The sequence below is a fragment of the Microchirus variegatus genome, assembly GCF_963457635.1.
Source record: "Microchirus variegatus genome assembly, chromosome: 2".
Taxonomy (NCBI): domain Eukaryota; kingdom Metazoa; phylum Chordata; class Actinopteri; order Pleuronectiformes; family Soleidae; genus Microchirus; species Microchirus variegatus.
This window is the reverse complement of record NC_139803.1, coordinates 10,567,126-10,710,996: the sequence shown is the minus strand read 5'-3', so window position 1 is coordinate 10,710,996 and position 143,871 is coordinate 10,567,126. Positions and strand designations below refer to the sequence as shown.

General features: G+C 41.1%; 12 protein-coding genes across 14 annotated transcripts in view; 5 read left to right on the top strand and 7 right to left on the bottom strand.

The window, feature by feature from the left end:
* Positions 1–50,841: 50,841 nt before the first annotated feature.
* lim2.1 (lens intrinsic membrane protein 2.1) lies at positions 50,842–53,083 on the top strand (the record flags this gene model as incomplete). Its single annotated transcript, XM_083909056.1, has 4 exons — positions 50,842–51,016; positions 52,302–52,451; positions 52,583–52,717; positions 53,022–53,083. The coding sequence occupies 4 exons, from the start codon at positions 50,842–50,844 to the stop codon at positions 53,081–53,083; spliced, it is 522 nt and encodes a 173-aa protein (XP_083765182.1).
* A 2,767-nt stretch (positions 53,084–55,850) lies between these two features.
* bsx (brain-specific homeobox) lies at positions 55,851–57,609 on the top strand (the record flags this gene model as incomplete). The annotated part of the gene is made up of 3 exons (XM_083910727.1): positions 55,851–56,094; positions 56,711–56,901; positions 57,283–57,609. 3 exons carry the CDS (start codon positions 55,851–55,853, stop codon positions 57,607–57,609), a joined length of 762 nt encoding a protein of 253 aa, XP_083766853.1.
* Positions 57,610–80,978: 23,369 nt separating this feature from the next.
* Positions 80,979–83,622, bottom strand: LOC310943910 (heat shock cognate 71 kDa protein-like; the record flags this gene model as incomplete). Its single annotated transcript, XM_083909594.1, has 8 exons — positions 80,979–81,140; positions 81,213–81,445; positions 81,529–81,727; positions 81,936–82,138; positions 82,261–82,816; positions 82,898–83,050; positions 83,136–83,341; positions 83,418–83,622. The coding sequence occupies 8 exons, from the start codon at positions 83,620–83,622 to the stop codon at positions 80,979–80,981; spliced, it is 1,917 nt and encodes a 638-aa protein (XP_083765720.1).
* Positions 83,623–85,210: 1,588 nt separating this feature from the next.
* On the bottom strand, positions 85,211–89,379 carry LOC310944925 (heat shock cognate 70 kDa protein). Its single transcript, XM_083910776.1, has 9 exons — positions 89,295–89,379; positions 88,101–88,310; positions 87,553–87,758; positions 87,318–87,470; positions 86,675–87,230; positions 86,362–86,564; positions 86,067–86,265; positions 85,744–85,976; positions 85,211–85,665 (listed from the first exon to the last, which is right to left on the bottom strand). The coding sequence occupies exons 2-9, from the start codon at positions 88,303–88,305 to the stop codon at positions 85,468–85,470; spliced, it is 1,953 nt and encodes a 650-aa protein (XP_083766902.1). The 5' UTR covers positions 88,306–88,310; positions 89,295–89,379; the 3' UTR covers positions 85,211–85,467.
* Positions 89,380–90,468: 1,089 nt separating this feature from the next.
* Positions 90,469–96,789, bottom strand: crtam (cytotoxic and regulatory T cell molecule; the record flags this gene model as incomplete). Its single annotated transcript, XM_083910528.1, has 10 exons — positions 90,469–90,626; positions 91,354–91,440; positions 91,846–91,995; positions 92,085–92,153; positions 93,460–93,726; positions 94,009–94,167; positions 94,282–94,401; positions 94,493–94,645; positions 94,740–94,880; positions 96,744–96,789. The coding sequence occupies 10 exons, from the start codon at positions 96,787–96,789 to the stop codon at positions 90,469–90,471; spliced, it is 1,350 nt and encodes a 449-aa protein (XP_083766654.1).
* A 1,491-nt stretch (positions 96,790–98,280) lies between these two features.
* LOC310944434 (heat shock cognate 71 kDa protein) lies at positions 98,281–102,542 on the top strand. Of its 3 annotated transcripts, none has more exons than XM_083910222.1 (10): positions 98,281–98,338; positions 99,130–99,356; positions 99,426–99,637; positions 99,702–99,907; positions 100,049–100,201; positions 100,273–100,828; positions 100,897–101,099; positions 101,188–101,386; positions 101,449–101,681; positions 101,810–102,542. In XM_083910222.1, the coding sequence occupies exons 3-10, from the start codon at positions 99,433–99,435 to the stop codon at positions 102,035–102,037; spliced, it is 1,983 nt and encodes a 660-aa protein (XP_083766348.1). In that variant the 5' UTR covers positions 98,281–98,338; positions 99,130–99,356; positions 99,426–99,432; the 3' UTR covers positions 102,038–102,542. The 3 variants fall into 3 exon arrangements, with proteins under 3 accessions (XP_083766348.1, XP_083766350.1, XP_083766349.1); XM_083910224.1 differs by having other exon boundaries at positions 98,284–98,338; positions 99,254–99,356; positions 99,431–99,637; XM_083910223.1 differs by having other exon boundaries at positions 98,284–98,338; positions 99,254–99,356.
* A 780-nt stretch (positions 102,543–103,322) lies between these two features.
* h2ax1 (H2A.X variant histone family member 1) lies at positions 103,323–104,226 on the bottom strand. Its single transcript, XM_083910619.1, has one exon. It carries the CDS (start codon positions 104,181–104,183, stop codon positions 103,797–103,799), a length of 387 nt encoding a protein of 128 aa, XP_083766745.1. The 5' UTR covers positions 104,184–104,226; the 3' UTR covers positions 103,323–103,796.
* A 247-nt stretch (positions 104,227–104,473) lies between these two features.
* On the top strand, positions 104,474–105,305 carry hist2h2l (histone 2, H2, like). The gene has a single exon (XM_083909792.1). The coding sequence runs from the start codon at positions 104,523–104,525 to the stop codon at positions 104,901–104,903; it is 381 nt and encodes a 126-aa protein (XP_083765918.1). The 5' UTR covers positions 104,474–104,522; the 3' UTR covers positions 104,904–105,305.
* Positions 105,306–108,409: 3,104 nt separating this feature from the next.
* Positions 108,410–113,894, top strand: LOC310944719 (zona pellucida-like domain-containing protein 1; the record flags this gene model as incomplete). Its single annotated transcript, XM_083910527.1, has 10 exons — positions 108,410–108,503; positions 109,692–109,918; positions 110,007–110,191; positions 111,162–111,234; positions 112,003–112,100; positions 112,183–112,263; positions 112,364–112,535; positions 112,821–112,929; positions 113,037–113,057; positions 113,743–113,894. The coding sequence occupies 10 exons, from the start codon at positions 108,410–108,412 to the stop codon at positions 113,892–113,894; spliced, it is 1,212 nt and encodes a 403-aa protein (XP_083766653.1).
* Positions 113,895–115,513: 1,619 nt separating this feature from the next.
* Positions 115,514–125,634, bottom strand: hyou1 (hypoxia up-regulated 1). The gene is made up of 23 exons (XM_083910630.1): positions 125,446–125,634; positions 123,912–124,091; positions 123,751–123,829; positions 123,491–123,645; positions 122,956–123,032; positions 122,689–122,870; positions 122,350–122,465; positions 122,052–122,238; positions 121,834–121,968; positions 121,657–121,739; positions 121,428–121,560; positions 121,161–121,345; positions 120,793–120,931; positions 120,587–120,644; positions 120,307–120,383; positions 120,007–120,153; positions 119,758–119,924; positions 119,580–119,667; positions 119,186–119,442; positions 118,903–118,987; positions 117,956–118,217; positions 117,770–117,883; positions 115,514–116,821 (listed from the first exon to the last, which is right to left on the bottom strand). Exons 2-23 carry the CDS (start codon positions 124,085–124,087, stop codon positions 116,769–116,771), a joined length of 2,955 nt encoding a protein of 984 aa, XP_083766756.1. The 5' UTR covers positions 124,088–124,091; positions 125,446–125,634; the 3' UTR covers positions 115,514–116,768.
* A 1,428-nt stretch (positions 125,635–127,062) lies between these two features.
* vps11 (VPS11 core subunit of CORVET and HOPS complexes) lies at positions 127,063–133,436 on the bottom strand (the record flags this gene model as incomplete). Its single annotated transcript, XM_083885858.1, has 16 exons — positions 127,063–127,605; positions 127,988–128,210; positions 128,291–128,462; positions 128,550–128,752; positions 129,074–129,207; positions 129,431–129,592; positions 129,690–129,887; positions 130,617–130,760; positions 130,863–131,049; positions 131,156–131,307; positions 131,386–131,587; positions 131,679–131,926; positions 132,058–132,221; positions 132,319–132,454; positions 132,545–132,693; positions 133,253–133,436. The coding sequence occupies 16 exons, from the start codon at positions 133,434–133,436 to the stop codon at positions 127,441–127,443; spliced, it is 2,823 nt and encodes a 940-aa protein (XP_083741984.1). The 3' UTR covers positions 127,063–127,440.
* A 5,882-nt stretch (positions 133,437–139,318) lies between these two features.
* Positions 139,319–143,871, bottom strand: part of bbx (BBX high mobility group box domain containing) — a gene marked incomplete at its 3' end in the record, with an annotated part of 7,982 nt that continues 3,429 nt past the window's right edge. The window contains exons 8-15 of the mRNA XM_083910305.1: positions 143,774–143,839; positions 141,893–142,763; positions 141,684–141,813; positions 141,264–141,415; positions 141,006–141,095; positions 140,479–140,673; positions 139,491–139,683; positions 139,319–139,397 (exon numbers count right to left, since the gene is read on the bottom strand). Of these exons, the coding sequence (XP_083766431.1) occupies positions 139,319–139,397; positions 139,491–139,683; positions 140,479–140,673; positions 141,006–141,095; positions 141,264–141,415; positions 141,684–141,813; positions 141,893–142,763; positions 143,774–143,839 (1,776 nt within the window). The remainder of the gene's footprint in view (positions 139,398–139,490; positions 139,684–140,478; positions 140,674–141,005; positions 141,096–141,263; positions 141,416–141,683; positions 141,814–141,892; positions 142,764–143,773; positions 143,840–143,871) is intronic.

The following is a 143,871-nucleotide window of genomic DNA, read 5'->3' as shown; positions in this document are numbered from 1 at the left end:
GTATGACTACAACTGCTCTATTGTGAAAGAGCAGAATGATTGTGAAGGTGATTGTAAAGAACACTCCACACAGAAAATCCAAAAAAATGATGGAAAATTTTGACAATTTCAACATTGGCCTGTGTTTTTCACCTGTAAATTTGATGGTTACGGTACTGTGGGAACCCTGCATATACTGTCTTTACCTCTCCGACATTTACTCCTGGATGGTAGATGCGTCATAGTGCTCCCTGTTTCCATGGAGGATGTACACACTAGATTATGAAAGGAATTAAATGTGTGTTTTGTGTCATTTGTCTGCGTTTGTGAGCATGTATCAGTGCAGCCCAATCTCACTGACTCCCCTCAGACCAATATAAGGGTAAATGTTTCTCAATCTCTGTGTAACTCAAGATGAAGCACCTCCTCTGTGCTGTTGCTACTGATAAATAGCTTTCAAGTGTCCTTTGATGAGACTGTAAAATGCCTTGCTACAGATACCGAAGGGCTTCTCAATATGTTATGGATGGAGAGTTACCCGTCTATAGCTTGCTTCAATTACTGCAGCCACAGGAGGTAGTCGATAAATAAAATCCTTCCTTTCCTGGATCCAGCTGAAGTTATGATTGTGTCCTTCAGGTTCAGAGGACCAGTACTTTTTGCTGTGTTGTTACACAAACAGCACAGAGTTGACTGTGTGTAGTTTGACATGTGGCTCGAGGGCAGTGAGAGAGTCAACAGGTAGGCGGACTGAGCAGAAAACCGACGGGCCTAATGTTTGCTGGCAGTGACTAAAAGCTGTAAATTCAGTTCCTGAAGTCAGCAATGAAAAGAAAACTCCCCTCTGTTTCAATAAAAAAAAAAATATATATATATATATATATGTGTAGCAGGGAGTGATTCTTATCCACCTCTTGATGTATAGAACTGATTGTAAATCAACTAAAATCTTCCCCACAGAGTTCAGCAGAATGAGGTTCCCACACAACTAATCTGCATTTGCAATTATGCTCCAAAAGAATTGTATTTTCTCCAAGCTGTTATTTGCTTTTTACGTAGTTTATTTGAGGTATAAAAAAAAAGGGGAGGGGGATGGTCGCATAATCTATCGATAAATTCCAGGAATGTCGTCTGTCTGTCTGTTTGTCTGATTGTTATGCTCATATCTCTTGAAACGATGGTCCGATTGTTTTCAAACTTGACAGGTGTCTTGCTACGGCCACGAGTAAGTGAAGTGCCATATTGTGAAATATATCGGTAAAAGAAGCGCACGTCGGCTTTCGCTGCTCTACTGTAGCCACTCCCCCTCTCACTCGCACAGCACTGTGGGCTACCTGACAAAACGCAAAAAAGAGCAGCAATCACTTTAAACACGTTCAATGTTTTGTAGAGAGATTAAGATACAACTGAAATTGGTCTCAGAAACTTTTATTCAATGTTTCACTGTGACTTTTTTCCTTTTTTTTCCCATTGATTTTCATTCTTTTGTACGCTGTGCCCCGAATGCTTTGAACAGTCATTTACATGCATAAGTACGCGCTGCACATTCAACAGACATCAGTGAGGTGTCTGGAAAGTCTGTCAGTCATGTTCAAAGTCACCATCGCAGCCATCAATCTAAAATTTGTCTCCCGTTGGGACTTTTATTTCCTCATTCCACTCTGTCCAAACACCTCTGTGCTTATTATCTTTATCTTTGGACGAGGCCAGAAATAAATGCTTAATTACGACGAAACTAAAGTCGTAATCAGTTTCACTTGCAAAGTGTAGCCTTAGCAGTTCGCCATTAGTCACACAGTGCAGATTCGTGTGGAAAAAAACATGACGAAATAGCACACAACTGCTTCTGACGACAAAACGTCATCCATGAACACACACACGACACTCAAAGCATTCGTCTTATTCCGGAAAGAGTAAACATAATGAGAAACATGGTAGAGAGAAGAATTAGTTCTGCTTAATGAACACTTAGTCACACAACACGGTGTATTAACAAGCAGCCTACTGACAGAGCATTATTCTGTTTAGTGCTTGCATAAGACTTTATTTATGCATGAGATGAGGTTAGCAAAAAGGAAAAAGTTAACTCCGCAGGAACAGGAGTTGGAAGGAACACGCCGACATCAACTCACATACAACTGAATAAAATTGTGAATTATTTGGAGGGAGGGTAATTTGTCGTAACCTTCGCTATTCGCAGTGAGTGCAATGAGACAGAAAATAATAGAGAATTACAAAAGAAATCTGTGTTTGTCTGCGCTCACTTGATGACAGGAGCTCAAGACAAGAGAGAGCTGTGATCCCAGAACATTAACATTCTAACAACGAGTTCAAATAGGAAGTATTTTTAGAGACTCTTCCAACTGCAGCTGTAACTGCTGTGCGTATTTCATTCATTTAGATGTTCCCATTAGAAAGTACAAATGGCACTTTTCCACTATGCAGTTCCAGCATGGCTCGACTCTACTCGGTTTGGTATCGTTTCCATTACTATAGTACAGGGGTGTCAAACTCACTTTCACTGAGGGCCACATCAGCATAATGGTTACCCTCAAAGGGCCAGATGTAACTGTCATACAGAATAAATGTAACCAAATATAATGTAAAATAACGCTAACTACTCCGTAACATATTGCTAAATAACTTTGTATTTATTACTTATTCAATTTCACTAGTCGCATGATGCATATACAATGATACACTCCGATCTAGTGGTGGTGCCGTCACTTTACGGGTAAAGCAATCGCCATGGATTGTGGGAAATGTAGTTTATGGTAAATGCACGGCTTAAAGCAGCATAAACCTATTTTAACACAGATTTTTAAGTCCAATTAATGACTCGCGGGCCACATAAAATGACGTGGCCCGCCATCTGGCCCCCGGGCCTTGAGTTTGACACGTGCTATAGTACCTCCTCAACGTGGGCGGAGTCATCATGGCACGGCTGCATGAAACTGCTGTGGGAATGTACATGTTATGAGTTGTACTGGCACTTTAAGTGTATTCCAACAATTACAGGTGTGTTAAATATTAGCCTCATGAATGAAATCAAGTGATTTTGATGCCAAAATAAAAACTTTACATTGCAAGGTAGGAGCTGCAATCACTTTATGGCAAGTGCAGACGAGCATTTCATGCAGTTGTACTGGCAATTTTAAGTTATTCAAACAAGTAAAAAGGGAATGGATGACGTATAATCTGTCAAATATTAGCCTCATGATTCGTGCTGGAAAAGCACAGCTATAGATGTACATTGTCTCGACTAATATTGATTTAATGTGTATAGCTTCTCTTTGAAAAAGCTCTTCCTCTGATGCTTTCAGGGACAGTTCAACATCACGAGACGAGAGCAACAGCTGCTCAATAGAAGCCGTTTCAATCTCATACAGCCCTCTCAACATAATTGGAACATTTGCATGTGTTTCCCGCAACATACTGTATGTGACTCTCCTCGCGGGACTGTTTGTGATCGCTAATAGACGGCGGTTGTTGTATTGCAGAGTGTAAATTAGTAAAGTTAAACAGCATCACGCTCTGCTACCGTGGCGAGTCGAATGAAGAGGAAACGGAGAGGCGCGCCTGGGGAACGACACGGCGGAAAATATTGGATCAAAAAACTCCCAATATGTAAATATATGACAAAGCACACAGACTTGTTAATGACACGGAAAGAGATGTGTTCTCTGCATAATTCGAAATTCTATATTTGAAATATTTAATGCAGCTAGTGCTGGAGCTGCTGAGAAGAGAATAGCAGATTAAAACCAAAAGGTACATTTCTGAGAAAAAAAAAAAAAGAATAGCAGGGGGGAGAAAAACACTTCCCACTCACTGGTTGTCTGCTTCCACTGACCAAAAGTTTAATTCTCTAAATTTTTTATCCACATTCATGTAACATGTACTTATTTACTTGAAAGGAATTCAATTTTCAGGAGACTTTGGTGAAACCACAGTGACCTTGACATTCGCCCACCCAAATGTAATTAGTTCATCCTCGAATCGAAGTAAATGTTTGTGCCAAATTTGAAAGGATTCCCTACAGATGCTCTGGAGATATCAGATTCACAGACAAATGGAAATACGATGCCTTCAGGCACAGCTGTCGCCGGCACAACATACTGTAAGTAAAATGTCATTAAAAAAAGTCTTCATGAGCAGATGTACAATGCCTATTTTTATGAAAACATTCAAAAATGTGTTGGTTTTAATTGGGCCTTTGCATTCCCCCCCACGCGGTCGCTGCTCGGCTGTCCATCAAACAGTTCATTCGCGAGGCCACCAGATACATTATTGATGCACTATTAGTATCACTCTGGTCTGAAAACACAGCCATCTCAGTAGATAAATATGCAACAAAAGAAATCATTAAGCAGCCCGGCCGAGCTCGACTGCCCCTGAGTTCAGCAAAGTGCAACGGCAGTCAAACCCATGTGTCTATAAAAGCCCCGGGATCAATCGAAGAAATCGGAGGAGACAAATCCCAACAGGAATGGCACGAATGTTTGGCAAAAAGAAGTAAGGCACTGGGGCACAATTGATTATTTGACAGCCCTGCGTAACTCCACATGCCAAAGTAAAGCCTTATGGATTATCATTACGCTCCCGGACTATCACTCACACAAATAGTGAGCCGGCCAACACCCGAGGATCAGTAACAGTTACGGGCAGCACAGCGGATATCGCAGTTACAGTGGACGGCTGGTGTCCAAGCATCTGATCTGGGCATGTAGAATTAATCAACTACCAGATTAATCCACAGTAACGGCCTGTGTCCAGACTCTCTGATGCTCAGGGCTCTTACTTTCAATTCCATTTGAGCCTGCATAGAAATGTTGCATGTAACAATATAATGAAAGGGTCTTTTTCTAATCTGAAAAAAAAAATTACTTTTAAATAAAGGTATACGAATGTGAAGCTAGGGTCACGTGGAGGGCAACCGCAATTATCCATCATCTATGACTTTCAGTGAGAAACTGTCCATGAGCATTCTTAACATCCACTGTGGGAAGAACATTTATAATTTGCTATACATTATTATAGTGCTGAGCACACGCTGAAATACAGTCGCCTCAGTCGAAGGCCATCGACTGTCACCACAGCATCAGTCACTTCAGCAGGAAATTTCAATAACATGCTTCTGTGAGGCTCAGACCTCGCACAGGAACCATGAATCCCCGATTCAACAATGTGTGGACCGTCCACTTTCTTAATGCCCAAGTCAGTTTCACTTCGCGCTTAATGCACTCGAGTGAATGTTCGTAATGCTAAACAAGTCGACTTTGTGTCTAAACTCTAACTACAAACCTTCAGGATCAGTGCTGAGAGTATTGTGTCGTGTCAGTTTATCCCCCCCACACTCTCACAGAGTGCATATTGCTTCTAATACCCCATTCCCACTGGTGAAAAACCTGTTTAAATCCAGGATTAAATGGATTTTTTGAATCCAGTGGGAATGTGTTTATTCTGCAGTGACTCTCGGAGCAAAAACGAGGTCCAAACTGAAGAGGAAAAAGTTGCAATATTACGAAAGAAAATAATTATTTTATGAGATTTTATCATTATATAATTAAATATATTATTATTAGTAGTAAATAGCAGATGTAACCTTGCAGTCGACTTCTAATTAGCTATTTTCTCCTCCACTGAAGGGTCTGTGTGATTCTTTCTTTCAAGACATTAAAATCTTGGTGTAATGTGGTGCTGATGAGCCAAAAGATGAAGTACGTCCTTATTTGTGAGAATCACAACAAAATATAACTTCAAGCCCTCTCATCTCATCAATATTCCATATCTTCACGCGGGTTGGAGCTCAGAACTAGCGTTAATTTCTACATTGGCAGCCATGCAAATATTGACATAATTTCTGGCCAAATGGTAAGACAAGCACTCATCTATGAACTCTTGACCTACCACTCCCAACAAGACTAACCCAACTACAAAACCTCCTATGTTAGGTCTTGAACTGTGGTCTGCTGCTTTATTTATGTCGGACTATTTTCCCTCCACACTGAGCACAGAAACTCACATACAAAATTCTAATGTTGCATATAAAACAAGTGTCAAAACGAAGTGAAACAAAACTTTTTTGTTTTACAGGGCTCGAACGCCATCACCTTTGCTGCTGCCCTGTACTCTGGCTCTGGATGAAAGAGCCGAGGTGTGGAGCAGAGGCCAAATAAGCTGAACATGATCGTTGGTTTCACAGGAGAAGTGAGCGGTGTCAGATTGTCACCCCTCAAGAATCAACGGTTGGGCTCGCAATCCCATAACTAACTCGGCTCACTTGCCCTTCTGTGTGAACATCCATCGCGGGCGATGTATGACGCTATGCATATTTCAGCCGTCTCACCTTATCTCAACTTCAGCCCGCCTTGACAGAATGGACCGAGGCAGATTCTGTACAACATGCAGCAAAATAAAGTAGCCCGAGTAGTTTTTTTATGATTCATGCCTGTGGGCCTCCCAAAGCAAAAAAATTCCCCCACGTCAAATTATTTGCTTGTACACCGGGATAGAGCAACCAGCTATCTATTCTTGCAATTCTCCCAGCAGCAGCAGCAGCCTCGCTAGAGAAAGCACAATTGTTACAGTATTTCAGCGTTATGGAAACTGTGCTGAAATCTAGCCGGGGAAAGAGGGACGGGAAATGATTTTCAGCCCATTTTTGTCGGGATCAGCAGCGAGAAAAGGGAGCAACAGATGAATGTGTCGCAGGCGGTCTGTATTTACATGCATTTTATTCAGCATCGCCGCCTGTATTGCATACAAAAGAAACCCCCCCCAATCATGTTAATCCATATGTTGTTAAGAGTCGGGTTCACTTTCAACAGAACTGCACAGGGGATTGCACAGAAGAGGATGTCATAAGGTGGGGTGGCAGGGAAGCTGCATTTGTTAGGACTTGAAGGAAAGGAAATTTCCATTATGCTGGGAGCTGCATCGCAATGTTTATGCTCCCAAAAAACATACTTTGGGTGGTGAAGAGCTGGGCTCACATGGGCTTTGTTCCCGAGCAGAGGAAGGCCCCGACGCCTGCTAATGATGTCCTGAATTGTGACTGATGAGTTGACAGCTGTTACGTCCATGTGTTTGAAGGCTCAGCAGCCACAGTTAATCTTTCTCAGAGTAAAATGAGGCTTTTGCGAGAGAGAGAGAGAGAGAGAGAGAGAGAGAGAGAGACAAATGAATGGCCTGACTTTTTCCCTGACATTTATTTGTGCTGCTGTTTGGCATGATAATCACCGCTGGCCATCTGATAGGCTCGCCATCAAGACGGACCTCACTCACAGTGAGGTCAAGCGAGGGGGGATTACTGTCAGTTGTGTCTGGTTCAAAGCTCCAGCCTCATGGCTGATTAATATCTGGTAAATAATATAATTGCATTTGCCGTGGGCTTACAATATTCAGTTTTCCTTATTAGCTGATGAAGAGAAACCCTCAACGCTGATGTCTTTGTTGCAACAAGCACAGCAGCTCGCAACAGAAGTCATCGACTCGCCACAGGTGTAAAGCATTGTTATAGCGAGGACAGCTCACGCTCATAAAAGAGAAGTGATAATAATGTGCTTAAACAGGATTTAAAGATTGCCTCGCTAATGTCCTCAGGCAGCAGGTTGCCGGAGAGGCTTCTGCACACAAATGACTCAAAGGCGTTTAAATGTATCTACAAACTGGGTATTTGATCGTCGAGCCTGAGGCCAGAAACCTACAGTTTACTCCTTCTTCAAAAGCATCTAAGAGAAGAGGTGTAATGTGGATTCATTTGGCCAAACCCGCGTTCTGATTTAACGTTTGAAAACATTAATTTAATGTCATTTTTTCACTTTGATTTCTTTTGGAGAGCCTCACTGCTCCCATTCAAATGTCAAATGGTATTAGACGCAGGGTAAAAGAAACAATTTTTTCATCACTTATGAAACTTTATGTTTCATACTCCATACACACATTCATCAGCACAGAAGACATAAACTATTCTATTCTAATCATTTAACTGAAGCTATGTTATGAATGCTCTAAATTCTAAATTGACCATAGGTGTGAATGTGAGAGCCCTATTTCTTCGGCAACACAACGGTGACTAACCAACAACGCACCAGGAACCACAAGGACATAAAAGTTATCCTTTTCCTCCCCGTTTAATATTTTTTTCTACATTTTGCACATTTCAAAATGTGCATCTTCGATATATTGCACATCCTAAGGGCAAATCAATTGAGATTTCAAAGAACCCCAACAAAGAAATCACTTATAATGCCTCAACAATGCCTCGACCCTGACGATTAGTATGGCTCATTTAACTGGAGTTAAATCTATTCTTGGGTTCATTTGTTCAGCTCTAAATCCACAAACTGGCCACACGGGATGTCTCCTCTGTCCAGATACTGAGATCATCATATTTCACTGCAATAGCCCTCTAAAAAAAAACATGATTTTATGTTGAGGAGAAACGTTTTTGACACCGGAAACCTAAGACACAGATTTATTTATATACGTATTTCGGTAAGAAATTATTCTGACCACATGCTTTAGAGGAAGAGACACGCCAAAAAAGGAAATGTGAACTTTTGAACAAAGAAGTTAAGTTGATGAAAGACCCAAATTTAATTAAATTTGAATGCTGAGTGCCCAAGAGCGAGAGCAGGATCTTAAATCTCCAGGTCTCCTGGCTTCTCCGTCGCCCTGTATCAGTGCAAATGAGTCCCGAGTTAGCAGTATAAATGGCTCAGATCTTTTACATCTTTTAACATGTGGAGCGTTTTCCAAGTGGATGATTATTCAAAGTAATTAAACAAATTACAAGCATGATAGGCAAGTAATGAGGTGAAAAATGACTCAAATCTTTTTGTCGTGCACTTTGAACACCCGGCAATTCAAGGGTTTCAGCACCGTTTTTCCATTTGGAGTGTATTATTTTTATGCAGATGTAGCCACTGTGTGATCAGCTGACGGAGATGAAAGCAACAGCTTATCTGAAAAACCTGGTCATTTGTTAGCGAAGAACAAAGTCCCTAAACCTTACCTGCCAAGCAAGATTAAAGATAACGTGGCTACGTTCAGATAGGATAAAAAGGAACTGGGTGGAATAGAGTGTGCACGAAAATTGGATGGAAATAACCAGCATAGATATGATTCATTATCAAGCATGAATAAGATTAAAGGCTGACTAAGGAAGTGTTCGACTTACAAGGATAAATGGTGGACAGTTGGGGGTCAAATTAAACTCTGACGGATCTGATGCATTCGTGAAGGCTGGGCAGATCTATTCCAGGACCATTTCACCAACCTTGGTGAATTAACAGCCACTTTGGAGCATCAATTCAAATAAAATGTGTCCCTGAATCGCATGCAAGTTTGGCACCACTCGTTATCAAAATGTGCTCCGCTCGCAGCGTTCGGCTTTGTGATCAATAATTAGGTTGTCCCTGTACGTCGCGTTGTGAATGACTCAATGGAGCCATTAACAAAGGCGGCTTTATTCAGAGCGGAATATTACAGCGCGCACAATGGTCGGGCTGAATCTTAATGCAGGGAGAACTCTGATCCGTGTGCATCAAAGAAACAGTCACGGGGGTGATGGAAAAAGCTGTGGCGTTTCAATCTGAACGTTCAGCAAGCACGATGAGCCAAAAACAAATTGTGCGACGTGTAGAACAAACACAACAAAAGACAGAAGCATCCGCTGTACAACTAAAAATTTACTTTGTATAAAAACAAAAGAAAATGCTCAAGTTATAGCCGATCAAAATAGTTCATAAAAATGAAAAACTGCCGTGAAGCCATGTAAAAATTGGATTATTAAAACTAAAGGCTTAAACTTAAAAGGCTAAAAACACTGGTGTCACATTCAGGAGGTTATAGTTTCATCACTATTAAATCCGTTGATGAACAGCTCAGTGCTTCAAATGTGGCTGGGGCAATTATTCAATAACAGCAATTATTGCAATATCGTTTTTATTTAAGGGGATGCAATATAAAAATTGAAATAATGATGATGATGATTATGAATTGTGCAAAGTGCACACCGAGACATAACACACACACGACCACTTTTAACGTTTTACCTCAGAGTAATGAACGGTTTCTCTAATTAAAAATAATTGTCCGCAAAGAGGTCTAAACCCACAATTAACTGCGTTGCGTCAACTTTTACTCACGGGCAAAAACAACTAAGAAATCAATCTTTAATTATCTGACATTCATCACAGTAATTATTTGTTGTCTTTGATTGGAAGACGCTTGGGTAATGATTTTACCCAGGCACTCCATGTTGTTTACCCATAAGACACCTGTACTGGTATGGAATCATGGGGTTTGATGGAAATGCATTTACAGAGTCCTTACAGATACAGGATTCTTCTCCTTTGGCGTTTCATGGCCGTTTCCATCTGTTACCGTCTTATTCTTTCTATTTCCTTAGCCAATCTCCACACTCTGGTCTGATTACACGATTTTCTTTTCAGCGTTTTCCATCTCTAATATCATTCAAGGCACACTGCTGATGGTAAATTACTTTTGTTCCTCATCCAACGCCGACCGAGCAGCAATATGCACTCCATACTTCAGACACGGACGGGAGTAACACTGAATTAGAGCGCTTTTACCAGAGTCTCCACTGAATGACTGTCCACTCCGATGCCGTCTTCCTCGTCCGAGCCCACTACACATGCAGTATTTGCTGCTGCGCGGCCCACTGGCACAGTCGATGGAGCTGATTAGAGAGCTGTCTGATGAGGGTGAAGGATGGGTCTCTGGACCTCCATCGTGTGGAGTGAGCCTGCAGTCAAATCTACTGAAGTTCATAAACAAACTCAGTCAGCTGTGATGATGAGAACATCTGAAATAGTATAGGCTCTCTCTGAGCACAGGCGACAAGCGTTTTCCAACTCAAGGACAGGTAATAAATGATTATTAGAGGAACTTTTCTTGTTTTTTCTCATCCTCAGCCATTATTTTCTAACATAATGTAACATGACGAGAGCTTAAATGTATCGTTGTGGACGTAGCTCCGTGTGCTGCCAGCTGGGCGAGGCTTCCAGATTTTCCTGATCTCCCGCCAATGCACATACAGACCTGAGCTTTATCATTGAATTGATATTACAAGCTCCAGCAGTATGCGAGGTTTGGTTCTTCCACCAAAATCTCTGCCAAAAGGTCGCTCCCCAGGTGGTGGAAATGCTTCAGCCAAGCTCTCCGTCTTTGTTTGTTTTTGGGGGGTTTTTCTGAAGATTTGTGGCTGTCCGCCTGAATACACATTCAGTGGGATTTGCTGAGATGCTACCGAAATAAAAATGTAGAGGAGGCACGGGACGTGACTTAAGAAAGAACCCATTAGAATTTGGAGCAGATCCAATTAAGCAGGTGGATACAGGCACTGCTTTATTTACCATTGCAAGATCGGGCTTTTTAAAGTGTTGGCAGATATTTGTGCTCCAGTTACTCTCCAGTAAACTCTTGTGTTTTGCACACAAGAGGGGAGAAGAAAAAATAATCACCGACCTGCCATGCCCACCGTGTTCAGACGGCCCCCACTGCCTCTTTGTTAGATCTGGATAAACTGCACAGTTTGGAATCATTCACCTAGTGGAAATCTGGAGTCTTGAAGATAATTCAGCGTGTTTAATTAATCATTCTTTTATCTTAAAACTGGCTGAAGCCTATTTTGTATCCTCTGCTGTGGTCCGCCTGTAGAGTCCAAGCATTTACTCACATCTTTGACATTTTACAGTCAGTAAGGAGTTACTGTTGTGGCTCTGGTGCCGTTCTGGAGACTGAGAACCTTGGTGCTTTCTGGCAAACCAGGATGCGTTCACACCAATTTAAGAGGAACCAAATGAGGGAGGACGTAATCCAATTCTTTCTTCGGTTTGAATAAAGCAGCTGATTGAAAATTTGGTGTCCAAAACAGCCACCTTGATCTCATTAAGCTCCACTTTTATCCACAATTACAATGATTTCAGAACAACCTGCATTGTGCAGTGATCACCAGTGATCAGTCGTGTGCAGGCTCGGCTCATCTTAGACTCAATGACCACATATTTCAGTCTGAAGTGACTCACATCCACATTTTTTTTTCCATTGCTGTGACTTTTTCCCCCACCCCGCAAATCTCCGTGGACACGGAAATCCAATCATCAATTCTGATTTGTGCCACTTCGGTATGTGGTCCGAGATAAGATGTATATCAGATACACGGCAGTGCGACTAGAGTGAGAACGCATGCAGTTTTTTTGCCTGTTTGCAAGCTCAGAAAATCCCCCAAAAAAAGAGTGTGTTTACATGCCTGCTGTTACCCTGACACTCTCTGCAATCACGTTAGTATCCTACATATCCCAAAAACATCTTCTAATCAGCTACACAATTCCTGTATAAACTAAATAGATTTTTTCCATTTCAAAAAACCCAATAATCTTTGCGCTGACATGTCAACATTCCTGAACCATATTGGTAATAATAATAATAATAATAAACAACCATATGAAAATGGTCCGGCTTTCTTAAGGCAAAGCAGGTGGATTATAATAAAAACCACTTATATAGAAAGTATTTGGTTTTGTGTATGATAATTGAACCATTACGTCTCCCAGCACAGCAGCTCTGCCTTCCAGAAAGGTTTATTTTTTTGTTTTTTTGTAAAAACCAAGTTGTCATCCACCCCGACACACACACACACATACTGCCACAAACGATATCCCACCGATCCAACCTGAGGAAACAGGAAGTGTCTAAAAGAGATTAAAACGCCACGTAAACACAAACGTTTGATTGTAGAATATTGTACAGTCCCATTAAAATTCTACATGTGGCAACTGAAAGTGGTGCTCTTCTTTTATATATACATACAAAGAGTGCACAGTGCTTTCTTCGGATTTACGTAGGTGTGTGAAGTTACGTGTGTGTGGGCTAATGAGGCAGTGCTGTGCAGGAAAAAATATAATGTGAGTAATGTAAATTACAAGTGTTCTCTTTCCACACAGCAGCTATACTTTTCTCCTCTGCATGTTCTCTGAATTAAGGACAAAGCAGGCTGTTCTTCCTGGAAAACTATTTCACTTTTATACAGAACATGTGTATGTTATAAAACATAAAAGCATGATGGGTTGGGGGTGGTGTGCAACATAATAAGACATCCATCAATCAGCAGAACACCGTTCAAGACCTGTGATACAGTGGCCATTTCTTGGGAATAAGTGCAACTCAAGTACATTGAGAGTACACAAGCACCATCATTGCAATTTTAACACCTAAATGTCCATCTGGACTTATTTATTTTTTGCTTATTTTATCCATAAAAGGGTCAGAAGGGCTAAAAGTGGAATTTATTTAAATTAAAATATACAGTGGCATGTGGGAAATAGATAGATTATACATATATACACATACTATATATACATACTTATATACACAATGGGACATGATGTGATTGAGTATGTTGACAGAATGAGGGGAAAAAAAACAACTATCCAATTTTTTCCTATCTCCAATTAGCTGCTTATTGTGCATAAACCTAAATATGTGTTACTCAAAGCACCTAAACCCAACATTCATAACAAAGACACGGTTATCATCACCCTCATTTCCTCTTTTAAGCCAAAAGCACACGCAGTTAAAACACCATCACGTTGATATGCACATAACATCATTTTGGCTCAGAATCGTGCACGAGCTCACACATTATCCGTAGTTTGCAAAAAAAACGTACATATGATCCTCACCCTGAATAACATAAGTGTGTTCCCTCCTCCTGCTCCTCTTTCTCCTCTTTAGGAAAGTAGACTGATAATGTCAGTGTCCCCGCTGTTTAATTCTGACTGATTATTGAAAAGCTTTTCAGACTTTGTTTACGGCATGTAATTCCGTAAAGCAAGCACTCAAGAGTTGCAAAGTGATAGAAAACCATTTTTAATGAAATTCTGTCCTCTGGACCACAGCTAAAATAAATGCCATTCTTACAGCAGAGGTGACTCGGCCGTGCAGAGACATTAGATAATTTCCAGTTCAGTCTGCAGAATGAGACGATGCAGCGAAAGTGTGAAGGCGAACGCATGCTTTGAATGTAGTTAAGTGACGGTGCTGCGGCAGTAATCTTACCTTATTTGACTGCTGAAGCCACACCGTGTTGCTTTATTCATCTTTATATACCAACGCTGTCGAGTGGATTAAGAAAGTGCACTGAACGAATTTGGGTTTGTGATACGAGACTTACGACAACACAGGTTTAAGCAGGGCGACCAGATGTCCCCGTTTTCTATGTACGGTCCCTGATGTTTGACGATTTGTACTCGGCAGATCTGTCCCAAGAAGTGACCTCATTTTAGCTTCATCAAAATGACCACACATTCTGTTTTGAAATTTTTAAATTCAAATCACCTTAATTTCCATGATCACCTGGAGTTAAGTTCAAAAATGTTCAATTCCTGAACAGAAACTTGCATTAACAAGTCTTAAACAATGTTTTTTTTTGGTTATAATTACCTTTCATCATGTACGTACACTATGTGAAATGGAACTGCATAACATAATGCAAATTATAATTTGACAGTTTCCAAGGTTACTTGCCTATTTTTGGCCTGCACCATAATTTCATAAAGTATGATAACTTTGTCAAAACTCACGACAGTGCAAGCAGAGGGATCTGGAGTTTTGGCTCCTGAAGTGTTTTTGGGATTCAAGAAAGACTGAGAAACTGATTTAACTGAGTGAAATTTCTAGATCCGTAATATCTTTCACAATAAAAGGCTATTTCTTTTACAAGTATCTCAACGACTCAACTACTCAACTCACAGACAGATCAGCTTTTACATCAAGACCTGGATTACCATATAGGCTGTTTGATTCTCTAATCTTCTGACAGCACCCGTCATCATCATCATTCGTAGCTGTAGAAATGTTATACTGGTGATGGAGTACCAGATCTTTTTTTGTCAAGAATAAAACAGCAAAGGTGGTTAAGAGGAAACCCTATTTATTATTAAGACTTGTGTGCCTTGAAGGTCTAGACTCTAAGAATTAGTCATATGGTAGCGTATTGGCGGATTTTGCGCTGATTTTCAATCAGCATAACAGTATTTTCACTGTATTGACTTGTGTAATAATGCCAGATCAAATGTGAAAAACGGAATCGGAATGGACAAAAATACAACAGCATGCATGCGGGCCACAAAATCAAGGACTTTACACCCCAAGTTTCCCCAACGAGTGAGCAGAACAAAGGCCCGCTGATGTCAAACTGCCAACCCCATGGAAACCATCCCCAGCAGCATTGCACTCTCCATTAGATTCCAAGAACTAATCATGACGTTAACTATATTTGGAAGGCCGTGCCGGGCCACCTGGACTGCCGCTTGCTGAAGTGCATCATTTAATCTCCATAAACAACTTTAGAAGCACGATTCACCCCCCTTCTAACTTGAACGTGTCAATCGTGGTCAAAGCCTTTCACCTTTGTCATCACAGAAAGCTTCCCCCCATGACTAAGTATTAATATATCTTAGTGTTCATAAAATGTTAATAAAATCAATCGTTTAGGTCATTGTATGCTCCGGTTAAAAATGAAAAGACTTAACAGATTAGTGCGTACAAAAAAGCTAAATACACAGATCATATATCAGAGTGCAGTTGTGTCTGGACTCGTTTATTTCGGTGAACCCTCAGACTCCTTGAGGTAAAAAGGTCGCAGTTCAGAGAAGTTAAACAAGAACCTTCGAGAGGTTTCTGAAAAAGTCTCAAAATGATTGTGGGTCCAGAGGGGAGGATCCATGGATTACTGCATGACTTCTCAGCAGCTGATCACTAGGGGCTAACGATTAAAGATACAAAACTCCGTTTAGCTCTGGGTTCACCATGAATTACACGATGTGTCCAAGCAGCAGCAGAGACGTAATTCCAGAATGAAGTCATTGAAATGGCGGAAATGTGTTGTAATGAGAATAAGGGCTTTTGTTTACAGCTTGACAGACGATGATGACGACGATGATGATGATGAGAGAAAGAGCTGATCGGTTGCATCTGTTGTGAGTTAATGAGTTTGCTAAAGTGCCACAGAAAGAAATCCATTATTGGTTTTTCTTGATTAAACCATTTATGTTCTCATTAAACGGTGATGGCGATATCGGACATATGGAAAGTGGATGACGACGCTAAAGTGAAGCCGAGAACTGTACGAGGAACTTTTACACTACGCACTTCGAGAGGAGAAAAATCACATCGGATCGCTCCGGAGTTTTCATTCACCCCCTTTAGCTGGAGAGCATCGCTCAATTGTAAATGTGACACGTTCCTTTGTGAAGGTTACACACTGCCAAGATACAAAGTTATAAAAACATATCCATCAAGAATATATGTTGTAAAATAATTTGGATACCCTTAGAATGGCCTAATTTTCCAAAAGCTCTGCGCCAACCAACAGACATTCAACTATGCATTTAGTTCTTACCCTATTATTTCTGCCCATTTTAAGTCCAGAAATAGTCTGCTGTGTGGCAATTTATGGCTATGAACGAAATAACTTTGTTGTGAAGAAAGGCAAATACTGTGAAGAAATACGTTGTTCCTGTTTTGTAGCACATTTATCATAAAATATCTTAAATTAAATTGCCTTACAATTAATATCTCACAACAAATGTATCATGTATCACTGGACCATAAAACAACTTACCATGTTGTCATGGACACTGTACGAAATACCCACTAATAATCGGGGGGGAGGGGTCTCATCTCCCATTTGGTGTTCATTTGTATCTTCCCTGTCAGTTGTTGGCCACAGCACCATTGGGAAAGCAATTAATTAAAACAGCAAAATAGAAAATGAAAAATGAAATAATTTACATTTTGCCTGGTTATAATAAAAGTGAAATGACAAAAATTTTGAGGGGGAAAAAAAACATGTTTTCCAGTTACACTGCAAGATGTTTCAAAAAAATACAATTAACATAAAAACTTCAGTTGATCAAATTCAAAAACAATCCGCTTTAACAACAAAAGCTTTATTTTTAGTGCAAAAACAAAAAGCACAAACATGTTCAATAAACAGAAAACGGACAAGACAATGTTCTCCAATTACATCCTCGAATGTCACGAACTAAAACGCCACAAGATCGAATACATTTTAAAACAAAAAACAACGTGTGTGTGGTTGAACTTGACACTGCTGGAAAGAATGGTAAAGACTGGAGCATGTCACCCTGTGCAGACCTGGGGAGGCAAAAGACAGTGCTTCAGAAATTGGTTTGCAAGGCATGATATTGTCAAATATAAAGCCACAACCACACAGGCCTATACCCAACCACACATCATCTACATCACCCTTACCACCAACATCACATCTTACATAAACAATTACATAAGGATGCCCGTAAACGGTACTACACTTGATTGTGACTGACACCCACTATTGCATTTCATTCACACTGGAGACAAACTGCAATGTGACCGATCATTTCTGCACAAGCATGGTCAGATTTGCGGATATTGCAGACTCCGGCTCCACTAAGCTCCTGCATTTTAATGAGCGGTTCGAGCTTTTTATACAATAACATTTCCTTTGCTAAGGTATAAGCTGTTATAAATGACACTCTTGTTTTGTTTTTTTAGTAAATCGGCGTGCGCATCAATAAGGCTGTTTGTGAGGGTTTATTTTCTTTTAACTGGGCTATTTCCATGCATGGGCTTGGCTGTCCCTGTATTTATATATATTTTTGTAGCTTCTTTGCATTCGGGCTGCTAACATCCCCATTTACCCATTCTTCTGCACCCAGTACCGAGGGAAGTAGGGGTGCTGTAGCACCCCCTGCTGGTGAGACCAAAAAGGTATTTGCCCCGAAACAAATAAATGAAGGGGTAACAATACTAAATACTAAAAGTTACGCGGAAACTCCTGCCTTTATCCACGATTTTCAGCACCACAGTTACATGCACTGCTGTGACAAATAGTTTACCGTTGCCAAGTTGATCAGCACCATGGACAGTTACACAGACTCCGTGACTCTTGCTTTTTTTCTGGCTCTATTGTACACAAGATGGCGCTGTTGTGTTTTAAGACTTTTACAGGCTTGATTAATATGGCCTATGCTGCTGGTTCAGTTCTGAATTACCTATGAATTAAAAGCTCCTCTCGGTTTTTCATCGAGAACTGATCTAACGTCTCATTGTGTGTCATTCAGGGGTGTCAAATTATAATTGCAATTAATTAATTACAGTCCCATTTAGCATTATGTTTTTAATCGCGTTAATGTCATCTATACCCGGCACCTTTTCCGAGATCAGCAAGTTTTCATGCACATTAAGCATCCTAACTTTCCGCCCTGATAGTCAAGCCAAAGATAGCATTGTTTTTCCATTCACTCACCTGCTTCATTGTCCAACCAGGCGGCGGCTCATTTATGCTAGCAGCAGGCACCACAATATTAGCACCTTCCGGGGCGCTTTCAGCGGGGACTGGGAGCGGGAGGAGGGCTCGCTAACGCTGGTTGCGAGCGCAGCATTATCTTCACTTACTCCAGCGGGTGTCTCTTTCACTCTTTTGTTGGTGAACCCAAAGTTTGAAAGTAAATTAGTTTGCCTTCTCTGAGACATTCCGTACTCTTAAGTCTCGCTCACGTCTTCCTCTTCCATGTGGCTAATTTGCATAATCACATGACAATGAATTTAAAGGTATCAGTGCTGCTTTTGCCAGACAAAAACAGAACATATATGTGAATTAATTTGTTGAACCACGAATACTGGACATATTAGGTACAGTAAACAAAACAAAAAATTCATATTAATAAAATTATTACATTTTAAATTTTTTTAAGACCCCCGTATTTCGCACAGTGGTCATGTACAACATTATATTCTAGTGTAGTAGTGTTTGGTGCTGTGGAAATGGCCGCCTTCGTGCAATAATGCTAACAAGCCAACTCACCTGGATGCTCCATTATCGGGGTGACCCGTGGTGGAAGTTCCCTCTGTGATCGATGGTCTCCTCAGCAGACGCAGCTCAACCACGATCTTAACCTGTATAAAAGTTTATCAGTTCCACATCAACAAAACAATTCAAACATTTCAACTCTTAAGTTAGCAGTTAGCAATTAGCCACGCACCTGTCGCATGTGAGTGTTCTCGTCAAACCGCCGGTGTGTCACTCCGCCGTGACTCTTAATGAGGCGTTTAAGGACCTTCTTGAAATCGGAAAACATAGTGCTGTGTGACCCGTGGTGCATTCAATCAACCTCTGTAACTTTGGGGCATAACATAATATAATACGAACACAAACCATGTAACGTGTAACATTATAAACACCTGAATGTGTTAATTTAATGAATAACTTAATGTTTAATTGAATACATTTAATAATGTGGTTAAATTAACCCTAATGTATTATTGGGTAACGCTTTCTTTTACAGTCCCCTAATTACCTGATATTTAGCTGGTAAATTCATGGTAACACTAAAGTGTTGCTAGGTAATTACCAAGGGTAATAAGATCAGTAAATACAGTGAAACCGTTGCCAAAATACTGGGTAATGCACGGTAATGTACTCGGTAAGTAAAGTAAAACTGTACTGTAAAAGAAAGCCAAGCTTGTTTCCATGTAATTACACACATTTTTAGGGTTAGGTTTGTTAGATTACCCCTTGGGTAAATAGCTAGTAATTAGGGGACTGTAGGTACCTGCTTATTACCAGTTTATAACCCAATAATACACTTACATTTACCATAGTTTTGCCATAGTTTAGCTGTACATACCTTCTTATTAACAGCAGTAATAACACGCTATAATTAACTATATAGTTACCAGGTAAATGCCCAGTATTTTGGCAACAGTTTCACTGTATTTACTTTCTTATTACCATTGTTAATTACCTAGTAACACTTTGGTGTTACCATGAATTTACCAGGTAAATACCTGGTAATTAGGGGACTGTAAAAGAAAGCGTTACCTATTATTGTTATTCAAAAATATTGTTTATATATAACAAAAAATATATATTTAAACATCAGTGTAACTGCAGTTTGAGTGCCACAGGATACAGAGGGTCATTGTAGGATAACGTTTTTATTTACTTTTACATCAACTTTATCTGACTTGTAGAAGAACCAGGAGGAGGATGTATTCTCTAGCAGCTCAAAGCAGGTCAAAGCCTGTATCTCTGCATCACATTGCAGCTGCTCCGTTACCTGCTGCGGGTTAAACAGTCACAGCAGCAAGAGAGGAGCAACCATGTGTTATGATATACAGTGATATTTTTAGCTTGGCTTGGATTTAAGGCCAACTTTTACTCATGTTTGAATTTGAGAAGCATTTATTGCAGACGGACACATCTTCGCAACCATGACGAATCCGCACTTGCAGGATCATTATCAAACACTTAACAGTGAGCAGGTTGAAGGCCAGTTTTCATTAAAACCTGATATTCAATGGTGGGCTGAGTGAAATAGATTGGGTGTCCACACGCGGCCCCCGGGCTGCGTGTTTGAGACCTCGGAGTTCCACGCTACAGCTTTAGCTCTGCTGCTAATGTAATCAAATCTAACTTCTGTGGGAGGATGAGCAAATGAGTTTGTGCAGAAGTAAAGCCAGCGCACCACTTTTGGACATGTATTGATCTCCTGCCTTCAGTCTCTCTCCTACGTGAGCTTATCACTACTGGCAATGAGACCTCCGTGGTGCCATTATCCACACACCCATGGTCTGACAGGCAGCTGGCAGGACAGCGCAGTCATTGATGTATAAGGCAGCAGAGGTGAGCAGGGCGAGCAGACAGCCATGATGTTCAATACGTGAGCTCAGTTATATGAAGCATCTGAGCTGCTACACCTGTGACTGGAACTGGATTTGATGACCAGATACAACAATTCTTATAGTGGAGTTTATTTACACATGATCCTGAGACATCAGGTTCACATAAGGTTAATGAAGTATCTTTTTACAAAACATATTATGAGCAAAATCTGACATTTTTTGAGGAAAAACAAGTGCAATTTCAACAATATTATGCTTATGTTGGTGAATTACAACTTACAGAGCACAGTGGAGCTACAAAGTGCAGAAAACATTTAGCCACAGGTGTATGGAACTGAAAATTAGAGTATTATGATATGATATGATGTGAAATTTTGACACCCCTGGTCTGCATGGTTTAACCCTTTAAGGTACTACTCAACCATTTGGTCGACCACATTTTAAGTCACTATATCTAATTGAAAAATGCTGAACTCACTAACACTTAATGTGACTTGTTCTGAATGTTGTACTTTATGAATTATGCAAACAAGATGTATTATGAACTGACGTCTCAACCGTTAGATAGAGGCCTGTATTTGAAATACTGTAGGGTCTAATTTAAAAGAAATTATAAAAAAAATGCTAAGAAATAATGTAACCTTTGCTTTTTTGTGGTGCGTACCTTAAAGGGTTAAAGGAGATTAATGTTTTTATGAAGTGGATTTTTTTCCCCTTTTTTGGCTTTTTTGTCCCCAAAGCAAACCGCATATATACCCATGAAATTGGTCAAATGAATGTCCTTATCTATGCCACAAGCTCCACTGATAACATCAGTGTGCACATGGTGTCATAGTTATTATGTTAACCTGAAACAAGTGAGGAGGTCTGAACCTAAAAGCACAACACAGAATTCAGGATATCATGAATAAAGTCAGGCTGAAATTCAAAAAACCAAACAGGTCAGACACACTAGACAGAGAGCTATAATGTACTGCTGCTATAGGGATAATGAGCCACAGGTAGGGAGGAAATCAGTGAAGCCATGTGAGATGATTGCCATCTGAATCTGAAATGACAGGAGAGTTATAGTAAACTAGTCGACATGCTGAAATGTGAATGTAAAAACTTGAAGAACTTGGTTGCAAGACATACATACATTCATTCATTCATACATTCATTCATTCATCATCGAGCGCTTTATCCTCCACATGTCCAGTCCCAGCTGACATAGGGCAAAAGCCGAGGTGCATCCCTCCAGACAGGTCGCCAGTCCACCGCAGGGGTTGCGAGACACTAACCTCAAATTATGGATCCATCCATCCATCATGTTCCAGAGTCGGCGTGCAGTGGCAACAGGTCAAAACCACATTATGTATAAGTACACAAGTGTGTTCTCAGTGTGGGCGACCGTCCCACGTCCTGCACATGAAAGAAACATGAGGCACTTGCAGCTATTTACAAATTCATCGGTTGTCGAGAGCAATAAAAATAACCTTTAATCCACAGAAGGTCTTCTGTCATTAGCATTGCTTTGCTATAAAAGGCAATCAACCCTCCCATCCCACCACTGTACGTGATGTGTGTATTCATGCCCGCACGTGCTTTACAGGGAGATGGTCTTTCTCCTCTCTCCATGGTTCATTTGTCTCGTTTCATTATTGATGAATCCATTCTCATGCAAAAAGGTGTGGAGCACAGAGAAGAAGAAGAAGAACAGGCTGCAACCTCTCTGTTGAACATGAGGAACATTTTCTTTACACTTGTTTTTTCCTCTCTCAAGGCTTCTCATCTTGCTGAAGGAGCTGCCAGGGTTGTTGCCTTGTAATATTAGAAAACACATTTAAAACGCCTAATGAGATGCTTCATTTAACCTTCTCTCCATGTCTGGAAGGAGTGGATATGATTATTTTTTTTGTGTGTTTTGTTTTTCTGAATGCAATAAAATATTCTGGTCTTTTCCACTTTATTAGCATAACAAGGCAGGGGTTTTCTGTGTGTGTGTTAATGCGTTTATCTCGCAGGTCTGAGGAAGTGAAGTGGGATTTTTTTTTTAATGCGTCCATGCTGCCAGGGTCATAATCTCTCAAGGGAATCCTTTGGCACAAACGCTCGCTGAAGGAGGAACTGATTAGACTTTGATGGTCGAAGGTCAGCGGTTGAGACCTAATAAAATCCTTTCTTAAACATTTTCTTAAAGTTAAAAGGTTTCTGATATTCTGTTACCCTTGGCTAAGAACTCACAGAAGACAGACAGAAAAACTGAAAACACATTGAAGCCACTTAACAAAACTCACTCTGCTATTGAAGAATATGTTTGCTGCTTTTTCACGGTGTTAGGAATTCTTTTTTTTTTTAAATGGAAACTGAACCCCGTGTCACGCAGGCATTGTTGATCCACTGTTGCCTCATTAAAAACAGATTTTGCGACTTTTGTGTTTGAAAGTGTGCGTTGGGATTGACCCGTGTAACTTCACCAAAAGAGGCAGCAGTAACTCCATCAGCTAAAAACATTGATTTCCTTTAAACTTTTGCACTCACGATTGAGCGGCTTTACAGACACAGACTTCAGTTTCCAGTGAGATAAAGCGGTCTGATATTCTTAAAATGGTGTCGGCCGATGATGGTGCCAGTTTTATTGAGTCAGTCTTTTCTTTTAAGTGGCTTTAAATCTGTTTTCCTTGCGACTCAATAAAGTTGTGCCTGTGCTGTCAGTGGGCTCATACTTTGAAACACTTTAACAATATCTTTGAAAAGTCTTTTCAATTTTGGAGCAAATATTTACCGAATTGCCTGTTGAGACTTGTGCGGTCAATAGTTAACCCTTAGAACACAGAGCATTTAGGCTGCTTTTTTGCCATTACTATGTTAAAATGTACAGTATATGTATCTTATAGCTTTATTTTTTTCAGCAAAACCTATGCAATCAGATTTTCCCCAGCTATATAAACACAACTGAGCAAAAAAAAGTACTGAAAAGTTCGCTTGACTCGTTTTTATGAATAAAAATGAATTGTCTAATTTTGTGACTTCTGCACAATTATTGCTACTATATATGGCAACTAAAAAATTAGCTATAAAATAATCATAATTTTGACTTGACTTAAAAAAAATTTAAAGCCTGAAAATGTAACCTATAAACACACATACAGGATGTCCATATAAGGAGTTGTGTATTATTCCCACTGCAATTGACCAAGTATGCACCTGCAGCACTGATCTGTGCCCTAAAGGTTAAAGGTGAATTACAACTTAACCCTTTAAGGTACGGACCAAGAAAAAAGCAAAGGAAAAATTATTTATTTGCATTTTCTATTAGTTTATTTACTTATGTAATTTTTCAATAATTTTTTTCTAAATTAGACCCTACAGTATTTCAGATACAGGCCTCTAACAAACGGTTGAGATGTCTGTTCATAATAAACTTGGTTTGCATAATTCATAAAGTACAACATTCAGAGCAAGTGACATTAGGTGTTATACTGAGTTCAGCTTGATGCATTTTTCGATGAGATATAGTGACTTATAGTGTGGTCGACCAAATGGTTGAGTCGTACCTTGAAGGGTTTTAAACAAATAAAGTAAAAAAATATATATTTTTTTTAATTTAAAGCATATACGTTAAATAAGGGTAAACGTTATTAAGTTTATTCCATGTACACTGGCCAGTCACACATACAGCAGTGATATGAAGCAAGAGGCTTTCTCAAACGTTTGAGTTGAGCACCCTCTGCTGCCTCACTGTGGCACAACTGCCTTTGAAAGGAATTCATCCCAGTAAATGTTATCATTGACATACGTCAGCAGACGAGAGCACAGAGCATGGGATTAGAGACACCTGTGTCTATTCTGTCTGGCCGCCCTCCCCATCCCTGCATTTTCTTTTCTATTTTCTTTCTTTAGCTAACGAGCCACTGATTTGTTTGTAATGTATCTGTCATGCATGTTTGTAAATTGTCACATGTGCTTGCACAACCAGAGATGATGGGTTTACTCTGGCTGCCGAATCAATATTTGAGCTTGAAATGGGCTTTTGTCATTTGGTGTCAGCTGACGCGTGGACTGCGGCTACCTCTCCTGTTCAGATTTAATACGAAAGGTATTTAACTGCTGCAGCAGCACTGTGAGATTGCGATGGCGGGGAGAAATAGCCATGCATACATTTAGCAAAAGTCGCTCATGGGTATTTTTCATGCATTTTCGGAGCAGCTTGGAGTTAATGGGGGCTGTGAAGCAAGCATTACCTTGAATAATGAGTCGGGGAAAGGGTGGAAATAGTAAACAGTTTATCAAATGAAAGGAGACAGCGCAAAGTGATCATATGAGACAGAGGCTTTGTACCATATGATGCTGATTCCCAGTGGAAACTCGGTGGCGAAATCCTTTAAACTGTAGACTGAAGTCGTGTTTGTTTGCATATTCCGGCTGTGAACAGCGGTGTGTGGTGGTATAAGTTGGGGGGGAAAACGACATGGAAAAAAAAACCCAACACAAAAACAGGGAAAACATCTATAAAGAAAAATATTTCTAACTTTATCCTGTGTTTTCCCTTTTCTGTCAGCGTATCGCTATTCATGTGCGACCCCGCTGCTTCCGATCAATGCTCCTCACAGAGTTAGTGGGAGATATCTGTGCGCTTCCTACTGCTCTGAATAAATCAACTGCCTCCGGTTTTTAGCAGATTTTGAAATATTATTTTGAAATATTTATTTCCTTGCCATCCTGTAGTTCCCTTCTTTCAAACCTCCAGCCAATATTACGATAAAGAGGGGTGAGATGAAATGATTAGATGAAACATTAATGACCACCTGGAGGATAATGACTTGCCGACGCGGTGCAGAAAACGATGTTAGCGAGAATGAGAGAAGCACAAAACTACTGTGGAGGACTATTAAGCAAACATATGGAAGATATTTAGATGATGAATCATCAGTCACTCTGGAAGTTAAGGACTACTTCACGGTGTTGCGAGGGAGCAAATGTGGCGGCTCATAAACACAGTGAGGTGTGCCTTCTCCACCAGAACAAAGTAATGTGAGTTAATACGCTGCCCTTTGTGATCAATAAGTCCATAACGACCTTTCAGCATAATGGGAATCACGTGATCTGAGAGGTTCTTTGGCGGCTCTGTTCCCAGCCTTGGAGAAATCTGGCCCGTGAGAGAAGAATCTAACCAATCACAGGACAGTTTATTAGAGGGCGCTCAAATGGACGTGTTTAAGTCTCAACTCAACTCCAGCAAATCTAATTACATCATATTGATGTAAAAAATCATCAATATGATTGTACCATCCTTTCTGGAACGCGTGTTCAGCATCAAATAAGTAATTTCTATTATACAACTTTGGTAAATTGGGATACAAATCTTCGCAAAAAGGAGCTAAAATGTAAAATAGTAAAAGGGCCTCACATTTAAGCAAGAAAAATTATATACCTGCCTCCTTCACACCCTTGAGGATAATGAATGACCTGTACTTCTCAAATCTAATGCCCCCCTCTGGTGGCTTAACAAAAGAATTACAACATAGGTGCAACAGTGATTGATTTTTCACTACCGCAAAATGATTTTGTGTGTTTTTAACTGTTAGTTTAGTAATCGTTCTATAGACCCTATAAAAAGACCCAATAGAAACCTGCTCTGAGCTTCTCACCTCATGGACTTTGCATGGAAAGGAGCCACCTGGTAAGTATTCCACCACAGGGAGGTGACCCCGGCGTGTCCAACTGGGGAGGAGACCTCGGGGCAGACCAAGGACTAAATGGAGAGTTTATACTGTATCTCCTCGCTGGTCTGGGAACGCCTGGGATTTGAAAGATGTGGCCAGGGAAAGAGAAGTCTGGGCCCCTCTGCTAGAACTGCTACTCCATGACCTGATTGACAATGTACGGATGGATGGACCCTCATGTGGAGGATAAAGCAGTAAAAAGATGGATGGATGTTAGTAATATTGTTACTGAAGAGAGAGTGACTTACATAATCTTTAAGACAGAGAAAGAAATGTAAATATCGTTCCTACACACAGAGCAGAAGGGAAGGGAGGATGAGGAGGAGAAAAAGCCTGAATGCAATTTAACTTCCTGTGGGGGGAAAACTCTACAATTGACAATTCCTCAAGCAATTGCCGGCTACTGCAGCTTTAACTATGACCTTGTAGGTACTTGAGCTAAAGGACACAAGTGGAAAGCAGAGGATAAATGATGTAAGTCAAAAAGAAAAAGACAAACAAAATACCTCTTTTGAAGGAGGGACCTGAACAGGCTCAGGACTGTGGAGATGATGGTTAGACGTCAGATGGAATCACCACTCTGGACAGTCAGATCTACAGAGAGGATCATTATTAGTGTTCACCACAACCGATACAGGATGATCCGTTCTCTCTACCTTCCTGACACATACTGATGTGCAGTCAGCTTTTAAAGCAATGTGAATGATTTACCTGCACATTATTATTATTTTTTAAAGAGGTAAATAGACTAAACTATAAGAAAGTCTGTAAACATCTCTCAGCTGCTGAATGAATAAACCAAACTATACAAAGTTAAGATGTGATTATTTGGAGCATGAACAGCCAAAGCGCTGCCTGACGCCGTCCTGTTTGATCCATCTCAACACTGTACTTTTGTTCAGTGGATCAGTCACTCTTGGTTGAGGCTCAACAGTGCAAAGGATATTACACTCTGTTCTCCTATAGTTTCCTTTGTTTGCAGTGTCACAGATGTGAAATTATCTCTAAGAACTGCTCTCAGTGAAACGGTGCGGCCACAGCAGCAGCAGACTTGATGAAAAGGCCATTTTGTGTCTCGGTATTCTGGTTCAATAAGCCGCAAATACCACAGGTACTCTGAGGACTTCCTTGTGATGCCCCACCGTGTCCATCTATTAACACGCGGTGACCTGACACTCCATTGTTTAAATGAAACAGTCTGGGTGAAGCAGGAAAAGACGACGTGCAGAAAATGATAATTGTTGGGAGCTGTAACGACCTTGACGCACAAAAGTGCACAAGCATTTTTTTTACCAGGAAACAGAGCTGCTGTTTCCACTGGTCACCAACAGAGGTCAATAAACATCTGTCAGAAGGAAGACATTATGTTCCTGACAATGAGTGAACAGGATTATCCTCTATTTAGATGCTGTCTGATGTTCATTCAATGTGGATTAATCAGTAATATGAAATTGAGCACTATAATACTGTATTACTCTTTTTTATAACTGTATATATCTCTTAATCTGGCATGGAACAACTGTGTGACCACACCGTATCCTCCGGAATTAATAAAATATTCAAACAAAAGCAGGGGCCATCAGTCATCATAATGATGTTCATATTAATTAGATATTTTCTCTTAGCAACAAGACAGTAAATTATATAAAAACCTATATTTTACCGTTTTCTGCGTGAAACGATGTCATGTGTTTTTGACAGTCAAACTAACTGCATAAGGAAGGATGGATGGATGATTTAAGAGAAGATAGACAGAGAAAAGGGATTATATTTACAGGTTTTACAGGTTTAATAACTACAAACTATAACTCTCAACTCTAGGGTTAGAAACAGCAAAAAAAAAAGTCAGGAGGAAATTAAGCATCAACTTTTTACCAACAATTAGTGCTCACCTAAACTTTTCCAAAACACTTGGATTGAGAGAAGGACAGAATTATGGGCGTGTCATCTAAACCCTGAAAAAAAGATTTGGACACTGGCTTTGCACTGAATTTATTCAGTGAGCCTTTGATGTAAGTGGCTTAAATCAGTTTTTCCTCCTGCTTGCTGCTGTTTCTTGGCAGCAGTATCCAAAAAACTATCCCTTTAATAGCAAATTACTTCACTTTTCATTGACCCAAAGAAGAATATGTTAACTTTTCTGTTTATATACATATCTGCCTCCTCCTCACCTGATTTGCATCATCCTCCATCATCATCAGATGCTCAGACTCCGCCTGCTGCTCTCCTCGGCCCACTTTCCACACAGCCTCAGTCTGTATCTAATCTCATTATCAACTTGCCAGTGGAAAATGGATTTATTTAATGCATTTTCGGGGAACAAACCACCAGGAGCTTAAAAACACTGTCTGCAGGGGGTTCAGGGTGCAGTTCTTTTGTTTCCCGAAAATCATCTGAGGCCAGAAGCTAAGTCTGTTTGTCTGCCATAACTTTCAGGTCTGCGTCTGTGACTGCCAGCTGCTAGTCATCACAGGGGCAGAGCAGATGAAACCTGGAGGAAGGAATATGAAGTGATTAACTTGTACTCACTTTATTCTCCACCCTACAGTCACAGAGAGGCTGCCAAGGACTCCCAGAATGCCACGCTCCGCTCTCCTCCAAGGGTTTTTAGCAATTGTTTCACATTAGGAGAATGAAATGATGTTCATCCTCACCAAACTCTTCCGGGACCAGGGTCTGTCAACAAGTTGAAGTTTAATTAGAGCGGGTGTTGGTTGATAGTTAAGGGTTAACGGGTGAAAGGTCTGCTTAATTCCAGACATGGAGTATTAGACTCCAGTTTCAGCCGGATCTGCAGCAAAGTAGATCTTTGCAGAGAGAAGCCTTGACTAAGAGGATTTGACGGAGAGGTCTTGCACCCGTATAGCTCATCCCTCTGCTTTTAAACCGGATCCCAAACTGTTATTTTCTGTGATTTTAAGCATTTGCCTTTGTGGATTCGTTAAAGCAACAACTTCGTCTGATCGAGATACATTTGCTTGAGCATTGAATGGTTCAACATAAAGTGACTTAAAATCACCAAAAGATGTCATATATTTTCGCAAAATTCTATCTCTATTCAACACAGTAATGGCTTAACGTCCTTTGTTTGGCATATACAGTTCTATTTTGCTGGTTTTTCCTCTGCATAAATATATATATGTATATGTATATGTATATGTATATGTATATGTATAAATAATGTATGAGCAAAGTATGGTGAAGTTTTTCGAAACAAAACACTGAAAGGTTATTAGAGTACAAGTAAGTACAAGTACAAGTTAAGTAGAGTACATAAAATGGGTTGTGTATTGACCAGTTAAGTGTATTTTCACAAAATATAACACTAAATACATAAAGTATATGCAAAGTAATTATTTTTTGTGCTTTTTTTATATTAAAATGGTGGTATTATGTAAACAAAATTAAATTTTAAATGTTAAAATAAACTGAAAATCAGTGGTTGAAATGGCTGGTTAAAACAAATGAGTCATTAAAGATGTTTAATCTGTCGTGTTTAACGTCTCTTTTATGAACAGGTACCATGACAGTGAAGCCTATTTTAATCTGAAGAGTTTAAGCAACTATATTTTTTCTATCCTTTATCACACAACAATGTCAATTTCCTTTACATCCTACAACATTGTTAAATGACATTTCCGCTTTGCCCCTGCATTAAAGAAACATCATGGACTGAATAAAACGCGACGTCTCGACAGCCGAGTAATGAATAACGTTGAGTTTGTCACCAAAGGTATCCTGCGATAGCTGCTTTTACAATTTATAGTGTATACATCTTTAATGACATGTCCCTGCAGAGACTGCCTCTCTGCTGCGCCATAACATCAGTGTGGGAAGCTTAAAATAAGACGGGGAAATGATGTATCTGCACTTTTAACTGACAATAACGTTGGATTTGCAGGACATAAAAACTATGTCAAACTGTCAAACAAGACATTTCTGTCTTCATAAGTCTACTATTTTGTGTATATTCTCTGATTTGTTGGTCTCAATCAATCACTCTCCTCCACTTTCCACCATTCTTTATTCTGTGTCGTCTGATCTGATTCAGCAATTTTACATTTGACATTTACATACATAGTTAGGGGCTTATTTTACTTTATTTACATAGCTGTTTTTGAGCTGTAAGAGAATGCTAAATGGAACTTGACCATCATTCATTTGATTATTTCTACCTGAAGATCACACCGTCATCCTTAGGCTTTTACTCAACTTCTTCATAAATTAAATTCTCACTAAATTTGGCTTTGACTTGCTCGTCACTGATGGCACACTAGAGGGCGCTGCTGTTAAAGCTTTGTAGCCACACCACAGTCACAGCCACAGTGGTTCCTGAAGCTATACTTTCCTACTTTTTCTCACATCTGTTTTTTTTCGCTGTGTGAAGTTTGAAATTGAGTCTCTATAATTCCCTGTCTCACCATCATTGACATCCTCATATCAACATGGACATTTCCATTTTAGGCTGGGGCTTATACGCAGTATATACCCATGTTTATACCCATACATGGGTCTATATACTGTGTACTTTTGTTTGGCATAACCTCGATCCAAAAATATAATGATCTGCAGTTTTATTTTAATAAAAAATGAAGATGTCAAACCATTTCTAAGAGCTCTAATTGTTGCAACCACTCTTCTGTATAATTTGGGGATTTTTGTGTAATTTTAAAAACATTCTTTAATTTTCCTTCATATAACATTACAAATAACAAACTACAGCCCTAAACCTTTTACTTACTTATTATTATTATATTATTATATTACTATTAATGTGTTATTTCATAATAACACCAATCCTAACCTTGACGGGAAGTGGAGATTAAATGTTTCTGAATGTGGCATGCTATTTAAATCCAACCCATAATATACTATGTAACACTAACTATATGTCAGATACTTATTTAAAATGTCTGAACCTGGTTCAAACCAAAGTTTGGCCAGAAATTGAACAGATTGGAGTAAAGATTCAGTCACGTTGTCATTGAAATTGCTTGATTTCTAAATCTAATCCATTGATAATTACTTTGCTGTTATTGTCACAGACATTAAAATGTGCAGTTAAACAAAAGAACGTAATCTAATTGATTGCATTTGTTATTTTTGGCCTCAGCAGAGAGAAGACGAGAGGAATTAAAATGACTAATTGCTCTTTCGGCAACGGAAAACTGCCTTCAGTCAATCACGGTGAAAAGAAATGAGTCGCCTTAACCTGAACCACAAACATGCAGCTGTTTTTGGATAGAATTGAATTTGCTTTTATAATATTTCTTTAATTCTTTCCTTCTGACATTGGGGTGATGGTGCCACACAAACCTATCCATATTCTCCTCAAAAAGCCAAAAAAAACAAAAAAACAATTAATGCGCAAACAGCTTGTGATGTGAGGCTGAAGCAGACTGGGGTTTGGGTAGCAGGAAGGGGGTCATCTACAGTTTCAGTTGCAGTCTAAAAGGTGCATTAAGGCAAACTAAGAGAGCACTTAACAATGCTGAGGGGGGCCTGACTACGTGAGAGTGCCAAACTGTCTTAGAATAAGAGCACAAAAGCAGAAGAAGTGGCCTTTCAGCGCCGCTCCTGCCCCACATGATAAGATTTATAGTGCTTTTTTTCAGGGGGAGACGAAGAACATTAAATCTCTTTATCCATACGGTCGTAGACATTAAGAATGAGAGCCGTTAGCAGGCACACGTTTCACTCAACACGCGTAACCCAGGGCCCTGTTCGGGGCGAGTGTGCTCCGGCCATGAGAAGAACACTCCAGTCTGGCCAATGACAGACAGCTCTGCTCATCCCCATGTAAGTGTCTGCAGCCTGTATCGACTCCCCTCCAACGCATAATTCCATTAATCAGTCCAATTTCCCTGTGGGCAGTGGTTTATTTCCGTCATCAAATGCCTGATGAAATCTTTAGGCGCTGTGTATTAGGGAACAATCCCTACAAATAGCTGATAGTGTTAACCAGTCACAAGCTGCGCCAAGGCATCGCTCAGCATTAATTTGAAAGGGAGTGAGGTGATAATGCGATGTGTCATCCTTTTGTGGGCGTGCATTAATGGCGCCAGCCAAGATGGCAATTGACGGCAAATCAACTTCTTCCAGCAGGGGAGGGAGGAAGTCGGGGGAGGTGTTGGCTGGTGCGGTGGGGGCTAGGTTGGAGGAGAGCGAAAGAATATTGACTGGCAAACTGCAGAGCCACAGCGGCCTTTAATCCATTACTACTCCTGATGGGGAAGGTTTAATGCATCTCAGCCGTAGATGGCATGTGCATTTCACTCTCTCTCTCTTTTGTTTCCTCCCACTACTTCTCTTTCTCTCTTTGGCTGAGTTGTCTATTAGAGTTGTGTTTCCAGGTTAAATGCTCTCAATTAATTATTTCCTGGTTTATTTGATTCTTAATCACATATAGAGCAGAACGAGCATGTTGGAGGATGAACAGTCAGTGTGAGAAAAGACTAATTACAGACATGCTTATAGTCTCACAAAATAAGGTCCTTTCTGCATGGAGTTTGCATGTTCTACCCACGTGTGTGAGTTCTCCAGTTTCCTCCCACAGTCCAAAAACATGCAGATTAGTTCAAATTGGACACTCTCAATTGACCGAATTCGAGAGTGAATAGTTGTTTTTTTCTATATGTGGTCCAGGGTGCACCCCGCTTTTTGCCTTATGTCAGCTGGGATTGGCACCGAATTACATGGGAGCCAATGGGCGCTGATCTACCATAAAAACGGGGTTGGGCTACCATGAAGGTAGACAAATTGTACATATGTGGGGGTCGCTAAAATAACCCAAAAAAGCATAATTTTTATCGTATTATTTTCTTATTTGAGACAAAGCGGTAGAAGATGGATGAATAGGCAATTTGTGAAAATGATCATGTCTTCTTAAGATTGTCATCTTGCAGTGTTTTAACCACTTCTTTTGGCTCTTTGGGCAAAAATAAAGAAATCATAATATCCTGGTTATGAATATGGTTTGGTTTGGGTTTTGTCCCCCTGACAAGAAAACTTTGAATAATTTGGTCTTTATCCGGTCTCAAGATGGTCTGCTGTTTGGCAGACATCTTGTTACGTTAATCCTAAACTGTCACCAAAAGTGACAACAACAGAAGACAAAAATATCACACAGACTGAATAACGGAATTACAACATCCAACTAGAAAATGGATTGATTTTGAAAAGGATATATATATATCTATATGTTGCAATAACACTAGTTATCGCCCACTCGTGATTTATGAAAGGAATATTTCTTGTATCAGGGCCAGGATCAGCAGCACTGCTGTGTTTTGTTGTGTTTGGGGCAGCAGCACATCGTTTCCAGTGATTCAAACCTCTCCAACGGCTCCTTATCTGCCAGCCACCCAAACACTCTCAGTGGTGTTTTCATCATAACTGCTCGAGCAGCTGCCATCTGTCCACTCGCTGCCTCCACCTCTTCTGCACACACACACACACACACACACGCTGTAGACACAGAAAAACACAACTTATTGTCCTTGTCTTGAGTGAATGTTATTGTTCCCCTCTGGACTGAAAAGATATAGGCATCACGGTGACGTGTTGTGTTTTTCGGTCTGCTGTAGGATTCACTGGTCAGTGATTCATTTGATCACAGTGATGTGGAACCTGGCAGCAGAGGTGAAAAAGTAACCAAGTACAATCACTCAGGAGGTTTACTTGACTATAGATTATTCACTTTTTTATCTGATTATATACCATTTACAAGCTCCAATAAATAACCTACTTATTAAATATGATTATAAAATAAACTACTTGGCTAAAAGGTTGCTATTTAGGCTACACTGCAACCAACGCATTCAATATTAATGCTCCGCCCCTTGAAATCCATTAAGTCGGAACTAATTGATTGTGTTTGACACAGTATCGCGAGGGTGACAGATTCTATTAATTGACGGCTATCAGGACGTGAGGAGGATTTTAATCAAATAATATTGTTTCGCAATCCAAAAAAATAGACATTAATGCAGGAATATTTTTATGTAGAATCGTTACTATAAAGGACAAGAGTGTAGGATTCTATACAGGGAGTAAATGTGATCCATCTGAATACCTGTTGCCTTATGCATGGAAGGGAATTTGAGAAAAATAACAATAATGCAACATTACGAATGCTAATGGCCATAAAACACACACAAAATATTTAGGAGAAGTATAATTTGAGAAACCATAGTGGTCTGCAAAAAGCTTTAAAACATGAAAAATCCTTGATTATTCTGGGCTATTGTGCAAAAACAACAGTACAAAATGGTGGACCTCATGGAAAAGGAGCCACTCTTGTGTAATGTAAAGGGTTTATTTCCTGAAAACACAATTTTAATGGGACTAACCACCTTTGGCATATGAGTTGTTTGATGTGAAATGTGACTAAATGTGTTTCTAAATGTGAAGCAGTGGATGGAATAATAATTGAAGATCAGGAAACTTTGTGACACATTACTTAAAGTATGTTTGTGTACATTTAACTGTATTTGTACTTCAGTATGGTTTTAATTGATTGTAAATTAATGCTAAAATACCACAATATTCCAATAACACCATAAGAAATCTCCCAACTCTCAGTCTAAAGTTGTGTGGTAGACGTAACATGAAACTTTTGATGTTGTTGTCTCAACCCGCTTTCTTGTCATGAGTACTATTAACAGCATCACCCAGCACAATGAAAGTCTTACAGACTCAGGACTGTAGTTTTTCCAAGGTGTGAGGTCCATATTTGTGAGCTCATCTGTCGAGTATGACACACACACAGCTGCCTGGGGCTTTTCGATGAAGCGCAGCATCGCGCGTCTTTCCTTTGTGATTAGAATTCTGCATGTCCAATCACAGAGAATGGAGACGACGACACCTCCGAGCGTCCGGCAATTGGACCTTAATATCTGCATTTATACATACGCGGCATCTTATCACAAAGAGGCACACTTCACGCGGCTACCCGCTGCCTTTGCAATGCACACCGCTAAACACTTTGTTTCCCTACGAGAGGCGTCCTTATAATAGGCAATTGTTTCTCCCATCACAAATGCACAAACCTCAGCCAATAAAGGAATCTATCGGTAACCCTATGCACATTTCATCACACACCTGCACTGAGTGTTCCCACAGTATACAATTACTGATGGGCCAGGCTTCAGAGATGAAGAATGAAAGTAATATGCACAGGTCCTGGCCTTAATTTGTACATACATTCTTCTGCATTTACACAAAAAGCAGACGGGGGGGCACGAGCTGGGCTGCACTCACACTCTCCTCTTTCGCAGCTCGACACAGAGAAAGGCAACAGCTGTTCATTTGAGGCCGCCCGCACCTTTGTTGACCCCATTTCCGTCTGTGCGGCGGCTGAGACAGTGGAGAAATTAGTTGTATTACCCGCTCCCTACTGCGTCAGGTCTAGCTGTGATTCTGCCCAGATTCTGTCCATTACAGCGGCCCCTCTGTCTGATTAGCCCCAACACACTCACTAAGATGCCAAATCACTGGCTCACTCAGCTGCTATGAACCTCCACTCTCTGACAAACAGACAGAAAACGACAGCTCAGAGGAGGCAGCGAGGCAGCGGTGTGGATAACAAATGTGCTCACTTCCATGCAGACGGCAAAATTATGTTGTTGTTGTTGTTGTTGTTGTGCAACAACAAAAAACAGACACGTTTGAGATGCAATGATCAGCGTGTGCATGGACAATCATTTGAGAATAAAACAGCATATTAAGACATTGTTATTCATGGAGTCAAACAGCTGCCGCTTTTAAGTTCCATGCTCCTGTCTTTTTAAAGCCATAATATGTGGAAAATTATGCAAGTTGATGAGTTTCCAGCTCATCAGTTCATCATTATTCTGGGATAACTGGAGATACAGGCAGACTCTTCCATTTCTTATTTTAAAAAGGCAAAAAAAAAATCAGCTCTGTTGTCTACACCCCATGGTTTTCAAAATGTGTCAAATCAGTGGTACGTGAGCTTCCTCTCGTGGTACACTCTTAGAAATAAGGGTTCCAAAAGTGTCCTTCTACAAGGGCTGAGGTTCTACCTGGAACCAGGGTTCTTGGTAACACTAATGGTTCCAGTAAGAACCATTTTGATCCAAAGAACACTTTAAAACCCCTTTCCTGAATAAAGGGTTCTTGGAGGATCCCTCCAAAAGGGTTCCTGGTAGAACTTTTATAAAAAGGTTCTACCTGGAGCAAAAAAGGGTTCTCCTATGAGGACAAGCTGAAGAACCTTATATGGTTCTACTTAGCACTTTTATTTCTAAGAGTGTACTTGAAAAAAAAACAGAAATACTGTTCTACTGTATATTTCGACTGCATGCATACAGTAAAAAAACAGTCTGACTTCTGAGATTAAAGTCATAATCTGACGTTTTTTTCCTCATAATTCCATCTTTTTTCTCTCTTTGTTCATTTAGCTTCCAAAGAAAAAGTCATATGTGGCCGTAATCCTCTGAAAATAAAAGTACAGTATACAGTACTTGCTGGATAGGATTTAAAGTAACTGGCATTAACTGGAATGAGAAGAAATGACCATCTCTCACTTCATCTTAATCTATTTTCACTATACTAGTTTGTGAAGTACAATGTGAGGAAAAGGAGTATGATGAGAGAGCAAATAATCTTATTTTATTATGAATAAATAAATCTGCCTGTGTACAGTCATATAGAAAAGTCCGTATAGCTGACTTTGCTCACACATTTACCCGATTGGTCAAACATATTAAAAAACTCAACAAAAAAAATTGTTATCTGAAGACTTTCATTTTCCTAGTTTCCCACTGTTATGCCTGAATGTAGGTCATAGTGACAGTATATCATTTTACAAACACAGCATTATTATCTCCAATAAGATTTACTTGTAGAATAGTCGTGCAGTATATGGCTTCCACCTCCGGCCCCACCAACCTTTTTATTGACTTCATGCACAAGAGACATTTTAACTGCAATAGCCTTTTTTAATATTCACTCCCAACACAACAGTCGCCTAAGTCGTATCGATTGTGGCTGAATTAAAAAGTACCTGACGCAGGGCGTCTCTAATCCGCAGGGTCTTTTAAGAATCACCTGGTCTGACAAATGGGCCCTTTTAAAGGAGTATAATGTGTTCTTAAATTATTTTATTGATGGGAGGGGGACAGCCACTCCAGGTGCCCATACAAACTGACTTAACACGCTGTGCGAGGGTCAATTTGGCCTCCATTTTCCATTTCTCCCTTATCTGCATTCGGAGCCCCGCTGACAGGCTCGACGTGAGCCGGGCCGGTGCTTTGAGGAGGTTTGCTAGATTTCAGCATTTGCTTGCATTTAAGAGGTTCTTTGATAGCACGGGAAACGTGCTAATAGTTTGTGTGTTGGCTTTGTCGCGGGGGCTTGTGGGTGATTGTTTTAGCGTCGCAAATCGCCATTATGGATTTCTCTCTTCATACATGTGCATGAATTGAAATGAAGAGAAAAAGGGGGGGGACAAAGAACAGCGTTTTCTTCTCTGGATATGCTTTCAAGCTCCCAAATTAATTTTTTTTTTTTTTAAGGCAGGTGATTTGCTGTATAAATCAAGTTTCTTTCACATTTGTTCTGAAGTGACACCTGTGATTTTTAAGTGCTGCTTGACCCCCTCAGTTCTCCCCAGCACAGAAAAATCAAAAGTCTGCCCTCACCTACAGTAGGTTAACACACACCACAAAGCTTTTCAACTCTCCCCATACATACGTCTAACAAATCCACTCCCAGAAGGAGCCTCATGCAGCGGCCAAGCCCCCGAATGACATTTTGTCTTTTCACAAGCCTGGCAATCTCCCCCTGAAAGTGACTGATTAATGCTGAATGGAGGAGAAAAGGTGTGTAACGCTTTTCAAATCAGGCCGACTCCGTAAAAGGCCGACTTCTAATTATATTGCTGTTAGTGTGACCTCTTCTTAAGTGCATGAAAGCCTCCTGTAAACGGCAGGTGAAATTGCATTTTCAAGTAACATTTTAAAGGTCCACGCGGGCACTCTGCCTAATAAAGCCATTTGTAAACGACTCCTCCTTTAGAGTCCATTAGGAAGTGCGGCAAGGAACATTTCTCCGTCATAGGATTCACAGACAATAAGCATGTAATCAGGATGTCCGGAGAATGCAGCAGCCAGTGAAGGGGATAATTAATGAGATTGCCTTATGAACTGCTTAATTACTGACTGTTGGCCTCTTTAATTGTCTCTCCAAGTGCTGCATTTGTTCCCTCGCTGCCATTAGCCCTGATTGACGGAGGTGGCAACAGCATCGAGACATCTGAGGGGATATTATATTAATTGGCTGTTTACACATGGAAACCACGCTGACAGTTACTGAGTGCAGTGATTAATACGTCTGAAGAAGTGAGGTCGGGCTGCCGTGAGTAAGCCCTGCCGCAGAATGTGCAGGTGGGTCAATCATTTATCGATTTATTGACAAGAGATTAGATATTTCCTGATGCATGCGACTGATTAAACCTGAGACAAATCTAGATTACGTCGGGTTTGATGTTACACAAACCCGGACAACACGACCGTGTCAGAGGTTAAAGTTTGGAAAAACATGAGGTTTATTCATAATTTGGAAAAAAAACCACTTCTGACAACAAAATACGGGAGCGGATTAGGGCCAAATTTGAATTTGACCTTCTGAGATTATAGTCAGATTCTGACTTTTTTTTCTCAGAATTATGAGATTATAGTCAGAATCTGACTTTTTTTATTGTGAGATTAACGTCAGAATTTTACGTTAAAAAAAGTATTAGGGCAACATGTGTGATTAAATCTGAATTCTGATGAAAAAAAAATCATATTTATAATCCTTTTATAATCTACTCTAGGATCATGTCCTGGTCCTAATGATGCTAAACCTCATTTCTGAGTAACTGTTACAATTTACAGATTTGAAATGGGGTTGGATTAAGTTTAGAATAAGGTAACATACGGCCCGCAGGCCAGAACCGGCCCACTAGAGAGTGCAATCCGGTCGGCAGGATGAATTTTTTAAGATTAATACGATATTTGTCAGTTCCATATCCCTGTGACTAAATGTGTTGTGCCTAAGTTGTTAAGTATGTGTGTAAATATTACATTTAGGAACAAGCATTTACAGGTTGTTCATAATATGCTTATAATATGTAATTTTACTGTGTAATCTAGGGTAATTTATTTTATTTTACTGCTCTGGCCCACTTGATAAAAATCCGACTGGTGACCTATCATTAATTTTTTGTTGTTTTGTTTACTATCATGATGGGACAAAACAAGGGTTATGTTTAATATTTTTCACTATCGAAGAGGTAACTCAACATTAAAATGACATATGATCGTCAGCTTTTATTATTACTATTATTACTGTTTTTATTATAGAGGACAAATAGTTAGACTTGTAGGGTTTAAAGGGGATTAAGCTGTGTCACAGTGGGGAGGAGAACTCCCAGGTTTTAGAGTGTCTGTGTACTGTGGGATGTGGAGGTGGGAGGGGGGAAGACTGGGGTTGTGCAGAACCACATGAGGTCCAGGACTGGGCTGGTGTATATCTTAACCCCCCAAAAGATCCTGCTGGAACTCTAAAAAACAACAAACCCGCCCAGCGAACAACCACACAGTGGCGCGCACATATGCAGCCTGTTAGCGCGTGTGTGTGCGTCTGCTGACCCATGATGACCCTGCTCTTTCTGAAGCTACTGAAAGGAGGCATGGTGACATCACACACACACACACATTCAAATCAACTGGATGAGTGCTCTTATTTGGTGTGATACCCACTGGGACCGAACCCCCCGGACAATGTCCCGCTTGTTCAGGGGCTTGGTACGAGTGCAGGACAGGGGCTTAAGTGGCCGCAGTAACTGTTCAATATGAATCATTGTTTTTTCTCACATTGTGGCCACTCTCGCTGTGTAATTAGTTCAATACCTGTTGAATAGACGGAGAAGATTGACTGATTGATTGCCGGGTCTGTTTGACAGCCCTGATCCTCCACTTCAGTACATATTTTCTATAGTGGGTGACTTATTTCTAGCTTGCGTTCAGATACATATACGGATAAATAATGAGATAAAAGCAGTATAAAATGCTGTATTATAATAAATTGGCAAATATAGAATAGTGCAAATGAGCCATTTTGTGCAAAGGTCGAAATTAATATGATATTACATTAGATTAATGCAGTTAAAGAACCTTTTTTGTTCAGTGCAGGGTCACACGTTTATTCTGGTTATTTATTTAACACCACATCCCAATTCCCAGGGATTTGACAAAGGAAATATAAATACTAACATCAGGCAAACACGTGACCATATATAACATGTTTTTGCTTATTATTTTTAACAATACTAAAGACCAGTCTCTAAAAATAATGTTTTTTTTTCCCCATAAATATCTCCACAAAGAAGTCCATTCATGATTTACATTTTATTCTTCAATACATTGTGGCTGTTGGGAATATTTTCTTTTACCGTAATTACGCGACAGTTTGTGCTATCAGAAAAATTCTTAAAAGCTGAGAAGTTGCACGTCAAAGCCAACATGTGGTTATTACGGTAATTTCACTCACGCCGTTGCAGGAAGCCGGTGAATCAGAGTCTAAAAACGCGTGCACGTACAGAAGCTTCCAATTTTTTAGCTTCCATTGGGACAAAAACCTCAAACCAATTTTACATTAAATATGTTTTATACACCCAAAATCTGGCGTTCATGTTTTCTTTTAAATGAAACGTATCGTAAACACTATTTTAACAGGCAGTAATTTGCATTATTAAAGGGAAAAAAAGACATTTTCTGACCGTCTTATGGTAAAAATAAGCAAAAACAACAAGTCCACATGGACATTTTGAGGTTTAGGTGTTAAAGGGTTATGTAGTTGTCATAATAAGTAAGTATAATAACATTATTATAAGTGAACTAAATGCTATGGAACAAACTAAGACATTAATTGTGGAGTGTGGTGGCAGAGAAGAACTCTGATGATGATAGTCAGTTCACAGGAGCGTTCAGCTTACCTTTCCAGGCGTCAAAAAAAACACCAGATTCAGTCCAATGTGGCAAATAAATCTGATAAACAGCGGGCGAGAAACCAGGGTCAGGACACGGAACAGGTCAGTACAGTAGCTGCTGGCAAGCCTGGCAAAAAACATAAAACAATACAGCAGTTATGAGGTGAACTAAGTGAGCCAAAAGAATAATGTACAGGCAAACTAACGAGCTGCAGGTGAGGAGAGTGGGCGTTGCACAACAGGTGCGAGCGATGAGCTGATTGCACCAAAGGCAGGAAGTGAATTAGTGATGAAACTAAAAGAAATCAAACTGTTTTACATTATTAACGCAAAATATATGTCCAGAATGAATTAGTTTTACCTGATTTTATTATTATTTCATTTTAGACGTCAGTTAGGCATTATAAAGCCTGTTAGGCTTTATTACTTCCATTTTGAATTTAGTTTATTATTATTATTATTGGGAAAGGACAGATTTGACTTTGGTCTTGAACGTCCATGTGTATTTATCTTTAATTAGAATAGAATAGAATTTAAATGGGGACAATATATAGTTCCAATAGAACTAATGCAACTGTACATAAGAGTTTATAGCTATGGCTAGTTTGCAACTGTTGTCCCAAGTTGGGCTTTTACATGACCCAACAGGTTAAAACGACACTAAAACACAGAACTACATGCTAAAATTATACAACACATTATAATGTAAATGCATATGCAGAACAGCTACAAGCTAAACTTAATATTTCAACGTGCTTCACAACATTAACGGACTAAACGGATCATAAAATCTGAATAAGTGCAAGTAAAATCATGACTTAATGTCTCCCATTTAAAGTATTGTCAATAAAAGAACAACATAAACATGTAAATACATACTTTACATACATGTCTGAAGAATTATTTGCCGTTTATGAAGAATCAGTGAGTCACAAGACTTCCCCGAGTTAGATAAATACAATACGAGATGAAATAAATAAAGTGTGAGGGAAATTTATGGGAATTCAGTCCCAATTTCCCTCACGAGAAAAGCCCTTCTTGAAACGAACAGTACGTGTCAGAAACACCTGCTTTGTGTGTCAGAGGGAAAAGAGCACAAAGAAACAAAATGTGTTTTCGGATGTAATCCACATGAAGCGTGAACATTGCCTTAGTTCTACTTTCCTAATTTCAGAGCCAGGCCGCTCACAGACAGGAAGTGTCAGACTCAGGGGGGTAACGTGTTGTGTGAATGAGAGCATTTGCTGTTGGCGTTGGAAACCCCCTCACCGTCGTGTGGAGCAGCCGAACAGGCCTAAGCCCTTCTTTTCTCACCGTCTTCCCCTGTGGATTAAGTGTCTTTCATTCGCCTCTTTTTTTCGCCCTCGCTTTCCACCGACACTTCTTCTTCTTCTCAAGGCCTCAGCAGCACGACGAGACGCACGGCTTCCTGTTTTTCTTCTTGCTCATTTGGAAGTAGCAAATGACCAGCAAGAACTCAATTAGCAGCATGTCCCCGCTGCCCAGGGGGTCCGAGCCGCCGCTTGTTCAGCCCGCACCAGAGATCAAGTCGGCCTAAGTGGAGTGACAAGCAAGCGGGAGGAAAGGGTAAACGAAGTGTTGGAGGGAGGGGAAGGGAGGGGGGAGGCGGTAAGGCGGCATCTGCCCCCATACAGATTTGCTTAATTGGGTTTGACTCCCACAATTACAGGGTAATAATGGTCTTTTCAACTCAGCTATGTCGGGAGTGAAAGGCAGTCGCTCCCGCGCGCACCCGCATGCTGCTGGATGGTTTATGGAGAGAGGGAGAGAGTGCAGAAAGAGAGGGGAGAATTGGCAGTGGACTTTGGTTAAGCAGTGGTTATTGAGTCTTTGATAGGACTCCGGGAGGCCGGGGCAGCAACAATGACAGAATTAATGGGCAAGGCACGATGAGAATGTCAGCACGGCGGGGGGGTCCTGTGGCCTTTGAGCTGCCTTCTGATGCCTCTGTGATTGTGCTCTCCACAACACGGCGGAAAAGGCTTGACCTGTTTGTTGGTGGTGGATCTGGTCTTGAATGCATTCTCTCTCTCCAAGGCATTGTCGTGTATCATGGCACAATGGGATGGAAGTTGTCTCTGAATGTGCGAGCATTGCATCAGTGTAACTGATACTCTTCTTCTTCTTATGATGATTATTACTATTATTATATAGTATAATTAGTATAATTAGTAGTAGTGGTATAGTTGTAGCAGTGGATGCATGGATGTCAGTATTCAGTAATAGTAGCCTATTATTATAGTTAGTGCAAATAATATTCAAATCAAGTAATCATTTTTCAAATAAAATAAAGACATTGTTTTCAGAGACAAATTTAATGTGTATATATATATATATATATAATGTATATTACATGTATATAGTAAGTTTATACTTATACTATCTATCTATCTATCTATCTATCTATCTATCTATCTATCTATCTATCTATCTATCTATCTATCTATCTATCTATCTATCTATCTACACAGTATGAATACAAATGATGCAAAATAATTTTCTTTATGTAGAAATCTAAGCTATTTGTGGGGGGAAATGAATGCATCCACTGTCTGATTTTCAATGACAATGTGTGAAAAGATTCCAGAACCTCCCGTGTGTGGCCACATGGGAATTTCTGTGGTCCAAGTGGACGTTCACAAATACCTGCTCCGACGCTACACACAAAAGGTTGGTCAGATTTATCTGTATGAGATGTTAGAAAATGCAGTTATTCAATAGCTATGTCATTGTTGTTGTTTTCTAATGGGGTTTTATTCTTATAATATGAACATTTGTGTCGTCTTCACAGTTTATTCACCCCGTTATTTGCTGAACACATAGTTTGTTGATGCCATGAAATGTCATTTTTATACCCGGATTATTATTGTCATCCTGTCATTTTAAAGTATTTGAACCAAAACAAGTAGGAATTAGAGGAATAAACCTGGCTACATCGTGCCTTTATGCCGTCTGAAAATATTACTATAATTAATAACCGTGGAATTTAAAGCCACCGACATGACGAGTTATTGAAAATCCCCAAGAATCAGATCTTCAGCTTGCACAGAAGCAAACTCGTCGCACAGTCACCGCCTCCGTCAGTGGCCTTGCCGCTGCATTTTCCGCCGAATTAGATCACATTATTCATTCACATACTCCCACTGCGATGCAGTTACTTTTTCTCTCACACTCACATTTTTATTAGGGGAGTCGAAGAAAACGCAAATAAATGTATCCGTGTGTGTGTGTGTGTTTAGAGCATGTCACTCTCCACTGCAACAAAATACACACACAAAGTTTCCAGTGTGGGCTAACTTGTATGGACTTTAAAAACACCCCGCTGTCAGTCATGATTAGTCCTAACGATGGACCCATTTTGACACTTCAAAATCAAGTCTTGGCAAATAGCCCTGGGAAGAGGAGCTACATGGTACGAGATGGCTATTCCCTGATATAATTTGTGGCTGCAAATTACAAAACAGAGGCAGAAATAATGTGTAAAGTCAAGCTTGGTGAGGGAGAAAATGGAAAAATTTAGGGCTGTGTGCCACTCTAATGGATATCCTTGTGGCTGGGAGAAAATGGGACTCAATAATGTGTCCTTAATGTCTGCCAGCGCTGTTTCAGGGAATGTATCAGAAGAAATGTCCCCTGCCATTTCTGCAAGCAATCACTTAATGGGATGGGCAAATCTCAACAAAATTGATGTACTGTGCTATTTCTGGGCTTTGACAGATGGAATGAATCCGTGGCTCTTGGAAGACAAAAAGAAAAAAGGAAGATAAACACGAGCCCCCTTTCTGTTTTTTTTTGTCTTCACGACTCACTCAGCTACACAGCATGCCTGCGATGTTTGTGTGCGGCTTAAGTGCAGACACTGACAAGAATTTCAATTATTTAATTAGAGGGGGAAAATGAAAAGACTTAAGTGTTGTGATTTCTGCAGTCTTTCATAGATCAATCTAATGTGCGCTCACATTGGAAATCAACCAAGATGGAAGAGGGGCAAGTGAAGTAGCGTCTTCCTAAATCACGCAATTAAAATGGCAAATTAGTTTCTTGATATATTCATTTAAGTGGTTAAGTGGAAAGGTTTTTCTCCCCCGTCCACACGGCCGTCTCACGGGTGGCTGCAGAGAGGCACAGCCATCCGCCGTGCTCTTATGATTAGAGCTGCCGTTCATTTGCCGTGCAAACACTGAAAGCACTTTTGCACAAATTAACCATTTGAAGGCTTGAAAATTCCATTCAGAGCAGTTGATTCGGGCATTTAGGCAAAGCGTGGCGGCGACGTAAAGATTTAAAAGCATTTTACACACTAATGTCCATAACTTTCAGAGGCCATTACAGTTTCTTTTTTCCCTCTCTCTCTGGTTTTTTTTTTGGCCTTGTGTCTTGGTGAAAAGCACATGCTGGATTTTTCACATCTCTGTTCTCACTCTTCATACGTGTAAATGTAACAGCGATGGATGGATTGAAGCTTCTCATTGATAGGATCTGTGAATGTGAGGAGGAAGTGGACTGAATGTACAGAGACAAACCCTAACCCAGTATATAGAGGCTATAAGAATGTACAATATAGTGTCTTATATTTTTTTTTTTTCAGCAGAAATATGCAATCTGATGAAAAGCACATATCTAGTTAAAAGGATTTGATTGCAGTTTCTTTCTTCTTTTTTCAAAGAAAGACAACCTAGTTTTAACCCTTTGTTAATCCTTTAAGGTACGCACCACGAAAAAAGCAAAGGAAAAATTATTTATTTGCATTTTTTTATTATTTTATTTTATTTACTTATGATAACAATAACAACAATCAAGACATATATATACTTTATTTTAATTTTTTAATTAGACCCTACAGTATTTCAGATACAGGCCTCTACCAAACGGTTGAGACGTCTGTTCATAATAAACCTGGTTTGCATAATTCATAAAGTACAACATTCAGAACAAGTCACATTAAGTGTTAGTGCATTCAGCTTGATGCATTTTCCAAAGAGATATAGTGACTTAAAGTGTGGTCGACCAAATGGTTGAGTAGTACTTTAAAGGGTTAACCAACCCTTAGTGCTCACGTGGGAACTCCTTATATGTACATCCTTATATGGTCACATATTCAGGCTTTAAAAATGTGTCTTCATATGTGTTGTTGAGTCAAAATTATGATTCATTTTATGTCAAATTGTTAGTGGTTATATAAAGTAGCAATAATTGTGCAGACGTCACGGAATTAGCTCATTTTTCTATTGTTTTTGTTCATAAGTGGACCAAATTTCACAAATTTAGACAGTTTTTTTGAACATTTTGAGTATTTTTTGTTGGTGAAAATTATATAATTTTTAATCAAAAAAGGATATAAGACACTCTATATTGTACCTTCCAATAGCCTCTGTATATACCATATGTTTTAAACCATGTGTGTTCTCTGTTTTACTCAAATGACTAAGCCAGGCAGTGACGTGTGTAATCCAGTAACTACAAAATGGAGTGGAGAATTACTCTGATCGACAGAGCTTATACAATATGACGACATAAAGTCTCATCACGCAGCAGCAGCAGCAGGTGCACAACATCAACAACAACATCAACAACAACAACAACAACAACAACAACAAGCCTCGTGTGTGCAGGAAGGATTTTTTGTTGCTTAAGCTCTGTGACTTCACCCACACGACGACGACGACGACGCTCCATGCAGACACACACGCTCTTTGTAATTACCTGTGTCGCATTGTGCCGCATGAGCTCCTTACCCGGCGATGATACTGTGTAAATGTAGACTTTCCATAACAAAATTAATCTCTCAAAAGCTGGATGGATTCAAGAAAATGTGGATTTGCTCTGTGCTGTCACAGAGGCATATTGTCCACTTTGATGGTGCATGGGAGGATATCAAATGCCCTCCTGGCTGCCACACTCTAGATGGAAGAAAATAGGCTGTAGTCTATAAAAATGAAGTTACATGTAAGTACAGCACTCAAATCTCAGGGAGAAAAATGCTTTTTCTGGGGGCATTTTGTTGTCAATTGGTCTGAGCAACTTGCCGTAATGCAGTTAATGGAGCTACTCTTCTCCTTTCATCTTCAGGGTTTGTGCCTGTGTGTGTGTGTGTCGAAGGCAAAGAAAGGGCCAGGCAGGATATGAGAAAGAGAAAGCACAACACAGGGGCAAACTCGCGGCCAGATGATGGTCAGAATGAAGGAAACATCAGGTTAGAGCGCGGTGAAGGGAGCAGCGCCGGCGTGAGCGGCTTCCTCAAACATCCGACCAGCCCTGTTTACCTTCGTTGCGAGCAATCGTGAAAGCCAATTTTGACATTTGAAGAAAATAGGACGTATTACGGACAAATGAATGCTCTCAGTTTTCAAAGTTAGTGTCATATTAGTGAGTATTTAAGGCAAAATTGTAGACATTCAGACCACAGTTTGAGTCACATATGAACTCTTGTCCCCCTTTTTTTTCCTTCAGCAAACTTAACACAAACAATGAAATATTTAGATCTGAACCAAGAGTTAACACATTGTTTGTCTCGTCATATTAGTGCCCAATTTCCCAGACATATTTAAGTTATACCCATGTTCAATCTTTATTTGTACTGTAAATATCAAGCCCATATTGTACATATACTGGAAACTGTTTTTAATGTACGTTCTACATTCTATTTTAACTTCTTATTGTCTTATTGTTAATATCTTTCTTGGAAATGCATGTTGATTATTATTATTTATTCTCATCTTATCTTATTTTCCAGAGTCTGCAAATGGTCTGATCGCTGATGCAGTTTTAAAGAGTTTGTTTGACTAATAATAGACCATAATAAGAGTGGAAACAGTGGGAAATACAGTGTCATACTGTAAAGAGCACAGCTACTTAGAAAGTCACTTTTTTAACCTTAAAGGTTAAATGTGTAACATTTTAGTCTTAAAAAGATGTCAGGTAGTAAATATTTCCTATGTAAATGCATCCTCAAAACCACTTGACCCTGTAAATAAATATGTTGTGTTTAAATGAGGTTGTTAAGAAGATAATATGATTATAATATTCTACTTATTCATGAGAGAGATTGCCAAAAGTGATGAAATCTGGTTCGAAGATGAAAATAAGTGATAAAACCACGCTGTTGCTGTCGAGTTAATGGTGAAAAAAGGGAATAGATTTTTACGATTGACTCGTATTTGTGTGGCAATATATTCAGATTTTAAAGTAGAATATTTACTTTTCAAACACTGTGACAGTGTTTGCTTTCAAACAAGGCAAAAATCAGCATTTCACGCCCTCCAATGCCGCCCCCCCCCCCTCGCTCTAAATCCACTTTCAATTAAAACCACACAGTCATCAGTATCACTTCAGCTTGCCAAGCTTCTTTCTGTTTTTTCAGCAGATTCCCAAACCACAGAAAGTGGCGGACCGCGCTGATTGGCCCGCGCTCGGCCCCGGGGCCATTGTCTCAGCGCTGGTGTTTGTCGTGGCCCTGTCCTGTCCCCCCCTGTGTTCACCCTGTCAAATCCTGGAGCTGTTTGCTCGCTGTAAAACTGCCTGTGTTGGCATTACTGCAGCCTTGTTGTAATTTGTCCGGCAGCACTGTCTTTACACGTGTCTTCACTGACGGAGTCAACTACGGTAAGAGAAACTCAGTTTTGGCCGTCGACTGCTGATATTTGGATGTTTGAATGACTTGTTTTTACTTTTATTCCCCATGTGGAGATTTAGAAAATTGGAAAATGTCAACATTATAGAGTTTTTAATGGAACCTTTTTCAATGTGACTCTTCTGGAAGTTCCTGTGGATTTGTATATGTTTAACTGATTAGTAGATTTTGTAGAGCAGTGGAGAAAATGTTACAAATATCTTAATTATTGCAAAAATCATAAATTTTAACCCTTACAACACAACATATAGGCTGCTTTTTTCAATTTAAATGTACTTAAGAATTTTTGAACAGATGTGTTTATATCGTTGTTGAAAATGGAAAAAAATACATAGATCGTTCCATTTTCAACAACAATATAACCACACCTGAGCAAAAAGTAGTAAAATAAATTTAAAAATAGGACTGAATTTTGCGAAATTTGGAAATACGTCACAATTCGAAGTTCGCTTGGCTCGATTTTATGAACAAAAAATGAAGAAAAATTGTCTATTTTGTGATTTTGGCACAATTATTGCTACTCTTTTGACTCAACAACACAACAACACATCAGAAGAGCTGAAGTTGCCGACCAGGATGTCCATATAAGGAGTTGTGTATTATTCCCGCAGCAATTTCGGCACAGATCTGTGCCATGCCATGCCGTGTGAGCGCTAAGGGTTAAATCGTGAGGTCCTGAAATGACAGAAAAGATGCAGCGCCCTCTTGTGGCTTTTCAAAATAAACTAGCTGCATCGCATGTTGGCGAGCGAGACGACTTTTTCAAGTATTTTCATGATTCCAAATTGAAAACGTTAATTCGCCGTGTCCAGATGACCAGAGTGCCTTTTTATTTATCGGTACACATAATAAAACCGCATATTGTCGTTTGATAGTTTAAAAAATAACTGTTGAAAGTTGAAAAAGATGTGATTGTGTGAGTGAAGACAAACCCATCCCCATGAAGTGCAATGCAAAATTAAAGGGCATGAACTTTACTGTTTCTTCACATCGATTACATTGAGAAATAATAAACTGACTAATCCTGACGTTGAATCCAATTATTAAAATTGTCCGTATGAGACGATATCATGCTTTTTTTCTTTCCTTTTTTTTTTTACATACATGGGGATCCAATTGATTTAAAGGGTGCTTTGGTTTAGATTGAGACAGCTGCTGGAGCTCGCCATAGAGGACGCTCGGGTGGGAAATGTGGAACTACAGAGCTCTTCAGTGAGCATCCCATTCAGGTTCCAGATATAACAAGATATATCTGTCTCTATCATCTCCCTCCCACCCCCCACCACCATCCCAAAATAAATAAAAAAATGACAACCCTCCATGAGAGAAGAGAGGACGGCTGCAGGATATTGCACCCAGGTGGAACAATGAGCGATAGATGTATCAAGTATCAAAGCATCACTGGATTTGATAGTAGTTGGTGTGTGTGTGTGTGTGTGTGTGTGTGTGTGTGTGTGTGTGTGTGTGTGTGTGTGTGTGTGTGTGTGTGTGTGTGTGTGTGTGTGTATGTAAAGCCTTCTTCAGGGACTGATCTTCCAGAGAACAAAGTGGAGCATACACAGACATACCGGTGTGACCCCACAGCCCAATCCAGTGGAAATAATATGTTCATTACAACGCAATTACTGACACTTACACCCTCTCTCCCTGAAGTGCGAGTGTGTGGAGAGGAAGGGAGGGGAGGGGAGGGGAGGAGGGGGGTCGTCCATTGACCACTGAGTCTAAGCAACCTTATGTTCCTTTTGTGTGTGTCTGTGTCTGTGTGTGTGTGTGTCTGCAGGTGCAGGATGTACAGCTTCATGGGTGGAGGGCTGTTCTGTGCAGGCGTGGGGAACATCCTCTTGATTGTTTCCACAGCAACCGATTACTGGATGCAGTATCGGCAGTCGAGCAACTACATGCACCAGGGCCTGTGGCGCTACTGTATGCCGGGGAAGTGTTTCCCGCACAGTGACAGCATCGGTAAGTGTGTAGCCAAGTAGCGTTGATGGCTAAAGGAAGAGCTATCTATGATAGACTGTGTGGAAATTCAAAAAAAATTGTGAGGCACCAGGGGGCGACTCCACTGCTTGGAAAAAGAACTTAATTTGAGTGGAAGTCTGTCTTCTACTGCTTAATCCTACACATGAGGGTCACAGGGGGGCGCTGGTGCCAATCCCAGCTGGCATAGGGCGAATGGTGGGGTACACCATGGACATGTCGCCAGTCCAACACAGAGTAGGGGTCTCAAACTCAAATGACCTGAGGGTTACTGAGCATCTACTCTGGTCAGGAGGAAAATTCAGCTTAATATCAGCTCAAAATTGATATTGGAATATGATACTGGTGACCATAATTTGCAGAATTTCAAAATAAAAGTGTTCGCTTTGCTCCGGGACGATGTATAGTTCATAATAACAAACAAATTTATGATGCACAACACACAAAATAACTCATAACTTGACGTGCCGCGAGTTTGAAACCTCCGATTTAGCAATCTAATTTGCTTAATTCCCCCAAATCTGCATGTTTTTGGACTGTGGGAGGAAATCGGAGATCACGGAGAAAACAATATAATGATATTTGAGATGATATTTTGTAGAATTTCTAAATAAAAGTGTTTGTTTTTGACATGGAACGATAAATAGTTGAAAAAAAAAAAGTGTAACTCAAAAATGAATCTGTAAATAAAAAAACTGACGAGCGCCACGTTTAATTGATCGTCCGGCTACAAGTGGCCCACGCGCCGCGAGTTTGAAACCTCTGTGTTAAATGGTTAAATCATATCACTGGCGAAGCTGAACTAAAGCTCAGTGGGTGGAGACAAAAAAGTCATAATTGCAGGAACAATTCCAGCAGGGGCGTTTAAAGAGCGTTTTAGGGGCACTAAAGCATGGGGCCCCTACAGTAGCATTGGGCCTCTTATAATAATTATAATAATCTTATTATAATCTACTGCTTTTTCCTTCCCTGTTGCAACACACATGAGTTTCTGACTGGAAGAGCAGCAGAGCTCATTAACATCCACATTTACATAAGGTTTGGTAAGCTATAGCTAGTTACTGATGAAGAAAACTGTGTTAAGATGCATCTTTATTGCCTTTAACATCCAATAAATGTATAAATCTGCTCTATCCATATTCACCACCCTTGTGTTCCACCGTTGATTTAGTTAAGGTCGACCCGAGCACGGCGACGTGTTCGCCCATTCACCTCTGTTGATTTTGCGCTGACCCCGCCGGTGACTGACCTCTGACCTTGCCCACAGCCCACTTAGACGCCACCCGCGCCCTCATGATCCTCTCCCTCCTGGCCTGCTTCATCGGCATCATCATCGGCATCATGGCCTTCATTCATTACTCATCCTTCGACAGGTTTGACAAAACCTTTGCTGCAGGCATATTGTTTTTCATCTCATGTAAGTGCAACTCCACTACTACTACTTTTGTTATTTGTTTTAAATCGATTTCAGCCACCAAATATTATGATTCAGGAAGTATCAATGAGATGATTTATTGAATTTTTTGTTTTTTTTCCCTCCCTGTCCAGGCTTTTTAGTGTTTCTAGCGATGGCCGTGTACACTGGTGTGACTATTAACTACTATGGGAAACGCTATGGGAACTGGAGGTTCTCCTGGTCCTATATAATCGGCTGGGTGTCAGTGGTGCTCACGTTCTTTTCAGGTAAACGTGAGACTCAAGCAGTCGAAATCAAGATATCAGGATTAAATTGGTGCCATATACACATAATACGACTATGTAATGTTGCTGCATGGATGCTGTTTGGTGCTAAAAGTCTCAGAATTCATGTCAATGTCCTAAAATTGCAATTCATTATAATGAAATGTACATTTGCATGTCGTGAAACTGAATTTTACACAAATTCATTACATTCCACAATGTGTTTGGTGATTAAAAGTTAATTTATGATTAAATCTAGTTTAAATTTCCCGATACTAAAGCCCTGACCTCTCTTTCTTTTTTCCAGGTATATTCTATATGTGTGCCTATAGGATGCACGAATGCCCCAGGAGCACTAACTCCCATTAGACTTCTCGACCATCCTCCCCGAGCAAGCAGTGGATTATGATCACGAGAGCTGCATGGAGGCATGTCTGCATGTAGAACATAAACGATCAAAAGATTCATTGATTTTAAATTAATAAAGAGAAAGACTGGAGGAAACATGAGTCATTATTTTTCCATATACACAGGCTCGTCATGTGTTACACTTGACTGCATTTATGTACATGGTTGATTTTTATTATCATTATTATTATTGTTTATAAAGGTTGGAGTAAAAGGGAAGGGCATGGATTTATAATATTATTGTGTCTAACAAGAGAATCTGGGTGCAGTTTAAAGGCAATGCAATTGTAGCTGAACACACACACATGCCTCTTCATTGACATAATGGCAGCACATCAAATGCTGAGTCTCCATCAGATATTTGTTACTATTATTTATTTATTTAAGCCATTTTTATGTAAAACGTTCTTTTTTACCTAAAAAAAATTGCAAACTGGATAACATAAATACTACAGCTCCATATAGCTAACATGTCACTTTTAAACACATTTTAACTGGTAAACTTTAATTATTCCAATACCAAATTAAAGCTTTTTAATTTAAATTTTAAAAAAGCCTGGTTTTAACACTAACCTGTTATTTATATTTATGTTTATTTGTATAATGGAGAAAACTTAAAAGGGAAATAGAAACAAGTGTTGTCCAGTTGACCTGGATTATTACTGAAATAAGAAATTAGAAGAAATTAAATAAATAATCCCAATACATGATGTATGATGTATCAAAAGTCATCCCAGAAAACATCATAAAATAAATATATTATGTTTACGCGCATATACACACATGTGTGCGTAAAGTTTCGGCACAAAAAAAACCCTCTTATCCAAACGCGCCACTTAACCAAGTGACGCACCACCTGAGCGGCTCAAATTTTCACTTAATGAAATGGCCACAGGAAAATCAGCTTATCGGCGCGCCTCGACAACTGCTCCTTAAGACGATTTCACCGCCATTTGTTTCATTTACTTTCTAATTTCGCCCCCCCCCCTCCTCCATGAAAGCAACTTGTAATCCTCGGTGGATGGACGCGCAGGTGGAAATGTGTTTTGTGTGATCTATAATTGACTATTTTTTAAAATCTATTCTACATTTAATGAAGGCTTTCAAAAGATGGTGCAGCATTAAATAAGTGCGTAAATGGGAGAGTCGTCTCCATTTACGCATGGAGACGACTGCTTCGTTTTCCTGTCCTCATTCACATTTTCTGCTCACGAAATATAGTTTACAATCGAATGCAGGAGAACAAAGTGGAAGTCCAGTAATGAATTTCGTCTGGTCAAATGGAAATCCTGTCCTTTCAGGGCCGAGGATTACAACTTCCGCTCGAACATCTCCCTCGGCCTAATTGCCTAATAGCATTGCAGCGTGAATTCTGCCTACATTAAGACACTTTCGCATTAACTGGCCTGATTGGAAATGTGATGACAACACCGTATCAACAAATTACCGCGCACCGCTTTCTGTCACAAATGGGCACAGGAGCGGCACTTGTACTCTCCCGGATTTTAATACCAACAATTACAGCCAATTTGGGAGGAAATTAGCGCGCCAGTCAGACCTGGAGCGGCACGGCTCTCCTGTGGCAACACGCGGGGGCTCCTGCCGTGCACCTGCCTGCAGACAGGAAGCAGAGACGAGCTCTGGTGTCCAAGAGTCATCAGTGGATGAAATTACTTTTGAAAGAAGTCGCAATAAGACATTTACATAAAACCTCAGTGAAGTCTGGGCTGTGAGGAGGAGAGGTCACATAAACACTCTATTGTGTGTGTTTTATTGACAAAGTCCAATACTTAATATCTTGTTATAAAAAGAAAGAAAATGTGACTACTTCGTCCTTTAAATATGGTGAGGAGATAGATTATAGATAGAATATAATACTAAATGTATTTGCTATAAAAGTTACAAGACATTCGCTTGTAATTTTTTTATTTAATTAACATTAAAATGACCGGTTTTGCATCATACATATGTGGTTATTGTGAACAGATATGTAATTCCATATTAGCATATTTATGGTGATATAATTTGAAGGTCATGTTACCCAACCATGACTGAACAGGTGTTGTTTTTTACCCCACTTTTATACTCTAGTCGAGTTATTAATCCATTCAATGACACAAATATGACGCCATTCTTTTTCCTGCATTATAAAGTGACTTTGAACGCACCACTGACATGCACTGATGTGTTTATGATCAATTAGTGCACAGGAAAAAAAGTTTCCAACAAGTTTCTGTTGATAATAATATTAATAATGATAATAAAAGTGACTTTTCTGCATGACACGCATCAACGTTGTTGCTAGGACACCGTAACAACTGTGATTCTCAGTTGGCTGCTCAGATGAACTGTGCCATGGTCACAGGTGCGCTGCTTATCCGTAATCTGTTTGATCCCCCTCTCCTCCCCTCCCTCAGTTTCCAAAGGGCCTCAGCCAATCAGAGAGCAGAACCAGGCCTTCGCCGCCTCCCCTCCACCTCACATGCTCAGCTCTAATTGGCCGAAGCCCAAATCAATTTCCGCCAATCCGCGAGTTTCTCTGAATGAAAAGCCTACTTGTTGGAAGTCTCACCCTCCCACTGATTTATATGTCAGCGGTCACACACACTCGGGCTGCATTTAAAGCCTGGGAAAGTCTGATGCTGATGCGCGTTTAAAAACAACCATCAACAAAATATAAGGGGGAAAAAAAGAAAGAATAAGAAAGAAAGAAAAACTAACTTACATCATGAGCATGAGCTACGCGTCCGCGGCGCCCACGCAGAGGTCCACGTCGTTTTTCATCGAGGACATCTTACTGCACAAGCCCAAGCCGCTCAGAGAAGTCATGCCCTCGCCGTTCTGCAGCTCCCTCTCCGCGCGGATGCCCATCCTGGAGTACGGATACCCGCTGATGCCCACTCCGATCCTGGCGCCGCATCCGCACCACCCGCTGCACAAGCCGGAGCATCAGTACCACTTCTTCACATCTGGTAAGAGGCGAGTTCACATCTGGGGGGAGGGTGAGGCACAGGTGTCAGGAGGATATAGAAATGATATATTTAAAGAAATAAACTGAAATAATTATTAATAATGAGGAATATGTGGATTAATATGTAGATAATGCATAGAAAGCATTAAAAATACTGTTAAATATATATTTTTTATTATTTCTATTAAATTTACGCACGAGTTTTAAAAAGGAAATTCTTATTTCTCTACTCGTTCTGCTGGCCTTATGTTGCCTTATCTCTTATACTTCTAAAATACACATTTTAAAATACACATTTCTAATTTAAATTGTATTATGATACAAAAAAAACATTAAAAGTAAGAGTTAAATTCTTAAACTGGCCTCTTTTTTACAACAGGTGTCACCACCTAAACACCACCTAAAACACAAATAAACAAAAAGACAAGAAGTTTGACATGTGCCACATATACTGTTAAAATATAATAGGACACATACACATATAAAGTGTTTAATTATGAGGCAACGAAATAACCAAATATCCACCAACACGTGTCTATTTATGTCAATAAATATGGCCAAAAATATACTAAATAAAAATGTAATATAAATGTCAATGAACCTCCGTTTCCTTTCAGGGATGCAGATGCCGGCCTTGTTCCAGCATCACTCGGAGTTGCCGGGGAAACACTGCAGGCGCAGGAAGGCCAGGACCGTGTTCTCCGACTCACAGCTGTCCGGTCTGGAGAAGAGGTTCGAAATCCAGCGGTACCTGTCCACGCCGGAGAGAGTGGAGCTGGCCACGGCGCTCAGCCTGTCCGAGACACAGGTGATTTATATTATTTATGTACATTATCTATTTATTACGGAATCAGAAGAACATTTAATGGAACGAATTAACCTACAATGAGGATAATAATACAATTAGAATACGAATATTGTTGTGTTTTTAATTTGTATTTGCGTCAAAAGTGCTTTTAAAAAAAAAATGTAATTCTAAAATTGGCTTGTATAATGACTTTTAATGCCTAGATTTCTCTAATATTATTATATATATAGTTTTATTACATTTTGGAAAAGCAAAACATCAGTAAATATGCTTTTTTTTAAAACAATAACAGCATAATATTTGATATAAATAACAATTATTATAACAATAATAATAATAATAATAATAATATATACTTAACGTCTTGTGTTTCTTGTCCAGGTGAAGACGTGGTTCCAGAACCGGCGCATGAAGCACAAGAAGCAGCTGCGGAAGGCGCAGGACGAGCGCAAGGCTCCCGGGGAGCCGCAGCTGGAGCGCACGGCGGCGGAGAACTCCGGCGAGAGCGATGCCAACGACAAGGGCGCGCACGACGAGCTGAAGAAGCGCGGCCTCGACCTGGACGTGGAGTCGTACGCGCTGCAGCGGCGGCGGCAGAACCACAAAGACGGCGACGAGGACGACGAGGAGGAGCGCGGCGACGAGGACGAGGACGACGACGACGTGGACATCGAGGACGACGCTTGTTCCCCGGATCATCTACTATAGTACAGTAGGCTGCGCGTTTGTTTTACGCAGGCGTTGTAAATACAAACACTGTAAATATAAGCAAAAAAAAACAACAACACATGATCACATTTCTGATATTAATAATGCTGTAATAATGTCATGTAAATATTCAATCATGCAAAACGGGCCTATATCTATTTTTTTTGTAACTATATCGCCCTTTATGGACCTCTTTGTAAGCGTTTAATGTTTTGTCTGTACAGACCAAACTGTAATTATTATTATTATTATTATTATTATCATCATTATTATACAATTGCTTTTTATTGCTGTATAACATAAAGACGCTTATATACTGCTCCACCGCCCTTTGCACTTATATCTTCTATAAAAAAAACATTTCAACAGTTTTTCCCCCCTCTTTATTTATATATAAAATACGTCTATATAAATAATGATAAATAATATTCACTAACACCTTTTTTATATTATTTTCAAACTGTCCTCAGAACATTTAAATATATAAAGAGAGAGTTAATTATATAGTTAATAGTCAGTGTCATCCATTCATACATAAATGTGTTCATTTGTTGTTGACAGTCAACAGATATTTTTATTTTATTTTGTAAAACCCCTGTACACTTGAGTGTTAAAATTACTGTTAATAAAAGAAACAGAAATTACTGCTTATGTTTTATTATCATTTTTTACCCCAACATCCAAATATTAATTATTTTACTTAATGTTTTAATATTCTCAACAAATAAATTAAATATGCACATTTTTTGAGTGAATAAAACGTGGCAATTTGAATCTTGTTGTTATAAGCAGCTGTTTTTGTTTTGTTTTAATAACAAATATATGTCCATTATTATTATTATTAGCTGTGGAAATAATAAAATAAAACATTATAAAAAACTATAGATACCCAGTGAACAAATTCATTTAATCACATTTGCAAATTTTATTTTGAACTTTCTATTATTTGCAGATTGTCTCGTGTATTATTATTAAATGTGGTGCGTGCAAACCTAAAAGAAATCATTTTTCATAATTTCTGTGCTATTCTTTTATTAATTTCTATATTTTAATCTTGGAATAGTCTAAACTAAATGGATAATATCAGGGAAGGGAAGGGTCGCAGTGTTGTTGTTTTACTATCATTGAAAAAAGTTGGACATACGGGGGTTGGAAGTAAGAAGAAAACACTTCAAACCTGTTTTCAAACTGTTAAATTATCTTTATTATTACATGTTTTCCTCACAGTATATATATCTTCACCTCTGCCCTGGATTCACAGCACTGTCTTTCTCAGAACCAATTGGTCTTTAAAATGTGATGGTGATTAACAGGCAGCTGCAGGACGAAAGGGAAGCAGGCCATGCAGAAGGTGATCAATTAAAAGATTAAGCGTTTTGCAACACATGGACGCATCTGCATTTGAGCCCTAATAGCAGGGCCATCAGCTCATTTTCAGGGAGCTTGCCGTCCACTGAAAGCACACTTCTCACATCAAAGCAGCCACGTCTGCCTTAGCTTTCCAATGGGCAGAAAGGGATGCTAATTTGGCCTCCTTCATGTATGGCGGTGAAAGACTCCTTCAATTAACTGGATTTCAATGGCAAAAAAAAAAAAAAAAGAGTAGGTGGGAGCAGAGTAAAAAAAAAAAAAGGAGGATGCAAAGAGACTCAGTGTGGCTGGGCAGCGATTCTCATTAAATTAAAAAGGGCTTGGTCATTTGTTCAACCACACATCTGAGGACTTAACACTAAAAACACAGGGCTTCAAAGAGTCCATGATGGGTTAAATAGAGACTATAATCTAATTAAAATATTGCACAAAGGTAAATAGTGCTTTGATAATGATCTGAGGGTTCAATTAGTGAAATGAGCTGCTTGAGAGTGCTGTGTGTGTGTGTGTCGGGGGGGAGGCGGAGCTGCTGCTACTTAGAGAGCGTGCGGCTAAAAAGACAACAGGACGACACGGGGGTCCACGAAAGACGGCGCGGAGAAGATTCCAGGTCAAACAGTAACGTGACGACGACAACGAGACAATCGCACATCTGACACACATCTGTCATTAGAGCTGTCTCACACAGCCCACACCCCCCCATCTGACATTTTACATTCATTCTATTAAACATCGTTACATCTTTATATAAATAAATATGCATGTATAAGGATCAGTCAAAATCTGCAATAGCATATTCGCTGAGTCATGTTGTGCGGCTGTTTCTATATAAATAAAGATTATTCGTAACATTTCTCATTCTCACATTCACATTTTGGAGAATTACGTCATTGAAACGGCACAAAATTTGTGTCGTTCACAGCTTTGAAACGTCTTAACATGACCGTATCGGACTGATATCGGTGTATCGGCAGATCCTCGAGTTTGAGATATCGGTATCAGACGAAAAAAAGTGGCATCCCTAAAATATACAAATTGGGACTAAATGGGATATGGAAATGAACTATCCTGTCGTAGTAGTAGCAGAAAAAGAAGATGGGAAAATGGGTGTAAGAACAGTTTCGGTGTGAACTGAGGAAAAAGAAGGCGGCAGGGATGCAGCGTTTTACAGCCAGCGATATTGCACAATTTCACGAAGGCCACAGCAGCATGTCTTTCCTGTACATGCCTCTACATACGTCCAATGACATGTTATTATTATTACACATATTATTAAAGGGCCACTTCACCCAAAAAATATAGTTTTTGAGGTGTAATTTTATGAGCACAATTACCAGCGACTAAAATCTCACCTAAATAAATTCTACACCAATTTGTACACGTTTGACACTTTATCTCGCTGTTAGCTCGCCTTTTTCTAACAAAAAACTTCAGTATTTGGTAGATTAGTGTTACTTAACACTTACGCGTGCACATATGGAGAATTTCAGAAGACAGAAGTCGCAAAATAAATACATTTAAACCTTCCGAAGGCACTGAAGTGATTACACACAAGCATACAGTATATATATGAAGATATAGAACACCGAAAAACGATCATTGAGGTACAATAAGCATGTGCTTGCGTGCAGATGTAAACAGGAATCTGATTCTCTCTGCTGTCGTGATTTGTGTCAGAGAATGAGGTCAAAAGTGAAACTGGAAGTGTTAACTGAGCGTTTTGTTCACAGCTGATAAAGAGTTGTGGCTCAAAAAGAACAAATTGTCATAGTTTCCGAACGTTTTCTACCCAAAAACACTGCACCAGAGTTTTCAAACTTGTTCATGTCTGGGGCGCCAATATTTCTATGTAGTTGATGCTATTTTTTAAGGTCAAATCACATCAGTTCTTCAGAACTAACCTGGGTCAGTTCCAATTTTCAAAACACACCTTAAGCAATTTCTCTTGAGTAAGTCATGGTAATTTAGGTGTTTTGAAAGTCCATTTAACTGCATTTAAAGTGATTGGGTGAAACAAACTGTGTGAACTGCACCTTGCATCAGACAGCATGTTTGCTGAAGCATGCCACCGCCGCCTTTTCTTCTTCGTGCCTTTTTCTAAGCAGTTCCATCTTGTTGAGCTCGGAAACGTCTAAACCCTGCAGGAGGTGAGCGATGCCTTCGGGCTGGTGCTCCTGCTTCTGGATGAGCTGAGGCTTCACACGGGGTTTGGCGATGGTCTTGGCATATTCCAAGGCCTACAAGTGGAAAAAAGACAAAGAAAGGAAGAGGTTATTCATTATTATTCAAGCAAAAACTCAAGATTATCAGCTGCAACCTGCGTCAAGATGAGAAACGCCGAGCATTTTTGTGAAGTTACATTTTAATTAGGGCTTCACAAATAAAGAAATACTTTATAAGGTTTATAAACTAAGGTTCTGTTACGACTTTATTCATGTAATGTTACTACTTTACTATTGTAACGTTACGACTTTATTCACGTAATATTCCGACTTTATTCTCGTTATATTATAACAGTATTCTCGCAATGTTACGACTTTACTCTCGCTATGTTACGACTTTACTATGGTAATGTTAAGACTTTACTATTGTAATGTTACGACTTTACTCTCGTAATGTTAAGACTTTACTCTCGCAATGTTACGACTTTATTCTCGATATGTTACGAATTTACTATGGTAATGTTAAGACTTTACTATTGTAATGTTACGACTTTACTCTCCTAATGTTAAGACTTTACTCTCGCAATGTTACGACTTTATTCTCGTAATGTTACGACTTTACTCTCGCTATGTAACGACTTTACTATCGTAATGTTACGACTTTACTATCGTAATGTTATGACTTTACTCTAGTAATGTTACGACTTTACTCTAGTAATGTTACGACTTTACTCTAGTAATGTTACGACTTTACTATAGTAATGTTACGACTTTACTCTCGTAATATTCCAACGTTATTCTCGTCATATTATAACAGTATTCTCGTAATGTTACGACTTCATTCTCGCAATGTTACTACTTTACTCTCGTAACGTTACGACTTTGCTCACGCAACGTTACGACATTAATCTCGTAATATTCTGACTTTACTTTCGGTATATTGCGACAGTATTCTCGTCATGTTCCGACTTTATTCTCGTAACATTACGACTTCATTTTCGTAATGTTACGACGTTATTCTTCGCAATGTTAGGACAAAATTACGGGAATAAAGTCGGAATGTAACGTGAATATTACAAAGTACAGACCAAGAATTAAAATAGTGCTTTCTACTGATAGAATTTGCACATGAATGATATCTAAGATAGCATTGGTTTTAAAAGGCAAACCTTTCGTTAAAGAGCTTAATTCTGCAATTATGTTGAAAATGCACATATATGTTCACACACACTCTGAAGAAGTAAACACAAACACACACACACACCTTCGCCCTGGGAACTTTCCTGCCACTGCCTTCCTGGTCCTTGGCTGGTAGAAAAGGAATCCTACTTATGTTTTTGTTCATGTTGCGGATCACGTTTGAATACAGCTTCTGTCGTTTCATTTTCTCAGCCTGATGATGATGATGAAAGAGTGTGAGAGGGAGGGAGGACAGGGGACAGAGGGACAGAGAGAGAGAGAGACAGAAGCAGATTATAAATGGAGGTTTAATTAACTGAGCCATTCCTCCTTTAAGGCTCTTTTCTTTGTGTCTACCCTCAGCAGAGCCTCTCCATGCGGCCAAACAAAACCAAACATAGGCAGCTATTCACCAGGTCTATCAACGTTTACACATATCATTCACTAATAGGCTCGGGTCTGGAGATGCACGGGGCTCGATCTAGTGCAAATTGGCCAAACAGCCTCACTTTTTAGTATTGGGGGATTAACAAAAGATATATCAAAGCACAACGAGCACTTAACTCCTTAGGGGTACTCTCATTTGCTTTGTATATTTAATTCTATTTGTGGAAGCATGGGCGCATTGATGAACTCGTGAACTCGGACAACTGGGAGAGGGTCAGTGGAAACGAGGCGGAGCTGCTTTCACACACGCAGCCGCAACCCTGAACTTTTCAACACTACATTACTTACAGGAGCTGCATGTGTGTGTGTGTTAACTGGACTAAAACTAGGCTTTGCACCGGCAGCTGTCAGTCAGTACGTTTACATGACGTACACAGACTTAAAACACACATTAACATGTTCGTCCAACTGAAATGTGACCAGGGGCGTTGACCTAGAAACACAGAGGAAGACAACAGCGAGAGAAACATCAAAATCCAGACTGAGATTGTGGTCTGTCAGCTCACAGAATTTAATATTCCAAAAGTCATTTTAGACCCGGTCTATAACCACCTTCATGGTGTTTTCACCAGAAATAACTGAAGAAATAACGAGAGAAACACTTTTTCACTGTCCCTAAAGATTCCTACATTAATTCCTACAGTAGTCTGACAGGTTTTTATAGCCGTGTTCGTTCTTCTGTATTCTGTCAAAGGCACTTTGAGGTGTTTATGGGTCATATGTTAAAAGCTGCAAAATGCATGTCAGTCATGCCGGACACCCCAAATCCAAGAAATCCTGCAATATGAATCATGCAACAAAAAATTTGCACAATTTGCTTTGTTTTTGGACTGATTTGTACAATTACCTGAAGGCTGTTGCTTCAGACAGCCTAAGCCTTTTCTTAGGCACGACATTTTGTCAACATATTCCTACGTGCATAAGCATGGCATGACCATTTACATGAAAACAATGTGTATTTCTGTGCAAAGAACAGTCTACTCTGCATTGGAGCCTTAAACAAACCACTGCAAAAATAGCGTACACTAAAGATGTCATATATTGTATCAAATGAGCTGATTGTCTGACCCCCTGCAGTTATCTACACTTCTAAGGGCCCGTACATTGATTCACTTCAGTATTAACATTGATCAACATGATTCTTTTTTCGAATGCAGTCACAAGTTCTAAGTCAGACCCACACCCCATTTTTCCAAATGTGGTTAATTCAGGACAAAATGCAAAAGTTGAGGCATCTCATGAACCAAAGGTGAGCCAAAGATGCAGCCGTCTGCTTCGTTGCATCATCCGACAACATCATTATCCATGTGTGGAAGTCTCCCAACGTACTTACTTTGTTGTCGACAGCGGTGTAGTCGGAGCGCACGTCTCGCTGGTTTATGTCTCCTTTCTGCCACACTTGTGCCTCCTGGATAGATATATATAAAAAAAAAAATGACACAGTGACAATATGATAGACAAACATCTTAACTCTCCTCCCTGCTTGTTTGACCAGGTCTCCACTACCAATTTCCACCACCTAGTGGAGCCACCAGCAGGAGGAGGACAGTGACTCACCTGACTGCTGAAAGCTTGAGACAGTAATTAGACAAGTGATGGAAACTTACTCGCTTGATTTCAAGATATTACAAAGCAAATACACTGATTTTAAAATGGTGAATATGTTTGTCCTCTGCATGCAAAAGGAGCCTGTGTAAAATATGTGTTTACATCGTTATAGTGTTGAGTTTTATCACGTGTATTCAAACCTTAACCCACAGAGTATTTACGCTGCTTTTCTCCATCACTGTGTTAAAACAGACAGTATAAACAGATGCTAGAATATGCAGTATTTTGTGACTTTTTTGTGTGAAAAGAAAAAAGCCTGAATATGTGACCTATAAACACTCACACATCCAGGATGTCCATATAAGGAGTTGTGCATTATTCCTACTGCAATTTACCAAGGGTGCACCTTACGTGATCCGTGCCACTTACATACTTCTAATATTTCCACCAGATTTGTCTTTAGGAGGTAAAGTATATTGAGATTCTGTATCTGTAGGTTGATGAAATATCTGATCTCAGGGGGGAATTACACGATTCAAAATCTGATCGAAAAAGTGTCACAGTGACCTTATGTGCATCGACAGTTATGCAAGGTTTCTTTCATGCTCGGCCGCACGCACACACACATACACTCACTTATGTTTGCAGCTATGATAGTGATGTAGCTCCAGGAGGAGCAGCGTTGGTACACGCTGAAGTATGTGCAAAAATAAAAACTGAATGGATTTTCATTTCGAAAAGGAAATATGATCCGGATGCCGGAAGTTTATCCAGATTTGTGGATTTTTGTTTGGAGCATGGAGCAATGAAGAGCTTCTTGGGGACATCATTTCATGAACAACAGTTGCTCCACTAACTCCCAAATTTGTGTCATTACTAAAACCAAATTAGTGTCTTATTACGACAGCGTATTCGGGCCAAACTGAAGAATTCTTATGAGAATCAAGACTGAGCATTTCGTGAAGTTACATTGTGATTGGGGCTTCACAAATAATTAGAAAATACTTCATCCTTTTGCACCGCATTATCTTTAGAAGAGATCGTGCACGTCTGTTTGGACGAAAAGAGAAAATCATCTCTTTTGTGGACTGGAGGAGGAGGAGGACTATCGCTGGTTACATCTACGCTCTGTTGCCGTTTAAAAATAATACATTAGAAAAGAATCTCGTAATATTTCGACCACTTTACTCTTCATTTTGGCCCTAATCCTCCGTACTTTCTATATGCATACAGTGCATTTGTGGAAGTGGAAGACACAAATAAAATAGCGTAGAACGACTTTGACGCTACCTCTCAGGTGCTGCTGTTGGTTTGTATGTGTGTGACCAATGTGTACGTGGCCGCGTACAAACCCCAAGCTGAAAAAAAAAGGAGCTAATCATTCCAGATTGCACTGGCTCCTTTTCAGAAGAAGGATTGCAGTTTGCTTTAACCACAGGCCTCGGACACAACAGGGTACCTTTCTTTCAACCCCCACCTCCCCTCCACTCATCTGCTTTCATGCCCGGGCCACTGCAGCCGGGGCTGCTTTACAAATTGAGCCTGTAATCTTGTCAGACATGATGGCTAACATGGTGGGAGCGATACCAGGTCAAGGGGGCGGGGAGTGGTGGGCACCGCAGGAGGACGATGTGAAGGCTCCAGCGTGAATGGTGAACACAACCCTAAGCATTTAATCATGACTTCAAGCCTTTTCGTGCATCCGGCAAACAATTGTGTTTTTTAGCTTTGTTAGCTTATCGTGTGGTATGAAAAGTGGTCACGTTGTATTATAGCATGACCAAAAGGACCAAAAAACAAATAAACCATAGCAAGTGAGGGTTAAGACCTGGTTTTAGGTTTAGGGTTAGAATAGGGTTTAGGTTAAGGTAAGGCATTTAGTTGTTATGGTTAAAGCTAGGGTAAGGAGCTCGGGAATGGGGTTCAGGGGCCACACAGATTTTAATTTGATGTCAAGTGAGCCGGAACCAGTAAAATAATAGTATAATAACCTATAAACAACCATATCTCCAAATGTTTCCCTTGGTTTTACATCTTTTTTTTTACAAAACGTTTGATGAAATAGTATATCATATTATGATTAGATTCACAAATTCATCTTGCGGGCTGAAAGGCCCTTTGTCTGACCGGGTCACAAACCCTGCAAGGCTACAGTGCTAGTCACTCAAGGTGATTGGACCATAACACTCTGACCATCTTTTTTTTTTTCTGTGCTCCCGTGGTCCTCTCAGTAGGAGTCAGTTTAAAATATCTTCCTCTTCAATTCACGAAGCAACTGCATCGATTCCATCCATTATCAAAACAACCCCATTCTATATCTTGCTATTCATTATCTATACAAAAACAGGAGGATGTACACTTTTATAATTAAAATTATACCTAAAAGAACAGACTGTTGTTGCCACAGAGATGACCTGTGAAGCATGACCTGAAAAGTTTTGTTGAGCGATGACTTTTAAAAGATTAAATCAGGCAATCAGGTAAGTGTTATCAACTTTGTTATCATCGCTGGTCATCGATTCATCACTGATAAGAAACAAATCACTGTTTCCAAGAATATATTAGTGTGAATACAGCCTCGGTCAACAACTACAGCCTCATCATTAAGTGAAAACGGGGCATGTTTAGTGGCCCCTTTGCCTCAGACTCTGTCCCGTCTAATAACCACAGCCTCTAACACATCTTCAAATGGTTTTCAGAGCCGGGGCAGCTCCGCGCTTTACGCATTCATCATCTTACAGCGATTAAGTGTATCTTTGCCGAGCTAGACAATTAACCTGGTGTTGTATGCCCTCTGTCGCTGGAGCACTCCTGCTGGATTAAGCAGTCCCTCTCCGTGAACACAGCTGAGGGGATTATTTGGGACTTCAAAGGGGCATTTATTTGTGTAACCTCTCTTGTATGCGAGGATTAAAGGGGAATGCCACTCAAGTGAAGAATTCATGTGTCACTTTTGTTCGATAAAACGCCCATATAATAAGATAACAATGCATGTCTTATTTGGATGTAACGGTGAACCAACAGCTTGATGTTTTCCTTTTTGTTGTCCAAGAATCAATCCATTTATATTTCGCTAATCAGTTGATTAATGTCCAGCGTGTGATGTTTTGCACACCGTGCAGAGTGATTAATTAAAAAACGCAAAAGGCAAAAACAAAGTAATGCAGTGTGGAACGGCAATCAAATGACACAGATTAAAAAGAGAAAAAACTCAGTTGAAGTTGAACACTGAGGAGAGACTAATGCAGAGGAAACTAATTCAACAGAGGTGACACTAATTAGGGGTGGGGCAGACAATCAAGGAAAAAAATACAGAATAACCCAAACCCAGACACAAAGAGCTAAAAACCCAAGGATTATTTCAACAAAAAGTCAAAAAGATAGGCTTTGGAATATGCCCTTTATATGCACTTTGTGCAAGAGCCTTGTCTTATGGAAGCTGCCATCGTTTACTGCTGTGTTTCTACATCGTCCTGATGGAAGCTTAGTAACCAAAGGAAGAAGAACAATATCCAACAGTTTGCAGTCTCACCATTACATGTCACTAATTCGTACGCACTTTTGCCTTAAAATAAGAATCTTTTCTGGTTTCATTTCCTCCTCTATAACAAAGGTTCTTCATCATCATCATTTTGAGATATGAGATTAGTAGCCAATGACTAATTGAGAAAACAGTCAAATTGATCATGAAACAAACAGCCCTATACCAGATTTACAAAAACTCCCAGACAACACCCACCTTGTAAGACCCTCTCAACACCCTCTCCTTCTCCATCCGCAGCAGGTAGCTCTCAGAGTTGCTGTTGTCGATAAGATAGGCCCTGTTCAGACTCTGGTGGAAGTAGAGCTTGGACTCGCCGCCTGTCAGTTGCTTTCCTATGGGCGGGAGAACCATGTAGGAGCCTCGGCTCTGCGATGAAGCAGCGGTGGACGGCGTCTCGGGGAGACTTTGTGTAAAGCGCTCAGTCTGCACGTCATTTGCGTGGGATACTGGCCACTGCAACACACTGCGACACAAATCAGAATAGATTAGGTGATTCAAGTCATCATTTCCACGCTAAATTATGTATTTTATCACTTGTATACAGTTGAGAGGGTTCACCTGTGGCATTGTTCAGGGCTACACTCCATATTTAGCTTTTCCTGCGACATGTGAGTGGACTTCCCAGGGTTTGCCTTTTGCTGATACTCTGTGGAAAGTTCAGACACGGGGCCCAAGTGAGGAGCACCGTGAGGGGACGCTAACTCGACGGCGGCGTCCTGGTCTGTCGGCTGGAGCAGTGGCAGAAGCTGGGACGTATTGTTAAGGCTGATGTTGACGTTGATGGTGGTGGGTAAAGGCGGTTTCTTCCGAGGTTTACGCTGAGAGACAACAGTGGATCGTGATATCAAGGAACCTCTCTTGGCTTTGGCCATGACAGGAGGCTTCTGCTGCTGTCCAGGTGGGCTGTAATACTCCTTACTCTCACTTATCTAGGTGATCCAAAGGTAGAGTTTCATTAGAATGGAATATGTCCACACCCAACTTGAATACTGTGTGTTAACAATGCACTGTTTACTCAAGCTGGCAATCAGGCAATCGAGCAATTAGTCCAAGTACACATGCAGAGGAGAAAATTGATTTATTGGCCGTGTACCCCTGACTCCGCCTCCGTAGGTGACACTGTATCTCTCTATAGCTATTGCGTATTGAATCAGTTTCCTGTTGACCTTTACGCCAAGGCAAATGCAGAGATGGATCGTGCTGTGGTTCTGTGTGTTTCGTACCTGTTGTACATGTTAATCGTGATACAAATTAGCCCATGTTGTCCGAAGAAAGACGCCACCGCCGAGATCTATGCTCCGGGAGAGATTCCGGGTAAAAGACCAGGGAGGAAATTTTGGTGCTTGAGCAAAACACCAAGTCCAACTCCAGTCTGACTATGCGTAAACATGCAGGAGTAATCAGACTCTGAATCGCATCGTTAGTCCGACTAGAACTATTTTAGATGGTCTAACGTGTTTACATGACAAAAAGAACCCAGTTTCTCTGCACCTTGGTGCAGGTGAGTGAAAGGTTTACAAAATTCAAATTCTACTCGGATTTAAGATTTAATGCAGAGATAAGCCAGCTAACTGCTTGATGTACAGATGTTCCTTGGACTCGGTCAAACTATCCCTTCAGTGCCCCCAGAAATGACCTCTTCAATCTCATTCATCCACCGTTACGTTAAAAAGCTGTTGCTGTGGATGTTTATACCTTTAACATCTCAACGCGTTTGCTATGACAAAATGTGGCTCGACACACAAAGCACCAACTCTAATCTATGCATTGCAACACAAAAAAAACCCACAACAGACATGAGCTCTGAGTGAGAGGAAACACTTTACCCCGGGCATAAGAGCCGGCGCTCTTCTTTACATGGCCGCGACAAATTATTAAGCACGAGCTCCATGAGTGTATGTCTCATGCATCTAATGCTCCTGATTTGACGGGGAAACCATTCCAGTGGGAGCATATTTATACTCCCCCCCCCCACTTGGCAGTTTTGCGTTGGCTTGCTCGAGTGCTTGAAACAATAATAATCCTCTCTTTATTTCACAACCACTCCTCCTTTCTATTTTTCATTAAAGCGGCAATCATCTCTGGCGAGCGCGTAAGAACAGTGCCATTAATGAACGGCTCTGCCGTTGTTAGAGCATTTAACACACCCACACAATAATGCAAAGCAAAACAGATTTGACCCGATTGCGGTGGAAAAAGAACAGCCTGGTCTCCCAGAAAAACGTTGATCTTGGGAAATGTTAAATTTGTACTTTCAGGAAAGGGGAAAAAAAACATGTTTGAATGTGACGTTTTGGCAAATTGAGGCAAAATGCTGACCAAAAGAAGGCAAGCGGTAACAACACTATCCTGTTGATCCCAGTGCTGAAACATGAGCTTGTGCTTATTTGTGATTTGCAGAAACACACAGGTGCAACATATAGTGTGATTCTGTTCGGGGGAAAAAAAAGAAAAGCAAAAGGGAGTAGAGGAGGTCTTACCGGAAACTGAGGTGTTTTGTGCTCAGACTCAGAGCCGTGGTTTTGGTCTTGTGCCGTTGTGGTGTCTTCAAGAACGTCAAGCACCTTGAAGCAGAACACAGTGAAGACATAATTGAACGCTTTCAAACCCAAACTGAGAGTTCTCGCACTTGTTTTTCATAATGTGCTAATGAATGTAATTTGTTTTTTGCTCGTGTTTTAACTGCGTAAATTTGTAACTGTCAGGACTCCCTTGAAAATGGGATTTCCCTGGTTAAATAAAGGTTAGAAACGTGGTTTTCTTTCTATACGAGAACCGAACAGTGCTCATCTGTTGAAACCTACATCCATTACTATGAAGGACCGAGTACTTCAGCTACATCGTACTACATTGATTTACTGTTTGAGGCGCTAATGTGTTTGTGTGTGTGTGGCATGGAAATATGTCCCGTTTGTGCTGTAATGAAAATCATTTAGTTAACTTCAGGACTCCCCCCACTGGCGGAAGACCATCTGAGTGGATCAATGCTATTGACGGACTGAAGACTTTTTCCACAGTAATTCTATGAGGTTGAATAGATGAAGGTCAACGAGAATGAGCGGACGTGTTTTTGTTTGACCGTGTCTAACCGGGCTGAAATGCTACTATTATGTACCGGGAGAAGACGGGAAAACTTGTCACGTTGCCGCTTTTGGTACTTAACTGAACATTTACGGGAGATTCTTTTCAAATGGTCGGAGAGACGTCGAGATGGCAGAGCAGTTGTTTGAAGTTCACGAGCAGGTGTCAGTGTCCAACCATGTGTGCACACGCTGACACACACAAACACAAACAAGTCGCAACCTCTCAACTTTATCCGTTCCCCCTGCCGTTGCCTTTTGTCGCCCATTATAAAAATCCCAATCAGTTGGAGCAAATGATCTTGCCAGTATTGCATGTTGAGCATGGTAAGCTGTGTAATATCTTTTCTACTAAATTGGGCCCGTAATTGCCTCTCTGCGAGACGATGTCACAACAAAGTCTGGCAATTGCGGCTAGCTGTATTACCTCCTGTACCCAGGAAACATCTGCTTTCCGCAATGATGACTTCAAAGGGGCTGTGGATCTTGAATTGCATTTAGCTGCTATTGTGGCCAGCCCAGGTAATCTTGATTAGGTGTTTAGACTGAGGCAGGGTATACAGTGGCAGAGAGCTCCCCAGAGCTTTGGTCTAAAGCTATTAAAAGATTGTACATTATGTTCCCCTGGCTTTGAAGTGAGGGCCCGCGAGAGGAGAAGGGACTCTGAGGGCTGAGTGCAATAGCACAAGATTGATCTCCTACTTCTGTCTTTATCAAAGGAGGCCCGAGCCTCGATGAAGCCAATCACTGCTGCGGCCACTCTGCCACTTGGCCGGGGCTAAACATTTGCTGCATTAGGAAATTGTGTACATTTAATAACACGTCTAATTGTAACAAGCTGCCCTCACATGGCCGCTCCCTTCAAAAAGAACCAAATGGGTCATTTCATTTTAAAAGGGCTCGGTAACAACTGGCTTGTCTAGACTCATATTGATTTGTGAAACTGATGCGATTTGTGCATGGAGTGTTGCTATCTTTTGCCAGATGCAAAACACAAGGGAGGGTTGGGTGGAAGCATTGCGATGTCTCGTGATACTAATGACTTAAATGTTGTTTTTGGTTTTTACATCTCTCTCTCCCCAACTCCTAAATATGATATATTTTTTAAAATTATGTTTTAAAGATAATCCCATGCATAATTTATTTGATCTTCAGTTTGGAGCACGCAAAAAATAACTGGTCATATTTCATCCAAGAATATACTGCGGACTCACCAGAATTTGTTTTATTTTAACATACGGTTTAAGAATTACCTTTTCCCCTATTTCTGATTAGCTTTGTTGATATGTTACACTGTTGCTGTAGCACAACCCATTCATAGATTAATCCTGTAATGAAACCCAAAAAAAAAAAAAACAGGCTACGTGCAAATTGGTGCCCCCGTCTTTTATGCCTTGTGTCCCTCATTAAGTAAGATGTCTTAGGGGAGACAGAGCGATGGAAAACTAACAAGCGAATTCAGAAGGAAAATGACAAAACACAAGGGTTCAGGAGAGGGAAAGGCTCTGGCTCTGTTTACCATTGCACAAAGCTAACGGCTCTTGACTATGTAAATGGTGATGATATGAGACATTGTGGAGGGCTGGGGCTCAGATGGGTGAACAAGGTTGGGGGTATTATAGCCAGCAAAACAGTCTTGTGACCCAACAAATGGGAAATGCGGGCCATCCCGGGCCAATTATGCCACTGTGCCAGGTGCAGGGACGTCTAAGAGCCTATTGGTAACCATGCGTCTCTGATGTTCTCGTACACATCGACTCGTAATATGCAGCGCATAGTCAGACATATGGTGGAGAGGAGAGAGAGGGCAGATGAAAAACAGCGATGCTCTTTAGCCAAATTAATTTTTACAGAGTGAGTCAGAGCAAAGATTATATCTATATTCTCTATGTTGTTGTCTAAGATGGCATATTTATATATATATATACACACAGTTACCAATAATACGACTACATAAGCACACACAAGGCTGATGCAGAAACAACAATATTTATCTATGGATTCAGAACTAAATTATATCCTAAATTGTCTCATTTAAAGTCAAACTCCTATGTCTCTGTCTTTTTTAATCTAAACATAAATCAATAATTTAAAAGCTAGATATTCAAAGATGCCAGAATAGATATAAGTTCATGCGAAAAGGCTAAGTTGTAAAGCCGGAGGCTGTCACCAAACTGATCAGATACATGCAAATTCAAACTGTCACATTTCCCACTAGGGATTTAAAAAGACCTGAAATATTCCCGTCCCGTCGTATTTTCTGTCGTATGTTCCCAGTCAAACCTAATCCTAAACCATCTTAGCAGAACAATAGCTGAGTTGTCCCAAGATTTATTTATCAGTACTAGTGCAGCTCCTGCTGTCTGTTTCTGTAACTGCAGTCTGTTCCTCGCCTGTTGTGTATCATCATATTCTCACTGTGTGATTTTATTGTTGAGAGAACGACATACCTCCATGATGTCGTCTGTCATCGTCTCCTTGTACACATGCTTTCTCACATAGGAGCCCCGTTTGGGAATAATGCGCCCCAGGGTTTTCTTGTTGCGGTCCACTATGTCCCTCCTGTGTTGCTTTTTGTTCGACAAAACCTCGGAGGACGTCACCAATGACTCCTGGGCGTCTTCTGTCTGAGATTCGGCAGCATGCGACTCTTCTGACGTCGTGTAGGACGTGCTACTGTTTTCCACTGAACTGTCACAGTGGGAAGATGTTGAAGTGCTCGTGTGGTCATCTTCTGGATGGAGGTGATACGGTTGACTGGACTTGTCGGCAGCTATAAGCGGAGTCGCCACATCGGTCGGACTTGTGACCACAATATACCTGTATCCCCCTTTTATTTCCACTGCCTCAGAAACTTCCTCCTGATCGTTTTCCCTGGCAGAAATCTGCAGCCTCTCAAAGACGTGGCCAGACAGATCAGAGGAGGAGGTGGTGTCCTCGGTGAGCAGCTGACTGTAAGATTAAAGAATGACAACAGAATAAACAACAGCAGAGTTTTGCATTAGTCAGTCATAGTGAGTATTGTATATTATATTATATATTATATAGTCAGTTTGTTTTTGGTCACTGGTATGGAATTTCTGGGAAAAAACGCAATTTGATTTGAGACGTAAAAGGAACAGCAGTAAGGGTTCTGGGTTCTCCAGTTTCCACAGGCCAACAACATGGAGATTTGGGGAATTAGCCAAATTGGACACTCTAAATTGACCGTAGGTGTGAGTTTGAGAGTGAATGATTGTTCGTCTGTCCAGGTTGCGACCCCGGCTTTCGCCCTATGTCACCTGGGATCAGCAACAGCGCCTCCCGCGACCCTCATGTGGAGGATAAAGCAGTAGAAGATGAGTGAGGAACTGCATTATTCCAAATCCAAAACCCTGCAGAGAACATTGTTGACCTGATTTGACCATGATACACATGGATGTTTGATGACAACCCCATGTCCTTATGGCTGCAACTTCACAACAGTGGTAAAAACCTAAAGAGAACTGTCCATACATCTATAATCTACAATATTTTGTGTAATTAAGGTAATGTCATGGTCAGGGGCTGCATTATACATGCAAAAGGAAGTGTCACCGACACCTGAACGCCACATAGTCCTGTACTGAGAGAGGTCAAAGGAACAAGAGGCATTACACTGTTATTAGAATGATGATGTCCTCAAACAAAGTACGAGGCCTTATTACAGACTTCTGAAATTGAAACAGATGAGGGGGATTACGAGCCTGTATTTACAGATAATTTTCGTATTTTCACCTCCAGGCTCACTAATGAGAGCGTATTTGAGAGCTACTAGCAGGGGAATGGCTCACAAACGGCAATTTTCAGCTTATGAAATGGCCCGAAAATTGCAGGCTAAAATGCTCTTTCTGATGGTGATGAAAAGATCTCATTAAAATAAATAGCAGAGAGCCTCTTTGTTGTGCTTACTGGGAGGATGAGGGGGAGCCTAATTCTCCTGCTGTGATGTGGGTGGGTGTTGGGGGGGGGGGGGGGGGGTGGAGGTGGAGGTGTAGGGCCCTTCACGTCGATGAGGCCAAAAGGGTAAGGGATGTCTCAGACTCAAACAAGTTGGAGAATGCATTGTAAACAACATGCGGCAATAAACATACCACACAGGCCGTTGTTTCACGAAGATGCAGACACAAACATACAATACAGTATCCAGTGAAATTGAGAGTGAGAGTGAGAAAAAATATAGCGAGGAGGCAAGAATGGAGTTGCTTAAATAGAAATCTTTTGCTTGAATGAGGAATGCCCCATTGGGGTTTGTAAACTATGCAGTGGCATTGTGTGGAAAAAAAGGCTTACCCGCTTTGAGGAGGCAGTAGAGAGGACTATGAGAACATGATAATGGGAATGGGACCGCGTCCGCTGCCTCAATGCAACGTAATGGAGTCTTTTGTGAGGAAAATGTCACGTTCATTTTATTTTGAAACAATGTCGTTTGGGGGGGAAGCACACCCCACTCTTGGCGGGCATCAATCTGTACAGGTTAATGACGGGAAAATGGAGAATGCCCCTATTCTGTGTTGTGCGGGGGGAGACGACTATCAGGCCAGGGTCTGAAGGAGGAGAGGAGACGGCGGTGCGAGTCGATGGGATCGCAGGAACAGATGAGGTGTTGTCCTCGACCACAGAGACCTTGCTCTGCTCTGCTCCATCAGAGGAGTAAAAGGAGATCTCCTGCACGGCAACAATGATCCCCGTTAATGGACCACGAGTGACCACTTATTGTGATCCACCCAAACAAAACAAAAATCTAATTTCCCTCAAATGAAAGCTGTTACCATGAAAGCACCTGAATTAGGCTATTCTCCCTGCTACACACAATCAGCGCCTGCATCTCATTAAATAGCCGACAGTTTCATTGTTGAGTGAATGAATGAAGGCTCTTTTTTTTTTTTTTATCTTTTATCATGCGCGTGCTGTTTGAAAGTAAAAGATTTGATTGCTGCCGTACCCTGCTTGTTGTATTCAATCTAAGCAGCACTATTATCTGCTTAATTGTAATTAATTTGTCACACAGAAGAGAGACATTACGGTGAACAGCTTATATTGTTTGAAACCGCGGGATTTGATGTGATACAACGAGCCATTAACGCCGCCAGCCATATTGTCATCACACCTGACTAATCTGTACAATTATCCTAAGTGAAATGAGCTTTTTAATCACAAAATGATAATAAATACATGTTTTTGATGGGACGATAAACTTTGAAATAGAGTGGGTTCAGCCGAGGACAACGAACATCATTTACTGCCACCACCAAAACAAGACATTTGAGAACATCATTATTTCCAGGTTTAGGAAACACCAAATCAACTGCAAATTTTTCAGCGTTTTCTGACATTTCATGGACCAAAACAAGCTCTCGCATTAATCTAGAAAATAATCGACAGATTAGTCTTGTACAGACCATTAATCGTCGTCTTCACCAAGAACTGACGAGTGAAACTAGTAGGGAATGTTTACTTCAGAGTGGCTTAATTTGTAAATTACAATATCTATATTTGCCATGCATGTCAATTTATTGATTTATTGTATTGCACGAGGAAGTGGGACGACATATCACTAAGTGGATATTTCGATCCACTCCTAGCATTAAGTTTGCATATTACAAGTCTACCCTGCTGTGCAGCCCGAGCACCGAGAAACCCATTGCTTTCCTTCAGAATATTAGCATTATTATTACTCAGTGTCATCGCACACATTTCTGAGGGGGTTAAAGTGCCTAAAAACTTTGCATGGCGGTCAGGGGTGGCGAAAATGCAGTATTCTCATAGTCCTCGGGCCCTAAGGTGAAACGCATATGGAGCAAGCCAAGCGGCACCAAATTTCATGGAACTTGGTGGGAAACCCGTTATAGCCCAAGACAAACAAAAAAGTCCATTAGGACGATGGCCTCAACTTAACAGGAAGTCGGCCATTTTGAATGTAGCGTCCATCTTGGCGATTTGCATGCTTCGTAAATGATTGTCCATCGTTCCAATATAAATTAACGTGTCAATTTGCTATCACGAGAACACATTCTGACCACAACTACCTGATGCTGGGTGTGTGTGTATGTTGTTGACCTGCAGTGATGGACAAAACTGAAAGTGTGTAACGTACCTTCTTTCTTTCCCATCCATTTGTGTGTCCAAATATTCAGTCTGTACAGGTCGGGAGTTCCTCTCGGCATTGGGGTCCGGCGACTCCTCGAGGCTGTCGTAACCCTGATTTTCATCTTCACCTTCGTCTGGTTGTGACACCTCAGCGTTCTCCTTGTCAGCGCACACGTGAAGCTGCTGTTGGTCGGCTCTCTCCTGGGCCAAGCTCTCTGTGTCGGACTCCACCGACTTCCACTGCTCATTCCTCACCTCTGGATCCATCTGTCCATGTGTTTCCTCCATGGTTTGGTTTGGTCGTAGATGCATGGAGACCTGTTCACCTACATGGTAAATATATTGAAAGCATATTTTTATTGTAAGAATGAACAGCAGGCGAAACTTCTTATTTGGTGATTGATGGCAGTTTGCATCCATACTGTTATGTATTTAATCGTCCATTAGTCTGAGTGCAGATAAGGAATTATGTATGAAAGATCGATAAATGGGCAATTTCCTTTTATGTCACACACACCTGTGGAATTGTCTCCTTGGTGCCTGCTGACATTGAAGATCAAAGCAGTCACTAATCAGGTTTATTCATCTTATTTTTCCTCTTCAGCCAGATTAACATACGTCAAATGTGCACTTTGGCCAAAAATGGTAAGCTGTGGCTTTTCTAATGAATAGATTTTTTTTTGTTTTTTGTAAATGTCTCATAGGAAATTAATGTAGAGCACAGACCAAAGGCAGATGGAATTGCCATGTCACAGTGACCCATTTCCAGATCAAATGATGTGCACAAATCAAACTCTTAACAATTACTCAATGAATCGTTTAATAAATGAATCGTCAACTACTTTTGAGTGTTTTTAAGTAATTAGAGCAAGTTTTCAGCTTCTTAATGTGAATATTTTCTGGTTTCTTGGCTACATATAACAAAGAAATCATGAAAACTGAATATTGGTTTGGTTTTTCGACAAGACACTACACACTACACACAACACTAAGACATTTAAGAACATCATCCTTTCCAGGTTTGAGAATTGGAGACGACTTTAAAAATCTTCTGTCAGTATTCATGGACACTTTACTGACCTCAGCCTGACCTCAAAGGATGAGTTTCTTTCTAAAGAGGATCCCAAATCATAGAAGCAAGCATGAGACGCGTTACGTGTAGCTAAAAACGGTGTTATCTGTATCTTATAGCCATGATGGACACGAAGCTAGTGCCGTAAAGCATACTATTTCGCGCCACACACGCAGACACCGACAAATGACGCGTCCCTTTCGATTCGTGTGGTAAAATATATCGTGTATGTGTCGCATTAACAAGACGTTGACATAATTTAAGTGTGTGGTGAAGCTCAGAGACTCACCTTTTTCTCTCTGTCGAGCTGTCGAGCTCTGCTACCATGGAAACGTGACGCAGACGTAAACATAATGTGGGGGGGAAACTGAGCGCAGACCGGAAGCAAGACTGGTTACGGTTATGGTTTGACTTGGTTCACGTGAAATGAGGACTGGTTAGAGGTGAGTTAAGTTTACGTGTCCGCTATTTAGCTTGGGAGTTTCTCTCCCTGTGTGATTGACACACACACGGAAGTCTGGTTGTATGACCATCAACACTAACTGTGCTTACACACACTGATTAACTGTGGGGGAGTGGTGCTGGTGAGTGGGGGCATTGTGGGGGGGGGGGGGGGGGTAATACACAAACACAGGGAGAACATGCAAAACTGCAGGTAGAAAAGCCCACGTTCCAACCGGGATTCGATCCCTGGTCCAAAGGCAAGGTTGCAACACTCCACACGAGTGTGCTCAACCAGGTGAGCTATTTGAACCTGTGTGCTTGGTCCCAAAATTTGGAAGGCTTTCAATAACAGAACATGACTTCAAAGTATTGAACTATTTACTGATGTCCGTCCAGCACAGTCAGCCAAACAGTTAGTGTAATGGTTTACACACTTGTCTTTGGAGAAGGAGACCTTGGTTCCATTCTCGCTTGGAATAAGGACCTTGCTGCATGGCGTGTTCAGTGTTCTTTGGAACCTTAAAATGTTGCAGTGTAAGGGAATTGAACTCTCAACCTCAAGACTTGAACATTGTGAAGCCTGCTCTTCAACCAGCTGAGCTAACTCCACACTCTCTCTTCAGTTTTGTATCACCTATTCACTGTCCTGGGTTTGATGCCCTGTGGGTCAGCAAGATTTAAGGTTCAGTTCGAGTGAACAACCACAGAGTGCTGGAACTGAACCTGTCACCTACTGTTCTGACACAACTTTCTGGTCAGGAACATGGCCTCCACGCCACCAAGCTCACCTTTGTCTATATCTTCTTTAATCTTCACTTTGGAAGATGTGCTTTAAAATGTCCTGGTCCTGAAAGGAACTGAACGTACAACATTTCCGGCGTCACAGCAGCGTTCTTGTCCAGTGAGCAACCTGAAACTTGTCGTCATCAGCTTCTCGTTGAGCTTTTGACTGTTGACTTTGACCATTGCACTCAAAGAGCTCGCCATAAGGTTCAAACTCACAACCTCAGGCACACAAGTCCTTTTCTTCCAGCACGAGCTATTCTTCCTGACCTGCAAACACCACGTTGCTGGTATTTTTAAATTCTTGGTACTTGTTCCAACCGGGACTCTGGTTTCCTGCTCCAAAGACAAGCATCCAAACCATTACACCAACATCGAAATGTGTCAGGATGCATGATTTTATCGGTATGGGCAGATATTGGCTTTAAAGAGTTTGCACCGGCAAAAACGGCGAGATCTGCTGATATGACTAGATGACTAGAACCCCCTACAGCTATTTTTTTATGCTTATTTATTTTGCAAAATAAAGATATTTCACATCCACATCTGCTGCAACATAAGTATGAAAAATAGTATGTTAATACTATTGACTACAGAAGAGACTCAATGACCTAAAGGAAATACATATTGGTATAGATATTAGCCCAAGCACTCTGATATATGGGCATATTGGATATGGGCCAAAGGTATAATATCGTGCCTCCTTAAAAATGCATTTTCTGTGATGGGATAGCGCATGACCACTTGCAAGTACAGGTGTAAATGAGCCCCAAGGACAGATCGTTATCCGCTACACACTTCGTCTATACAATAGTGCAACTTTACGTACAGCTAATGTCGTTGTGGTTGCACACAGGATGTGACGCTGTTTGAGTGAATTATTAGAAGTGGTGGTGGTGTTGGTAGGAAAAACAAATACGGTGAGCTATCGCGATAGTGTGTGTGACAATATTATATCGCTTTTGAGACACCAATTTTTTTGTGTATATATTATTTTCACTGATATACAAATAAACATCAAACTTTTTAGTGAACATTTTTTTTTTAGATAAATTCACATTTCAGTCCACTAGATGGTGCCAAGTGCTCATTATCACCACACTGTCAGTATAACGCAATATATGATTTTGCAAATATTGTGATAAATCGTATCATGGTGTCTCTGATTTTAAATAAATAAAACAAGTAGGGATTGCTTCATTATTAAACCATTATTCAAATAATTGTCAAATACTTTAATCGAGAAATTTTCTCGATCAATAGATTTCTGTAACACAGAGGAAACTATATCATTTGTATGTAAAGTGGAAATTAAATGAAGGGTGTGTGTTTACTGTGTCCAGTATATATATATATATATATATATATATATTCACTGAAACAAGGGACTTTTTTCCCTTCTCCTGTCTCTACATCGACTTTATTTAATTCTCGTCTCTGCACTTGTCCCTGTCCCACATTGATGAAATACATTTAAATGAGCCGACCAGCTAATTTCTCAAAACTAGACAAAACATATTTATGTGATGGGGACAGCCTTAGTTGTGAAAATGTGAGTTTTGGATATCTGACTCATTCAGATTGGCTTTCCCAAAAACGTTTCCAATTACTAAACGCAATCCAACACAGTTTTAATCGACCTCCTCAATGGTTGGTTGAGAGCAATCGCCACCAGGCGTACCGCCAGGCACGCCACCGGGCATGCCAGCGCTTTGGTACAGCTTTCTCATGATGGGGTTGCACATCTTCTCCAGCTTCTCCTGTTGATGCTCATATTCGTCCTTCTCTGCAGTCTGCAAAACAAAGAACACTTTAGTTTTCAAGCAAATGTCACGTCATCAGGACTAAGAGAAAACTGTATCTACCTGGTTCTGGTCCAACCAGCTGATGACATCATTACACTTGTTCAAGATGGTCTGCTTGTCGCCGTCACTGATCTTGCCAGCCAGCTTCTCATCCTCCACAGTGGTCTTCATATTGAAAGCGTACGACTCCAGACTGTTCTTAGCATACAGTTTTTCACGCTGGATGTCGTCCTCTGCCTTGTATTGCTCTGCTTCCTGGACCATGCGTTCAATGGCATCCTTGCTGAGACGACCTGTGGTGAAATGAGCAAGAATAACAACTGATTATTCTTTGTGGACTGCGATTATGATAAGAATAAATTTAAAATTTTCATACCACTGTCATTGGTGATGGTGATCTTGTTCTCCTTCCCAGTGCTCTTGTCGACAGCAGTGACATTCATGATGCCGTTGGCATCGATATCGTATGTCACCTCAATCTGGGGAACACCACGGGGAGCAGGAGGGATTCCAGTCAGCTCAAACTTTCCCAGCAAGTTGTTGTCTCTGGTCATAGCACGCTCACCCTCATACACCTGTTGGGAGTGTGAAGTGTGAGCAGGCACGTCCCGATAGCCGATGTAAAGGAGACACTTATCTCTTGAACATCGTTGAGGTGGCCTGCAAGAGAGTTCCCCCTACTCTGGATCTTTTCAAAGGAGTAGATGGTTCTGCTACTTTGGAGACCCAGATGAGGGTTCGGGATTTAAAATGCTTGAATAAAAAGTGAATGGTTGTGGTTACCTGGATGAAGACATCAGGCTGGTGGTCAGAGTAGGTGGTGAAGATCTGTGTCTGCTTGGTTGGAATGGTGGTGTTACGCTTGATCAGGACAGTCATGACACCTCCAGCAGTCTCAATACCCAGGGACAGAGGGGTGACGTCCAGAAGCAGCAGATCCCGCACATTCTCAGATTTGTCTCCAGTCAGGATGGCGGCCTGGACAGCTGCAGAGACAAAATAAGCAGCTCTTATTGTTGCCGATGTCATTCTTGCACATGCAATTAAAAATGATTAGATCTGACTATGGACTGCAGGAAAGATGAACTGGTTGATGAAAGACACTTACCAGCTCCATAGGCCACAGCTTCATCTGGATTGATGCTCTTGTTGAGTTCCTTTCCATTGAAGAAGTCCTGGAGAAGCTTCTGGATCTTGGGGATACGAGTGGAGCCACCGACCAGCACAATGTCATGGATCTGTGCCTTATCCATCTTAGCGTCACAGAGGGACTTCTCCACAGGGTCCAAGGTGCCACGGAAGAGGTCAGCGTTGAGCTCCTCAAAGCGAGCCCTGGTGATGGAGGTGTAGAAGTCAACTCCCTCATACAGGGAGTCGATTTCAATGCTGGCCTGGGTGCTGGAAGACAGTGTGCGCTTTGCTCTTTCACAAGCTGTGTGGAGACGACGGACAGCTCTCTTGTTGTCACTGATGTCCTTCTTGTACTTGCGCTTGAACTCTGAGATGAAGTGGTTCACCATGCGGTTGTCAAAGTCTTCACCACCAAGATGAGTATCTCCAGCGGTGGATTTGACCTCAAAGATGCCATCGTCGATGGTCAGGATGGACACATCGAAGGTTCCACCGCCAAGATCAAAGATGAGGACATTCCTCTCTGCACCAACCTAATAAAAACATCAATGTTAGCTCACCAAAAAATTTATCACCACTATTATTCAAGTAAACATTTCTGATGTTTTATTTACCTTCTTGTCTAAACCATAGGCGATGGCAGCAGCAGTTGGTTCGTTGATGATACGCAGAACATTGAGGCCAGAGATGGTACCAGCATCCTTAGTCGCCTGTCGCTGGGAGTCGTTGAAGTAGGCGGGCACTGTGATTACAGCATTGTTGACAGTCTGAAAGGAAATGAAACAAATATTAGAATATTCCATACAACATGTTTTGTAATTTTTGTTTCCAGAGCTATGCCAAATAACTTACTTTTCCGAGGTAGGCTTCAGCAATCTCCTTCATCTTTACCAGCACCATGGAGGAGATCTCCTCTGGGTAGAAGGACTTTGTCTCACCCATGTGCTCAACTTCAACCTTGGGGCGAGTGCTGTCATTGACGACGTTAAATGGCCAGTGCTTCATGTCCGACTGCACAACTGCGTCATCAAACCTGCGGCCGATCAGCCTCTTGGCATCTGAAAGAAGTTTGATTTTAAACATCTCAACACATCAGCTTCAGTAAAGAAGACTCCTGTATGAAACTTGTCTTACCAAACACGGTGTTGGTGGGGTTCATGGCAACCTGATTCTTGGCTGCATCTCCAATCAGCCTCTCTGTGTCTGTGAAGGCCACATAGCTGGGTGTGGTCCTGTTGCCCTGGTCGTTGGCGATGACTTCAACTTTGCCATGCTGGAACACTCCGACACAGGAGTACGTGGTCCCAAGATCGATACCAATAGCTTGCTCCTTTGTCATGATTTCTGTTGATTAAAAAAAAAAGTTGACAAGATTATAGCCGTACAGTTAAGAACATAAGCACCCAAAAAGGAATAAAATTTAAGACTCAATCTATTCACCTCAGTACAATCTTAAAAATGTATAACTGTATTTATAGTTATTCTTCTTCTGTGTTTTACAGCTTGTGTAATGCTGCCTTTGTGTCAGGAGGGATATTATAAAAGATCGATAAAAGCGACACTTTCCTTTCTTGTTGCACATGAAAGGGAAGCTCTTACCTTGTGTGTGTTGGTAGAAGAATCCGGAACTGCATTACACCTGTCTCAGTCTACAGTCTGACAAGAAAGAGCTGAAGAAGAAGAATACAGAGGATGGAATAATCCAGAAGAACATGCCAGTTATGTCATAACCGCTCAGGCCTGCTTCTCACTATTACTGTTGTTACTCTGGTTAAATTTGAACAGTTGTTTTAGTCTCAAATACATTCCAGAGCAAATAAATGTGCTCATTTGTGTTAATGTTTTTTTTCCTCACCAACACCTGTAGTTGCAGTGTTCTCCCACAAGGTGTCGCAGTAATACTGCAGCATTTGTTCATGACATTCTGAGTCCCTTTTATGGAGTTTCAGTATAATCACAAATTTGAAAAACAAACGACTTTTTCACCATTTTTCAAGTATTCAGTTATCACTCTAAATTTTAACTACATGTAATACTATAAATACATTAATACAAATTAAGAGCAGTTGCATGCTTGCTGTAAATGTGTGGAAATAACTTGTTTCATTGGAAAGGGCCTTTCCATTACACTGGAGGGTATAAAAAGCACTTAATTTCCCAAAATGGTTCAGCCCTAATGGAATCGAATTGTTAATACAATTGTATCAAATTAACTTTTTGTATGGTAAACCTTTTAGATGATTGTGTAAATGCACATTAGGTAATTTATTTCATCTCTAAATTATGTTTATTAATGCAACTGCAGATCTTTCTAAAATGGTAGATAGAAAACTCAAATTTGGGACATGTCAGGGTTTAACTAGTTGTATTGAAACGTTTGCCCATCTGAGATATTTAATAAAATATTGTATTACCAGTAAAACCAGCTGTAAAAGGAGGAGATAGTTGCAGAGTAACATCCTGAGCGTTGCAGGTTTCATTTTGTTCAGCATCATCTTTGTTAATTTTGCAGCGTTCATCCGAGAACTCATATCTTTCAAGGATTACTTAAGATGTACATTTCAGTTGTCACTTTCATCCAAATCCTAACATGATCTGGTTCCTAAATTTTAACCAGACCCAAAGACCCAATCCGAGCCACAGAGACAACCAGGGAAACAAGACCCATAACTTTGTAATCGGTAGAAACGCATAGACACGACAAACCAATACATAATAAATTGGTTAACTTAAGACCATGGCAGCAAGTCACTCAATGAGATCAATTCAGGAGGTAGTGCCAAGTTAGCGTGTTTTGTCTATCATCAAGGCAGGGTTTATCAGTACATACAAGATAAATCCAAGTAAGACTGAGGAATAAACTTCTGCAGTAGATCAGGAACTAAAAGCTAGTGAGCGAACACCACAGAGTAGAAAGGACAACCGAGTAGGAGGGTTTTCAAGTTTATTATCAGTGCCACCATTGAGACCATTAACACACGTGTGAATCAACACTCATTTAACCAACTGCAGGTTGTTCCCAGTTGTGCCAAAAATGATGCAACATGTTCCCCGAACCCTGATTTTACTATTTTAAATTACACTCTTAAGCTTGTTGGAACGTGCGCTATAAGAGGGTTACTTTCTTAAAACATCCAAGAGAGGTAGCAGCTAAGGTGGCGAACGTTTCGCGTGGGTTGCATCTTTAGTCGACCTCCTCAATGGTAGGGCCGGAGGATCCACCGCCACTTGGAGCAGCACCGCCAGCGCCGGGGAAGCCACCGGGCATGCCCTCAGGCATACCACCTGGCATACCAGCGCTCTGGTAAAGCTTTGTGATGATGGGGTTGCACACCTTTTCAAGCTCCTTCTGTTGATGCTCATATTCATCCTTCTCGGCAGTCTGAGAAACAAAAAGATAGTTTAGTTTCTAGTCAAGCGGGTCACGTCATCAAGACAAGATTCAAATTATTTTTTTTACCTGGTTCTTGTCTAGCCAGCCAATGACCTCGTTGCACTTGGTCAAGATGGTCTGCTTGTCGTCGTCACTGATCTTGCCAGCCAGTTTCTCATCCTCCACCGTGGACTTCATGTTGAAAGCGTACGACTCCAGTCCGTTCTTCGCAGACACCTTCTCGCGCTGGACCTCATCATCCTCCTTGTATTTCTCTGCTTCATGGACCATGCGTTCAATGTCCTCCTTGCTGAGACGACCTATCATGAATTAGGAAATATTAACATCATTTTTCTTTCTGGGAGAGACCACTGTGGCTATGATAGTGCAATTCTAATTTTTTTTTATACCTTTGTCATTGGTGATGGTGATCTTGTTCTCCTTTCCAGTGCTCTTGTCGACAGCAGTAACATTCATGATGCCGTTGGCATCAATATCGAATGTCACCTCTATCTGAGGAACACCACGAGGAGCAGGAGGGATTCCAGTCAGCTCAAACTTGCCCAGCAAGTTGTTATCTTTGGTCATGGCACGCTCACCCTCATAAACCTGTTGGAAGTGTTGGCATGAACCATTAAAAACCATGTCTTGTGTTAACCATGACATCAAAAGTAGCTGAAATAAAAAGTTTATTATTTTGCTTACCTGGATGAGCACACCGGGCTGGTTGTCGGAGTAGGTGGTGAAGGTCTGGGTCTGCTTTGTGGGAATGGTTGTGTTACGTTTGATCAGGACAGTCATGACACCTCCAGCGGTCTCAATACCCAAGGACAGAGGGGTGACGTCCAGAAGGAGCAGATCCTGCACAATCTCAGACTTGTCTCCAGCCAGAATGGCAGCCTGGACAGCTACAGAGACAAAATAAGGATTGTTAAGACTCCTGGTTGGCTGCTAAAATTGATTTAATAATTTGAGCAGTAAAGGAGATAAAAGTGCACACTATGCTCAAGACACTTACCAGCGCCATAGGCGACAGCTTCATCTGGATTGATGCTCTTGTTGAGTTCCTTTCCATTGAAGAAGTCCTGGAGAAGCTTCTGGATCTTGGGGATACGAGTGGAGCCACCGACCAGCACAATGTCATGGATCTGTGCCTTATCCATCTTAGCATCACGGAGGGACTTCTCCACAGGGTCCAAAGTGCCACGGAAGAGGTCAGCGTTGAGCTCCTCAAAGCGAGCCCTGGTGATGGAGGTGTAGAAGTCAACTCCCTCATACAGGGAGTCGATTTCAATGCTGGCCTGGGTGCTGGAAGACAGAGTGCGCTTTGCTCTTTCACAAGCTGTGCGCAGACGACGGACAGCTCTCTTGTTGTCGCTGATGTCCTTCTTGAACTTGCGCTTGAACTCTGCGATGAAGTGGTTCACCATGCGGTTGTCAAAGTCTTCACCACCAAGATGAGTATCTCCAGCTGTGGATTTGACCTCAAAGATGCCATCCTCGATGGTAAGGATGGACACATCGAAGGTTCCACCACCGAGATCAAAGATGAGGACGTTCCTCTCTGCACCAACCTAATAAAAACATCAATGTTAGCCCACCAAAATCACCACAATTTTAATCACCATAATTCAAATAAAGTTGTACGATGTTGTATTTACCTTCTTGTCTAAACCATAGGCGATGGCAGCAGCAGTTGGTTCGTTGATGATACGCAGAACATTGAGGCCAGAGATGGTACCAGCATCCTTAGTCGCCTGTCGCTGGGAGTCGTTGAAGTAGGCGGGCACTGTGATTACAGCATTGTTGACAGTCTGAAAGGAAATGAAACAAATTTTAGAATATTTCATACATGTTTTGTAATTTTTGTTTCCAGAGCTATGCCAAATAACTTACTTTTCCGAGGTAGGCTTCAGCAATCTCCTTCATCTTCACGAGCACCATGGAGGAGATCTCCTCTGGGTAGAAGGACTTTGTCTCACCCTTGTACTCAACTTCAACCTTGGGGCGAGTGCTGTCATTGACGACGTTAAATGGCCAGTGCTTCATGTCAGACTGTACAACTCCGTCATCGAACCTGCGGCCGATCAGCCTCTTGGCATCTTAAAAGGGAGAAAAGGGTTTCTTTAAACATAAAACAACCAAGACAGAGGGGACAGAAATGGGACTTTAATGAAAGAAATCACTCAGACATCCAAGGAAGGATTGGGCCGTCTTTGGTCTTTCGACCTCTGGTGGAAACTACGAATGGCAGGAAAAACCATCATCACAGTGATTTCTTTCATTAAGTCACTCAAAACCACTAGACGTCTTTAAAAAAAACTCTTTCCACATCGGTAAAGAATTTTTCATAATCAAATAATGACAAGTCAAATACTTTCATCAGGCTCAGAGTAGATAGAAAACAAGCCTGGTACTATTCAATAAATTGACGAGAATCTTACCGAAGACTGTGTTGGTGGGGTTCATGGCAACCTGATTTTTGGCTGCATCTCCAATCAGCCTCTCTGTGTCTGTGAAGGCCACATAGCTGGGTGTGGTCCTGTTGCCCTGGTCGTTGGCGATGATCTCAACTTTGCCATGCTGGAACACTCCGACACAGGAGTATGTGGTCCCAAGATCGATACCAACGGCTGGTCCCTTAGACATGATTCCTTAAAAATTTAAATAAATAAAACAATTACTACAATGCGTATGCAGCGTTACATTAGTGTTTATAAATTACTGTTACAAAAAATAATGCAGGAGATTCAAGCTACACACTTTCTGCCTTTATTTAATTTAATCAAAACTAACAACTTGAGGATAGAACTTAATTTGAAGTGTCTGGTTTTGACAGCCGACATAAGCAACAGCTAATTTAAGAGAATGCAGATAAATGCTCAAAAACGCAAAAAACCTTACAGAGGAATAATCGATTTATCAATATTAAATTTTAATCCTACGCCAAAAACGTTGAAAAGCATCCACCTTTAGTAATCGTATGCGATATTTAAATTTATTCCAACACCCATAGTGCGATCAGTAGTTGACACCGGCGACAGTTTGGGCAAAATGGGCACTGCAGAAACATGGCGCCTCGTCAGTCCCATGTGACAATGAGGCATCAAGTTTTCACAGCGTCCACGCCGGAAGTTGCCGAAGCATTAAGAAAAATATAAAAATATACAATATGCCGATTGAATTAACAGATTTACTATACTACAAACAAGTCGAAACATAGCGCGAATTAAGTCATTTTTCTGAAAGACACTTTTATTCTTAAATGTAACCGGAAGTTACCGCTGTTGCTGCCTTGCCTTGTTCTCGAACGTTCTCGAACATCTTGCCTCACCCCTCCCCCCTCCGCGGAACCGTTAAAGCCAGCTGACGCACGCGCTCAACATGGCCGGGCCTACAGAGGAATCCGCATCCTTTGTTTCGCAGCCATGGCGTTTCAATAATGGAACAAACACTACACTTAAATTCACAAAAATGCTCTATTGTGACCATTTCCTATCAGGAACTGCCGTCAATTAAAGAGCACAATGCCAAAAGGACACTGCGGCAACAGAACGAAAAATATTTTTTGTTTGCCTGTATTTAGCGTAACTACGTACATTATTAAAAAACACCATATTCAACAAAAAGAAACTTACCAAATGAATTGGACCGCGGATGACTTAGAATGTGTGGTGATGGACAGCGGAGTGGTGGAGCTGGCTTGTCCTTGCCGGTATGAGAAGGAAAGGGAAGGAAAAAGGGAAACAGGACCTTATATAAGACTGAGATAACAGCCAATCACAGGCCGAGTCCTCTGTCCGCTCTGCCACGGTCAACCAATAAAACCTGACTGACGTCATCCTCGTCTACTTCCGGTTTGACCATATTTAACCAGTGTTTCATTCTTAGAACCGAATCATGACACATTGCCATATTATTTCATTCACTTTCTGTTTCTAAGAAACTCAGCCGACACGTGACAGAAAATGGAAACATCTGGAAAGATCAATGTTATTAATTTGATTAAAAATAAAAAATATTTCAAAGATATACTTTGTAGGCACACCATGTGATGCAGGCTTCTACTTCCTAGTTACTGGTCATGCCCTGAGCTCCTGGAACCAGTTATGCAGTGGAAACCTGTGTTGAAATACTACACGGTCAAAAGAAAGAATGTTCCAGAAAAATATAATTTATTATTATACGTATAAACAAAAGTTCACAGCTTGTATACAGTACACAACACTGGGTCAGTTATAAACATGTGTACCTCTGGACTATATCTCTAAACAGGTGTTTCACTTATTTATAAACTACAGCAAACATGTGAAAAGTTATACTGACAGAATCGATGTTATCTTAATTTAAGATAACTGTATCTGATTAACCATCAGGCTTACTTTTAATTTACCAGCCTCTTAAGTCATTAAGGACAAAAATGTCCACTAAAATCTGTATTTTTTTCTGTATAAACCTCATAAACTAAAAATAATATTGAGGATTTTAACCCTTTAAATGCCATTTGGATCATTCAAACTGGCATTTAAAGGGTTAATTGTTCAATATTTTCTAGTTTTCATCAGGACTGAAGTTGATCAAAAGATTTAACTCAAAAAAAGCTGAACGAAAAATGAATCTGTACTATTTTTAGAGCATGGAAAGGCAAATTCACAGTGATCTATTGATCTATTATAAATGAAAGCAGCAAAATCTTTCTGAACAAGTTATAAAAAAAATATAATTTATTCTTACACCATACACAGCATATATACAGGACACAACAGATATTTAATTATAAACATTTTTGTGTGATGATTTATTGTCTGGGTTTCATAGCTCTGTCTCCTTTATGCTGTTTGAAAGATGAGGTTGAAACGTCTGCTCCATGTCGACAGTGTGCATTTGTGTCACAGCGTCTGGGTTCGACGGCGTCACTGCTGCTTCCTCGGAGACGTACCGTGTAAAAGCTGTTGTTATGTTGAAGAGTTCTGTGAGAGTAGACCAAACAGACTGGTCAGGAAACGGTTGCAGAAACAGGAAGTTTGTCATGTGAATTAAGAGGAGGACTCGGTTTCGTTCATGAAACAGAAGCAAATGTCTGTTGAAAAGCTGGAAAGACCAAACATAGGGACACAGAAGTTTTTTGTTACCTCTTTAAATATTAATTCAGTAAAGAACTCGTCTTTCCTCCCAGTGTGAGTCAGTTATATGTTTGCATAGTTAAAGTGGTTCTCTGTTTTCAAAGAATGCTTATGTTTGAACAAGTGTTGAAAGAAAAGTCAGGATCTCTCATTGGCCTCAACTATTCTGCTTCGTCATATCTTCCCTATGGCTGCTGCTGCAATTAATGTGACTTTGGCTTTGAAAGTCATTAAAACCGGTTTAATGTCAAAACCGGTTTAATGCCATTGAACCGGTTTTGACATTAAACCGGTTCTAACCTCATATACATCTGTTCGTAATGACTTGGAACAGATGTGCACTGAATGAGCCGATCTTCAACTAAAAAATAAAACCAAATAATTCAATAACAACACTATTTACATATGTAAATATACCTAAAGATACCTAGATTTGTTATTATGTTAAAAAATGTATGGTCCTCTGTACGTGGAGTTAACAATTCATTACATGAAGTTAACAAAACCAAGTCCTATATTCCTATAATTTAAAAATATATCGACCATATATAAAAACTATGAGTCATCAATGCACCTTTTCGTCTTTGTCCTTTGCTGTTCTTGTCCTCCTGGCTTGACTTTGATTTGCTGCTGTCCTCTGACGGATCAGACTCCACATTCTCTGTAACAACATAGACTGTTTTAACAACAGTACATTAAAGTATATCATATTATATGACATTTTTGAACATACATGAAGCACTGCATACACTCTTAGAAATAAGGGTTCCAAAAGGGTTCTTCAACAAGGGCTGAGGTTCTACCTGGAACCATTTGCTTCTGAAAGAAAGGGTTTTTCAAGGGTTCTTGGTAACAATAATGGTTCCAGTAAGAACCATTTTGATCCAGAGAACCCTTTAAAACCCCATTCCTGAATAAAGGTTTAAAGGGTTCCCCTATGAGGACAAGCCGAAGAACCTTATATGGTTCTACTGAGCACTTTTATTTCTAAGAGTGTACATTTATGGCCCTAGGCCTTGACTAAAGGTCCCACTGACGTCAGCTTCAGTATCAGTGATCTGCTCACCTTTCCTCCAGACGATGTGTGCTCTCCTCAGCTTGATGGCAAAGAATATGACCACCACCAGAAGACAGAAAATCAGGCACGTCACCAAGAAAATCAGCAACGACGAACTCCCCTCACTTCCTGCTCGTGTACGTGGGTCATCGATGCTTCCTGGAAAAAAAAAAATTGATCGTTATTAAAGCTCATCACACCTTTTTTTAAATTTATTTTACTACGTGTGAGACAAGATAATCTTTTACCTGTTGTGTTTTTCTCTGTGCCGTTGTAGGAAACAATGTCCTCTGTTGTCTCAGACACAGAAGTCCGGCCTTTAAGGAATCATAAAGAAGGAACATACAGTTATTAACACAGACTCTACTGAGCTTTAAGTCATTTTGGTTCTCTCAGTGGAATTGTAGGTGTGCAGAATCGCCACTAGATGGCATTGGAGAGACGTTTGCCAAGGACACACATTCAACATCTTATTTTCATGATTTACTATTCAAGGATTTAGAGAGTTAAAGGCACAGCAACACGGTATAAAACACAAAATCAATAAAAACATGAAAGTAAAAGAGTAAAATAATAAAAGGGTAAATTATCTCCTGAAGTGAAAGATAAGATAAGATAAGATAGTTCTTAAATTTACATCGCTTCAGCAGCAAGACAGTAAAGATAAAGAAAATACCAAAAAAAAAGTACAATATATAAATATATATAAGCCAAGGGTAAGTGCAGATTTAATTTTTTAGCTTCTTAAATGTGAATATGTTCTGGTTTCTTTGGGTTTTGAAGGACAGTCTGAGGATATTGTCAATATTTGTTCTGAAAATCTTATTGACCAAACAACTAATGCATTATTTGAAGAGATAATTTAAGGAAATTTAATTTAATTTAATAATAATTTTTGTATATCAATATGTTCCCTCCTCCTCCTCCTCCTCCTCAGATCAGAGTGTATGAATACACCTCACATGGCCCAGTGTCACACTACAGTGTGAGACTTCCGTCACAGGAAACACGACTACAGTGTGGGTTTAAAAAAAACTCCACTGTGAAACTTGTGATCAGAAAATTCCACCCAGCAAGATGACAGTTTGTAATGGATAATAAATACAGTATATATTTAGGCTGTTTTTTTCCCACTACTAGTACAGTATATACAGTAGGCAATATAGTGTCTTTTTTAATTTATTTTTTTAATAGGATGACATTATATTTTCATTTTGACCAACCATATAAACACACCTGAGCAAAAAAAGGACTGAAAATGTCGTTTTAACGCCTAAAAATGAAAGAAAAACGGTCTAAGACACATTTTTTTAAAGCCTGAATATGTGACCTTTAAACGCACACACCCAGGATGTCCATATAAGGAGTTGTGTATCATTCCCACGGCAATTTACGGGTTAAAAATAGATTATATTGTGTATTTTTAGAGCAATAAATAGGAGCTACAGTATAAGTTAAAAGCGATTAAGTGTTATTTATTCACAGGTATTGTAACGTATGCACTGCTGTGTCAATGTGACTTTCACTTGGACTGGATGATGTGATTATTCTGGCATAAAAGAACCTAAAAAAAAGCCCACGCAAAAAGAAAATCACATGTGAGTGAAAGCAAGTTTCACTCACCAGTTGTGCTGAGATGCGAGTGAAACCTGGTGGTGGTGGGCGTTGTGATCGCCTCGCTGGAGGGGTTGTCCGATATCGTGTCAGGGCTCTCCAACGGAGACTCGCTCGCCGTGTCTTCTGTGGTTGCGAGGGACGCTGTTGTCGCATCTTCAAGTCTGGAGCTGTGGCTGCTCGTCGCCGTCGCCGATGTCGCCCTCAGCACCTGTGTTGACCCTTGATAATGAGCGATGGACGTGGCCGTTGTAGTTAAGGTGTTGAGTATTGTTGCTGTCACAGAAAAAAAAGGCCTTTAAGTCAAAGTGATTACAGGAAGCCAAATTATTTACTACACACAGAAAGAGGAAATAAAACGAGATTGTTTTTTTTATATCTGTCACAGTCATGCGGTGTGGACCGTGTCATGGAGAAAGTCTAAAAGAAAATCTCTCCAGTGCTTTCCCTGAACACACAGTTCCTCAATCATCTCCCTTTGTTAAGTGATGTGTTATGAAGTTCATTTTATCCTAATTTTACAATAACAGTGATTAAAATACTTGATTTTGTACTCACGCCGTGGTCCAACTTTGACAAAGTCTATCAGAGGAGAAGGTGAGTGCAGAGCTGGGTGACGGACGAGGCATGTCACAGTCGTTCTGTTTCTGATCGACTGAAGATGGATCAAATCTGTGGAGACGAATCTGTCCTCTTCACGATGGACTTGGGCATAAGCTGTGGGAATTTTGATATATTGGATGTAAATGGGAGTGAAAAAAAGAGGAAGATGAAAGCAAAAGCCACAAAATACAAAATTCATTCCTTTGGCTCAGGGGAATAAAAACTCACACAGAATTTCAGGCCCATGGTCCAGTTGCCAGGAGATCTGTGGAGGATGGTGGTTCCCCTCAGCGGTGCATTTCACCACCTCCTGTCCATCATGCTTTGTTTTGCTCACTTTAGGATAACCTTTGAAAAGAACCGCCAAAGCAAAGACGTCAAAAACATTCAAACGTTAACATCCTCGAAATAACGTGATCGGTAACTGCGACGACATTACCTAACACGGTCACCTCCACTTTCTTCTCGACCGTGGTGTCGCCGTATTGAGTACACGTGTAGTTGCCTCCATCTTTGAAGGTGACGTCGGAAACACTGACGGAGAACTTCGACACGGACAGTCTGTCGATCCTGTATCGCTTGTTCTTTAAAGCTGTAGAACAAGAGAAAGAGGAAACATTAGACATTCTTGTCATTCTGAAGAATAAAGCTCAATTTAGTCGATGTTATGAATAGGACGTCGTCACCTCTGTGGTGGTTAAAGAACATGATGTTTCCTTTTGGGTTCCTCCACTCCACCGTGCTCTTGTGAGCGGCAGCAACGGGGCAGCGCAAGTGGAGAGTGCGACCTTTCATCACGGTCTCACGCTGCCACACCGAGAGTGAAGCTGCAATCGGATAAACAGGAGGTCAGAAGGTTATCACAGATTCTAGCCAACACATTTAACCCTTTTTCAGAAACAAACCTATGCAATCCGATGACATTTTCACCAACTATATGAACACAGCTGAGCAAAAAAAGTACTGAAAAAGTTCACAGTCACAAAAATGTGACATAAAATGAATCATAACACAATTTTAAAGCCTGAGTATGTGACCTATAAACACACACACCCAGGATGTCCATATAAGGAGTTGTGTATTATTCCCACGGCAGTTTACCAGGAAAACTAGCGCTGGGCACTAGGTTAATGCTGACCGGAAAAAGACGCACATTACTTCATGTTTACGTGCCGCAACACCGGAGTGCAGGCACCATTTACCAGTTAGCTCCGTTAGCTGCATTAGCTTGTTTAGTGCCGTTAGCGCGCCTGCAGTCGCATGAAAGAGCAGCGCTAAAGTTTAGCGTTACTTTAGAGACTAATTTTAAATATCCGGAGTCACATAAACAAGACGTCACGCTCGTCTTTTTCAGGTCAGTCGTCATGGAAATGCGTTAGCTTTGACGGAGTTTCCCGCCGTAAGCTCACCCAGCACGAAAGAAAACATACATTGATATTTGAAACTGATTGAGATATAGCATAAATAAATAAGGTATCTTGAAACAGAGGTTGAGGTCCGAACACAGCTTTTCACAGGTGTTTGACTCATCTTCTCCACCAGGCCTGTGACAAAGTGTGAAAGTGTGTGAGTGTAAACGAGGGTGTGAAAAAGTGAACTGCAAAAGCAGCCCCCCCCCAACCCCCACCTAACCTTGTACCACAACTAATGCAGTTCTATAGAGGACAGGAAGTCATGTCACAGTGAGAGAAAATATCAACTTGGCCTGTGGGCTGCTGCTCGGATAGGGGGGCTTGTTGTTTTGTTTGTTTCCTGTGACGAGGTGTCTGGAAAACATTGTGTGTCTGTGGGCATGAGATGACACCAGTGGAGAAGGCAGTGGGCTCTAAGGGTCAAGACCTTTCTCACGTGTGGGTTAAACTGACCACGAGCTGGAACAAATTCAATTAAATACTGTAGATAATATATTGTAGTTACCGAACGTCTGAGTTTAAGTCCATACTAAAGTTGACAAATGAGGTCATATATGTATGTCATATTATGTGGTCAGAAAATGTTGATTTTAAAATTTTAAAAACCCACTTTCCACACAAAAGCATAATAAAAAGGAAAACAGAAAAAAACCTTGGTTCACAAACTGTGGTACGTGTACCAACAGTGGTACGCAAGGCTTCTTCTGGTGGTATTTTGACTAAATTGCATAGAGAATGAAACAAATAACAACAAAAAACAATGATAGTAAATTAAACAATCATAATTAGAGTCACCTTAGCGTCCGCTCCATCTTTAATCTAATGTCACTTTACTAGTGTGAGACATATATTGACTTTGCTCGGCTTATTAACGCCACTGTATTTTAACGTTGGTGATATTTTCTCAGGTGGTACGTGGCATAAACAAAGTTTGAGCACCGCTCTTCCACATGAGACACTAAAACTTAGATAAGCCTGCCCCAAAAACCACAATTAAAAGATTAAAAAAAGACAACACAAGGTTCACGGCATGCGCTTAACATCAATAACAAGTTGTGTAAAATCCATAAATTAGTGTAGAGTAGGAGCAAAAGAAGAACAACTGAGAACTAATCAAACTGAGGTTTTCGTGCATATTTCTTATGAATATTTGCCCAGACAAGTGTTTGTTGTTTACTGCGATTACACGTATGAACAAGTCAAAAGCAAAGTCATTCCATCAAGTCTAATCTGAGCTTTTCATCACAAAAAGAATCAAAGCGAAAGTAAGTTACTCACCCCGTACGAGGAGCATGAAAACAGTGAGAAACAGCTTCACTTCCATCTCGCTCACTCACTAACGGTCACACTGATACGCTTCCTCAACACTTGATTGTATTTGTACTGTGGCAGAGGGGGCCTTCCGTGACATCACCGCTGTGTGGTTTCCACTCGTTTATTTTATTTAGGGATTCTCATGTAAAACCCGTACAGTGAAAGTAAAAGGTCAAACTTCATGTCATGTCAGTTATTCCTTTATTTGTAGTTGATTTTATCCTTTAGTCCTTTTGTGCCTTTTATGAATTCTACAGTACTTTGATCCTTTGTGGTTGCTTTAAATCACTTTATGAAGAAAGTTGGACTGGATTGGACAGTAAATAAAAAGGGTTTTTAATGAAGACCCCCTGAGTTTTGCTTAACATCCACAAACAGAACAATCCATACATTCTTCATCTAGCACCACGAGCAGGACATTTACATTGAAAGCGAGGATCTGTAAAATGGGACAATAATGTTGAAGTAATGTCATTTAATTTAGTTTTGATTCATGTCTGTTACAGTAAACATGTATTGGCCCCACCTCTCCATCTCTGACGCTTTAGATTTGACTGAATATCGTCCTTAAACCCTGAAACATGCCACATTAATAAGTTACTCACACTTATCTTCCACATTGTTTATAAAGCACTTTAAATAGAACAACAGCTGGAGCAGCAGAGATTAATAAAATAAAGAAAAATACGACCTTAAAGACCTACAAAACAGACAATAAATGAGTTTTAAGATACATTTACTATACCCAAAAAGACTGAAATATGATGCAGTACTGCAGCTGCAACCTCACACCGACAATTACCATAAATAGATTAGTAGACAGAATTAGTAGTAGGTCCCACCGTGGTTTGAAGAGTGACTGATGCTGATTAAATAGCGGAAAGAAAAAACACCTTAAATTCGTTTGTATAACGATTTATTTGTGGCACAGATGTCGACACCTAATGCGCGTTGGCGTGATGATTAGACCGTGATCACACCATAATAAATATGATGACGATTTTGGGGCCAATGAGTAGTCTGGCCAGTCGGGGCCTGGTCAAGTGGAAAAAAAAAAACATTTGGGGGGGGGAAAATGCAACTATTCAGGAGCAAAATTTCAAAATAAAAGTGTTTGAGTTCACAATAAAAATTAATCATCAAAATAATAATAATTGATAACTTGATATTCAAGGGTGGGCCACAGGAAATGGATTGGAAGGCCACATATGGGCCTCAAACCACAAGTTTGACACCTCTCCTCTCGAGGTTAGTTTGATGATCACTTCCCTACTTCTACACTGAAACCTGTGAGGAAAATCCCTGGAACTTTCCTCTTATTTTTCTCTCTCTCTTATATATATAATTTTTTTATTCAACAGCATCTCTGGTTTTAGTCAATCAGAGGACAGAAGGCTCAAATGGAACGAGCCAGAATGTACTGGAAGCTGAGAGTTCTGCGAGCTGATTGGCTCGTGGGAGGCTTTATACACCAGTGATGCTGGAATCTTCTGCCTGTGTGTTTGTTGATCTGGTGGAGGAGAGTCACTGCAACAGTCTGAAACCACAGCTCCATCCAGGTAGGACATAAATGTTTTTCTCTGGGCTTCTACTCCTGAAAAGTTGTAGTTGTGCTACAGCCAAATGTCATCATACGGGTTTATTTTCATTTCATTTCTGCCACACTAAGCTGTTTTTAATGATGTCTGCAGCTATGAGAGGCATAAGCTGTAATGAAATTACACCTATCAATCAAAACGATTGGTGCATGAATGCATGGATGTGGATATAGTGCATCAGAGAAACTTCAACCTACTGTCTCAGCTGTAAGGGGAAGTGTCGCCCTCTCATGGTTTCATGGAACTCCTGTTATGATGCTGCAGAATCCACTGTGGTGTGGAGGCAGACGTAGTCCTGCACAAGAAAATGCAAACAAGTGTAAATGACACAACTTTTACCCTATAGTCTCTTTGTCCTCTATTCAGAATATACTCTATTTCCATGGACTACAGATGGCTTAAAAAAGGCAATTATGGCATAAATTATGTCTAAATAGAAACTACATTTCTTGGGGTTTTACTATTAAATTGCACACAAATGATGTTAGATTGTACTGTAAAAATCAATACTATACAAGACTAAAGACCTGTTCGAGTTCTATATTGCATTGTTATGACGCCATACATCATTTACTGCCTGTAAATATGGGGGAACATGTATAGATCGTTCTAAATCACACTGTAGAAAAATTTACTAATGTCCTGTTTATTAAATTATAAAATGCATAAAAATGCATGTTTGTAATTGTTGTGGATTGGATATTAAGACTTGTGTATTTATTAAAATTCTGAGAAAATTCTGTTTATTCAAGGGACGTCTCCGGGTTTCTTTGATGTGTCACTGTGTGGATGCTGAGTCAGTCGATGGCTTGGCTTGAGTCATCAAAGACAAGCAAAACACAGGAATGAAACATTACTAATTCCTGATTCCTACAGCGAAATGACTTTGAACTGCAGAGGGCAGCATTTCACCTCTCAGTGCACAGCCTGTCACAAATTATTATTATTAGAAGAAGAAGGAGGCACCCACTGACATAAGGTAGATGAATTGAGTGTTACTGCCCCCTCCTGGAATAAGATATAAAGTGACTTGTTTCCACTCTTCCAGAGCAGCCATGTCCAAAGGATTAGCCGTTGGCATCGATCTTGGGACCACATACTCCTGTGTTGGAGTGTTCCAGCATGGCAAAGTTGAGATCATCGCCAACGACCAGGGCAACAGGACCACACCCAGCTACGTGGCCTTCACCGACACAGAGAGGCTGATTGGAGATGCAGCCAAGAATCAGGTTGCCATGAACCCCACCAACACAGTCTTTGGTAAGATCATGAAAACAACAGTTTTTAGTTAGGGTTTGGAGTTTACATTTTTGTTTGATTACAGACGCCAAGCGTCTGATTGGCAGACGATTCGAGGATCCCGTGGTTCAGTCTGACATGAAGCATTGGCCGTTCGATATCATCAATGATAGCGGACGCCCCAAAGTGGAGGTTGAATACAAAGGTGAAACCAAAACCTTCTACCCAGAGGAGGTCTCTTCCATGGTGCTGACGAAGATGAAGGAGATTGCTGAAGCCTACCTCGGGAAGGTGAGTCCACAATAAAGTGGCGTACAGTTGATTTACAGAGATGTTGTTCAGACATGCGCTGAAGTTCTCTTTCTCTTGGCCTTTAGCTGTTGTTAGCTTTTCTTGACTTGTTGCCATCACACTTATTTGTTTTTTTTTCAGGCTGTGTCAAATGCCGTTATTACAGTACCTGCTTACTTTAATGACTCTCAGCGCCAAGCGACCAAAGACGCTGGAACAATCTCTGGTCTGAATGTCTTGAGAATCATTAATGAGCCCACCGCAGCTGCTATTGCCTATGGTTTGGACAAGAAGGTAATAATGTAAGATAGTAAATGTACAATTATTCATGTCCACCTATACTAACTCACACTTGTTTTTCCCAGGTTGGTGCAGAGAGGAACGTCCTCATCTTTGATCTTGGTGGTGGAACCTTCGATGTGTCAATCCTGACCATCGAGGATGGCATCTTTGAGGTCAAATCCACCGCTGGAGATACTCATCTTGGTGGTGAAGACTTTGACAACCGCATGGTGAACCACTTCATCGCAGAATTCAAGCGCAAGTACAAGAAGGACATCAGCGACAACAAGAGAGCTGTCCGTCGTCTGCGCACAGCTTGTGAAAGAGCAAAGCGCACACTGTCTTCCAGCACCCAGGCCAGCATTGAAATCGACTCCCTGTATGAGGGAGTTGACTTCTACACCTCCATCACCAGGGCTCGCTTTGAGGAGCTCAACGCTGACCTCTTCCGTGGTACCTTGGACCCTGTGGAGAAGTCCCTCCGTGACGCTAAGATGGATAAGGCACAGATTCATGACATTGTGCTGGTCGGTGGCTCCACTCGTATCCCCAAGATCCAAAAGCTTCTCCAGGACTTCTTCAATGGAAAGGAACTCAACAAGAGCATCAATCCAGATGAAGCTGTCGCCTATGGAGCTGGTAAGTAATTTGTTTTTGATGAAGCACACCCCCTAACTTATGACTAATCCCTTCAACTTTACTTACAGCTGTCCAGGCCGCCATCTTGTGCGGTGACAAGTCTGAGAATGTTCAGGATCTGCTGCTTCTAGACGTCACCCCTCTCTCCCTGGGTATTGAGACCGCTGGAGGTGTCATGACTGTCCTGATCAAACGTAACACAACCATTCCAACAAAGCAGACCCAGACCTTCACCACCTACTCTGACAACCAGCCCGGTGTACTCATCCAGGTGAGGCTGCCGATAGATGGGGGATTGAGACTTTCATCTGAATAGCATAGTTTGATCATTGCCTGCTAACACTTCTCACACCCAACAGGTTTATGAGGGTGAACGTGCTATGACCAAGGATAACAACTTGCTGGGCAAGTTTGAGCTGACCGGAATCCCTCCTGCTCCTCGTGGTGTTCCTCAGATTGAGGTGACATTCGATATTGATGCTAACGGCATCATGAATGTTTCTGCTGCTGACAAGAGCACTGGGAAGGAGAACAAGATCACTATCACCAATGACAAAGGTATAAAAATGAGAAAATAACTCTAATAACTATAATTAAATTATAATCTTGTTTTGTGCCAGGTCGTCTCAGCAAGGACGACATCGAACGCATGGTCCAGGAAGCAGAGCAATACAAGGCAGAGGACGACCTGCAGCGCGACAAGGTGTCCGCGAAGAACGGCCTGGAGTCGTACGCGTTCAACATGAAGTCCACGGTGGAGGATGAGAAGCTGGCCGGCAAGATCAGCGATGACGACAAGCAGACGATCTCAAACAAGTGCAACGAGGTCATCGGCTGGCTCGACAAGAACCAGGTGAGGGTTGATGCAAATCAGTTAAGGCGGTGTTTTCCTGAAACCAATAACAATCGCTGTGGACATTCACAGGAGCTTAAGCTCAACTGAGCATGTGATTTCCTGCTGAATTGTGTGTTTGTACTTAGACTGCAGAGAAGGAGGAATATGAACATGAACAACAGGAGTTGGAAAAGTTGTGCAACCCCATCATCACCAAGTTGTACCAGAGCACTGGAGGAATACCTGGTGGGATGCCCGGCGGCATGCCAGGTGGCTTCCCTGGAGGAGGAGGCGGAGGAGGAGGAGGAGGAGGTGCTTCTACTGGCACACGATCCACTGGATCCACTGGTCCAACCATTGAGGAAGTTGATTAATCGAGTGTCTGCATTTTTTTTGCATACTGAATTTAAAAAAAAAAAGAAGAAAAAGCATAAATATTGCCAGTGTAAAGTCATTAGTTAATTGCATTCTGTGCGTCATGAAAAGTCATAAATAATGACTAATGCATGCACCTTGTGTTATTTATTCTCTTTCTTTGAATGTGCCGTTTGCATTATTACCATACAGCACTTTGGCTAAATGTGCTTTAGGAATAAACTGGATTGGATTATGCACATCTTCAGTTATTATGAGGATCATTGAATGTGGGAATTCACATTAATTATTTTGCATTAATGTTGGTTGTAATAATGATTGACTTAATATCTGAAAGTACGAACATGTACACAATCGATTATTATGTCTGACCTTATTACCATGTTTAGACAACCTTTCTCTTTGGATTGGAAATGATCAGATACTTAATAAGTTTGCAACTGTCATATTTTAATTCATCAAAGTGGAAAAGTCATTAAAGTTGTCTTTACTTTTGACACATTATTTGTCATTATCGAGGCTCCTGATCTGTTTTTAAACGGCTTGTACGAGTAGCAAGTTATTAATAGATGGCCATGTGTTTTACACCTTACAGTTAGTTTTCCATTAACAAACAAATACTCAGACTTATTGTGTGAAAACGTATGTGACAAATGATCTAATTAAAGGTTAAATAAGACCCTTCAATAATTTTAAGGGTCTGACAGAAGCATTAGCCAATGCTTATCAGCTGTAATCATGTCAAAATGCCAGGTGCATCACCTAAAAACAACAATACTCAGGTCTTCTTATAGCTGCTATGTTATTAAGTCGATAAAAGGCTTTTATGCAGTACAAATCAGCGAAGTGCAACTGTACGGCGACATAACTTAAAGAGTGAATTATTTCGCTGCAGTGATCCCTCACCGTCCCTGCACTCTGACCTCCCCATGAGCACAGTCCTTTCAGAAGTATAAATAGCTTTTATAATTTGCATGTTTTCATTCTAGAGCTTTCAAAAGCTCCTGGAATCAGCTGTGATGAAAATATGAAGACAGCTACTAATACATCCACTTAAGATAGGTAGAGGTTGCAGGAGCATAAACAAATTGGATATTTTGGTTACAAATCATTAAATTGCATTACTATAAATAGGAACAAGATGCAAAAACGAGGCATTGTGCTTCCACATCAGCTGCAGCACTGATGAGTTTCACACATTATGAACCAGAACAGTTTCCAAACTGGTGCAAAGTGACTAAATCTAAATAAAGACCTTGGTGTTTAACTGTAGCAGGGTAAACGGCTGCAGGAGCGTTCATGCGCCCTGTACAAGTTCCCGGATGAAAACAAAAAAAATGCCAGACTAAATTAATTCGCCCTGTGCCAAAAGGCTGCGGGGACATTTATTGAAACATGACATGAACACAAACAAAAATGTGCACGTTCTTTTTTGTAGCAGCATTGCGAAAATAAAAACACCCGCGTCCCCCTCCCCTCCAGAATTGGTCCATAATAAGAACAGGTTTGTCTCCGCGGCCTTCTTAGACTTCTTCCTCCCCAGCCTCCAGAGAGCGAGCGCGCCTCCATTTTCCACACAAAAACAACAACAGAAGAGTCTATGAAGAGTCCCGATGGGGAAGCGAGTGTGATTTCAACCTGACACTCGCCCCCATGTTTACAAAGGTTTATCCAAAAACGAAACAGAAAAACACTGGTATGAAAAAAGTGGCACCGAGCGGAGCCTGAGCTTGTCCCGAGTGAACACGGGAACACCGGTTACTTGCTCTTAGCAGGTTTCTCCGTCTTCTTCGGCAGCAGCACAGCCTGGATGTTGGGCAACACGCCGCCCTGAGCGATGGTCACTCCCCCCAGCAGCTTGTTGAGTTCCTCGTCGTTACGCACGGCCAGCTGGAGATGCCGAGGTATGATCCTGGTCTTCTTGTTGTCCCTGGCTGCGTTGCCTGCCAGCTCCAGGATCTCAGCGGTTAGATACTCCAGCACAGCCGCCAGATAGACTGGAGCTCCGGCGCCGACGCGCTCCGCATAATTGCCCTTGCGCAGTAGCCTGTGGACTCGACCCACGGGGAACTGGAGTCCGGCACGAGAGGAGCGAGACTTGGCCTTTGCTCTCGCCTTGCCTCCGGTTTTCCCTCGGCCAGACATGATGGTGATGTGATTAGCGTGTGCAAGTCTCTGCTGGAGAATAACAAAGATGACGCAGAGAAGGACGTCTACGTAATGACAGAGGAGGGTGAAACTATATAAACCGCCTGCGCGTTTCTGGTTGGTCGATCGAATCTGAGACGCACGAACCAATGGCACAGCGCGTCCTGCGTTAATGCGCATTCTCCGGCGGAGGACGCACCAATCGCGGGAAAGCAATGGCGCACACTTATTTGCAGAGCCACGTTATAAATACGAGAATAAGCAATGGGGCGGCGTCCTCTCAGCTGTTTCGCTGCCTTACTTGTCACTGACACCTGCACAGGGGGGAGAAGAGAAATGCCTGATCCTGCAAAATCAGCCCCTGCGCCCAAAAAGGGCTCCAAAAAAGCTGTGACCAAAACCCAGAAGAAGGGAGACAAGAAGCGCCGCAAGACCAGGAAGGAGAGCTACGCCATCTATGTGTACAAAGTGCTGAAGCAGGTGCACCCAGACACGGGCATCTCCTCCAAGGCCATGGGCATCATGAACTCGTTCGTCAACGACATCTTCGAGCGCATCGCCGGGGAGGCGTCGCGCCTGGCGCACTACAACAAGCGCTCCACCATCACCTCCAGGGAGATACAGACCGCCGTGCGCCTGCTGCTGCCCGGCGAGCTGGCCAAGCACGCCGTGTCCGAGGGAACCAAGGCCGTGACCAAGTACACGAGCTCGAAATAAGAGTGTCGACAGGAGAGAGATGGTCTGTGATGTTTTGCACCATGGCTGTCTTCAAAGAGAGAGCGCGAATGCCAAATTAACCCAGGCCTTGCACCGAATATACTGGGACTGTTGTAGTCTGTCTGCCATTTTGTTTAAAAAAACAAACAAACAGTGTCTGTGTTTTTTCTGAGCTGAGTCAACATTTTTTAAAGAGTTACAGAATGATTTGAATGTAAAAACCAATCGGTGCTTTTTAAACTCTGATCAATGTTTTGATTTTGTTTTTGCACCATAATAATGCACCTTATTAGATGACCTGATGTCACTTTGATGACAAACATTGGAAATAAACTTAACCACCAGTGAGTGATGTGGGTCTAATTGTCACTTGGGTCATATTATCATTAGGGAATGCACTGGGTTGATCCATAACAAGCAGCTGAACAGGTGTACCTAATAAAGTGAGCGTATAAAGCTCTTTAGATGCTTCCCTCTGAAATTCAATTAAACATAAACCATTATCTTACATCTCATACATATTAACCTGCATCAAAACAAAACTGCACTGAAATCACTTGAATATGTCAGAGTACAAGTACATTATTGTGTGTTTGTACATTAGATGTTGGGTTTAAAAGGTGCCATTCATAAAAATCATGTGACTTTCAGGGATGCTCAGCCACGTTTTCATGATGCATGATGAGACAGTGTTCAATTTCCACTATTGTTAATTGGATTCAGTAGATCTTCCGTATGGGCGATTTAAAGTCACCCACGTGCTCGCTCACACGGCCCGACTTTAATCGACGCGCAGCACATCACAGTCGACAAAAGGCAAGAAGAGGAATCCATGTGACGCTTGGAGACGGGTCCAGTTACCGAAGCGGCTTCAGTCACCTGCGAACCGTGCCCCGAGGTAATGAGGACACGGGAATCAAAAGAAGTTTTACGGGGGAAACAGAACCTCCGGGAAGATGATGTTCAAGTTCAAAGTCTTGCACGCACTTGTATGTCTCGTGGCAACAACGTCGCCTTTCCAGAGACAATGAAATTGTCAGTATGTGACAGAAATACAAAGATCTGAGAGGATATAATGCATTCTTTAGTGCTTTATCCTCCACATAAGGGTCACGTGGAGCGTGACATATGGTGAAACAACAACACTCACATTCACACCTACGACCACAATTTAGAGCGTCCACTTAACCTCGGCATGTTTTTGGACTGCGTGTATATCAAATAAGTATAAATAAAAGCCTATATATACTCTCTCTGGCCACTAGCAATAAGTGTGTGGTCTTCTGCTGCTTCAAGGTTCAATAGGTTGCACGTTCAGAGACGGTTTCCTGCAAACCTTGGCTGTAACAAGTGGTTATTTGAGTTACTTCTTAGACCAGGCTAGTTATTCTCCTCTGACCGCTGGCATAAATAAAAGCATCTTTGCCCAAAGCACCGCCGCTCAGACTATTCTCTGTTAACCCTACAGAGTCTGTGCATGAAAATCTGGTACCAACAAGTTGCATACAAAGCCACTTAAACCACACATCTTCCTTGTTTTGATTCTCAGTTTGAACTTCAGCAGGTCGTATTAATCAGCCATGGTTGGCTTATTAAAGGTAGGGTTGGAGATCCTGGGAAAACAGTTCAAATTCAAAAGTCCAAGACATGTACATTTTTCATGGACGGTGTCCAGAGAAACACGGACTTGAGTAAACATCATGTCCCCTTTAGCGTTTGTCACGAGGATTCAGTGACTGACCCACTCGGACGCACCAATGGCTGCTGAACGGGGGAAAACGCACGACTCCAACGACTACTCAACGCTAAGCTCTGCGTAAGATCATCTCCCCTCCATTGTTTTCCAGGGGCTAGCTTCAGGGTTCCTGCAGGGGGGATCTTAAGGGTTTTTTCTGTGGTTCAGGTGACAGTTGTAGGAGGTTTTGTTTGACAGGGTGTGTCCTCCTCTCCTGCTCCGAGATGATGGGCAGGAGCCCTCATTTCCCAGACAAAGACTGACCGCCGCTGGCAAAATTAGTGTCAAAACACGGTATAAGACTGACAAGAGTTCACAAAATGGCCCATTTTAGGAGCCATTATTGGATAAAAACAAGGTATTATTAGCCAGATATTAACGTCTTCTGTCTCTTTTGTTTCGTGGGGGGTTTCTTCTCGTTTTTAATTTCGTTGAATTTTCCTGACTGGATATGTGGGAAGCGATTTAGCACATGAGGTCATTGTCACTAAAGATGACATGTTCAATTTATAGACACTTAACTTTGTTTACCACCAAAGACCAAAAAAACAAAAAAACACCATCCCCTCCTATTGTTGCGTGCGTGACAGATGATCTGCTTGTGCCTTGTATTGCTCTTCCCCATCTTCTCTGTGGGCTTCTCCCATCATCATCATCATCATCATCATCATCATCATCTCCTTGAAAGGAGGCCAGTATAAATGTGGGCCATGGAGGACGGAGCTCACACACATGCACACGCACACACTCGTCGTACTTAGAAAAAAAGTGGAGGGAGAACATCAACACAAGGTAAGACAACAACTCTAGTTCACATTTTCAATCCTCAACATCACTTTGTGCTTGTTTTTTTTTATCTGTTAGATGCTATTTTGTGCCTGTGATTGTGTGTTTCCACAAGTACTGGACTAAAACCTTCCATTTCACAACTCCACGATCAATATTTAATCTCTTTTGTGTTTGTTTTTTTTACATTTATTTGGCAACTCCTAGGCTAGTTACCAGATTATCACTCAACCTGAAAAGTATATTATAAACACACTGTAATAAAGTCTTTTAATTTGGCTTTTGATCCCTGATGATTTTTTATTATTATTATTATTATTATTATTATTTATCTGACAACTAGAGCTGCAACTGACGATTATTTTCATAATTAATCGTTTGGTCCATAAAATGTCAAAAAAACGTGAATTTTTTTTTGTCAAACCTGGAAACAATGACGCTCTCAAATGTCTTATTTTGTCCACAAGTCAAAATTATTTACTTTTAATTGTTTATTTGTTGTGTGGTGCAAAGAAACGAAGAAAATATTCACATTTTAGAAGCTAAAACAATCAGAAATCTTGTTTTTATAATGAGGGTTGTCAGTGGCCGTTTAGGAAAAATGGATTAAACTATTTAATATAAGGTGTCTATTTAATAAAAAACTCAACAAAAATAAGCTGTTGAAACAGTGATGACTGAGGATACAATGACCTGTGAGTCACAGAGTCACATTTTTACTTTGAATTAGTTGATATCACGTTTGTAATTCAGGACTTTTACTTTGAAATATCTTATTTTTGGTTGCCAAATGGATATAACACTTTCAGGGTAAAAGTGTCTATATTCTTCCACTAAACTGATCATAATGTATAAATACAGCAATTCATTTATCAGCGGCACAAAAGATAAACAAATAAGTGCAAACATCTGTTTTACTCGAGCCAACATGTGGAGGAGATGGTGTCCATGTCTGTCATCTCTGTGTCCCTGCAGGTCAACGACAATGTGGCTGCTCCTTCTTACGTATCATCTTGCCACACTCCTTCTCAGCCGAGCTGACAACCCCTGCTTTAGACACTCCACCTTCAGAAGTCCAGGTCAGTGCTCACACAATCACTACTCTCCCCCCACCTCTTTCTCCACGTTCCTCTCCCTTTCACACCTTTTATTTCCTGCTGCAACCTAATCAGCGTCGGCAGAGTTAAAAGCGGCTATATGAGGAGTGTGTTTTTTTGTATGTCTGAAGTGAGTTGTGTTACAGTACTGAAAGAGTGACAGTTATGTTTCAAGACACGGTCAAGCAACAGGATTATTAAACCCAAGTGAAGCCACTAATCAGGCGAGATTAACACAGTCAGCCACAGCTACGGTGGCTGACGTCACACAATCCCGTCATGGAACCAAAATAATGCTCTTCCAGCAGGAAGCTGCGCTGTTCATATCCAAAAAAACAACCCTACCGCCAAAGCCAGTTTGAGAACCGCGGCGTGAGAACAATGTTATTATAGTTAACGAAATAATGAAAACCAAAATTGATAACTAAACGAAACTGGAATGACGTAAAAAAAAATTGAGGGTGAAATTGCAGTGAAAATGAGCTTAGTCTTCGTTTTTGTTAATTCATTTCACAGTTAAGCCTTTCGGGTTCATATGATATATATTTTGACGGCAATTTTGAACATTTTCATTCATAATAAGATGCTTTAAATTTTTTCACGAGGGTTATTTATTGTTATTTATGTTTTTATGATCGTGTGTGTCTTTAGTCTTGTTGTTACCTTGAACATTTTGCATATTTTGCACTTTAGGCTACTTGATCATCATGTGTCCTTATACATTTTTTTAAAATTGCGTGTTTTGTTGGGTTTTTATGAAACAATATTAATGACCTTTTTGCATCTAGCATACTCGATATTACAAAAAAACTAAAACTAATAAAAACTAAACTAAAACTAAGCATTTACAGAAAAAATAAAACTAGCAAACCTGCTGTAAAAATGAATTAAAACTCATTTTAAAAGTGATGGTGAATCTCAATGCTTCTAAATAAGAATATAGAGTTGGCAGCAAGGTGTTTTGAGAAGTGATGAAGGCGTCGTTCCCCCGTGCATTTATACTTAATGGGGGAGAGAGCTGTGTCACGAAACAAAAGACAACACACTCACAGACACTAAAGTGGACGATGTCATTAAAAGGCCACAACAAACGACATTACATTAGTCTCTCAGGAGAGTCCTGTTCCAGATCCTGAAAACTGATTCTGGTCTCGTCCTGACTCTGTTCAGCAAACTCGGACATTGAAGTCATCTGTGGCGCTCAGATGATTTCCCTTCACATCCTGCTGTGCCCCATCTACTTCAGAGGCTACAATGAGTCCCTGTTGTCCCTCAACTCACAGCACTCCAACCAGGCATGTAAAGGGACGGCCGACTGGGCCGCGGACCCGCCAGTTGTTAAGTTCAACTTCTCCATCACAAACGAGGGCATCAGTGATTGCGACAACAAGCTGGCAGTAAGTGACCTCTAAGCTCAACTCTCTCAAAACAACACCAACACCACTGACGCACTCAACAAACATCAACTCTTCTCCCTCCTCGAAGGAAATCCAGGAGCCGGGAACTGGACACTTCTCCCAATTCTCCTACGTCCAGTACATCAACATCTCAGGCATGGCGTGCACCAAGGACCCGCTCAAAAATCCCATTACCTATCACCAAGAAGTGATGTACAAGTACTCCTGCCGCTACCCTCTGCAGTACTTCATCAACAACACTCAGATGAGCGTGTAAGTACGACTCGGTTTACAGTCTTTGTTGATCACAGCACCTCACATGAGACTTTGGCCAATCACAGAGCAGATCAGAGAGAGAGAGGGAGAATACTCCTATTAAGGATCATTTATTCTCCATTTCGTCTGTTTTACGTCCATCTGTCCCAAATGTTATCCCCGTCACTACACAACATATCTCTGTGCGCCTTTTGCGTTGGTACGGTAAGGCACCAAGTTACAGCCGTCAACATATCGACCATTAAAGAGGCTATTTTTTATTGCGCTTGATCCGAAATAGACTAAATGTAAGTCATTTCTAATAATGGGGAATGCTTCTATTCAATATTTCCGTAACCCTAACCCTAGATGCAACGTTAGGGTCAAATAAAAACCGCTGTGTTTGTTTCACCGAAACTAAAAGGTGCTTCTTCGTCGTTTATACTCTATACTGCCTCCATGATTTCAGGTGGTATTGCGGCATTTCCTCCGTCATCGTGACGGACGAAATTAACGCAAAGTACGTATGAAAGGCTCAATCTCTCTCGAGTACAAATGGGCCTTTATTTATTCCACTACATGACAAAACTTCATGAAACAAGAGTCTTAAAAGAGACACATATATGTCTATATATACAGTTTATACAATGGCTATGGATGTAATTCTAGATTGTGAGAACTGCAAGTTGTTTTTTTTTATTAAAACCTTCCCGTGAAACAAACGATGAATGACATACGTTGTCTATACATAAAAATGTATCCCGTTACCTTATTTAGTTATAGTCTTCAAGGGGCAGCAGTGTTCTCAGGTGTGTTATTACCTGTGTGTGTTAAGTTTCAAGCAGGTGTGCTTCTCACCTCACTGTGTTGTTCTCTTAAGTATCAAATGATGAATGATGACCTGGTTGTCGATGTTTCCAGCTGTTGACAGAACTTTCTCCCCCCCCTCCTCTTCCTCCTCTTCCTCCTCCTCCTCCTCCTCCAACAGATCTGGGGCCAATCTGGTAATTAAAGACAATAACGGAAGTTTCATCAGTACACTGAGCATGGGACTCTACGCGGTGAGTGCACTGTCGCAAAATTATGTGAAGTTAAATTGTGTTGTTTCACGTCTCTTTCCCATGAATCGTCAGACGTCCAGATTTCCCAGATCGCTTTGATATGGTATGGCACAAATATTATTTTGTGTTTCCATTAGGAATTGTACCAAAATAACCGCCCCCAAGTGTTCCAATTTTTGGCACCGTTACCTTGGTGTACCAGAGTAAATGGTACGGTACTCCCATGTCTCCGGTGTTTCTTCAGCCACAGACTGAGCAGGAAAAAGCGAGCTGCTGGGTGTCCTCCTTTGTTGTATGTTGTGTCTCGTACAATGATGTTGTTTGTTGTCGTCGCGCCAGTAAAACATCGCACTACGCATCTTGCCATCGGACACATCCCACACACAGCCTGCCTACCAAGTAAAGGTACTGGGCTTTCCCATTCCAAACTGGACCGTACCATGATGGAACTACGGCAATAGACATATCATAATCAAACTACCTCAATCACCCCTCAACAAGATGTCTTTTCCCAAGTACGACTCACTTCTTTAAATCAAGGAATTAGAGAAAGAAAACTGCTCGGCTTACCTTAGAATATATAGGGGGTAGAGTGTAGACATCGTGTAGACATCGTGTGGTCATCGTGTGGACATCGTCTCCGCTGGGTCTGGAGAGTGAAGCCAAAACATTGATATTTATTTGTATGGTACTGTCTTGAAAGGAAGAACATGATCATCAGTCTAAACAACCATTCTTCCCTTTGTTTTTGTCTTGTTGGGCGTAAAGGACAACAGCTACTCGTCCTCACTGCTGATGCCTCAGGAAGGTCTGGAGCTGAAGACCAGGATCTTTGTCGAAGTGAGGGCCTCGAACCTCAGCAACAGGTAGTGGTTTTGTGTTCTTCAGGTTATGTCTGTCATTTTTTATTTAAAAAAAAGTAATTTTTAACCAACTGTTATTTTTCAGATTCAACGTGCTCCTGGATCGATGTTATGTTACAGCCTCACCTTTTATTATCGACAACAGCTTTCACGATCTCTTCGTTGGGTGAGTGATCGGACCAGGGATAAAGGGTTTGAAAAATCCAGCGACATCAATGGCTTTGTTTGTTTTTCTGACTTCATCATCTCTCCTCCCCTCCTTCAAGGTGTGACCGGGACATCCAGACAATTGTCGCGATGAACGGAGACCAGCAGGAGGCCCGCTTCTCCTTTGAGGCTTTCCGCTTTATAGAAAACACAGACGACATCATCTCCACCTACTATGTCCACTGTGCCACCAGACTCTGCGTGAACTCCATCTGCCCCGCTCTCGTCCAGGTCAGCGGGCAACTCAATAACACCCTCACTTCTTGCCTGTCTCAGTGCCAACAGAGGCCGGTTGCAAAAATAACACCTTTTTTATGATGATGATTTATGACTGCGTAAAACAGTTTCTAAGGAGTTAATGGTTTCAATGACTAGTTTCAGGTCATCTTAGGCCAACGTAGTTCCCTGATGTGCTTGGGAAGGGACTCGAGGCAACCGGGAACTGTTATTCATTCTTGTCATTTCTATTTAAAATCCTGTCCTGTAAACAAAGTAACAATCGCTGTTTATTTGCAGAACTGCACCAGCTCTCGGAGGCGCCGCAGCTCCGAGGACAACCAGGATACTACAGTGAGCGACTCGGCCACGATCACTTCAGGCCCCATTTATACCAAGTCAGAGAAAGGTAAGAACCTATATGTGTACTACAACAATAACGTTTTTATTTTGCTGAATCACATCTGTCGCATGGGTCTGAATTTACCTGTTTTTTTTCATTTGTTCTTTTCACAGGACATATGTCGGGATCTGAAGGTATGTATTGTACACGTAGCTGCTATTTCATCAACTAAAACAGATGTCAGAATACTCACCAAACACGTTTGTGATGTGTCACAGAGAGTAGAGAGGAGATGCTGGAAGCGGAAAACTTACAAATTTGTTCTTACTGGCAGAAAATGTCACCTTCCCAAAAACTGCTGTAAAAATTATATTAATATTTTTTTCCACTTTAAATGAGTTAATCTTTTAAGACTACTTCAGCCTGCAACATACAAATCAAATATTAATAATATTTCTGAAATTGTAACCCCTTAAAAGACGTGATCCGTCATATGAGAACATACGATAACTTAGGATAGGTTGCCAAAAATAGATTATCTGTATTTGTCAATGACTTTAACTGTTTAGAGAGCTCCAGTGAACCAAATAGCAATTTATTATATTTGTCTACATATAAAGCTTCAATTTCAATCTGCAAAATGCACACTTGGGCTCGTTTGTCCCTGTGGGCTGCTGTAGAAACATGTCGGCACTAAATGGCGGCGTCCGCAAAGTAAGGCCCTACCTAAGTACACATTAAAGGCTTGATTTAAAGCGACAAAAAACATTATATACTCTCTTAAATGTTGCACACTGGACCTACATGTTTACCAGAGTACATATAGACAAGAGATTGCTCCCTTTGGTCTAATTTTTGGTGTTTCTTTCCTCCCCCCAGACCCTAAGGAAAGTCATCATATGGTGGTGGTGGTCTCGGTCATAGCGGGCATCATTGGCCTCATCTGCCTCACACTCATCGCCGTCATCGCTCTCAAGACGTACAGTGCGAAAAACGCCGCAGGCAAGACGATTCTGTGCACGCCGGAGTGACTCATGTCCATTTGGGATGACTTGAAATGAACAATACCATCCACTCAAGACCCGGTCGCCAAAATTAGTTTGCTCAATGTTGTTTTCCAGCCCCTCGTACTTAAATCTGATTTATTAAATAGCACTTAAGATAGTCAGAAATGTTATATTGTGCACTCAACTGCATTTTTCATGACTGATTTTTAAATTTGTGGTAGTTATCATCTATTAAAAAACCTGATCCTCCCATTAAAACATAATAAAAGAATATACAGCAGCTGTATTCCCATATTGAAATAAGCGAACAACAGGGAAAAGAGGCTCCTTGTCTCTTTGACCTTAATGCTTTCATTCATTCAGCCTGTGTGAAAAACATACTGTACTTAAAACTTTGAAACAGTAGCCGGAGTCGTGTTGTTTTACACTGCTATTAAATGAAAGAAGTCTAGTTCCCAAGAAGCAACAGTACCTGTCCTGCATTCACAACCATGCACACACTGCCTTAGGCCTTCACCTTTTATTTAAATCTCTGGTTTTGGATAATGGGGTTGTGGGCTGTCTTACGACAAAACAAGGAGATAGGTAGGTACTGTAAGTCAGGGTATTTTCTAACTTTCTACATCTGCAGCTATTTGTTTTGTACATTTATGACCAATAAAGATGTTTGATAAGAGTTCATCTTCTCACAATCCTTGGAGAAGATGGTGTAGTGAGCACCGTGTGAGGAACAACACCGTGTGAGGAACAACAACGCCTCAGTCATTATCTTTGGAGTAAATTCAGAGACCTGCTGACCCGCTTGTATGTTTCTATTCAGTTCACATCTGCTGAATTTACTGAATTTTAATGGAGTTGTGTACAAATGGGTGAAGAAAGCCAACCTCCTGGATGTAGAAGCACTTAATGAGCGGGGTTTCCGATTGCCGGAAAGTCCCCTAAAGTGGTTTCTAAGCCTTAAATAGACCTTTGAGTATGAAAACCCTCACTGTATCCTCAGGACTTTGTGTACTATAATAAAATTATTGGCTAGTTTAGTATTTGTATGAATAAACAGCTCAGATGCTCAGAATCTGTACTTTTGTACATAAATAATGTTAATAAAAGCATGTTTTGGCTGCCTTTTCACTCACAGCTGTTTCAAACAACTATTCACAACAACATCATTTTGACATGTTTGTTCCTCGCGGCAGAAAATGCCACCTTGCCAAAAACTGCTGTAAAAACAATATATATTCATATTTTTTTCCACTTTAAATGAGTCAGTCTATTAAAAGTATCTCTCATTTTCCACAGATATTCTGATTGGCAGTAATTCTAAAGTGTATGACAGTTAATTCCTGGCAGTGTGTGTGGGGGTCTCACTTACACACTGCAGGACACTCAAGACTTGTCCTGAAGACACTCGGGTATCAAAGTGGCCGCCATTGACGTCATTGTCCCGCCGAATGCCGAGCCGCTATTCACCGCCAAAATGAGCTACAAGGAAAGAACAACTTCACTTAAATATCACGACTCAACAAAGTAATTCTATATCTGCTAAACAGCGCAGGCGCTATTATATTAAACAACATGACAATCAAATGAAAAACATTTTTTCTTTTATTATTATTATCAACAGTTGAGAGACACACCGCGTGTCTTCCGCTTTCAACAATACAGAGCAGGCCGCGAACAACGGACGCACTCACTCCAGCCACACTTCCTGTTCCGGTGGCGCCAACATCTGGTGCGAGATCCCCAAGTGCGGAGCGTGTTGAGGTAAAGAGCTTCACGTTTGGTTGCCAATGACACTTCGAAAACCGTTTGTTGAAAGACAAATCTCAAAAAATTTCAACGGCTATTATGAGGAAAACTTATTTTGGTTCAGCGAAGTGAATTTTTACATCATCCTTATATGGCATTTCTGCATTTTATTTCATTATTTTTGAGACTAAAGTTATTAATTAGTAAAAAAAAAAAATGAAAGTGACTTCTCTCTGAAGGGCAAAAAGTCAGTATTTCTCTTTAAATCAGATTATTCTACCTTCTGTGCGTTAATATATACATGTCGAGTTCTCCCACCTCGCCAGTTAACATGTTTGAGTAGAATTTAATCTAATTTCAATAACAGCCCACCGAGTACAGTTCTTATATCAATCATTATTTATATTTCCCAGGGATTAACTCATCCCATAATTGGTGTCAGCACCAGGATGATACTGGTCATAATCATCAGCTGGATCACAAGTAAAGAAAAGCAACTGTAATTGATTTGCAAAACATCTTAAAAAGCAGCAGCAGCATTTTTAACGGAGTCTTTCATGAGATTTGTGACAAAATTAGAGCTCAGCGTTTTTGAATTTGTGATGGATCAGCACAGGTGGGTTATTAAAGGCTGAGTTTTTGTTTATAAGGTATAAACTTGACCGTAACATTATTGTTAATGTGTTAGGAGATTGAATCAAACCAGATCAACAACATTTTCCCCACTCAAATTAACCACTTCTACTCTACTTACAATACAGTTTTGCTTCCACTTTGTCTGTTTTCTACAAATTTTCAAATAACTTATAGGTCAAAATAAATTTTTCCGGGGGGGTTGGGAAAAAAAAAAAAAGAGAGCAAGGGTTTCCAAAAGGACACAAGGAGGATACAGTACAGAGGACAGGAAGTGAAATGTGTTACGGCCGCGCTCATCCTCATCAAACGCCTGGTTATTATGGAAGTGTCCACTGTACAGAATCCGTTAAAGACCGAGGAGATGAAAAGGAGATAAAGAGATGAGCGCGGTCTCCGGCAATCATCCATTTAGTTCAAAAAAAAAAAAAAAGGGAAAAAAAACAACAACATGATCTTGAAGTTGAACATTTATACACTGTCAATAAATATAGTGATTTTCCCCCCCAGTTCCAGCTGTTATAATTCATCCTCTATGTGTTTGTCAGGCTGGGCCTCCTCCTGTGCTTCTCCTGTAAAAATGAGGACAGAGGAGGGAAAAGTGAATACTGAAAGTATGAGACATCACATTAGCCACCACTGTACAGAGCACAGACGACACCGAATGAGCGGGAAATTTAAAAACACACAAGCCTCGGTCGGAGGTAAAGGAACATCTGTCCTGTGTGATCTGATCACATCTCACTTCCCCCTACAAAATGTCCTACTTTACAGATTTGGCTGAAGTCGAGAGTCAAGCTGCAACTAAGGATATATTATATATACTGCATAATAGAGTGCACATCCCACTCTATCAAATTCCCCTGTGGCTGTTTACAAAAGCGCTTGACTGAAATTAGAATAAACCTGGAGAGTTACACGTCACATACTGAGTTAAGGCAGTATGAAAATAATCAGCTTTACTGTGTCTACAGCAGAAAGCAGCCGGGCTCAACTTCCGTCAAATCAAGAAACAAACTTACCACATCGTCACATTTCAGTTTCATGATATTTTGGGTTTATTCAGAAAAATAAAGGGAACAGATTTCACTTTCTAGGACCACATTTTTTAATTCTTTACAACGTGCTGCGTGTCTTTATATTAAAAAAATACTTCTTCCATGTGCACACCGAGAAAGAGAGTTAATACACTAATAATTAACTTAGTTTGTTCAATTTGAATCTTAAATTTAAAAAAAAACACACCCTTACCAAGACATGGACTTGTCTCGTTATGACTGGACCGAGTGACGATTATCTATTGAAAGGTTTGAAACCAACTGCAAGAGCCCTACAGTAAAATAATAATAATAATAATAATAATAATGTTGTTGTGTTGAGTGTGTGACTGAGTGTCATTCAGTGCAGTTAAAGTCTTCTGATCGTGTAGTTGAACTGGACCACATTCAATGTTTGTTTGTTTTTGTTTGTCCACCCCTAAAGTTCTCCGCCATTATCAGCGACTGGATTTGCAGACCGACCTGTGGTTGTTGTTTCTTCTTCTGTGGGCTGTGGTTGGCTGTCGGAGTCTAACGTGCTCTCCTCAGTGGGCGGGGCCTCGCCTGGCTGCACCTCCTCTGCGGTTTCTGCAGTTTCTGAATAAATATAAAGTATTATTTATTGAAAGTTCTATGTGTGGAAATGGGAAATGGGAATGTTTGACTCACCGCTCTTGGCGTCCGTGCTCTCCTCTGTGGGAGGGATGACCTTCTCCTCGCTGGTGTTGTTCGTCTTGCTGCTCTTCTCGGAGCTTGTGCTGTTCTTGGCCTTAGGTTTGACCTTGGGCTTTGCAAACTTGGCCTTGTTGAGCAAGTAGTTGACCTCGCGGTCCAGCAGCGCCAGCTTGGACTCGATGTCCTTGGAGAGCAAAACCGGTCGCTCTTTGGCAGAGCGTTTCTCCTGCTCGGCTAAGGTCTCGTTCTTCCACGTCTGGAGCAAACAGAGCAATGTTTATTTCAGCTTGAACTTGAAAAATACAGATGTTTCAGAGACATTTTGGAGGCTCTAAAGCAGAGGTAGTACAGAAACACTTAGACGATCCAGATAGAGAGCATATGCCTCGAGCGAAGGTCTAAAAGCATTGTTGAAGTCAGAGCAATGACTTATTTAAACACTTGTATCAGCGTCTATAACTCCCATTCAAATCTGAAAAGATAGTAAAAACAACTCTTATCTAATGTCATAATTCCACAAGTTTAAGATGCATGCTAAGCTAAGCTCTTGTGGCTCTAGATATATGGAAAAGGCTAGCATATTGATAAAGGTGCATATGCAAATGAGTGCAACTAAAACTGATTCAGTGAATAAAAGAAGACGTTTAGAAATCACAGTTTTCTGTGCTGGACGAGGAGGAATTTGTGGACTGATAAGAAACTACAACAATCCTCCTCAAGGGGCAAGAACAACAATTATTGGACACAGACTTTGGCGCCACCTACTGCTCATCCCTGTGAACCAACTTGCTTTACAGCAGTTTGAAAAGAACATTTTCTTTGACAGAATTTTTGAAGGATTCATTGAAACCATGCTGTAAATGGGTCAAAGGTCAGGTGACAGTCTCTATCATGTGGGAACAGTGTGTGTGTATAAGTGCATTATTCTTTTCACCACCTACCATCGTTTCATTGATGACTTTGTCCAACATATTCAGCTCAACTTCAGTGAAGATCTGGTCGTCCTCTGGAATCAGCTTCGCACTCCTTCAAAAACAACAGCAGCGACACTGAGTTTAGGTCAAGATGTTGAATAAAGTCGTCTTATTATTAATTGTGTTTATTGGATGCTGACATCTAAACACTAGAATTGGTGACCCTTAAATATGACACATTTACAGATTTAACCAGCTCAGTCAATGTAAACTCTTGCTTCATCACTTTTTCCCTTTTAAAAACATTCACCTCAGGAAGAAGCTGGAGGTGTTGAGCATGCTCTCCAGAGCGGCCAGGCGTTCGGGCCACTTGGCTCGCTCCTCCACCCTGAAGAACATGTCCTTGCACAGGCTCCTGAGCTGCGACATCCTCTCTCTGAGCTGCTTGGTGGTGGCCGTGTAGCCGTCCTCATCCATCCACTCGGACGCCTCCCTCAACTTCTCTGTGATCTTCTCCTTCTCGTCCTCGGACACCACCGCCTGGTAATCGTCCTGGTACAGCTTGTCCTGAGGGGAGGTGATTTTGTGAAACAAAGTTTTGGTGACAGTATTTGACTTTATCAACTTTTGGAGTCTTTGCGTATTCAGCCCGGAATTACGCCAAATAAAAAAGGTAAAAGTAGGAGACGGCATCTGTTGCTTACCTGCGTCTCAAAGATGAAAGCTTCCAGCGTGTTGAGCGCCTTTTCTCTTTCGTGCTTGGCCAAGTCTCTGTCTGTCAAATCCTGCAGCCTGAAAACATAAAGAGACTTGTTCAGCCGGCAGACGTAAGAAGAAGAAGAAGAAGTGAATAACACAGACGGTGAAAAATGTCTGCTTTACTTCTTTTTAGAGGAAGAGATGTCATCTGCGGTGGGATTGAAGATGTCGTTGATGATCAGATCCACTGTGATCTCTTCGGAAATCTTTGATTTTTTCTGAGGCTTTTCAGTCTTGTCCGCTTCCTTCTCTGGCTCGGTGTTTTCAGACTTCTCTCCGTCCTTTTCCTCCTTTAAATTAAAAGGATGAATTTACTTTCAGTGATTTACTTTATTTAACCAATCTAAAGACGGAGGTTGTGAAGGATCTTACTTTGGCATCAGTCTTGGCGCCTGCCTCGTCCGTCTGCTCCTTGCTTTTCTCTTCAGTCTTTTCAGTTTTCTCTGAGTCGTCCTGCTTCTCCTTATCGGACTCGCTCTTGTCGTCCTTTACCGACTCTGGAGGCACTTCCTCCTCGTCCTAGGTGAGACATCGGGGAACAACGTCAGGCATGAGGAAGCAACACCACCAATAACTTTTGCATATGTATAATCAGTTTGTCAAAATTGGTACAGATAAAAATAAAAAAAACTTACCCCTAACATAACAAAATAAAATCCAAGTTGTATTTACCTGCACAGGTTCAGTTACATTTGCCACTGGTTCCGAGGATCCTCCTCCAAACAAGGTGGAAATTGTGTTTCCCAGTTCTGGAAGAAAAAATAAGCGTTGGCTCCATTAACAAGTCAAACATACAACTTCTAATATTTAAGGATTAAGGTGCAATAGTGATCTGATGTCTAGTAGATAACATGGCTGAATGCGAAGTTCTGGTGTGGAGTTTCAGAACTCCAGTCAGTCTGTCATCTACAGTATGTTTCACCAAACGACCTCTAAGTTGACGAAAACCTACTTGTTAAAGTCGATTCCTCCTCCTTCTCCTCCACAACCGTTTCAAAGACAGACTCAACCTGTGAAGTCAAAAACATTTAATGTCCCAGTGACAAGCAAAAAAACTGAGGATGTATAACAACATTTATTGACTTGCTTATGGCTTAGGGTTTTGATATAAATAAACTTCAATGAAGACTTTTATTGGTTCAGAATAGCAGAACTGACCCGGTCCAGCACGAGCACACCACTTTCGTCCATGTTGAAGTGCGCTTTGATGCCCTTTGACTCTGCGTCGATGTGTTTCTGAAAGCTGCTGCCCACTCCAGAAAGTTTGACCGTGGTCAGGTTGGGAGAGCCAAACACACTGAAGAACATGACGACAACAATAAGGTCAGGGGAGAACAACTCTCACACTCAAATATATGGAAATCAGGAGACAATGAAAACAAATGTAATCTTCTTTAGAAGCTATCACAGTACAGTACGTTTCCCTCAAATAAAAGATGTATGTTATTCTGATTTTTTTTTTACTACAATCAGGCCTTGACTGTTCTTCAAGAGCTACAGGAAGTAAAAAAGTCTTCATATCAAACCTGAGATCCTCCTGACTCAGGAAACTGAGGTCGCCGTAGTTGATGTAGAAAGAAAAGTCATCGCTGTAGCGGTTGAATGTGATGACTTTACGCTGGGGGTAGGGCGCCATCCTTTGGAAGAGGATACGCTTGTTGTGTTTCAAGGATTTGACACCGTCCTCCTCCATCTCACGGGTGAACTCCACCTGATGGAGTCAAGTCATTGTATGTTTATATTTGAAACACTATAATAAAAGGTATGGCAGATACACAATACTAGCAACCGACCTGAATGGGGAAGACGGCCGCATCTCGGACAATGAAAGGCTTGACCTTGAAGGCCTTGCTGAGTGCAGCAGCCTGGTACACGGCGCCCATGGCTGCAGCTTCATCAGCGTTAATGTTCTTCCCCAGCTCTTCTCTGTGATGAAAGAACACACACATTCACACCTGTAGCAGCTATTTTTGAAATGAAAAGTTATTTAAATGAAATGAAAGCATGTGGTTTCACACATACTTCCCGACAGCTTTGAGCAGCACTTCCTGAACTTTGGGGACGCGGGTGGCGCCGCCGACTAAAATCACCTGCTCTATTTCATCCTGTTGACAGAAGAATAAAGAAGTCAGGCACACAGAAACGGGAGAGAGTGAAATTGATAAAGACTTCACCGAGAAAAGCAATTAGAATACTGACCAGGTTCATCTCTGCAACAGCGAGCGCATCCTGCACAGGCTGAGGAACTCTTTCAAAGAGATCGGAACACATCGCCTCAAAGTCAGACCTGGTCACCTTTGATTTGAAGTCAATGTCATCCATCAAACCTTCCACCTGGAAAAAAGGAAACACTATGGCTCATTTGTTTGCTGGGTGAAGTAATTCATGCATTCATGTGAGATTAGAGGCAGACTCACCTGAGCCATGAACTCCATATTTGCACTCAGGACAGTCTTGAGCCTCTGGGCTTCCTTGAGGAGTTTAGCCATGGCCCGGTGATTCTCCATCACGTCTTTCTTGCTCTTCTTCTGGGCATTAAACAGTTTGGCTAGGTGGTCCCGGAGACGCAGGTCCATTTCAAATCCACCCAAGCCACGGTCAAACCTAGAGCCAGAAACAACAACTTTGCCTTTATGGACCATCAGAGGAAAAGGTCATTTGATGGTTTAACTAAATCACTGTGGACACCAGGTGTGAATAGAGTAGTGGACTTACCCAACACCTCGGATCTGCAGCTGGGGCTGGGTGCCGGAATCCTTGGTTTTGACTGTCTGATAGGTCACAATGGTGGCTGTGGTGCTGCCTGAGCCCATGTCATAAAACATAATGTTCTGAAAGAGGCAAGATCAGACAGTCAGTCAAACAGAGGGCATCATTATGGTGTTAAAGAGACTGGATTACAATCTACAGAGTGTTTTTATACGTTCTTGTTTTTGTTTTTTTTAATCATTATCGACTATTGCTGTATTCATATAAGATTTGCTGACTATAAAACAGAATAATCACCAGACTGAACCTTAAACATGCCCCTGAGGAGAAACGCTGAATATGCACCTTAGCTGTGTTATTGATATCTTTCCTCCTAAAGACCCCGTAGTTCAAGGCCACGGCTGTGTTGTCATTGATGAGCTGCAGGACCTTGAGACCGGCCATCTGAGCAGCCTGCAATACTGCCCTGCGCTCTGCCTGGTTGAAAAAGGCCGGGACGGTGATCACTGCGTCTTTGATTAGTTGTTCTGGAAGTAGAGATTAGGATTAAAAAATGGTTTGACATCCAGAAATGTGATACAATGATACATCTGCGTCCTTGAGCCAACTGACCTGCAAAATCTTGAGCAAGCCCACAGGAATAATTGAGCACCATCCCGAGGAGCTCCTCCGGTGTGAACTGAATCTCTCTAATGGAACGGAAACTATAATTATTACCTCATCAATCATGTAATTAGGAAACACTCTGCGTGACCAGTAATGAAAAGAATCTCATCACAAGTACCTAAACTGTGGGCAGCACAGCCTGATACAGGAGAGTAACACATACAATCTATTTTAGGCCCGACTCACTCATGCGTGGTGGAGACGTCAAATGAAACACCTCTCATTCTTGTTGAATGGGGCTAATCGGAAGATTTATCATGCATGGATTGTGTTTTCTATGCCAGTGAACGAACACGGATTATAACGTGAAAAAGAAGACCTTAACAACCTACAAAGTTGGCTACAATAACCTGTTATTGGAACTTCTATTTAGCAAAGACTGGACAATATGCCCAAGAAAGGTTTAGCAAAATTAGCAACTCTTGCTACAAAGTCTACAAAGACGTGATGAATGTGCAGAAGGGAACACACGAAGACTCACTCTGAGTTTTTAAAGTAAGTCGTGCCTCTGACTGGGTCCTTCTGCAGCTGGTGCTCGGGAAAGCGTTTCTGGTAGAGCGCCACCTGTGGGTTCTCATGCTTTTTGCCCAGGAGGCTTTGGAGGTGTCGATAAACTGTTTTGGGGTTCTTCACGGACTGAAACGTACACAAGACACAAACCATAAATAGCATACATGAAACACATCTCTATTCATATATAAGGGCGATTAAAGTGTTAAACTGAGAAGAGTTCATTCATACCACTCCAAGTGCATTGTCTCCAAAAAGTCTCTCATTTTCTTTTAGACATATGGCGATGGGTGTTTTCCTCCGTGACTCCCTGAAGACAAAGACAACAAACACAACGTTAATTTCCTCCAATGTCCAAACCTGGACACTGTGCCATTATGAGTTATACTCACTTGTTGAGAACAATCTCCATTGGCACACCAGGTTTCACTAACGCGGTTTTCATCCATTCACTGCCCAGGTCAACCGACATCACAGCTACAGACGCTGCGTGAGAGGGCATCATGGCCAGAACCAGGCAGAAGAAAGCGATCAGGGGCAGCTTCCTCACCCCCATGATGGGCTGCATAAACCTAAACAAAGAAAAAACAGAATATTTAAAAAATATTTTGGGGGATTTTCACAGATCAGGTCAATCTTTTATTCATACAAACATCATTACAGATCTCTGTACTCTGTTTCTTCTTCAGGGACAGATATAGCCAAATTACAACAAGTTAAATTGTTTAATAGTGTCATTATGGCATTTTTTATCAGTTAAATATTTACTTTGAAACATGGTGGAGAATTAGCATGTGTCGACATGATATTACAATTACTGAAACCACTTAGTGGAACACATAAACCCTGGGTCAGTTGTGCAAGAAACATGAATCTCAAATTACAGCCTTTGTGTTGTGTATTATTTGGTTCAGGCCAGGGTGCAAATGCTGTGATTGCACACTATGGAGAAAAATATGAAATGTTCATTATTGACAGAAATGATTGATATTGTGAAGTATCATTACTCTTCTTTTATATGTAGAGACAGAAAGCTGTGTTCTGCTTTGATCTCAGCAATATCAATGATTATATGATGCTTTTACTAAGTAGGAAGTAAAACTACAAGGATTCCGCTTTGATGCTTTTATAGTAATCAAGTAAACATTTAGTAAGTTATTAGTCATTTTTTGAAAGAATATTTAGGAATTACACCAGGCATTCAGGTCCTGAAATGTGACATCTGATGTGGGAGCAACATAATTCGTCTCAGTTCCATAAATTAAGCAGCAGCAGCATCCAGTCTGCTGAAAAACCAGTCCAGTCACTAAACATGTGGGTCCTCGTGGTTGTTTCCTCACGGATCTACCGGGATGAACTTCTGCCAAGTGTCGCCATGTCTGTCTTGAGCCCGAGCATCTAATGCACCTGATCCCAGCCACACAGGTGAGGATATGTCCAAACACGTGGCATTAACCGGTGTCAAGCTCTTACTGCCGACTTACAGGTTCATATTAATTAAAAAAGTATGTACAATTGTGCTAGTGTGCAAGTTGCTCAATGCACACGTTTGTCAGGTCTTCACAATGCGACCAACACTGCGAGTGTCTCAGGTTCAGGAAGAGAGGAGCTTGCATAGAAACTTCCAGGCAGTGACGCATGGATGCAACACTGACGCTTAAGTCAAACCACGGTTTATAACGGAGCATGTTCGAGAAATAGTGCTGTTTTATTAGGTAAAAACAGGCACTACTTTAGCGGCTCAATATTCACCAGTAACAACTCAGTTCCTCCACAAACTAGCTAGCAGCACTTGAACACCGGCAGAACACACACACACTGCACTGTGAGAAGTTGACAGTTACTGCTAGCTAGCTCACTGCACTGTCAATACCGCAAATAATAAGAAAGCATGACTGATACAGCGCTGCGGAAGCCGGAACTCACCTCCCCTCAGGCGGCACGGACAGACCAAAGAGTGACGGGGGCAAATAGCAGGACCGTACGGACTCACGGCGTACTGTTCCTGGCTTTGCCTTTGATTCACAGCCTCTTTGTTGTCACGCTGTGGTAGTTTTTTTTTACTTCCCCCTTATCGCCGGCTCGCTCTCAGCAGTCGGGCCCGGAACGCGGCGTCACCTCATTGGATCCACTCGAGCCGCTGCCGGTAGAGAAAAAAACTAGGTCAAGCGAACTATAACGAAACATACTGCATCCGGTTTACATATCATAATAAAACACCCAGCGAAACGCGGCGCCGCTAAGAAGTGCCGAAATAACAGGCATTAAAATTAGATTTTAATAGTGCACAAAATACTACCATACGGTCTCATACATTGCTGTAATTAAAATAAAATAAAAACTCCGCCGTTTCACGTTTGTGCTTTTATTTTAAAAGGACGAGTCGTTTACTTCCGGTAATTAACTGTGAAATTCTTCACGAGAGTGCTGCAACAGCAAACACTGACCCTGAGTCCCAGAGCCCGCCCACCTCGCTCCACGCACTGCTCTTCGATTGGTCCACGTGAGGTGAGTGGCGTCGGAAAACCTTCTCTGGCTTCACGCGATTGGTCCACGTCGAGAGAGTGGGCGTGGACTGGAATGACGACATTTCCAGGTAATGTCTGAGCAAAGCATGTGGCCTGTTTAAAATGAACTGAATGGCTTGTGTTGTGCATTCATTTGATTTGTGTAGAGATGATGACACATTTCACTGTCACTTTATTGTAGTGTTTTTACTGTTTGTGAAGGGGAATATTTAACAACAAAAACAACAGAATTAAAGGTCCAGTGTGTAACATTTAGAGGGGTTTACTAAATTGAATATACTAAATATGTTTGCATAAATCGACAACTGTTCTGAAGCAATCAATTCGTTTTTGTAACCTTGTAAGAACTTAAGGAAATGGTCTTGCTTGACAGAGGCCTCCATCTTCAGCTAAGATGTTTCTATGGCAACCCGAACTGACACATCCTCTCTGGTACATGAAGGCCACAGCTTCCTTGTCACTTGAGGGCTAACGTCCAAGTAGTATCTACAAAAAGTGTTAATATATGCAGTCTTATTCGCTCCTGAAAGGATTTCCTTTTACATTGTCTATTGTTTCTTCTGCCTTAAGGGACAGTGAAAGAAACATAGAGGAGGAGACGGTTCCATTGTGAACCACACCCAGGTTACCTGTAACTACCAGACCATCCACCCTCCACCATCAAATAATGGTCATTTGACAAACAGCAATGTCACAATGGGTTTGTGTGTCCCTCCAGGAGCAGCTCTGAGCAAACAAGTCACTATAATTAAAGATAACACTTAGTCAAACAGTCCTTTAAGAAAACAAACTAACCCCTTTTTTTTGTCACTACATGGGTCTCAATGTGACCACTGTCCACCTTTAACGAGAAAAGGCTGCATAGTGCAGCCACAGTTGATAGTTATTTAACAAACATGCATGCGTAATTTGAGCTGAGTCATCATATGACTAATTATGTGTCTTTAAAGGGCTGCACAAAAGGATTGTTCAGGATCACAAATAAAGAGAAAATAAATACTGTCTTTGTGTAACGTTTTAATTTTTTAAGTTAGACTGACAGCAATCGAATGACTTTATTCGCAGCAGATGATTTATCCATAATTATAATGTCGAGTGTATGATCACGTGACTACAAGCAAACACCAAAGCAACATTCTCCAAGTAGTGCTTCAGCGTTGTATTAAGACTCCTTATTACATGATTCAAATGTAAGTACATTTAGACATCTCTCCAGGGAGTCGCGACTCTTGACGACAAACCCAGTTATGCCTCACACATCCACAGCAGGTGCGAAAAGCAGGCAAATGCATTTGCCGCTAAATAAAAATGGCACAACGCGAAGGATGCGGTCGGAGCTGGAAAACGACGTTAACCGATCACGGGGCGTAATGACGATGGGGGGGCGAGGCGTCTAGCAGTTCCTCTTGGTGTGGATGAGAAGGTCCCTCTGCAGGTTCACCTCAAGACCCCCGACTGATTTATTTCCAGGCAGGTCAGTGACCAGAGTCAGTTTGTTAAACACGCCTCGACCAAAGTAGTCGGCCACCACCGAGAAGCCGTCGTTGGAGCTGCGTAACTGAAAACCACAGAGAGGACACAGGGATTTGAATCAGTGATGCCCATATTAATCAGTGGTGTTCTTAACCACTCATCTGCAGTCATTTCAGTGTATTTTCCGTGTATTATGAGCAAATCTGGGCCCAAAAAAAGCCTCTAATTTATAATCAAATCTTAAAAATGTACTGTATTATCATGGGTAGATTTTGATCTATGACAGACTTTGGATCATATTTTGCTTTTTGAAAATACTTCACATTTTCAATTTAAGTACAAACACATTTGACATAGAGCAACATCCAAAAATAATGTAATAATGTGCACACTGTTTTGCAACAATATTTTGGAGTGGGGAACTTTGTTTAAGCTTCTTTTTCTACTCACAGTTGGATCATAGTTACCTGTCTGTTGAAGTGGTCGTGCAGGTCTCGTTTCTGGTCCTGCGCGCGCAGCATGTCCATGACCTTCCTGTTGTCGGGCGTGCACGTCGGACATTCGGCCTCGCTCTCCGCGTAGCTTTCAAAGCAGTGCTGGTGGAAGGAGTGGCTGCACAGGAAGTGAACCGAGGGCAGCTCCAGGGGACTGTTGCACATGTTGCACTTGGTCTTCTGGAAGATTTTGGCGCTGTGTGGACATATTTGGTCAAAAACAGTTACACTCGGACTGTGATTTGATTTCAGCGGCAAAAACTGATGATTACCAACCTTGTTTTGAGCTCCTGGATCTCAGAGCGAAGGTGAGCCGTGTCCTCACGGTACTGGCGGATTTTGCGTTCGTCGTCCTCGATCTGTTGGCTCTCCCTCTGCAGCTTGTTAATGAGGTAGTCCTTGATGACGGAGAGCGTGGCCGTCGAGTTGTGTGCCAGTGTTTGCACCACTGTGGCAAGAAAAAAAAGATGCATTCTTAACATTCACTTGAGCTAATTCTAATGACATGAATATCATCAAACGTTCTCCAGCTCACCGAGTAATGGAGGCATCAGGTTGTTTTGGTCGATATGATGAAGAACCTCGCTGATGTAAGCCTTGCAGTCCTCTTCTTTTCGGGCAAAGTATCCCAGCGCCTGCTCCCACAGACAGCCCTCCTGGTCGCCATAGCGCTTGCAGGCCTCGACCACTTTTCCGTACTCCTCGTTCTGCATGTGGTAGTGCATGATCTGCTGGTACCTGCACACAGACACAAATAGGAGTAGTTTTCTTCAGACTACCACCGTTAAGAATCTCAATCCTGTGCTGTAGGTGGGAGGATGAGGGGGAGGTTATAGAAGGCCTGTTGAGTCATATTCCCTTTATTTAAAGAACATGTTGTCACTTATTCCTCAATATTTGAGAGAATAAGTGACAACTTATCCAGTCTTCCTTCCCTTTAAACGTCAGAGTAAATGGTTAACATGGCTCTAGGATCTCTGTGTTTAGATCTGCACACAGGAGGTGTATTGAGGTGTAAAGTATCGAGCTGTTCAGATGTTGCAGTGTGCCATCACTTACAGTTTTCCCTTCTCGTAAAGGTAGAGAACGCCCTCTTTGAAGTTGTGCATCTGACACAGGACCAGGGCCTTGTCAAACACGGTGTTGTCGCTCCTGAGCAGTGACACCGCTTCTCCCTGCAGGACCTTCTTCCTCTGTCGTAGAAGGAAAGTCAGAATAAATACATACATTTTTCTGCAAAGATACAGGTGGGTGTAAGCTGAGTGAAACCATGGTGACTGTGGATATTAGGAGAAAGACTAATTGTTTGAAGAGGCTATAAATAGAATATGAACCATATCAAAAATATCAAAAAAACCTGAACTATCTCTTTCCTTTTACAAGGATTAGTCTCGAGTTTGCAGCTTTCAAACTGACCTCTGGAACCTGTTCATGGGCCCAGTCCTGCAGCCGCAGCTCCAGCAGCGTGTCGTACACTCCCTGAGGAGAACGGGGATCCACCTCGATCATGTGCTCCAGGAAGGCTTTCAGCTCCCGAGGATTGTTTGCAAAAATCGGGATGAATTCCTCAGAGTTGGCCTTAAAACCGCGAAAACAAATAAACGATGATTATAGGAGCACGGGGGGCTGTTAAAATGCACACACAAAAAGGGGAAATACACCACTGCAAACAGACCTTATTGATCCGCCGCCTCTCCTCGCTCTCTTTGTCGCCACCATCTCCGCTCGATCGGTAGTTGGTGCACAGGCCCTTCAGGAGCGATGTGGTGCCTTCAGGGACGTGGTGCATCAGCGTCTTGCCGTAATGCTTCATGGTGCTCTCGGCTTGTTCAAAAGGCAGACGTCCAATGTAGCGCAGTCCTTCCTGGTAGTTCTGGGCGTAGGTAGTAAGATGAAAGAGTTACTACAAAGCCGTTTCTTCGATTGTATCCCTGCATAGTATTAAAACAGGGTGTGGACCTACAGTTGTTTTAACGGCTTCATTTTATGTGTTAATCGTTTTACACTGCGTTTCCCTTAGAGGTAATGCGGACTGAGTCAGAGCCTCAGTGACAGGTACACAAAGTAGAGTGTGGAGAGATAAGACCTCACCTGACACACACACACACACACACACACGGATGCTTGGACGGTTATAAAAAAGTGCAAGGATGCAGCAGTGTCATAGCACACATGCAAATGAGCGCATTAATCAGGTAGCTATAATACAGGAAGTTTTAACAGTGGGATAAATTGCTCCAAGACATTCTGCACTGGAAGCTCTGTCCAGGATAAAAAAAAAACATTGAAATGCTACAGCTCAACTGGATCATAAAGCATTAACTAAAAATCTGTTTTTTAGAAGCAGGTTCAGAGAAATGTCATTTTGGTTTCAAGTTTTATGGGTAAAAAGCTGATGGCAACAATCTGAAAAGCTTACTTCGCTCTTTTCTTTGCACTTTTGTGTCAGTCCCTTACTTCACAGATTTATACATGTCTGTCCTCAAAAAGATAAAACAAATATCCAGATGTCCGTGTGGTCGTAGACGTGTTTTTTGCAGAACTTTATCTTTTTGACAACCTGGAAATATTCAATACACTTTCTCTATTTAGTTTTTTTTACCTTGAGGTCTTCCAGCTGAATCTTCAGGTACCATTCGTGGTGCATGTGTTTCTCAGCCAGGAAGACGGCGTAATTGTGGTAGCCGGCCTGCCTGAGAACCTTGATGGCGATCTCGACATCAAAGTGGACTTCACTTTCACTACTCTGTTGAAATACATTCAATGAATGCAGTGATGTCACCTCATAATAAAGCAACTATGCAGTATACCTTACTAGTGGTATATGTGGTCCTCCTGATTTATTCACCTTAATGAACTCCTCCAGCTTGGAGCTGTCCTTCAGTTTAGTGTAACAGTTGAGGAGCAGCGTCGTATGGTCAGCATTAGCCAGCGACTGCCTGTGCAGGGCTTGTAGATATGCCGTCAGATTGTGGATCCTCTGCGCGTCCAGGAATTTCCTAATCACATATGATGGCTCCAATTTTCCTATGGTGCTGTGGGGAAAAACACAGGGATGTTTTAACAGTGGTTTCTATACATTTAAGACGAGTTGGCAGTTCATCCTTCAAAATCTGGGTGGTTTAGTGATGCAGATGTTACCGAATGTACTGCTGTATGGCACCATCATGGTCTCCTTTAAGGTAGAGGTGGTCACCATACTGCCTGAAGATCTCAGACAGCCCGTCACTGTCCAGGTGCTGGCTCTTCGCCAGGTTTATAGCCATCACAAACAGGTTCTTTTTAAAGAGCATCTTAAAAGAGAAACAAGCTTGGTGAAAAGGGATTCAACTCTTCACATATAAAACATTATTAAAGGCCTCTGGACTCACCTCAAGTTTGGTCTGCGTGTCTTTCTCTTGAAGAACGAACATTTTTCCGTCTCGGGTCAGGATGTAGAAGGAGCCCCACTCGGCCACAACGTCAATGACATCATCAAAAGAGGCACTGTAGGCAATGAACTTGTTGTCCAGGTCATAGATGGTCAGGAGCTGTTTGTCAGACGGAGAGTTCTCTCTGCTACCGAACCCACTCCTGAGAAGAAAAACGTGTTTTCGTTAGTCATCTTTAGTCACGGTTGCAATGACTTCACACACAAACAGATCCTGTTCAGTATTTTCCTTACTTGTTGGGTGACTTTGCATCCCTGATGAGTAAAAAAAGGTATCCACGGTGCCAGTGGGCAAAAAGCTTGTGTCCGTCAAAGGCAAAGCAGGGGCCTCGCTCATCAGGCTGATACAAGTAGACGCACTCCTCACCGGCGACAATAAACTGGGAATCCTGGGAGGGATCTGCCAGGGAGGAGCAGCGCAGTGCACAGCCGTGTGTGTCCAGCTCTATTTTAGGGTATTCCTTGATGGACAGCGTGTAGCACTGAGCAAGGGGACACAAAAAGGCAGTTGACAAGAAGTCAGAATGTAGTCTCTAAAATTCTGCTGAAAGTAGCGCTCTCAGGAAGTTGCGAGAAGCCAAGAGCCTCATATCCTGAGAGTGACCAGACTTACATGGACCTTCTCCAGAGTGGCTACAAACAGATGTGTGACCTTTGCCATTTGGCGGAAGGCCAGGCCAGTTACTGGGCTGCTTCCCTCGTGCAGAGTCAAGGTTTTGCTGTGACGATCCCTGGTGATGTCACCTTTGGTCAGAACCACACTTCCATCTGTGAAGCCTATCGAGAGAGAAAAAAAACAACAGCAGCCATTATAATGTGAGAAGAGGAGAAACATGGATGCGACAGGGAACAGAGCTTTTTCTTTGTGTCTTACCAATTGCCATGAAGTTGAGATTCTCGTGCACACTCAGGCAAGACACTTCAGTGGGTTTGTTACCGGGAATTGCAGGAAAAATCCTCGTGCAGGGAGGATTTCCACTGTCTCTTTTATCAAGGTTCCAGACTTTTACCTGAGAAATGCAAACACTTGACATTAAAATCACCAGTGCAGTACAGCTCAGCTCTAACCTTTGAGCTTCTGTGGAAAACTGCAAACTTACTAAAGGATTTATTCCTTGTTCGTCCTGCCCCACTGACACGAGGATGCTATGCTGCTTCAGCTGGTAAAGGTGTGTAACACGCAGCTTATATGCCTGGAAAAAGGTCAGCTGCAGGGAGCGGGTCATGAGCCAGATCTTGCCATCCATATGTAACGTCAAGAATGTTAAGGACAATCTTACGGAACTGTTGCAAGAGATGCAGTAGACAGGGCAAGCAGAAAAAATACAAACACTTTGCATGCACAACATCTGTCTGTGAGAAGCATAACTTAAGTTACTTTTGCCAAAATCAGCATGAAGACCATTTAAAAATGATTCATATTAAACTGGGCATATTAAACATTAAATCCACCTCACTGAATAGTAGTGATCTTAATAAGACAGTGGTATTTAGGATAAAAATGTTGTTGTCATTAATTGCCCAGCACTTTGTTGAATAATGACTCAGCAGTGAAGTATAAATGTGAGGATTTTAATCGTAGCTCACTATGACGCCATTTCCAAACGCGTACATTACAACAAGTCTAGGTTAAACGGTTTAAACAGCTTTAACTCAGCGTTACTCTGTGTTGTCAGCTCTTACGTCATTATTTTTTTTACCGGTATAAACAACCAGGTTATCATTAGCCGAGTGGTAGTAGCATCAGCTGTCAGTAAGCTAGCATAACATTAGCCGAGTTAGCTGCTCGGTGCTTTTTAAAAGGATATCTCCGAGGACAATGTGTCCGCGGCCGGAGTCGCAGGCCGATATTCCGCTTGGAAGAGCAAAGTTTTTCCCATTATCAACGGGGTCCTTCGCCGTGTCCTTGTCAAAGAAGACGAATTTCCTCCACTGTAGGAAGGCTGCCATTGTGTTAGCGTTAGCCAAGTAGCTCGAACAGGGCGTTGTCATGTGACACAAAAGTCACGTGAGTAAGTCGGCTCCTTAATTTTGCTGCTGATTGGTCAATAACGTGGACATAATGTAATGGTGTAATCATGAGAAAAAACACTTAATGTATTTTTAAAATAAAATACCAAAACTCTTTACTAATAAATGTATCAGAATACTGTATTTTGATACAATAGCTTACAGAAACGGCTACAACTAGATCTTTAAAAAGTGAAGTGGAACAATACGTCCAGCAGATGGCAGCATTTCCTACGGTGGTGGGTTTTTAATGTTTTTAACCTACTCTAATTGCAGCTGCCATTTTTTATTTGTTCAATTAGGACATTGATTAATCACAGGTGGAGCTGCTCCTGCACACAGAGCTACAGATATGATTTATGCGACAGTAAATAGACCAAACATCTAAAAAATCAATCATCACAGTTTAAAAGATCTGCATAAACAAGAAAGTTGCTTCACACAGTTGGAATAGATGTAATTTTAATAGGTGTTCAAGAAGTAATAATTGCTTCAGCAGAAAGTAAAAGGAATAATAGTTGCATCAGCAAACAGTGTTATGACATAAGAGTTGTGGGTGGGGCGGGGCGATGGGAGGTTGAGGGATCCCTCACTAAGCAGGGGGTTCCAGTAAGGCTGCATTTAACAAGTGGGCGATAACAATCAAAAACACACCCGTCATGATGATTACTGATGAGATAAATTAGATAAAAGTACATTGCTGTAAAACCTACCAGAGGAAGGAGACTCAAAAATTCAGGCATAATCTCCTTTTCACAGAAAAAAACAAAAACAAAACAGAGCCATGATCTACATTCCAGTAAAGGGAAGATAATCTTATACATGTTCATGTATAAATGGGTGCATATTCAGTTGTTTATTCGACTAAACCTATCAACAAAAAAAAAAAAGGAACAGTAATAAATAAGTTGAGACTCAAGCATTCAGTTGTTCTGTCTGACTGCAGGAGCACCCCTGTTTTCATAAACTGTCCTGGACAGACTTTTACACTTTTTTACTGTAAAGAAAAAACAAAACAACATAGCAAACCAGGGAGCGGGAGGGGGGGGGGGAGAAAGCTCGAGTCCCACCACTCCTCAAAACAGCAAGAATCTCTCAGAATCTCTTCTGAACGCTCACATCATGGTACAGGAAGTCCTTTGGACTTAAAAAATATCGTCACACATTTCCATTGAGTTTGCAGCGCAAGCACCGATCCTGTCGCGACAACGGTTGTAACTATGCACCTAAGGAACAGTATACCATCGTAGCATACGTACAGTACAATCAAGACTGAATTAGAAAAATACAGGTACAAAATGATTACATTCAAGAAGACAGTACTAGCACAAAAGGGTATTATAGTCATTTAGATAACTAATATAGGATTTTTCAACTTTATAGAAGCATTTTTCTAGATAGAAAAAGTTAAGGGGGTTGGGGGATAATGACACAATTATGGCTGTTTTGTAGATGTGAGGATTTATTATAGATTCTCGCATATATATGAGAGCTAAAATGCATAATTTCCAGGGAGTGGGTAAAAATTTATATCTCTATATATATTTTTTTTTATCTTTTTCAAAGATCATGATGATTTTGGTTTGGGTGATAAGGTGCAAATACTGTATATTAAAAGAGGCATTGAGTGGTGCTCTTTCTTTTTTTGTTGTTGTTGTTGCACTTTCGTTCCGCCGAGAGAATCCCGTTAGATACACAGGATGAATTGTGCTGACATTTGTTACCTGAAGATTTTACACACCTAGAAAATGCAGTGCAACTGTTTACGCTCGCGTTCCTTCGCTCTCTCTAATGTTTTTAACAGGATTACCATTTGATTATAGTAATTTTTTTTCTTCATTTTCTTTGGCAAACATCAATAAAACTAATAAGCAAATATATCTCTGTGTTTTTTTTTGTTGGGGGGCGGGGAAGACGACGTCTTTGTCTTTGCAAAGAACTACACTCCACCAGTGGAAGACCTATTCAGTCTACTGCTCGGATGTTCTCATCCTTAATGTAACTCGTCTCTCATGTCTGAACAGGACGAGGTCAAAACCCACGAGTATGAGCTGGAAGTAGGTGAAAAAGCATCGTGGGGCTGCTGTAAACAACTACTTTCAATAGAAAGTACATAAATCCTGCTCGAAATCTCCCATTGTGACATCATGGCTTCATATTTGTCATCTGGTTCCAGCCCTTTATGCTTCTCCCCGAACTCTCTGCCCTTTTTTTCTCAGCTGCTTTTGCACATTTCGCAGAACACAATTTAAATAATTTTTATGCCAATGATTCTGTACTACTGTTCCAACATTATCAATAACCTATGTGGTGTTTTTTTTTAAATAATGTATTATACTAGGGCCCTGTGATGCACTGGCGATCTGTCCAGGGGTCTCTTCAGCCCTTCTGCAGTGGCTCCTAGAAGTTTTAAAAACTATTTTGCTTTAGAGATCAAGACAATACATAAAAGTGTTTTAATAATTGGTGCATCACATCCAATGTCTAAGTCAAATACAATATTAAAAAGCCTTGACAGACTTGATATATTATACTATAGCGATTCCAGACACTTGAATGCAGTAATGTGAATCCATCTTTGGATCCACATACCTATTTATGCCAGGCAGATTTGAACTACATTACTTTTAATTTCATTAATTTGGAACAATGGAAGGACTAGGTCTACACCATTCTGCATTTTATTTATTTTCTCAACTTTATAAGAGGTTGAGAGTTTTCTTTTTGTAGTTCTTAAATTTCACAAATGCAACAAACTATCATTGGTTTATAGTATAAAATAAATTGTTATTATCTTCTTTTTGTGGGTCAAACCGGTTTTGTTTATATTTTCATCCTAAAAGGTTGCAGAGCCCTGGTCCAGGGTTTACCTGTGTCGCCCCATGTTGGCTGAGATTGGCACAGCAACCCCCCGCGACCCTCATGTGGAGGATAAAGTGGTAGAAGATGGATGTATTATACCGGTTATCTGCTCAAAAAGTCTTAACCCCCCAAAAATATAAAGTAAAGTAAGTATATACGTTGTTTCTAGAAATCCACCAAAGCAGCTGAGAAAAACTATAGCGCAGCTCAATTTCTCCACCTCTGTCAGACAATGGGACGTATTATGAAATTAGTCCTGACCCAATCAGCAGTTTACTTCCAAGCTGCTGCAAAAAACTCAAACGATTTCATATAACCACAATGTGTCTGACAAAAATAGTCAAATACAACAGCTGTTGTGCCACGATTATACCGACTATACTGACTTATGAATGCTTAGAGAGGAAGTTAGAAGCTCATTTATGCCTATATCACCTGAATAAAAATATATATATATGCTGTTTATTACTATTAGATTATCATAAAGCATACTGTCATAACAACTGGGAAACATTTGCACTTAAGTTTAGAATTTAAAGACAAATCTAGAAAGCAATTCTATCTTTTTTTTTGTTGTATGTGCTGCAGTATTTGCAAACAAGGGCCTACCTTAACATAACACTATTGCCACGTAGCAACGCACTGGTTTTTAAGAAGAAAAATACTCTTTTCAAGATGCACGAGTTCTCTAAGACCCATTCAATTGTTGCACGTTGGTCCTGTCGTTAAGTGTAACACGAATCAGAGAAAGGGTGACGCTGTGGAACGCACTCCCGTAGAGGTGAAAAGGGGTCAGTAAGTAATTGTCTTTTTTTTTTTTTTTTCGACAAACAGTCTTAACCCAGTAAACTTGACCTCAGGGAGAAAAAAAACACAAAAAACAAAACTCTGAAGTTCATAAAGAGGAGTTAAAAGAGCATCAAGCAGAGGAACAATCAAAAAGAAAGTTAGAAAAGTTAGAAATGGGACTGAATCTAAAATCACCCTTGTAGACATTTTTGTCCTCTTGACATAAACTGAGGAACATTTTTTCTTTTTAAAAACAGGCCATCGAGGGTTCAGTATTGGTCTACACAGAGGAACAGGACACTGTGATGTACAGAGGTGACGGATATCGCTGGACAGTCTGTGGCGCTCCGTTATTCAGAATGTGACAATAGCACCACTGTGCTTGGGGAAATTCATCATTTTCAATGGCTTGCACTGTGCAAAGCGAACTAAAGCACTATGATAATGTATATTTATGTGAAGAAGAAAAACAAAACCTCCAACCCCCCCAAAAAATATAGTGAGCGATTCATCGTGTGCATGTATCATGTGTACAGTGTGTGCAAACATGGAGAAAAAGCTGCGCTGTGACCGAAACATACAGAACACAGAGATGCAGCGAAACAACGTGAAGTATTGATTACAACAAGGGACCTCTGCGTAGACCATTACTTGGCAATAAAATCTCAAAAGGCTAATAGGAAACAAAAGGGGGAAAATTATTATTAAATGCCTTGTCTCCATTAGCTCTTGGAGGAACCAGAGCTGGTTTCCACACATTAAAAACAGACAATAATATGTATGCCTTCTCAACCAAATTGCTCATTTTATGAGACGTAGAATAAAAGCCTTCACGTAAAAACATTCAATTCATTGACATTAACTCCTGATCTTTAACATTGTGCTTGTGGCCCCGGCTTTAGCCAGGACACTGAAGACACTACAGAGGACTGAGGCTCCAGAGTAAGAACAGTGGTGGAGACAAGGCATTTTTCATCGCCCTTCCCAGAGCAACTCAAACTTCAGCTACAAATTAGTGCAGTGTTTACGTAATAAACCGACAAAAACCTTATCTGAAATAAGTTGCGCGCGAGGAGTTGACCGTTCTAACTGCTACGCAAACAGCAAAAAGATCAAGTATTGACAAAAAAACTGCATCATCACTATTCAAAAATAAACATTACATTGACTCGGGACTGTGAGGAAGAAGCTGGTTGAGGGCTTTAGTGGTGGCAAAGAGAGGGAGGGGTTAAGGCTAAATCTGAATCACTTTCACACAAATCTCCCCATCACGAAGAAGCAGTTTCTGAGCCAAGCTAGTGTTTCTGGAGCCGGACAGGGACATAGTGAACTCTAGTTCAGATGCAAAAGGTATGCACACGTGTATTCTTAAGCATTCAGTCAAACACGGTTATGTCTACCAGCTACCATGTACTGTTTGACAGCAGGATCATCTTTAACATACATATCAAATACTCAGCCATCACTTATTTGTAGTTTGGATACACCACACCAAGTGCACCAACGGGAAACACTAAGCAAGTAGTTGGTAATGGACGCCTATCCATCATCATTATTATTATTATTATTTACCCTGGTTAAAGTCATTTTGGGCTGAAGCTGGAGGGAAAACGGAAGGGATAAGAGCTATTCAAATACAGAGGTATTCTACCGGAGGTGTAGGGAGCTCTTCAGTAGGCTTTTGTGTGAGGTAAAAAGGTGACAGCAAGCTGTGTTCGTCTAGAAAAACGAATGCATTGTCAGGTAATTTCTTAAACTAAAAATGCTGTTATTTAAACGGCAAGACTCGACCCTTTTAAAATGGCCTCTATTTGACAGAACAGTGTACAAGAAACCCATGACAACCATCGCTATAGGGGAACCCATGCACTAGGGGACAGCTTGGTTCTTCCACAGGCCTTAACGGAGCATCTACAGGGGGGGCGAGGACTTCAGAAAAAGGCATCCTGCCTCAAACCAAAGACAGGCTTCAGGGAAAACACTGAGATAGCGAGGAGCAGGGAAGAGGAGGTGGAGGAGGAGAAGAAGAAGGAGGTCTCTCTTTTTCCCTCCCCACCGTGAACCCAAGCTCAAGCAAATTCATCACAAGGAGGAAGGAGTCTGTCCAAAGCTCCCTGTTCAAGTCTCCCCTTCAGTGTGGGCTTACCACAGAGGAAAGTAAAGCTCCACTGTCAATGTCCAAGTCGTGGCCTCTCATAAGGAGCAGTGGAGCTTCACTGGTCAGCGCAGGAGATGAGGACCGGAGTCTGCGTCAGCTCTTTCTTCTGACTCTCAGCCAAGCCTCTCTGTCCTCTGCAACAGATACAACAAGAGAGAGCGTGTTTGTTAAATTAAAGCATATAAAAAAGACATTGCGTGAGATGGAAACATAGTACTGTGTCACACCTGTGAACATTTTCCATGGCTGCTACCTCAGCAAGAGCTGCCAAGCTAAAGAAAGCAGGTAGCTCCTGTGATAGGGTGTTCCTCTCAGCCTCCTCTGCGTCGGGATTACTGTAGCACCCTTTTTCATTGCATAAATTCTGTTGGTGTAATGGCTTCTTATCCTGTTCCTGGTTCAGGTCCCTCATTTTGTCCTCTGTGGGGAAACAAACATGCACACAAGTCAGGATTATCAGGGTCACTTATCAGCAGTCGTCTTGAGGAAGGGTCATTTTCAATATGGAAATGGTTTTTGGAGTCTGTTTTTCCATTGGTTCCTGCTTAAGACACCACAGTCAATAAAACACACTTTTTCAAATGAGGAACTACTACTTGAGTTGTATTGTTTTTTTGTTTTTAAAAGATTGGCATCCATTTACTCATATTAGAGAAGGGGTGTCAAACTCATTTTCACTGAGGGCCACATCAGCATAATCGTTACCCTCAAAGGGCCAGATGTAACTGTCATACAGAATACATTTAACTAAATATAATCAAATATAATGTAAAATAAAGGTAACTACTCCGTAACATATTGCTAAATAACTTTCTGTATTTATTACTTATTCAAATTACAAATATGATGCATTATAGATGTAACCTGGTCGGCGATGGTGTTTCTCGACAACAACTAACAGTTTTTAAAGTCTGTTTCTGGTCGGGGCAGACCTGCTCACACACCTTCATTATGTCGTCACTTTGCGGGTAACGAAATCGCCATGCATTATGGGAAATGTAGTTTATGGTCAACACACGCCTTAAAGCAGCATAGACTTATTTTAACACAGATTTTTAAGACCAATTAATCACTCGCGGGCCACATAAAATGACGTGGCGGGCCACATCTGGCCCCGGGCCTTGAGTTTGACACGTGTATTAGAGGTTAAAAATGACTAAAAGAGCATTTCCAGTAACAGTGTATGACATATAGAGTCGCTCAGTTGTCGCTCACCCTCAGCTGGAGACACACTGCCGTCGGCTGTGCGCACCAAGTGTGTGATCTTGGTCTTCCTCGCCTTCCTCTTCTGGCTACCTACTAGCATCTCCATACTAGCGGTGCCCTGAACGTCTGGGCACATTATGGCAACAGGGGCACATGATTTGGCTTTTGAAGCTGAGTCCAGCGCGGTGGAGTCACTCTGTAGCACTGTTGTGGAGAAAAGGGGTTACGTGACTGATTTGGACATATGCAGACGTGAAAAGCTACACACAGAAATGTTACAGTCCTTATGACAAGTTCTTTAATGACTGTTAATTAAATTGGATGAGAATTGTCTAATTCTAATGAAATAATGACAAATATATAACACAATAGAAGATAAACATACAAGTCTACGGATATTTGACCTGTTGAAATAAACATTATCTTCTTATTTGTTTCTTAATTTCTAACTCTCCACATCAGGTAATGGCTCACTGGTGAATGAATGTGTTAAAAATCCTGTTGTGTAACGCACAAACATCAACACTCCAGTTCACCTTTGTCCACTGCACCTGGTTTCTCCTTTTTGTTTTTGTGCTTCCTAACAATCTTGTGGAATGAAGTCTTTTTCTGAGATGGAGATGGCCCTGATATAGCAAAGGAACAAAAAGGGAAAAACGAAAAAAAGAGCATGGAAATGCAAAAATGTTGCTTGAGAACTTGTCGTGAACATCACAGGTGTAGAAAGAGTGAGCCATGAATGGAATGAGATATAAAAAACAGCCATCATCTTTGATCTTTAAATCCATTCTTACCTTTTCCGACTTTAGAGGCTTCCTCCTGAACGGCGGCGTTGTCAGGCTTCTTCTTCTTTGCCACAGTCGTGCCCTTCTTATCAAATGTCATCGGGCTGTACTGTGGCAGGCTGTTAAATTTCTTTTCAAACTCCTCCTCCAGTTTCCCGAGGCTGACGAGTGAAGTTCAGAGTTTATTATCACTCAGAATACAGACTAAGAAAAACGCTCATGTAAAAACACACTTAGAATTTATATATTTGCCTGCAGAGATTAGTAACAACAGAAACAGTGGGGATTAGTAATACACTATTACATTAGTAAATGTACAGGAGCTGACCATCTACCACTGTCAGGCATGAAGAGAAGCAACAAACACAACATTACAGATGCAAACTGTCATAGATCCCCAGGAGCAAGAGGAGACTGTGAGAAACTCACCCCGGTGTAGATTCATCTTTGGACTTGGACTTCTTCAGCTTCTTGGGGTTATTAGGTCCCAACTGTGCAACAGCCCAGCTGTCATCACACCAGTTAGCATCGTCGGACGCACGGAAAGCTCCTCGTTTACCTGCACGTAGACGCTCACGTCACCATTTACGACACAAACTATTATAAAACAGGCAGAGTTTTATTCTAAACTTAAATACCTCGGTCAATGTTGGCTCTCAGTGATGTCAGCATCCCCTCAGAAACTAGAGTTTTATACAAGGCTCCTTTACAGCTCCGCTCTGACTTCCTGGCGCCACGGCCCTCCAAGCCGGACTCGAAGGCCATTTCGCTCTGTCTCTCCTTCAGCTTGTCTTCATCTTGGAGCTTAGCAGGTGAAGAGTTGCAGGAGGAGTGATGGAGTTCTGCCACGGTGCCCTGAACCTCTGTGCTCTCCATACTTGCTGGCTCTGCTTCCATCTTGGGGCTATCGTGGGTCACCTCCTCCTTCATCTCCACCTCAGGAGAACTGTTCTGTCCACACGGCCCACTGTCAGAATCCATCTTCTCCTCCTTTTCTTTCACAGAGGCCTTCACTTTGGGCTTGCTCTTCTTTTTGGGAAGACCAGCACCAGAGCTTCCACCACTGGGGCTGCCCTGGACCTTCTTCTTGGGCTTCTCCTCCGTGTCCTTCCATGCCCCTTTGGCCACGGCTTCAATCGTATTAAAAACACTATCCACGTCTGATTCTGCATTGCTCTGCTTTTTTAAGACCTTCTTTGCCGTGCAAGGACTCTCGCTGTTGTCGTATGATTTGGTGGTGGCCTCTTTTTTCTTGCCCTTCTTTTTGACACATGCGTTTTGGCTGCTGAGTTGTTGGGGAATGGCTTCAGTGGAGGTAGAAGTGACAGAGGAGACTGAGGGGGGTGAGGGGGCCGAAGTGTGAGAAGAGGGAGGACAGTTACTAGTGTCTGGTTTCTCCTCCTTGATCTCCGGCGTCGGTGCGGTCTGCAGGATAGAGGCTTCGGATGAGCTGTCCTCCGGTTGAGATACAGCGGCGTCCATCTTTCCAGCTTCAGACGCTAAGCACATCTTTGCAAACACAACAAAAAAACAACTCAAGAGTTAATCAGCTGAATTAACAGCAATCTCGGCTCCTAATATCCGGTTTCAACAAGGATTTACCCTGCATGTCAGTGTATGCTGGGGGGATAATGAAGTTAAAGGGCCAACAGACTACTTTTGTGTCCCTATCAGTTCCTGTGTGGTCACTGTCGTAAAGACACAGCAGAGGAGGAGGAGACGCCAGTAGGAACACAGGTATTTTCTTTGAAACTACTATGAAATAAATATACAGCACGTGCTGGAGCAATTTGTAAATTACATCATCAATAATGAGCTCTAAGCAAGGCTTACAGATGATCAATATAAACACAAATGGTGTCATTTTTCTGTCCCCATTATGCTGTATAATCCATTTAAACATGATAATGAAGACTTTAAACAAAATGTCGTCTATTCCAGCTTTGATATGACAGTTATATGCATAGTAAATAATAATAATAATACAATAATCATATCAGGGTTCGGGTAAAAGTTGGAGTTAGACATTGAGTTGTCATGGTTTAGGTTAGAGCAGGGAATGAGCTAAAGCACTGGTTCTTTTCATACCAAGATAATTTGCTCTCTCATCATCCTCCTCTTCCTCACATATACTTCAGACACTGGTATAGTGGAATTAGATTAAGATGGTTAAGATGGAGTGAGAGATAAGGTGACTCTAATTATTATTATTCCTCAGATCACATGTCTAGTCTATACAGTCGAGCTGTGTTTCTGATTTTCCTCCAAAAAGGACCACCAGAGGAAGCTTGCGTACCACTGGTGGTCCATGCACCACAGATTGAGAACCATGTGGCTAAAGAATGCCCACAACTGTAGAATACTTGTGTGCTTTCTACTGGAGATGACCACTCAAAAGTCAAGCTCAACACAAATATGGTTTCAAAAACACTTTTTCTCCCTCATTATTGCCACAAATAACAGAAAAACAAACTAAGGCTCATCTTGATCAGTTTCAAGAATGAAACGGAAGAACTCACCTCAGCGAGCTGGAAGAGAGCCGACTGTCTGCATGGTTTTCCTTCAGGTGCTGTAGACTGAGACGACTGTGAACGTACAACATCCTTTGTCAGTAGTA

Excerpts from the sequence above, each read along its gene's own strand:
- LOC310944925 (XM_083910776.1), bottom strand. The coding sequence starts at position 88,305 with ATGTCTAAGGGACCAGCCGTTGGTATCGATCTTGGGACCACATACTCC. Across the intron at positions 86,565-86,674 it reads AGCTGTCGCCTATGGCGCTG|CTGTCCAGGCTGCCATTCTG; the intron begins GTAAGTGTCTTG and ends TTGTCTCTGTAG. Across the intron at positions 85,977-86,066 it reads CACCATCACCAATGACAAAG|GTCGTCTCAGCAAGGAGGAC; the intron begins GTATAAAAAAAA and ends AATTCATGATAG.
- LOC310944434 (XM_083910222.1), top strand. The coding sequence starts at position 99,433 with ATGTCCAAAGGATTAGCCGTTGGCATCGATCTTGGGACCACATACTCC. Across the intron at positions 99,638-99,701 it reads CCCCACCAACACAGTCTTTG|ACGCCAAGCGTCTGATTGGC; the intron begins GTAAGATCATGA and ends GTTTGATTACAG. Across the intron at positions 101,682-101,809 it reads GCTGGCTCGACAAGAACCAG|ACTGCAGAGAAGGAGGAATA; the intron begins GTGAGGGTTGAT and ends GTTTGTACTTAG.
- h2ax1 (XM_083910619.1), bottom strand. The coding sequence starts at position 104,183 with ATGTCTGGCCGAGGGAAAACCGGAGGCAAGGCGAGAGCAAAGGCCAAG.
- hist2h2l (XM_083909792.1), top strand. The coding sequence starts at position 104,523 with ATGCCTGATCCTGCAAAATCAGCCCCTGCGCCCAAAAAGGGCTCCAAA.
- hyou1 (XM_083910630.1), bottom strand. The coding sequence starts at position 124,087 with ATGCAGCCCATCATGGGGGTGAGGAAGCTGCCCCTGATCGCTTTCTTC. Across the intron at positions 120,645-120,792 it reads GTGTGCTCGTGCTGGACCGG|GTTGAGTCTGTCTTTGAAAC; the intron begins GTCAGTTCTGCT and ends TTGACTTCACAG. Across the intron at positions 120,384-120,586 it reads GGAGGAATCGACTTTAACAA|AACTGGGAAACACAATTTCC; the intron begins GTAGGTTTTCGT and ends TTTTTCTTCCAG.